Source organism: Trachypithecus francoisi, unplaced genomic scaffold (genome assembly GCF_009764315.1).
Source record: "Trachypithecus francoisi isolate TF-2019V2 unplaced genomic scaffold, Tfra_2.0 Lachesis_group20, whole genome shotgun sequence".
In the NCBI taxonomy this organism is placed as follows: Eukaryota; Metazoa; Chordata; class Mammalia; order Primates; family Cercopithecidae; genus Trachypithecus; species Trachypithecus francoisi.
This window is the reverse complement of record NW_022681466.1, coordinates 20272583-20403914: the sequence shown is the minus strand read 5'-3', so window position 1 is coordinate 20403914 and position 131332 is coordinate 20272583. Positions and strand designations below refer to the sequence as shown.

At 48.6% G+C, this 131332-nt stretch overlaps 5 protein-coding genes and 1 long non-coding RNA gene across 10 annotated transcripts; 4 read left to right on the top strand and 2 right to left on the bottom strand.

Annotated features, from left to right (window-relative positions):
* Window positions 1-32347: 32347 nt before the first annotated feature.
* Window positions 32348-45730, bottom strand: GSDMB (gasdermin B). The gene is given in 11 exon segments (XM_033183164.1): window positions 32348-32711; window positions 33173-33243; window positions 33602-33740; window positions 33866-34049; window positions 35900-35938; window positions 36657-36673; window positions 36675-36746; window positions 37788-37956; window positions 40650-40821; window positions 45024-45095; window positions 45098-45730. Coding segments are annotated over 11 exon segments (1248 nt in total). The 5' UTR covers window positions 45258-45730; the 3' UTR covers window positions 32348-32558.
* Window positions 45731-49334: 3604 nt separating this feature from the next.
* On the bottom strand, window positions 49335-55890 carry ORMDL3 (ORMDL sphingolipid biosynthesis regulator 3). 2 transcript variants are annotated; one of them, XM_033183163.1, is made up of 4 exons: window positions 55736-55890; window positions 52294-52489; window positions 51402-51553; window positions 49335-50975 (listed from the first exon to the last, which is right to left on the bottom strand). In XM_033183163.1, the coding sequence occupies exons 2-4, from the start codon at window positions 52465-52467 to the stop codon at window positions 50840-50842; spliced, it is 462 nt and encodes a 153-aa protein (XP_033039054.1). In that variant the 5' UTR covers window positions 52468-52489; window positions 55736-55890; the 3' UTR covers window positions 49335-50839. The 2 variants fall into 2 exon arrangements, with proteins under 2 accessions (XP_033039054.1, XP_033039053.1); XM_033183162.1 differs by having other exon boundaries at window positions 52294-52484.
* On the top strand, window positions 55376-71746 carry LOC117067082. Its single transcript, XR_004430594.1, has 3 exons — window positions 55376-55393; window positions 71283-71291; window positions 71645-71746. It is a non-coding gene; the product is annotated as an uncharacterized LOC117067082 (long non-coding RNA).
* Window positions 71747-72324: 578 nt separating this feature from the next.
* On the top strand, window positions 72325-75662 carry LRRC3C (leucine rich repeat containing 3C). The gene is made up of 2 exons (XM_033183160.1): window positions 72325-72394; window positions 74769-75662. The coding sequence occupies exons 1-2, from the start codon at window positions 72369-72371 to the stop codon at window positions 75568-75570; spliced, it is 828 nt and encodes a 275-aa protein (XP_033039051.1). The 5' UTR covers window positions 72325-72368; the 3' UTR covers window positions 75571-75662.
* An 18141-nt stretch (window positions 75663-93803) lies between these two features.
* On the top strand, window positions 93804-108851 carry GSDMA (gasdermin A). Of its 4 annotated transcripts, XM_033183156.1 has the most exons (12): window positions 93804-93945; window positions 96846-97064; window positions 97421-97598; window positions 101915-102080; window positions 102907-103003; window positions 103493-103540; window positions 103946-103972; window positions 105195-105215; window positions 105661-105815; window positions 106363-106477; window positions 107395-107468; window positions 108276-108851. In XM_033183156.1, exons 2-12 carry the CDS (start codon window positions 96851-96853, stop codon window positions 108516-108518), a joined length of 1338 nt encoding a protein of 445 aa, XP_033039047.1. In that variant the 5' UTR covers window positions 93804-93945; window positions 96846-96850; the 3' UTR covers window positions 108519-108851. The 4 variants fall into 4 exon arrangements, with proteins under 4 accessions (XP_033039047.1, XP_033039049.1, XP_033039048.1 ...); XM_033183158.1 differs by lacking the exon at window positions 103946-103972; XM_033183157.1 differs by lacking the exon at window positions 105195-105215.
* Window positions 108852-112124: 3273 nt separating this feature from the next.
* On the top strand, window positions 112125-130056 carry PSMD3 (proteasome 26S subunit, non-ATPase 3). Its single transcript, XM_033183155.1, is given in 13 exon segments — window positions 112125-112670; window positions 115472-115662; window positions 118044-118181; window positions 120166-120302; window positions 121220-121410; window positions 121572-121655; window positions 121658-121674; window positions 126699-126813; window positions 126921-127040; window positions 127169-127272; window positions 128230-128385; window positions 129425-129475; window positions 129601-130056. Coding segments are annotated over 13 exon segments (1602 nt in total). The 5' UTR covers window positions 112125-112450; the 3' UTR covers window positions 129679-130056.
* The last annotated feature ends 1276 nt before the right edge of the window (window positions 130057-131332 follow it).

The window sequence follows — 131332 nt, the reverse complement described above, 5'->3', positions numbered from 1 at the left end:
CTCATAGGATATGAGTTAGGAAGTGTTCCCTTTGCTTCAGTTTTTATGGAAGAGACTATAGAGAATATCATTTCTTTCTTAAATGTTTGGTGGAATTCACCAGTAAAGCTGTCTGGGCCTCTAACAAATACTGGAATATACTTAAAAATCATAGTAAAGGGACTGGAAAGTGTAGTAGGCAGAATAAGGGCCCCTCAAGGATGTCCACATCTTCATCCACAAAACCTGTGAATATGTTAAATGACATGTAAAGGTGAATTAAATAAAGTTACAGCAGAATTAAGGTGGCTAAACATTAAAATAGGGAGATTATACTTGATTTTCTTGGTGGGTCCAGTATAAACACAAGGGTCTTTATGAAAGAGGAAGAAGGAAATAAATGAGAAAGAGAAAGAGATGGGGATGACAGAAGCAGAGTCAGAGAGATGTTATGTTGTTGGCTTTGAACACAGAGGAAGACAGCCAAGGAGTGCGGGTGGCCTCTAGAAGCTGGAAAAGACAAGGAAATGGTTTCTGCAGAGCCTCCAAAAAGGAACAAAGTCCCGCAAACACCTTGTATTTAGCCCAGTGAGACTCATATTGGATTTCTGGCCTACAGAATATTAAGATAGCAAAATTTTGTGATTTTATTTTGTTTTGTTTTGTTTTTTAGAGACAGGGTCTCACTATATTGCCCAGGCTGATCTTGAACTCCTGGGGAATTTGTATTGTTTTAAGCCACTAAAAAACAAAACAACAACAACAAAAAACTATCTGGGCCTGATGCTTTCTGTCTTGGAAAGTTATTAACTATTGATTCAATTTCTGGCTGGACGTGGTGGCTCACACCTGTAATCCCAGCACGTGGGGAGGCTGAGGCCGGCAGATCACTTGAGCTCAGTTGTTGGAGACCAGCCTGGCCAACATGGTGAAACCCTGTCTCTACTAAAAATACAAAAATTAGCCATGCATGGTGGCGTGCACCTGTAATCCCAGCCACCCGGGAGGCTGAGGCATGAGAACTGCTTGAACCCAGGAGGCAGAGGTTGCAGTGAGCCAAGATCACGCCACTGCACTCCAGCCTGGGCAACAGAGCAAGACTCTGTCTCGAAAATAATAAATAAAAATAAAAAATAAAGATTCAATTTCTTTAATAGATCTGAATCTGTTCAGAGTATCTATTTCTCCTGGTATACATTTTGGTAGGTTTTGTCCTTTAAGTGATTTGTTCATTTCATCTCAATGATCAAATTATAGAATTATTTCTAATATTCCTTTACTATCCTTTTAATGACATTAATGTTTAGTAGTGATAATCCCTCTTTTATTTCTGATATTAGTAATTTGTGTCTTCCCCCTTTTTTTTTTTTGGTTAGCCTGGCCAGAGTTTTATCAATTTTATTGATGTTTTCTAAGAACCAGCTTTTGGTTTCCTTGATTCTCTCTGTTGATTCCCTGCTTTCAATTTCATTGATCGTTGCTCTAATTCTAATTAGTTCTTTTTTTCTGCCTGCTTTAGGTTTATGTTGCTCTTCATCCTCTAGTTTCCAGAAACTTGTACCTCTAATTTAAGGCACATGCTTAGATTGTTGATTTTATATTTTCCTTATTTTCTGATGTATGCATTCAATGCTAAAACTTTCCCTCTAAACATTTGTTGAATCCCACAAGTTTTTATAAGTTGTATTTTCATTTTTGTTTAGTTTAAAATATTTTAAAATTTCTTTTGAGACTTCTTTGACCCATGTGTTATTTAGACGCCTGTTGTTTAATCTCCAAATATTTTTTAATTTTCCAGCTATCTTTCTGTTATTGATTTTTAGTCTAATTCCATTGTGGTCTGCAGGCATACTGTGTATGGCTTTTTTTTTTTTTTTTTTTGAGACGGAGTGTCACTCTGTCGCCCAGGCTGGAGTGCAGTGCTGCGATCTCAGCTCACTGCAACCTCTGCTTCCCGGGTTCGAGCGATCCTCCCGCCTCAGCCTCCCAAGTAGTTGAGACAATAGGCACCCGCCACCATGCCTGGATAATATTTTTATGTATTTTTAGTAGAGATGGGGTTTCACCATACTGGCCAGGCTGGTCTTGAACTCCTGACATTGTGATCTGCCCGCCTCGGCCTCCCAAAGTGCTGGGATTACAGGCGTGAGCCACCAGGCCTGGCTTACTTTTATTGTTTTAAATGTGATCAGTACTCGGGAGGCTGAGGTAGGAGGATTGCTTAAGGCCAGGAGTTTGAGAGCAGCCTGGGCAACATAAGCCCCTCTTTAAAATGTTTTGCTCAGGTGCTCTGTTATGTCCAGAATGTTGTTTATCCTGGTGAATGTTTCATGTGAGCTTTAGGAGAATGTGTATTCTGCTATTGGATGGAGATTCTGTAGATGTCAATTAGATCCAGTTGATTGATGATGCTATAGTTCTACTGTATCTTTACTGATTTTCCACCTGCTGCATTTGTCCATTACTGATAGAAGAGTGTTGACGTTTCCAAGAATAATAATGGATTTGTCTGCTTCTTTTACAGTTCTGTTAGTTTTTGCGTCACCTATTTTGATGCTCTGTTGTTAGGCACCTATAAAGGACTGTTATGTCTTCCTGGAGAATTGACCCCTTTATCATTATGTAATACCATTCTTCATCCCTGATAATTTTCCTTGCTCAGAAGTCTACTTTGTCTTTATAATTAATATAGCTACTCGAGCTTTCCTTTGATTAGTGTTAGCATGGTATACTTTTTTCTCTTCCTTTAACCTAATGATAACCAGTTGCTAATAGATCAGCTATTCTGAAATGAGGACTTTCTGTCAAGATAGTGATGTTTTATTTTCACTGTCAGCTGTCTTTGTTTCCTGCATAACTATAACAGATTGCTCATTAACATTGATAAATATATCTGATTACTTTTTCCAATCACCATACAGGTTGAGTATCCCTTATTCAAAATACTTGGGGCCAAGAATGGTAGCTAACATCTGTAGTACCAGCATTTTGGGAGGCTGAAGCAGGAGGATCATTTGAGGCCAAGAGTTTGAGACCTGCCTGAGCAACATAGTGAGACCCCGTCTCTACAAAAAAAAAATTTAAATAGCTAGGTATGGTCGCATGGACCTATAGTCCTAGATACTTAGGAGGCTGAGCCATGATTATTCCCCTTCACTTCAGCCTGAGTGACACAGCAAGACCCTCTTTAAAAAAAAAAAAAAAAAAAAAGCTTGGGACCAGCAGTGTTTCAGATTTCGGATTTTGGAATATTTGCATTATCCTTACTGGTTGAGCATCCCTAATGCAAAAATAAAAACGCATCCCTAATCCAAAATCAAAAGTGCTCCAATGAGTATTTCCTTTGAACATCATGTTGACACTTAGAAAAGTTTCAAATTTTAGATTTTCAAATTAGGAATACTCAACCTGTATCTTTCCAAAAGAACAATTCTAATTCCACCACATATTGGGGGTTAAATTTTACCTGTACTGCTTATGTATCCTGCCATGGTTTTCTAAGTATGTTATATATTTACAGTTTTGTCTCTTGAAATAGACAATTTTAGTCTGGCATAGAGCTATTTATTACTTCTAATGGCATGTTGATGCTACTTTTAGGCATTATTTTATTTTTATTTTATTTCAGTAGGTTTAGGGATACAAGTGGTTTTGGTTTCATGGTTGAATTGTATAGTGGTGAAGTCTGAAATTTTAGTGCACCCCTCACCCAAGTAGTGTACATTGTACCCAATATGTAGTTTTTATCCCTCATCCCCCTTCCACTTTCCTCTCTTCTGAGTCTCCAATACTGATACTCATTATACCACTCCGTAGCCTTTGCATACTCATAACTTAGCTCATACTTATGAGAACATATGGTGTTTTGTTTTGTTTTAAGACAGGGTCTTCCTCTGTTACCCAGGCCAGAGTGCAGTGGTACAATCTCGGCTCACTGCAGCCTTCACCTCCTGGGCTCAAGTAATCCTCTTACCTCAGCCTCCTGAGTAGCTGAGACCACAGGCATGCACCATCACACCCAGCTAATTTTTTTTTTCTTTGGTAGAGCCAGGCTTTGCCATGTTGCCCAAGCTGGTCTCGAACTTCTGAGCTCAAGTGATCTGCCTACATTGGGCTCCCAGAGTGCTGGGATTACAGGTGTGAGCCACCACACTCAGCCAGTATTTGGGGGGTTTTTTTGGTTTTTGTTTTTTGAGACAGAGTCTCACTTGCCCAGGCTGGAGTACAGTAGCGCAGTCTCAGCGCACTGCAACCTCTGCTTCTCTGGTTCAAGGGATTCCCGTGCCTCAGCCTCCCAAGTAGCTGGGATTACAGGCATGCACCACCATGCCCAGCTAATTTTTGTATTTTTTGTAGAGACAGTGTTTTGCCATGTTGGCCAGGCTGGTCTCAAACTCCTGACCTCAAGTGATCCACTTGCCTTGGCCTCCCAAAGTGCTGGGATTACAACCATGAGCCACTATGTCCAGCCTGGCTTTTTACTTCTGAGTTACTTCACTTAGAATAGTGACCTCCAATCCCATCCAAGTTACTGCAAAATACATTATTTTGTTCTTTTCTATGGCTGAGTAGTATGCTATGGTGTATACATGCCACATTTTATTTATTTACTTGTCAGCTGAGGGGCACTTAGGTTGGTTCCATATCTTCACAATTGTGAATTGCACTTCAATAAACATATGCATGCTGGCCGGATGCAGGTGGCCCCCCCCTGTAATCCCAGCACTTTGGGAGACCAAGGCTGGTGGATTGCTTGAGCTCAGGAGTTCAAGACCAGCCTGGGCAATGTGGCAAACCCCTGTCTCTACCAAAAATACAAAAAATTATCCAGGCTTGTTGGCTTACACCTGCAGTCCCAGCTCCTTCGAGGGGGCTGAGGTGGGAGGATCACTTGAGCCTGGGAGGCAGAGGCTGAAGTGAGCCATTATGGTGCCACTGTACTCCAGTCTGGATGACAGAATGAGACCTCATCTCAAAACAAACAAACAAACAAACATATGCGTGCAGGTGTCTTTTTGATATGATGACTTCTTTTCCTTTGGGTAGATACCTCTGAAACGAGGATTTTCTGTCAAGATAGTGATGTTTTATTTTCACTGTCAGCTGTCTTTGTTTCCTGCATAACTATAACAGGAGTGCAGTAGTGGGATTGCTGGACTGAATGGTAGGTCCACTTTTAGTTGTTTGAGAAATCTGCTATTGTTTTCTATTGAGGTTGTACTAATTTACATTCCCACCAGCGGTGTGTAAGTGTTCCCTTTTCAGCACATCCACACTAACATCTATTGTCTTTTGACTTTTTAATTATGACCATTCTGGCTGGGGTAAGGTGTTATCTCATTGTGGTTTTAATTTGCATTTCCCTGATGATTAGTAATGTTGAGCATTTTTTCATATGTTTGTGGCTCTTCAAAGGGTCACACGCGACTGGACACAATGGCTCACACCTGTAATCCCAGCACTTTGGGAGGCTAAGGCGGGTGGATCACCTGAGATCAGGAGTTTGAGACTAGCCTGGCCAACATGGTGAAACCCTGTCTCTACTAAAAATACAAAAACTAGCTGGACATGGTGGCACACGCCTATAATCCCAGCTACTCAGGAGGCTGAGGCAGGAGAGTCTCTTGAACTCGGCAGGTGGAGGTTGCAGTGAGCGGAGATTGTGCCACTGCACTCCAGCCTGGGCAACAGGGAGACTCTGTCACACACACATAAAAAGGATCACATGTTATATAAGCAGATGCACAGTTTATCTGTGGTATTAAAATTTCATGGGAAGGCAATTGTAGGGGAAAGTCTAAAAAAAGCTTCCTAAAGGAAGGCAATAAAGGAGGGGAAAAGCGGCTGGCAACCCCTGGCATAAAAGATTAAACCCAAAATTGGTATCCAAAGCCTTCTATGGTCTGGTTTCTGTTCACCTTTCCACCTTGATTCCTGTCATTTCTACACTGGGGGACAGATTGGACTAAATCTCTTAAGCTCTCTTCCAGCTCTAAGAATGTAAAGGCCGTTTCAGTTTGAACCCTTTTCTGTAACCACTCATCTTGCTTTCTCCTAGACAGACTATACTCATTCCTCATATGTAGAATGCCCTCCGTCTTTGCTTCCATGTTATTCACAACACTTCTACCCACACTGATCAATTTCTTCCATTAATGTAGTGTCTGCTACTGCTAATGTTAGCAAATCACATTTTTGTTATAATTTATTTTCTCTCTCTTTTTTTTTTTTAGAGACAGGATCTTGTTCTCTGGAGTGCAGTGGTGTGATCACAGCCCATTGCAGCCTTGACCTCCTGGGCTCAAGCAATCCACCTGCCTCAGCCTCTGGAGTAGCTGGGACTACAGGCATGTGCCACTACACCTGGCTAATTTTAAAATCTTTTTGTAGAGATGAGGCCTCACTATGTTGCCCAGGCTGGTTATTTAACATTTTTAAGCCTCTTTCCTTATTTGTAAAATGAAAGGATTATATTAAATCCATAATATATCTTCCAGCACTGAATCTAGGTTTAATGTCTTTTCTATCTTCTGTATCCTTTTCCCCACCATCCCCTACTAGATAATAAACTCCTATGAGCAGGAACTTCCTCATACTAAACTTTGAATGCCCCCCTACATTTCTACGCATAAAATAGCTGTAATAATTAATTGAACTGATTAAATTGAGTCTGCATTCAAAGGTAAACTTGTGGTTATATCCTACTTGCTACTTACTTTGAACCTTGAGAATACTTGCAGCCAGGCATGGTGGTTCATGCTTGTAATCCCAGCACTTTTGGAGGCTGAGGCGGGCAGATGGTTTGAACCCAGGAGTTCAGGACCAGCCTGGGCAACACAGTGAAACCATGTCTCTACAAAAAAATTCAAAAATTAGCTGGGTGTGGTAGCACACACCTGTAGTCCCAGTTACTCATGAGGCTAAGGTAGGAGGATCGCTTGGGTACCAGGAGGCGGAGGTTGCAATGAGCCAAGCCAAGATCACACCACTGCACTCCAGCCTGGGCGACAGAGTACGACTCTGTCTCAAAAAAAAAAAAAAAAAAAAGGCCAGGTGTGGTGGCTCACCACACCTGCTAAGATTAAGCTAAGATTAAGCTTGTAATCTTAGCACTTTGGGAGGCCAAGGTGGGTGGATCACATGAGGCCAGGAGTTTAAGACTAGCCTAGCCAACATGGCGAAGCCCCATCTCTACTAAAAAAAAAATACAAAAATTAGCTAGATGTGGTGGCACACACCTGTAATCCCAGCTACTTGGGAGGATAAGTCATGAGAATTGCTTGAACTCTAGAGGCTGAGGTTACTGTGAACCGAGATCACACCACTGCACTCCAGCCTGGGTGACAAAGTGAAACTCTGTCTCAAAACAAAGAAAAAGAGAGAGGTAATATTTGCCCCTTGATATATTGATTCACACTATTTTTCCATCTCCTAACCCCGATCCATAGTAAACTATTTAAATATTATAACACAGCAGAATTAAAAACATGTGTTGAATTGATATTTTGCAAATATTAACCCATTAATAACAAAATTAAATGAATGTAATATTCTTTATCTCATTAGCAGAGACACAAAGTTCTAAAATGGCAACAAAGTTATTATATCTTCTGACTTATTCAATGGAAACAGAAGTTGTAACAGCATTCCTACAATTTGCTGCTGAAAAAAAATCCCACCCTCTCCCTACTCACTGCAACCTTCACCTCCCGGGTTCAAGTGATTCTCCCGTCTCAGCCTCCCAAGTAGCTGGGATTACAGGTGCACACCACCATGCCTGGCTAATTTTTTGTATTTTAGTAGAGATGGGGTTTCACCGTGTTGCCCAAGCTGGTCTCAAACTCCTGAGCTCAGGCAATCCACCCACCTCAGCCTCCCAAAGTGCTGGAATTACAGTCATGAGCCACTGCACCTGGCCTCCCTCTTTTTCATCTTGAGTCTATATGTGTACATTTGTAGTACTTAGAAGTCACATTTCACAGGATTGTACCTACCGAAATAATCAGTACTGAGAATTTTGTATTTTGTACTTCTGCAAGAGTATTTTCCAACATTAATGTATTATTAACAATAAACTAATGAACATTTGGTTTTCATTTGCTTGTTTCAACAACCATTTTGGCATGTATGTGGTTTTAATAGCTTAATGCTTTGAACTGCAGGTGCCATATCTTCATGTATTGTAAATATTTCTTTCTGAAGCAGTCAGAAAAACTAATGGATCTACTTAGTTCAGATTTAGTAAAATTTTCTGGTCATATGTGAAACATTAATTTATTGAAGTATAAGAAAATCACCCATTACAAACTTTCAAGAACACAAACATTTAGCCTCTATGGACTTATTAGCTAGCCTATCTGAGGTATTATTGGGGAATAAAAGACTAACAGTTTATGTATCTTTCTAATCAATGATTAATAAAGTCTCCTGTAACAGCCTGTATGTTGTCACCGGACATTTTTATCTTACCTTAGGCTTTCTTATCAACTACAAAGCAGACTATCCTTAAATTCTTACCAACCTTAAATTCTTACCAATGTGTTCTTAGGTTACTTGTGTATTAACCTGCTCAGAACATCCAGAAGAGAAGATGTTCAAATGTAAACTAGGCTGAGCTTTTCCTGCCAAATTGCTTCAGTGGCAGATTATGGACACTTGCCTTTCATTTTCATTATATTCTTACAGTTTTTTGTTTACTTCAGACCTTTAAAAATGAAACATTACAGGTTCATTTAAAGCCTCTTTATACTTTTCTTCTACCACTATTTTCCTTATTCCCCCCAATAATTAATCACTACTCTGAAACTGGTAGGTATCCCTCCCATCTAAGTTTTTTTCTGGGGTGGGGGGTTGTTTTTGTTTTTGTTTTTGTTTTTTCTGAGGCTGAGTTTTGCTCTTGTCACCCAGGCTGGAGTGCAGTGGTGCGATTTCAGCTTACTGCAGTCTCCGCCTCCCAGGTTCAAGCAATTCTCCCGTCTCAGCCTCTTCAGTAGCTGGGATTACAGGGGTGACCACCACGCCCAGCTAATTTTTGTATTTTCACTAGGGACAGGGTTTCACCATATTGCCTAGGCTGCTCTCAAACTCCTGACCTCAGGTGATCTGCCATTTCATCCTCTCAAAGTGCTGGGATTATAGGCATGAGCCACCATGCCTGGCCTTAAGTTTTTTAATCATTTAATTTTTACACCAAAGGTGTAAAGTGTATGCTTTGCAACTTTCTTTACCCATATTTTAAAGCATTCTGTTAACACGTGAAGATTTGATTCCATTCCTCCTCTATTCCACTACATTAATATGGCAATAAGTATTATTTTCCACCTATGAACAGTGTATGTGCATCAGTCAGGGTCCAATCTCGAGACAGAAAATACACAGTAATTTGATTAGAGGAATTATTAAATATAACAGGGGACTGGAATACTAAGGAATTGGCTGGTAAGATGTAAAGAGAACTCTAAAGAATAGAGGAATAGCAGATATGCATATATTTTTAAGGCAATACCACTAGGACTGAGAGTGTCTAAGAAAATCCACCATCCCGCAGGGCTGAGGTCCAGCTTGTTAAAATGAGCATAGCCATGGGTCACCAGATGGAAGAAAAGTCACTGTAGTGCTAAAAATGCACTCTCTAGAACTTGCCAAAGACTCACCCTCTGGGGTGTCAGGAAAAGCTGTACATAGTGAAGTTTCTCACTAGAGACACTCTGGGGTAAAACCACAGAAGGAGGCCAGGCATGGTGGCTCATGCCGGTTATCCTAGCACTTTGGGAGGCCAAAGCAGGCAGATCACTCGAGGTCAGGAGTTCAAGACCAGCCTGGCCAACATAGTGAAACCCTGCCTCTATTAAAAATACAAAAATTAGCTGGGTGCAGTGGTGGGTGCCTGTAATCCCAGCTACTTGGGAGGCTGAGGCAGGAGAATTGCTTGAACCCAGGAGGCGGAGATGGCAGTGAGCCAGTGTATGCCTCTGCACTCCAGGGCAACAGTGAGACATCGTCTCTAAATAAATAAATAAATCCACAGAAGGAGGAGGAGTTGTCAATGATGCTCCTGTCCACCATGCACTGCAGGGTATGAACAATGGAGACGTTGAACATGCTACCATAGCCTGCCAAAGCAAGAACTCAGAACCTATGGTGTCTCTCCAGCACCCCTTTCTGACAGTTCATTGTTGTGCCAGCTGGCAAAGGAAAAATATTTTCAAAACCCAGTTTCATTTTCGTAGAGCAGGCAAAAAGGATGACTTTGGAGCTGAGAGACAGTAAGTTGCTAACTGTCACAGTCTAACCTTTTGGCTACTCAATTTCCACATGCACCTTTCTATGCACATTTGAACTCTTGTTCATGGGCAAAACAATTTTTATTTTTTGAGACAAGGTCTCTGTCACTCAGGCTAAAGTGCAGTGGCACGATCGTAGCTCACTGCGGCCTTTGAACTCCTGGGCTCAAGCGATCCTCCTGCCTCAGCCTCACAAGTATCTGGGACTACAGTCATGTGCCACCACACCCAGCTAATTTTTAAAATGTTTTTATGGAGACAAGTTCTCTCTCTAGAGCTCAGGCTACTCTCAAACTCCTGGGCTCAAGTGATCCTCCCACCTCAACCTCCAAAAGTGCTGGGATTACAGGCGTGAGCCACCTCACCTGGCCACAATTTTATATTCTATCTAAGAAGATACATCTATCTGGCCGGGCTTGGTGGCTCATGCCTGTAATCCCAGCACTTTGGGAGGCCGAGGTGGGCAGATCATGAGGTCAGGAGATTGAGACCATCGTGGCTAACACGGTGAAACCCCATCTCCACTAAAAATACAAAAAACTAGCTGGGTGTGGTGGCAAGCACCTGTAGTCCCAGCTACTTGGGAGGCTGAGGCAGGAGTATGACATGAACCTGGGAGGTGGAGCTTGCAGTGAGCCAAGATCGCACCACTGCATTCCAGCCTGGGCGACAGAGCGAGACTCCATCTAAAAAAAAAAAAAAAGAAGATACATCTATCCATCTTAAAGGTACTTGCTGTTTCCCCAAAATGTAAAGATGCATAGTCCCAAAAGTCATTGTTTCTATTGCTGGCTATTTTAAATGCTTCTCAAATTCAGTCATAGTTCCACTGAATATTCTTACCTAAAGACTAAACTGTAAAATTATCTTCCAACCATTTGTATATTAAAAAATGGAAAGGAGAGAGAAGAAGGATAGCATATTAAAATAAAGGTATTGACTGGGTGCAGTGGCTCACCCTGTAATCCCAGCACTTCGGGAGGCTGTGGTGGTGGATCATCTGAGGTCAGGAGTAAGAGACCAGCCCAGGCAACATGGCGAAATCCCATCACTGCTGATAATACAAAAATTAGCCAGGTGTGGTGGCGCACGCCTGTAATCCCAGCTACTCAGGAGGCCAAGGCAGAAGAATTGCTTGAGCCTAGGAGGCAGCAGTTGCAGTGTGCTGAGATCATGCCGCTGTGCTCTAGCCTGGGCGAGAGAGCAAGACTTTGTCTCAAAATAAATAAATAAATAAATAAAGATATGAATACAACAAGCAAAGAGAAAATATGCAAAGCTACTTTGTTTCTGTAATTGGTCATTAAGGTTGTAGTTTATACCTGTGGCTTCCTTCTGCAGGAAGCTAATTCCATATTATCCTTGCCCTCCGTCAGAACTTCAGTTGCTATGGGTTCTTTATATGGTGGAATGACTGAAATTTTATTGCCAAAGTGTCTGAATCTTCATTGTTTTTACCCCTTCTCCCCGCACCTGTTTTTTGGTTGCTATGTAGTTTTCCATTAACCTTTACTATTGGAGATGGAAGAACTAGAGGTACCTCAGAGAATCTGGGTTCCAGACATAGTCCTCCTTTCTACCCTTGTGTAGCAACTCAGTTTCCCCTTGGTCATCAGGATCATTCTCTCCAGCCAGTAGATTAACTCTCCTTCCCACCTCATCCCCTTTTTTCCCTGCTTAGTTCAACAGCATATGGAACCCAAAATGTCCAGGTGACAGTCTCATCTTCCAAACCAGGGAAGAACCATTGTGGTGTCTCCTTGTGGAAGCATCCCCCTCTTGGGAACAAAGATCTCCAAACCATCAGAGCTCAAAGTTGCCAGGATAGGAAGCGAACATTCTACAAGTGGGTTATTGGGTGGAATAGTGAGAGAAGCCACTCCCACACCCACCCTTTGATTCCTGTACTATCCTGGCTATGAGGGAGACAGTACTAGATAGTGGCCTCTGATTCAAAACCTAAACTGCATCCTGTAAACCAGAACCCATTTCTTTCAGAGTGTTGTCTACCAACCGACACTGTAACAGATTTTAGTGAGCCATTTCACCTTTCCATTAGGCCAATTGCTTCTAGGTGATGGGGAGTGGAGTAAGACCAGCGAATTCCACGGCCGTGAGCCTACTGCTTCACTTTCTTTGCAGTGAAGTGAGTCCCCTGATCAGACATAACGCAGTGTGGAATGCCGTGATGGTGGATAAGGCATTCTGTGAGTCCACAGGTGGCAGTGCTGGCTGAAGCATTATGAGCAGGGAAGGCAAACCCACATCCAAAATATGTGTCTATTCCAGTGAGGATGAATCTCTGTGGTTCGGATAGTTTTATTCTGTGAGCATAAAAAAAAAAAGGGCAGGTTAATGACTAGGTTATCCTTAAATAGGTTAATGCATTTTTTTTTTATAATAACATGTCTCATTTTGAAACAGCAGAGCTTCGTAAAAGTGAGAGAGTATGACCATTTTAATGGTAGGATTCTAACGTGATTCTGTCCCCTTAAGAAGGAAATGTTTCCTTCTTGAAGGTAGGACTACCACCCCAACCATCCTAAAGAGACAGATGCCTGGCCAGGCGCAGTGGTTCGCGCCTATAATCCCAGCACTTTAGGAGGCTGAGGCAGGTGGATCATCTAAGGTTAGGAGTTGGACACCAGCCTAGCTAACATGGTGAAACCCTGTTTCTACTAAAAATACAAAAAAAAAAAAAGCTGGGTCTGGTGGCAGGCACCTGTAATCCTAGCTACTCAAGAGACTGAGGCAAGAAAATCACTTGAACCTGGGAGGTGGAGATTGCAGTGAGCTGAGATCACTCATTGAACTTGGGCAACAAGAGCGAAACTCTGTCTCAAAAAAAAAAAAAAAAAGAGATGTGCCTACAGAGTTCAAAAGGAAAAGCTGCATGTACTCCCACATTATAACAAACACACGTACATATAGTACTACATGCCAGGAACTTCACAGAGTGTTTCCGATGTATTCAGTAGTCCTCATATTCATCATAGGAGGCAGAGACTCTTATTATTCACATGTGATACACATCAAAACAGAGGCATAATAGGGAAGTCATTTGCCCAAAGTCACACAGCTGGTATGTGGTAGACCTGTCATTTGACATCTCCAGTATCTAGACTGTCTTCGTTACTAACTATCCTGTCTTTCATGGTAAGTTTTATCTTAAACACCAGTAATTATTTCTAACATTTCACATGAGCTCCTGAAACAAAGCAGTTTAATGGGAGGTGGCTGTTAGGTAAATAAGATACAACCAAATACAAAATTTAACCAACCCTTGAGGGAAAACTTACAGTATAGGTCAAAGGGTGAACTATTGATGGTGTTGCATTCCGAGAGATTGCCACCTGCTCCTGTCTGATGTTATTCTTTTTTTTTTTTTTAGATGGAATCTCACTCTGTCATCCAGGCTGGAGTAGAGTGGCGCGATCTCGGCTCACTGTAACCTCCGCCTCCCGGGTTCAAGTGATTCTCCTGCCTCAGCCTCCCGAGTAACTGGGTTCACAGGTGCCCGCCCCCACGTATGGCTATATTTTGTATTTTTAATAGAGACGGGATTTTGCCACGTTGGCCAGGCTGGTCTCAAACTCCTGACCTTAGGTGATCCGCCCACCTTGGCCTCCCAAAGTGCTGGGATTACAGGCGTGAGCCACAGCGCCTGGCCTCTGTGTGATGTTATTCTGCTTTGACTTTTCTTCCCCTCTCCTTAGAAAATCCCACAGAATGTAGGCACTGCTGTCGAGTTGTGAATTTCTCTTTTTCCTAAACCAGGAAGCTGTTTTCTCCTTCTATCTTTTGTTTTTCATCCTCCAGTTTCCTTTTACTCTTTAAATTGCTGCTTTATTTGCATCTGAGCTGTGTTCCCCTTTGGCGAGCTTTCCTTACCCCACAACCCATACCCACGCATCTGATAAATGTGCTTCAGGGTCCCTCCTGCCTCCTTCCTCCTTTTGTGTTTCATAAGCTTCTTCAGTCCCTCAGAAAGAAGGGCATAGATAAACTGTCAGATTAGTGTGATTACCTTTAGCTCTGTGAGTGGAAAGCTTGACAGTCAAAACCAAAACCTGATCTCAAGAAAAAATATTTTTAACGTTATAAATGGGGAAAAACGTTTATATCACTGCCAGGTTTGTGCAGATGTCAGTGGCCTAGAGTGGAAATTCTGGGTCTCACTGTAGCAAGCTGCTTATTTCACCAGTCATCCATTACTCAGAATTGAACATTAAATAGTCAAAGAAAGAACACTTATGTTTCTCCTTAAGTCAGAGAATTGTAGCTGCCAGGAGGTAATATAGCTTTAGACAGCTATGGCACAAGAAGAAGTTTTGCAGGTCTGAAGGCTCCTGCAGTTGTAGAAACATGGTTGGTGTAAAAGTAAAGTTCTAGGCCGGGCATGGTGGCTCATGCCTACAATCCCAGCACTTTGGGAGGCTGAGGTGGATGAAGCATTTGAGGTTAGGAGTTCAAGACAAGCCTGGCCAACAAGGTGAAACCCCACCTCTACTAAAAACCAAAAATTAAAAATAATAAAAAGAATCTAAAAGATAGCCAGCCAAGCATGGTAGCAGGAGCTTGTAATCCCAGCTACTCGGGAGGTTGAGGCAGGAGAATCACTTGAACCCAGGAGGCGAAGGTTGCGGTGAGCCCAGATTGCACTGTAGCAGGATGAGCCGCAGATAAAACTCCTCAGACACCAGAATAAAGAAGGGGTTTATTCGGCCGGGAGCATTGGCAAGACTTCTGTCTCAAGAGCCGAGCTCCCGGAGTGAGCAATTCCTGTCCCTTTTAAGGGCTCACAACTTTAAGGGGGTGCATGTGAGAGGGTCCTGATTGATTGAGCAAGCAGGGGGTACATGACTGGGGGCTGTGTGCACCAGTAATTAGATTGGAACAAAACGAGATAGGGATTTTCACAATGCATGTCCATAGGATGTCTGTAATCTATAGATAACAGAACCAATTAGGTCAGGGGTCGATCTTTAACTACCAGGCCCAGGGTGTGGTGCTGGGCTGTCTGCCTTTTAGTTTTTACTTCTTCTTTCTTTGGAGGTAGAAATTGGGCATAAGACGATATGAGGGGTGGTCTTCTCCCTTATTCCCCCCTTTTGAGACTCTCACTCATTTTTATTAGTGGGAGTTCTCACTTTCATTTTCGCTACCCATGTCTTCTTGCAAGACAGATCAATAGTGATTTATATAGCACACTTGTGCATTATGGTGAACTAAGGTAGCGATGAAGCTTTTTATCATTCGAAGAAGTGCAGGTAGCAAACAAGGGAGCAGTAAGTAGGTTCCTATTACTATTATAACTCTTATTATAAGAGTTTTAAATCCTCCTAGTGCTGGGAGCCATTTTCTAAACATGGCCCTAGAATCAAATCTATGCCACACTTGCACAGGCACATGTGCCAGTTTTGTCATATCTCTAACCATGTCTTCAACTACTTGCCCTTGATTATCTGTGTGTAGGCAGCAATTAGTAAGGTTAAATTTCCTACAGATCTCTCCTCCAGCTCCTAGCAAGTAGTCGAGAGCTAATCTATTTTGATAGATAGCATTTCTCATCTGAGTTTCTTGCCAGGCCAGAATAGTCAAGTCTCTGCCAGTTTTATTAGTGATTATTTTTAAGACAGCTTGCAACTGTATGATTCAGTTGATCATGTAAATGGGGGTCCAGTATCCCTGCGAGCCATCCTGTGCCTAAGTAGCAGGCTTATAATATTGTGTGATTCTCTCAGGGGGCCATTTGTCATTTTTTCAATTTCTTATAGCTACGCTTCTCTTTTTGTGGGAAGCATAGACAGGGAGGCCCAGGAGTTCACCTGTTTTTATGGGCAGTAGGAAGAAAGATGGTTTAATAGTGCCAATAACACAACTACCTGCCCACTGGTCAGGTAATTTGGCATAAGCTCTATGCCCACATATCCAGTATAATCCAGTGGGGACTGTCCAGTCCCGGTGGGACTCTGGGTGGGTCCACACAGTTTGCAACTTTGGGAATTATGACTGGTTTTGTGGTACCATTGTACGGTTTCTGTCTCAGACAACTAAGTCATCCTATGGGATGAGTGAATTCTTTTCTTTCTCTAGCTATGCAATATTGTCCAATAATTGAGGCTTTTAGGACCCAGAGATTATCAGGGTGATTCTTTTGATCTGGGAATTCATCAGAAACTGGGTCTGTAGGTACTAATTCTCGGGCTTCCCATGGCCATTGATCTCCCATTACAGTTCCTCCACATAGATAACATGAAGTGACATTAAGGGACTGGACTACATGCTCGGCTAATTGCATATTTCTTGTTTTTCCTGGAATTTCTGGTACTGGTACATTTAGTTCATCATAGAAAGTTTGAAACACTGGTTCAGGAGAGCATTTGTAAACTTCTCTTCGAACCAAGATATTTACTCGAGGATCCAGCCCGGCCCCATCGATTCCTAAGGTCACATGCTCCCCTTTTTTCCAGCGAGGATCAAGGGGATTGGTTATTACTAACTCTAAGGGGTTACATTGTTCCTTAGTACAGGAAGGGCCATTTTTTCCTTTCTGAAGGTAGAGTGGATCCTTTCATTTGTTATTCAAGTGGCCCAAATGACACAAGACCAGTATCCACATTCATTTCCACACAGTCCTAATTCAGGCCAAATGTACTTATTTTTGGTCACATAGCCTTTTTCCCAACTGAAAGAGTCACATCCCCTTCCTAACTTATTACTATTAATGACAGCACAGGCATCAAATTTTAAGGTGACTTGTTTGGGCACCCCTTTTTCTTCTGTTTTGGCTAACACTTCACTCGTATTGTTTATGAGCCCCTACCAGTCTTCAGTTCTTAATCTTATTTCAAAAACTGTGGTCATGGGAGGCTCAGATGGGTCATAACACACATCAGGTTGGTCATTTCCTGGGCTACATACCTTGTACAGAATAACATTATGCAAACAAATTCTTTTTAGAGTTCCAGTACACTTATAATAACTGTAAAATAATAGGACCGTAGCAACCTTTTGTCCTACCTCAGTGACTTGATGTAAACACTGGGAACAGTCCTCAGTCTGAGGAAGGTCAGTTGAAGTCCTTACTGTACAAGTCCAAATTTTAAGGAAAATGAGTCCCACGATGAGTTTCCTTGTGCTTCGGCCGTGCGTGGACCAGTCAGCTTCCGCGTGTGACTGGAGCAGGGCTTGTCGTCATCTTCAGAGTCACTTTGCAGGGGTTGGCGAAGCTGCTCCCGTCCATGTACCACTTACAGTCTACTCATGTTCAAGAATGGTCTCGGAGGTTGGGCCTACTAGAATACACTGAGTCCAACACCTCTACACAGTTATGTTCAACTGGGCTCTCTGATACTGGGAGCAAGGTGGTGGGGTTTAGGGTGTTGCAAACTTCAATGGTTATGTGGGGATTTTCACATAACAAGCTTTGGTACTTGGTTCATCTAGCATTTGTTAACCAGTGATGTCCTTTGGTGTTTATTAAAGTTACCACAGCATGGGGGGTATTTATATTCAGGTTTTGCCTAAGGGTTAGTTTATCTGCTTCTTGTGCTAACAGGGCCTTTGCTGTTAGGGCCCTTAGACCTGGGGGCCAGCCTTTGGAAACCTTGTCTAGTTGTTTTGAGAGATAGGCCACTGGCCTTGGCCAGGGCCCCACAGTCTGGGTTAAAACTCCAACTGCCATTTTTTCTCTTTTTGACACATAGAGTGTAAAGAGTTTTGTCAGGTCAGGTAGCCTCAGGGCTGGGGCCAATATGAGTTTTTCTTTTAACTCATGAAAAGCTCGTTGCTGTTGGTTGTAATAGATGTAGTTTATCTAATCTACATTTTTATTAACTGTCACCTACTAAAATATTGACTCAAATCCTACAGCTATTTGATTTCAAGCTTTAAATTGATCTGGTTCTTCCTCATGGGACTCCAATTGCATCTAAATAGACATGAGAGTCGAAAGACCCATAAGGGGCTTCTCTCGCTTTATGATGTCTTTTTTTTTTTTCCTTCTGGTTGATGAAATGCCAGGGTGAAAGGGATAGCCAATTGGACTAAAGCACAAGTGCCACTCTAGTTATTCAGCAGAGTACAAAGTAAAGGTCCACCACAATACCACCACACATCCGCTCAGGGATGAACAAGGGCCGACTGATTGATAAGCTCTTGAAAATTCTTAAGCTCATCACATCCCTTCAGGTCTCCAAGGAATGCTAAGTTTCCTCCCTGCCATGAGAGACACGAAGTGAACTTAGTGTTGGGAGATGTAAGCTGGATGGCCCTCGGGGGCTGAACCGCAGGGACTCTGGGATATAGCAGAGAGAGCTTGGCATGACTTATTACTCCAGGCTGTAGAATCCTGGAAAAGAGCTATCATGCAGCCTACACCTGGCTGACTGGAGGACCACCTTCGTGGAAGAGGGGCAATCTGGGCCTCTGGCCTGCCATGTGCACAAGCATAACAATTGCTTTTGTTTAATGTGCAGATGGAATATTTGATCCATTTAACCAGGCATTTGCATCTTGGTATCCTGTCTTAATTGCTAAAGTTTGTTTTAAGTCTTTAACTTCGATGATCCTCTAGTAAAATGAATGTATGGTTTTAGGGAAATTACAAAAACCAGTTGGGGCAGTCCATCCTTGCTCTTTAGTGGTCCACAGAACGTTGGACCAACTATGGCATGAAAGCTTTACATTGGGGAGCAACACTCCTGGTTGGCACTGGGGTCTTTATCAAAATCTCCCTGGATTAAATGGTCCTAGTTTACTAATGCCTAGTCTGAGGAGAGTCAGGAGGGACAGAAGTACTTTTCTGAAGTAGAAAGCTATCTTTGACTTGGCAAGTCCTCACAGGGTATAACAAGGCAAGCATTAAATGCAATAGTCTGAGGCGAAATTGACTTGGTTATATTAATAACTAGATGGTCAGCAATAGAACGAGGAAAGAAGAAAGAGTAATAGAATAGATGAAAAGAGTTAAATTTTTCTTAGCTTTAGTTTGGTAGGGTTTTCCCCTGGGACTGTGGCCCATGACTCTGGAGGGGGTGGCGCTTTCTTGACTTGGGTGTGATGAGTCCATCCTTTTTTTTTTGCTGTACGAACAGCAGTCTTGGTGGTTAGCAGCACAAGGTAGGGTTCTTCCCAGGTTGGCTCAAGTTTTTCTTCTTTCCACCTTTCAATGAGAACATGATCTTCAGGCTGGTGCTGGTTTACCGGAAATTCTTGGGGTGGTACACGTGCTAAAAGACTTTTAGGGTTTTTTTTGGTTTGTTTTTTGTTTTTTTTTGTGAGAAGAGGAAAGTGGAAGATAAATCAAGTATATAATTTTTAAGAAACTGATCTTTTGTTTTAAATGTGGGGAACTTGGCAGTGGACTTTATAGTCCTTAGTGCCTTTTTACTGAGAAATTTCCTTTAGCATCTATTTTTATTAGTTTTTAAACCAAAGAAAGCCAAATACCATTTTACATTTAACAATGCTTCTCGTATGATTTTTATACCAGATAAGCTAAATTTTATCTTTATATTAGTGTGTTATTAATGTTAAACCTAATTTTAATAAAACCTTGTAGGCATATTAATTTTTAATGTTTGACCATAAGGTAAGATTTTATAGACTCTTTTTAACTTTTTATAATTTTTGCTAAAGAGCCGGTTGGTGCTTTAAGAAAAACCTGTTATGCTTTTACTTTAACGTCCAGTTCACAGAAAAACTGGATGATACTTCTTTAACTTTAGCTAATATGTTTACACACAGAATGTTCTTTACAATTAATGTTTTAAAACTTGCTTAAACCTTCAAAACAATAATTTTTTTAACTTTTTAATGTAATTAAAAATGTACATTCTTGTGCCACCTTATAATCCTTTTACCAAAGGTATATTTTGCTTTTCTTATACACCTTGCACATAAACTGTTTTTTGTTTTTTTTTTTCAATAGTTTTACATTCAGGAGGGCTAGTTACTTTTAAATTATACAACATTTTTTGCATAAATTCTTTTTTAACACACATTTTTTATAACTTTTTTAAAATTTTTCTTTCACTACTTTTACAGGCAATTTTTTGACATGCCTTAACTTTCTGACTTATTACAAACATTTCTTTCTTTAAACAATCAGTTAATTTATTTCAGGACAAGAATTTTTTTTTTTTTTTTGAGACGGAGTCTCGCTCTGTGGCCCAGGCTAGAGTGCAGTGGCCGGATCTCAGCTCACTGCAAGCTCCGCCTCCCGGGTTTACGCCATTCTCCTGCCTCAGCCTCCCGAGTAGCTGGGACTACAGGCGCCCGCCACCTCGCCCGGCTAGCTTTTTATATTTTTTAGTAGAGACGGGGTTTCACAGTGTTAGCCAGGATGGTCTTGATCTCCTGACCTCGTGATCCGCCCGTCTCGGCCTCCCAAAGTGCTGGGATTACAGGCTTGAGCCACCGCACCGGCCTCAGGACAAGAATTTACCATATAACACTCTTTTTATATAAATTCCGCCCCCTCCTTTTTTTTTCCTTTTTTTCCTTTTTTTTTTTTGAGGGTGATAACCTTTCTTTTCCAAAGCGAACCTTTTTTTATGTCTGTGGACTAGACTGTCTAAGGCCACAAGAATAGAATAACTATAATACATGTTACACTGTTAAGTTTTAGCAAAATTTACTTTTGTTGAAAACCTTGTAAGTTTGGAATTTTAATTATCCTTTGCTGTTAACAAGACCTTGTTTTGTCCACATTAGAATTGGTATGATGGCTTTTAAAGGAATAGGGTACACTTATTTTTTCTTAACAACTTGTATATCTCTCTGTTTCTTTCTTTCTCTCTTTGACTTTCTCTCTCTCTCTTTGACTTTCCTTTTGCCTCTCTCTCTCTCTCTGCCTCTGTCTTTCTCTCTCTCTCTCTCTCTCTCCTTAACTCCCTCTTTGTCTCTTCCTCTCCGTCTTCCTGTCTCTCTCTCTTTGCCTCTGCCAGCCACTTATGCTGCTGTTCTCTCAGCCACCGTGTGTTGGCGGCGGGGGATCTAAAACAAGCTGATCTGGGTTTCCTGGCTTACAGGTTACCTTGTGCCATACCTTTGAAACAAGGGACTTGTGCACACTTCCTTCTAATAGCCAACCTACCTCTAATGCTGGCCAGTCTATCTTGTACAAAGTTTTAAATTGTCCTGGTGTCATAGTACTCCATAGTCTCCCTTAAATCCTTTTTTTGAAAATTTTCAACATAGTTCCTAGTGGGGTGGGCTTCCTTTGTGTTTCACCCATGTTTCCTCTAGACGAACCACGCTCACACCACACGCACACCACAAAACAAAGAATAGGTAAAAAGGGCACACACACACTTTTGCAGTTTACACCAAGCCAAAATCAAAACCAAAATCAGAGTATCCAGAAATACAAGCCAGGTCAAAACCAAAACCAACGTATCAAGCAGTCCAAGTCAAGTCAAAAACAAAACCAAAGTGCCAGTACAGGCACACCGTGGGTGATCAAGCCACGCTTCCACTCAAATGGAGTAGGCAAGTTCCCAAGACCAATCCTGTCAAGCAATTCAAACCAAGTCAAAACCAAAACCAAAGTGCCGATAAAGGCACGCCATGGGTGATCAGGCCACGCTTCCACTCAAATGGAGTGGGCAAGTTCCCAAGACCGGTCCTGTCAAGCAATTCAAACAAAATCAAAAACAAAACCAAAACCAAAGTGCCAATAAAGGCACGCTTCCACTCAAATGGAGTGGGCAAGTTCAGAGACTAGTCTTATGAAGTTTTAGATGTCCAGACTCGAAGCGCCCGTTCCTTCCCAGTGTTCAGCCCCTGTGTTGCTCCTCCACCCAGGCCTGCCACACACTGCTCTGGAGAGGCATCCCACCAGGGCAAATGCCTACCCAGGAGCGCTCTCAGGATCCGTGTCACTTGGGCTGGTTGGAGTCCCGCGCAGGGATGTTCCACAGGGCAGGCTTAAGCCGCCTAAGGAGCTGCCTTGACCATCCACCATGCACCTCACTTCCCAGTCAGGGAGCAAGACATGTAGCAGGATGAGCTGCAGAGGAAACTCCTCAGACACCAGAATAAAGAAGGAAGGGGTTTATTCAGCCAGGGGCATTGGCAAGACTTCTGTCTCAAGAGCTGAGCTCTCCGAGTGAGCAATTCCTGTCCCTTTTAAGAGCTCACAACTCTAAGGGGGTGCATGTGAGAAGGTCCTGATTGATTGAGCAAGCAGGGGGTACATGACTGGGGGCTGTGTGCACCGGTGATCGGAACAAAACAAGATAGGGATTTTCACAGTGCATTTCTATACGATGTCTGTAATCTATAGATAACAGAACCAATTAGGTCAGGGGTCGATCTTTAACTACCAGGCCCAGGGTGCGGCGCTGGGCTGTCTGCCTTTTAGTTTTTACTTCTTCTTTCTTTGGAGAAAGAAACTGGGCATAAGACGATATGAGGGGTGGTCTCCTCCCTTAGCGCCACTGCACTCCAGCCTGGGTGACAGAGTAAGACTCCATCTCAAAAAAATAAAATAAAATAAAATAAAAAAGAAAGTACAGTTCCAGAGTGATCTCACGTTACAAAGACTGCTTGCAATGGGGTCAGCTGTGAGGTGGAGTTTGATAAACAGATGCCACGCTATCACTTTGGATCATCCCAGGGTAATGACACATTGATATCTGCTATCAGAATCTAGAAGCAAATAAAGAGCAATGAAGCTGTTTGGAAAACAAGATAAGGAAACAGGAAGCAACAAATTTAAAAAATTTTAAAGTAGCTTTTTTTTTTTTTTTGAGATGGAATCTCTCTTTGTCACCAAGCTGGAGTGCAGTGACACGATCTCGGTTCACTGCAACCTCCAACTCCCTAATTCAAGTGATTCTCCTGGCTCAGCCTCCCGAGTCACTGGGATTACAGGCACTAGCCACGACGCCCAGCTAATTTTTAAAAATATTTTTAGTAGAGATGGATTTTCACCATGTTAGCCAGGATGGTCTCAATCTCCTGACCTCTTGATTGCCCACCTCGGCTTCCCAAAGTGCTGGGATTACAGGCATAAGCCACTGCGGCCAGCCAAAAGTAGGTTTTTAACACCAACTATTGAGGTTTTGCATGCAGTGCAGAGAGTAGAGGAAGCACACTTCAGTCCAAATGAGCTTGAAGTTCTTTTTCTGCAGATGTAGTTCATACAGCTTTGACTGAACAGCTCCAATTTAGATTCCTGGACCCTACCTTATTTCTATGGTTTCCTGGAGTGTGGCTCACTTAGAAGGAAGTCAACCAAATTTTAAATGGAGAGGAAAGACTAAATTGAAGCTGGAGATATGTACATGTGCCTCTCTTTTCTTTCCTTATGGCCCAGCTTTGTTTGAGCCTACTATCCAATGTTTTAGTTTTGTTTTGTTTTGTTTTTGAGATGGAGTCTCCCTCTGTCACCAGGCTGGAGTGCTGTGGCGCGATCTCAGATCACTGCAATATCCGACTCCCTGGTTCAAGCGATGCTCCTGCCTCAGCCTCCCAAACAGCTGGGATTACAGGTGCGCACCACCACGCCCAGTTACTTTTTGTATTTGTAGTAGAGACGGGGTTTCACTGTGTTGGCCAGGCTGGCCTCAATCTCCTGACCTCAAGATCTGCCTGCCTTAGCCTCCCAAAGTGCTGGGATTACAGGCGTGAGCCACCACGCCTGGCCCCAGTAGTTTTTAAAGCATCTCCCAAAGCATGTCTACCCTGAGTGACAGAAAGCAAGTGAGGAAGACGTCTGCAACATACAATGGAAGGACCCTGACTTTCTCATTCCTCATTCTGGTCCTGGCTCCATCATTTTCTTTCTTTTTTTTTTTTTTTTTTTTGGAGACAGGGTCTTGCTCTGTCACTCAGGTAGAGTGGAGTGGCGTGATCTCGGTTCCCTGCAGACTCCGTCCCCCCAGTTCAAGCGATTCTCCTGCCTTAGCCTCCTGCCTCCGAGAAGCTGGGACTACAGGAGTGCACCACCACGCCTGGCTAAGTCTTGTGTTTTTAGTAGAGATGGGGTTTCATCATGTTGCCCAGGCTGGTCTTGAACTCCTGGCCTGAAGTGATCCACCTGCCTCAGCCTCCCAAAGAGCTGGGATCACAGGCATGAGCCACCATGCCGGGCCCTGACTCTATCATTTTCTAGTACAGTACATCTTTGGCAAAGACCATTTTCTCATCCCTTTTGTCAGTACAGCACAGTACTGTACTGTTTCATTAGATGCCACTGTAACCTAGATGGCAGCTTAGGACTCTGTCCCTTGGAGATATGGGTGATAGACTTGAGAAAAGATTTCAGAAAGCAGATGGAGAAGGGGTTTACACTGCCACAACACACACAAAAACTTCAAATAGAACAGTAAGCATCACCATTCTCCTGTTTTTTCACCTTTTATATTGTGGAGTACACCATGGATACAGAAAAGTATATTTAACGTAAAACTGTAGCTTAGTGAATAATTATCAAATAAACTCCTGAGCTACCCACCACCCAGGTGAAGAAATAAAATATTGTTAGCATTCTTGAAACTCACCCCTTTCACATGCTCCACCCCTTTCAGATATGATTCTCCTAATCATATCACTTTTCCACCAAAAGGGATGATTTCATAACAGTTATTTCCTTACCTTTCTTGGAATTTTACCACCAAAGTGTAGATCCCTAAACAATATGGTTACTTTTTTGAATGTTATGTGGAGATAATAATATTGAATATATTCTTTTGTACTTTCTTTCCAAAGATTAATCTTGTGTAGCTTTAGTTCATTTATATCAATTTCTGTATAGTATTCCATTGTATGAATATACCTTAGTTTGTTTATCTATATTCTATTGTTGGTGAATATTCAAGTTGTTTCCAGTTTTTGGCTGTTAACAACATTCTACTAAAGAACTTTCTTATGAGTGTATCCCACTGACCGACACGTGCATACATTTCTCTAGGGTCTATACCTCAACGTTGTATTTCTGGATCACAGGGTAGGCAAATCTTTGATTTGTAATGCCAAACTGTTATTCAAAGTGGCTGTACTAGTTTACCTTCCTAGAAGTAGTGTATGAAAGTTCCCATTTGTCCAGGTGCTCACCAACACTTGATATTGTCAGATTTTAGATGTTACCAATCTGGTGAAGGAATAATGTTATTGCATAGTGGTTTTAATTTGTATTTCCCTGATTAGTAATGGGGTCAAGCATCAGTTTATACATTTGTTAGCCATTTGGTTTTTCCTTTATGGAAAGCATCATTCAAATATTTTGTCTATTTTTCTAATGGGTCATCTTTTTATTATTGATTTGTATTAGTTCCTTGTACATTCTGGATACTAGCCCTTTGTAAGTTGCATATGTTTTAAATATCTTCTCCCACTCCGTGGGCTTTTTACCCTCTTTATGATATATCTTGATGAACAGAAGTTTTTAATGTTAATATAATTATCATTTTACCTTTCACATTTAGATCTATAACCCATCTGGAATTTCATTTTTATGTATACTGTGTGATGTGGATCCTTTTCTTTTGAGATGGAGCCTCGACCTGTTGCCCAGGCTGGACTGCAATGGCATGATCTCGGCTCACTGCAACCTCCACCTCCCAGGTTCAAGCGATTCTCCTGCCTCAGCCTCCTGAGTAGCCAGTGTTACAGGTGCCTGCCACCACACCCAGCTAATTTTTGTATTTTTAGTAGAGACGGGGTTTCACCATGTTAGCCAGGCTGGTTTCGAACTCCTGACCTCAGGTGATCTGCCCACCTCGGCCTCCCAAAGTACTGGGATTACAGGCGTGAGCCACCACACCTGACTCATTTTTTTATTTTCTTTTTAGAGACAGGGTTTCACTCTGTCACCCAGGCTGGAGTGCAGTAGCACAACCACAGCTCACTGTAACCTCAAACTTCTGGCTCAAATTAACCTCCTACTTCAGCCTCCCAAAATGCTGGAATTACAGGTGTGAGCCACCATGCCCAGCCAAATTTCATTTTTTATCTACATGTTTATCCAGTTGTCTTGGCACCGTTTATTGAAAAGTCTAGCCTTTCTTCACTAATCTTCAGTGACACTTTTCTCATATATCAAATGTCCATTTTTACATGGGGATCTCTTTCTGAGATCTCTCTTTCATTCTGCTTTTGTCTATCCCTGTTCCAGTGCCACACTGAAATATTACAACTTTCATAATCAGTCTTGGATCTGGTAGAACAAGTCTTTCCACCTTGTTCTTCTTCAAGAGCCTCATAGCTGTTTTTGCCCCTTTGCATTTTAGAATCAGCTTATTAAATTACACACCTACATAAACACACACACACAAACACACTCATTCACTCAACTGTTGGGATTTTTCCTGGGATTGTACTGAATCCATAAATCAATCTGAGAAGAATTAACATTTTTACAATATTGTGTCTCCTAATCCTTCAATGTAGTATCTCTTGTATAAGTCTTTTCTAAGTTCTCTCAGTCAGATTTTTTTTTTTTTTTTTTTGAAACAGAGTCTCGATCTGTCACCAGGCTAGAGTGCAATGGCATGATCTTGGCTCACCACAACCTCTGCCTCCCAGGTTCAAGTGATTCTCCTGCCTCAGCCTCTGGAGTAGCTGGAGATTACAGGCGTGCACCACCACACCCAGCTAATTCTGTATTTTTAGTAGAGACAGGGTTTCTCCATGTTGGTCAGGCTGGTCTTGAACTCCTAACCTCAGGTGATCTGCCCACCTCAGCCTCCCAAAGTGTTGGGATTACAGGCGTGAGCCACCACGCCCAGCCTCAGTAAGATTGTATAACAATGTATTTCAATTCTTTCAGAACTTCAGTTCAACATTTTCCTAAATATTTCATATTTTTGGTGCCACTACCATTGTATTTTTCAAATTTCATTTTGTATTTGTTAGTGATATATAGAGGATTACGATTGGTCCATATATTGATTTTAGAAAATTGTTAAATTATTAATTTCATAATTTATCTGTAAATCTTCTGGATTTTTCAATGTACACATTAGATCATCTGTAAGTAATGCAATATTTTACAATTCTTACGTATTTTGTTGCTTTTTCTTGTTTAACTGCATTTGCTAGATCTTCTGTACAATGTCAAATAGACAGTGATAGTGAATATCCTTGTCTTATTTCTGATTTCAGAGAGAAAGCTTACAACACTACAACACTTTACTATTAAATATGATATTTACTATATATATTTTGTACATACTCTTATCAGATTAAAGAAATTTTCTCCTGTTCCTAGTTTTCTTTTTTCTTTTTTTTTTCAAGACGGAGTCTGGCTCTGTCCCCTAGGCTGGAGTGCAATGGCATGATCTTGGCTCACCGCAACCTCCACCTCCCGGGTTCGAACAATTCCCCCACCTCAGCCTCCCAAGTAGCTGTGATTACAGGAATCCACCACCAAGCCCGGCTAATTTTTGTATTTTTGTAGAGATGGGGTTTCACCATGTTGGCCAGGCTGATCTTGAACCCCTGATGTCAAGTGATCTGCCCATCTTGGCCTCCCAAAGTGCTGGGACTACAGGTGTGAGCCACCGCACCTGGCCTGTTCCTAGTCTTCTAGGAATTTTAATCATGAATGGATATTGAATTTTGTCAGATGCATTTTTGTCTTTATTGAAATGATTCTGTCATTTTTCTTCTTAAATTGTTAGTGTGGTAAATTACATTAACTTTTCAATGCTAAACCAACCTTGAAATCCCAGATAAATCTAGTTTATATTATTCTGTTTCTATGGTGATCTGGTTTGCTGATTTGTTTTGATGTTTTTTCATCTAAGCGCATAAATGAGTGGTCTGCATCTTCCTTACTCTTATTGTTCTTGTTAAGTTTTGCTAGTGTTATGGATGAATTGGAAAGTGTCTCTGAAAAAGTTTGTGTGAAATTAGAATTACTTATTCTTAAATACTTAATTGTGTAACTGAAGAAACCATCTGGGCTTGGAATTTTCTTTGTGGGAATATTTGTTTGTTTTTGAGAAAGAGTCTCACTCTGTTGCCCAGGCTGGAGTGCAGTGTCATGATCTCGGCTCACTGCAACCTCTGTCTCCCAGATTCAAGCAATTCTCATGCCTCAGCCTCCTAAGTAGCTGGGATTACAGGAATCCACCACCAAGCCCGGCTAATTTTTGTATTTTTGTAGAGATGGGGTTTCACCATGTTGGCCAGGCTGATCTTGAACCCCTGATGTCAAGTGATCTGCCCATCTTGGCCTCCCAAAGTGCTGGGACTACAGGTGTGAGCCACCGCACCTGGCCCTGTTCCTAGTCTTCTAGGAATTTTAATCATGAATGGATATTGAATTTTGTCAGATGCATTTTTGTCTTTATTGAAATGATTCTGTCATTTTTCTTCTTAAATTGTTAGTGTGGTAAATTACATTAACTTTTCAATGCTAAACCAACCTTGAAATCCCAGATAAATCTAGTTTATATTATTCTGTTTCTATGGTGATCTGGTTTGCTGATTTGTTTTGATGTTTTTTCATCTAAGCGCATAAATGAGTGGTCTGCATCTTCCTTACTCTTATTGTTCTTGTTAAGTTTTGCTAGTGTTATGGATGAATTGGAAAGTGTCTCTGAAAAAGTTTGTGTGAAATTAGAATTACTTATTCTTAAATACTTAATTGTGTAACTGAAGAAACCATCTGGGCTTGGAATTTTCTTTGTGGGAATATTTTGTTTGTTTTTGAGAAAGAGTCTCACTCTGTTGCCCAGGCTGGAGTGCAGTGTCATGATCTCGGCTCACTGCAACCTCTGTCTCCCAGATTCAAGCAATTCTCATGCCTCAGCCTCCTAAGTAGCTGGGATTACAGGCATACGCCATCATGCCCAGTTAATTTTTGTATTTTTAGTAGACACGGGCTTCACTATGTTGCCCAGATTGGTCTCGAATTCCTGACCTCAAGTGATCCACCCACCTCAGTCTCCCAAAGTGCTAGGATTACAGGTGTGAGTCACCATGCTTGACCAATATTTTGTTCTTGATAGAGTATTCTTTGTTCTTAGAGGATTATTCATGTTTTCTATTTTTTTTCTGGGTCAATTTTGGAAAAATTTTTTTTTATGATAACACCTATTTCACCTAAAATTTCAAATTTATTGGCGTAAAGTCGTTTCTAATATCCTCTTGTCTTTTAAATGCCTGTAGCATCTTCAGAACTGTTCCTTTTCACTCCTAAAACTGATGATATTTGCTCCCTGTCTCTTTTTATCACTCTTGTCAAGCTGGGCGCAGTGGCTCACACCTGTAATCCCAGCACTTTGGGAGGCCGAGGTGGGTGGATTACCTGAAGTCAGGAGTTCAAGACCAGCCTGGCCAACATGGCAAAACTCTGTCTCTACTAAAAAATACAAAAATTAACCAGGCGTGGTGATGTGCACCTGTAGTCCCAGCTACTCAAGAGGCTGAGGTAAGAGAATTGTTTGAACCCAGGCAGTGAAGGTTGCAGTGAGCCAAGATCGCACCACTGCACTCCAGCCTGGGAGACAGAGTGAGACTCCATCTCAAAAACAAAATGAATGAATGAATGAATGAATGAATGAATAAATAAATAAATAAATAAATAAATAAATAAAATATTACTCTTGTCAGAGATTTGTGAGTCATTTCAAAGGTCCAATGTCTGTCTTTATTGATCCTCTTAACGTTTTTGTTTCTTATCAATTTGTGTGCTTTTTCTTCTCTTTTTCCTGGATGTATTTTGCTGAGGCTTTTTTGGAGGGGAAAGGAGAGACTTGTTGTTGGGTTTGTTTTGGAATTTTCTTTGGTAGCTTTTTGACATGAATACTTAGCTCTTTGATTTTTTTTAGCTTTTTTTTTTTGCTAACACAAACAATTAAGGTGATACATATATTTTCTCTTTAAAAAAGTCTTTAGCTTAATTCCACAAGTTTGATATGTATATTTTTATTATCATTAAGCAGAAAAAAAAATCTTAGAACTTCCATTAGGATTTCTCCCTTGACTTTTGAGTTACTTGAAAGTATGTGCCTTAAGCCGGCATAGTGGCTCACTCCCATAATTCCAACACTTCGGGAGGCTGAAGGGGGAGGATCAGTTGAGCCTAAGAGTTCAACACCAGCCCTGGCAACATAGTAAGGTCCTGGCAACATGGTGAGACCCCATCTCTACAAAAAATAAAAAATTAGATGGGGCATGGTGGTGCGTACCTGTGGTCCCAGCTACTCAGGGGGCTGAGGTGGGAGGATCACTTGAGCCCAGGAGGTAGACGCTGCAGTGAGCCATCATTGCACCTCTGCACTCTAGCTTGGGCAACAGTGCAATACCACATCTCTCAAAAGGAAAATGTATGTGCCTTAGCCAACCAAGCACAGTGACTTACACCTGTAATCCCAACACTTTGGGAGGCCAAGGCAGGAGGATCACTTGAACCCAGAAATTCAAGACCGGCCTGGGCAACACAGGGAGACGCCATCTCTACAAAAAAAATTTAAAAATTAGCCAGGCATGGTGGTGCACACCTGTAGTCCCAGCTACTCAAGAGGCTGAGGAGGGAGCCTGGGAAGTGGAGGCTGTAGTAAGCTGTGATTGCCCCACTGCACTCTAACCTGGGTGACACAGCATGACCATGTCTCAAATATATATATTTGTGGGAGATGACTTCCTCCAGAGATAATTTGTGTTTGGTTCTGACAGGCATCTGGGGGTCCATTCAATCCAAGACCCCCAAAAACCAAGTTCACAATTTGAAATTCTCTGGAATTCTCAGAGGATACAAATGCAGGCTAAGTTCTGAGAAAAGACTGGGCTGTGGTTTCTGCAGAATTTTTTTTCCTTTCCTTTTGCTAATCTTTTCCTCACTCAGTACCAAGAAAGTCTTCCCTGCAGTCCCCTGGGGGTGCAGTAAGAACAATAAGTTTACTGCTGATTCACCCTAACCCTTACAGTGTAGCCATTTGAGATTAGTCTAATATGGTAGGGAAGGTTTCCTTTTACTAGACTCGCAAACGTGGATAGGCCCTTGGCCTTGGCTTCTGGAGCCATCAGTTCAGGAGGCTAGCCAAATCCAAACTTACTTTGCCTGGATTTGCAAATTATCAATCCCCCTCACCTGGGGCAAAATTACTTTCATGTTCTGATATTTCACTTACCTCTCTGGGTCTCTACAAAGAAAGGGGAGGTCACAGAGTAACTTCACCTGCTAATTTATATTTGGGAAATGTTTGAATGGTTTATAACAAGCATATATTTCTTTAACTTTTAATTACAGTTTCTTTTTTTTTTTTTTTTTTTTTTTTTGAGGTGGAGTCTCGCTCTATCGCCGGGGCTGGAGTGCAGTGGCCGGATCTCAGCTCACTGCAAGCTCCGCCTCTCGGGTTTACGCCATTCTCCTGCCTCAGCCTCCCGAGTAGCTGGGACTACAGGCGCCACCACCTCGCCCGGCTAGTTTTTTGTATTTTTAGTAGAGACGGGGTTTCACCGTGTGAGCCAGGATGGTCTCGATCTCCTGACCTCGTGATCCGCCCGTCTCGGCCTCCCAAAGTGCTGGGATTACAGGCTTGAGCCACCACGCCCGGCCTAATTACAGTTTCTTTAAAAATATCAAATAGAACTAAAAGGCTGGCCAAGTGTGGTGGCTCACGGCTGTAATCCCAGCACTTTGGGAGGCCAATGGGGGTGGATCACTGGAGCTCAGGAGTTCGAGACCAGCCTGGCCAACAAGGATGAAACACCATCTCTACTAAAAATACAAAAATTAGCCGGGCATGGTGGCGGGCACCTGTAATCCCAGCTATTCTGGAGACTGAGGCAGAAGAATCACTTGAACCCAGGAGGCAGAGGTTGTAGTGAGCCGAGATCACGCCATTGCACTCCAGCCTGGGCAACAAGAGCAAAACTCTGTCTCAAAAATAATAAATAAATAAATAAATAAAAATAATAAATAAAAGGCTGATGATAAAAATAGCAATCTCCTGTCTACTCCCAGTCCTACACCTCCCAGCCTGCACTCCTTTCATTGCTTTCTAGCTTCCAAAGATGTATTAAAGTTTCTTATCTGCTGCTGCATTCTTTTCATCCTTGTAGGTTTATACAAAGCTTTTCTATTGCTTTACTGTCATTTAGTGAGGCTTCAAGAGACAAAATTAACATGCACAACCTGCCACTTTTAATTAGAAGCATAAAATCCAGGCTGATTTCGGACGTTAACACAGAGTGAATGGGATACATCAAAGAATGGTTGGCTGCTGGTTTTAAAGAGGTCCCGCTGGTAACAGGATGGTAGTGACGATGGCGGTGAGGACAGACCGGTGAAGGGAGAACCCAGAGGCTTGTGGGGAGAAAGGGTTTTTGTAGTTAGGAAGAGACGGAGGTAGGCCCCTCAGCCAGCTCCAGCAGGATAGAGACAACAACATACAGCGCACAGGGAATTCGTGCCTCAGGGTCATAGTCCGCGTCATGAGGACTGCTGACCAGCTCATCCCAGTTCTGCTCCATGATAGGTTTCACCTGGAAGGAAACCCACCAGATTGTAAAAGCTAGGAATAGTGATATACCAGAAATGGCAAATATTTGGCCACACTCCTTACTGCTGAGCCGATAGGCAGACGTAATAAGCCATCATGGCACTCTTTCCTGCAGAGCCCGGAGAGCTCCATACTCTCTCAACATAGTGGCAGGCTCTGCTAGTCAATCTGCACTGGAACTCAAGATCACACCAGCTGCTATCCTGAGACTAACCAATTTGCACCGCTCTCTTGCCCATAGATAAACAACAGAGCCTAAAGAACCCATTACAAATTGTCCTGGCAACTCTGTGTCCAGGGAATTGTCACAAACCAGCTGCATGGGTGTGAGCTGGCAGAAAACTATGGAATAAGAAGGGGCTGTACCCTGGGACTTCTGGGTCCCTTGAGCATATGGGCATTCCCTTCCACTATGACCCTGGCCCTCAGCCCAGGCTGTCTCACCTGGTCCTTCAACAGAGGAAAGGTCCCCTTCTCCAGGGCCTCAGCCACAAGCTGCTGCTCCTCAGACAGCTCTGGGGGTAAAGAAAGAGAGTGGTTGGCAAAAAGGAGAGATACATGGTGGGACAGGGCCTCAGTGGCTGATCACACCCAGAACATGCCTCATCAAAAGGTTCCAGAGAGCCCCTGGGAGTGCTAGATGAGAGTTGCTCCAAACGGGCCTCTGCTGTGACTCCCGCTTCCCTCTTGGCCTGCAGGAGTTCATAGACAAGGAACCAGCCTCTCAGTGCCTGGCCTGAGGAAGACATGAAGTGGTACCCCTCTATGAACTGTGAAGAGCAATGTGCAGCCCCTCCTCCCAAGATGTGACTTCCCACAGGCCTCTCTGCTCACACTTCCTCCACCCCAGCCTACAGCGAGACCCTTCCTCACCTAGCAAGGCATCCAGGAAGTCCAGAATGTCTTCTGCACGCGCTTCTACCAAGATCCCAGCAGCATTAAAAAGGCTGATTAGGAGAGGATTGACTGGGTCCTCCATCTGCAGCTCCCCGAAAATCAGGACCTCAGATACCTAGGGCCAGGAGTTGTGGGAGATGAGCACCAGTCTCACCAGAGCAGACCATCCTCACTGTGCCAACTGCCCTCCCCTCTGGCTCCTCTCTCTCTCTGCCTCAGTGCTTTCTTAGGGGCTCTTACTCTTTGCTCTAGATCCTGCCGAAGCTCCTCCCTGCCGAAGCACTTAGTGAGGAAATTTAGTACATCTTTCCTCTTGTCCTCCGTCAGTTCCTGGAGGACACTTTCCATGTTCTCCAACTTCTCCTTCATGTTTCTGGAATCCTCCGAACCCAAAGACTTTGCTGTAGAGGCAGCAGTTGAGAACCTGGGCCACCCAGCCCAAAAGGCTTTATTTCTGAGGCTCTGTTACTTGTCTGCCTGTCTTCTGGAGACCACCTCTTTGTATCTTCCCTTCTTCCAATCTTTCCGTGTTAAAATTAAGCATCCTTCTTCCGAGATACCTACCATCATTGCCTCCCACTGACCCCACTTCCATCTTCCATCTCCCCAGCTCACCCTCAGTCTAGTCCCAACCCCAAATTCTTCTCCACCTCCGGAAAAAACAAAAACTTGGTTGTTTGGTCCTTGCCATTCAAAGTGCAGTACTCAGGCCACACTGGAAGTAATTAGGATTCGGAGAAAGTTAAAGCAGTGGTTCTCAACCTTGACTGCATGAGAATCACCCAAGGAGTTACTCCGAATCCTGATGTCCAGGCCACACCCCCACAATTAAGTCAGAGTTTCTGGAGATGGGACTCAGTCGCCACTAGTTTTAAAGTTCCCCCGTGTGATTTCAGGGTATACCAACGAGAACCACTGCGTTTAGAGGAGACAGATGCAGCCTCCAGACTAAAGTTGAAACCTGCTAGGCAGTGCCCCTCCTTCATACCTACTCAGCTGACCCCACCTGAGCAGCAGTCTTGAGCCACTCAGGGTGGGTTGGTGCAGCCACCCTGAACACACTTGGCAATCACCCTTACCTGAACAGGATGAAGCACCATCCTTCTCTGCAGAGAGAGGAAGACTTATTTCAGAATCTTTAGATCACCTCCTGTCCCCTGCAGACTTCTCTTCCCAGTGATGGAAGTTTTCACTCTTGCAATCTGAGCCCTCACGGCTGGTACCAGGGAGCCTGCATCCTCATTAGTGTGTGTCCATGGGAAAGCACTGTATTTGCAGACCCCTCCCACCTCCTCAAAAACAGGAGTCATAGGACCGTGCCTAGATGACTGAGGAAGAAGCTAAGGCCCAGAAAGGGGACAGCATACACGCAGTCGCTCCGCAAATTTGGGTCAGACTTCTCTATCCCTTTCCAAGCTCTCTTAGGCAGTACAACCCTGCTGGGATCAAGGGGAAAACCTAGAAATTCCAGAGGAAGCCACATAATTCAGAATCACAGGGACCTTCTAGTCTCACTCCTTTATTTCACAGTCAGGAAAGGCCAGGCACGGTGGCTCACGCCTGTAATCCCAGCACTTTGGGAGGCCGCAGTGGGTGGATCACTTGAGGTCAGGAGTTTGAGATCAGCCTGGCCAACATATAGTGAAACACTGTCTTTACTAAAAATACAAAAAAAAAAAAAAAATTAGCTGGGCATGGTGGTGGGCACCTGTAATCCCAGCTACTTGGAAGGCTGAGGCAGGAGAATCGCTTGAACCCAGGAGGTAGAGGTTGCAGTGAGCCGAGATCACACCACTGCACTCTAGCCTGGGTGAGAGAGCAAGACTCTGTCTCAAAAAATTAAATTAAATTATATTAAAGTCAGGAAAACTGTGACTTGAGTGGCTATAGAGCTAGTGAGTGGCAGGGTGGGACTAGACCCTGAGACTGCCTGACTCCAGTCCAGGACCCTTTTCACAGCCAGTGTTGTCATGCTGGAACTGGCCAAGTCATTTAATTGTGCTTCCTAGGCCAAAAAGCCTTCAGGGAGGGCTGTAAGCTCAGGATCCAGCTGACTGCCAGCACAAAGTTGTCCTAGGAGCAGCCTGGAAACCCTAGTCCAATGTACAATCCAGACTCCTCTACAACACGCTAATTTTTCTCCTGCGTTTGCCATGGTTCCCACCTGTGGGTGCATCCTACCACATCCTTGGACCTAACCACTCTGTAATTCCATTTTTAAAAATAGTGTTCTTGCCCATTCTGAAATGACGAACAGGAAGCCCAGCAGCTCACTCATCTTCTGGAAGGGATTTTGTTTTGTCCCTCAAATATCTAAACCAGCACCAAAAAGGGAGGGAAAAAACAAGTTATTGGAGAGACCAGTTCTCACTCTGTAAGTTCCCTTTCTCCAGTGCCTCTCAATCCCCACACCAGCCTCCAGTAAAAAAAACAACAAAAAAAAAACTCTTCTTTTTTTTTTTGTTTTTTTGAGATGGAGTTTTGCTCTTGTTGCCTAGGCTGGATGGAGTGCAATGGTGAGATCGCGGCTCACTGCAACGTCCGCCTCCCAGGTTCAAGAAATTCTCCTGCCTCTGCCTCCCAAGTAGCTGGGATTACAGGCGCATGCCACCACACCTGGCTAATATTTATATATTTCGTAGAGACAGGGTTTCACCACGTTGGCCAAGTTGGTCTTGAACTCCTGACCTCAGGTGATCCGCCCACCTTGGCCTCCCAAAGTGCTGGGATTACAGGCGTGAGCCACCACGCCCAGCCAAAAAAGACAATTATTCTCTTTGGAGACTGGGAGAGGAGTTAACGACTCTTACGTCATGTTCAGGCAAATCCTGGGTCAGCGGGTCCAGGTCCCCAGGCCAGAGCATGGAGCCTCAGTCCTTCCTAGTGCTGAATCCACCCTTTTCCCTGGACCCCTCCACAATCTCCAAGCTCACCAGCTACCCACTCTAGGCTGACAGAGTCTGGTTGAATCCCACCCCCCACCTCACTGGTGTGTTTAGGACTCCCAATCCTGTTCCCCATCAGCCTTTGCTTATTCATCGTCTCCTTTGTTGGGGAAGACAAGCTGCTTTACTCGATAGCTCAGGACCCGATTTGGGAGGATGGTCACTTCCCTTTGGCCCTAGGAAAAAGGAGCTCACATTGACAGATCCCCAGGTGCTTTTACATCATTATCTTGCCTGATTTCCCAAACAATCCTGTGAGGCAGTCATTTGTATCCCCATTTTATAGACGAGAAAACTGAGGCTCTGAGGGGTCAGCAGGTGAGTCAGTCTCACAGCTAAAAACAGTGGCAGAGCTGAAATTTGAACCCACGTCTGATGCCAAAACTCATCCTGTTGCCACTGTTCATTCAACAAATGTTTACTGAGGAGCTGCTTTGTTCTAGGCACCGTGGCTCCGTTCTCCTGCCTCCTAGAAAGGAGACAGACAAACAAGCAAAAATACACTTGTGTAATGATGAATCATGGGAAATGTATAAAGAAAATGAAGGCTGGGCGCAGGGCTCACACCTGTAATCCTAGCACTTTGGGAGGCCAAGTTGGGTGGATTGCTTGAGCCCAGGAGTTTGAGACAGCCTGGACAACATAGCAAGACCTCATATCTATTTAAAAAAAAAAAAAAAAAGAAAATGAAAATGAAAATGAAAAGAGGGCATCGCTAGAGAGTAACAAGGGAGGGACTGGGCAATGCCACCCACCCTTTCTTTTTTTTTTTTTTTTTTTTTGAGACAGAGTCTCACTCTGTGGCCCAGGCTGGAGTGCAGTGGCCGGATCTCAGCTCACTGCAAGCTCTGCCTCCCGGATTTACACCATTCTCCTGCCTCAGCCTCCTGAGTAGCTGGGACTACAGGCGCCCAACACCTCGCCCGGCTAGTTTTTTGCATTTTTTTAGTAGAGACGGGGTTGCACCGTGTTAACCAGGATGGTCTCGATCTCCTGACCTCATGATCCGCCTGTCTCGGCCTCCCAAAGTGCTGGGATTACAGGCTTGAGCCACCGCGCCCGGCCAATGCCACCCACCCTTTCTTGGGGCAATGTGGCCAAGAGCAGCAGGGCTGCTAGGAGAGGAGTGAAGGAAGAGTCTAGGGCTGGCACTGCCTTGACCTGCGGGGCACGGGCCAACGCTGACCTTCACAGTTCCTGCCTCCCAGGATCCTAACCTTGTGTTCTTAGCTGAGATGGCTCTGAAAAATCTGGTTCCCAAATTTATATTGCCGGTCGCTTTTCAGGGTTTCCTTCTTTACCATCTCCAGAGTTTCTGTCACCAGATACAGGTTTTCTCTCCTATTAATTGATCGGAATGAAAAGGGTAGTTCCCTCTTCAGCTTCCTGGAGACAGTAGAGAGAGATGAGAGTTGAGGATCTCAGGGTCTTACCTCCCAGTGACTCTTCTCCCTCTCTGTGAGCCAGCTCCCATTTAAGATTAATCGCTTCTGAGACTGGAAAACCAAGGAACACAGCACCCCATCGCAGTTCACTTTACCCACCTTGGGGTGGAGGTAGGGGTGGGGTACGAAGTAGGGCGAGAGGCCAGGTATGGTGGCTCTTGCCTGTAATCCCAGCATTTTGGGAGGCTGAGGTGAGTGGATCACCAGGCACACATCTGTAATCCCAGCTACTCAGGAGGCTGAGACAGGAGAATCACTTGAACCCGGGAGGCAGAGTTTGCAGTGAGCCAAGGCTGCACCATTGCACTGCAGCCTGGGCAACAGAGAAAGACTCCATCTCAAAATAAATAAATAAATAAATAAATACAAACAAAGTGGGGCAAGAATTCACTAGCATTTATGGAGGATGACAATGTGCCAACTGTGAGACACACTTTTCCACTTCACCTTCACAATCCTATGACGGTAGGCAGAATCACATCCACTTTCCACGTAAAGATACTGAGGCTTAGTGACAGATTGTGAATGGTCCAAGGCCACACAGATAGTAAGTGTAGAGCTGGGATTCAAACCCTGGTCAGTGTAAATCCAAAGGGAGTGCCCTTCCCATGACGCTGAGATAGGCATCTGTGAAGCCCAAGACACCGTCTTCTCTGACGACGGACTCCAGCTCCTTGCACTGGTCCCTGGAGCCAGCTGCATCACCTGCCCTTAGGCTCATGAAGCATCTGATTCCATTCCCGCTGGAGGAAACTCATGTTATGACCTAAAATGTCTGACGGAGTTTCTATTTGCAATCAAAAGGCCCTCAAGGAAGACATGGGTCCCTGCCTCCGATGACCTTCCCCTACCTACCCAGTGCCCCCACCCCACATATAGATACCAATACCCTCACCTGACAAACAAGCATTCTATAGTAGAAAACACTGAGCTCTCTTAGAAAAATTCTAAGGGCCCTCCCTACTGTGGTAGGGAGGGGTAATTCAAAGGACCAGTAAAATTTTATTGTAAGCCTTTTTTTAAATTTATTAATAAAAAAGAGGGGGCCTGGGCGGAGTGGCTCACACCTGTAATCCCAGCACTTTGGGAGGCCAAGGCAGGTGGATCACCTGAGGTCAGGAGCTTGAGACCAGCCTGGCCAACATGGTGAATGAAACCCTGTCCCTACTAAAAATACAAAAATTAGCCAGGCGTGGTGGCGGACACCTGTAGTCCCAGCTCCTTGGGAGGTTGAGGCAGAAGAATCTCTTGAATCCAGGAGGCAAAGGTTGCAGTGAGCCAAGAACGGGCCATTGCACTACAGCCTGGGCAACAAAAGTGAAACTCCATCTCAAAAAAAAAAAAAAAAAAAGAAAGAAAAGGAAAAGGAAAAAGGCACCTGCTCCCACTCCACTCAAGGAGAGCAAGCCCAGGAAAACTGCGGGGCACCTTCCCCTGAGCTACTCCTCAATCTCCAACAATCCCAGCTGAAGAGAACAACCACAGAACTATTGTTGAGGGCATGGCTAGTGATGTCCTCTTGAATTGGAAGCATCTGCGCACCAGCTACCAGCACCTCTGTGGCATTTGATCGGTGCCACCCTGCTGGGGTGGGGTGGCTGCACTCCGTGCAGGAAATGTCCTCCAAGGGGTGCTTTGCTTTCATTGTGCTTCACTTCAGCTCTCTTTCACTCAGTACCTACTATGTGCTTGGAGTTAATACAGAAAGGTTAGTAAAGTCAGTCCTTTGTCACAAGTCGCTTCCAGTCCAGTGGGAAAGACAAACATGGAAGCCACTGGCTTGCCCACAAGGCAGAGGCAAACAAGCACAAAATACTGATGTGGGCAGCTCAGTGCAGGAGAGCAGAGGAGAGCAAAGGAGAGTGCCTCTTAAACCACCAGGTTTGGAGGCGGAGGTTGCAGTGAGCCGAGATCGCACCATTGCACTCTAGCCTGGTCGACAGAGCGAGACTCCGTCTCAAAAAAAAAAAAAACAGGCCGGCGCGGTGGCTCAAGCCTGTAATCCCAGCACTTTGGAGGCCGAGACGGTGGATCACGAGGTCAGGAGATCGAGACCCTCCTGGCTAACACGTGAACCCCGTCTCTACTAAAAAATACAAAACTAGCCGGGCGAGGTGGCGGGCGCCTGTAGTCCCAGCTACTCGGGAGGCTGAGGCAGAGAATGGCGTAACCCGGGAGGCGGAGCTTGCAGTGAGCTGAGATCCGGCCACTGCACTCTAGCCTGGGCGGCAGAGCGAGACTCCGTCTAAAAAAAAAAAAAAAAAAAAAAAAAAAAAAAAAAAAAAAAAAACAGGTTTGTCCAAGTCAGAGGAATTAAGCATCTTGGGGGACAGCAAGGATATGAGTGAATGGGAGCCTCAGAAGGCTTCCTGGAGGCTGCCTCTGTGAATAGAAGGTTTTCTGGAGGCAGAGAGAGGAAGGCATGCTTGTGTAAAGGGCAGGCTGGAGGAATCCTGGAAGTAGAGAGTGAGAGGCTGCCCTAGAGAGCCAATCCTCCACGAAGCTAATGAAAAGCAGGGAAAATAAAAATAAAAATAAATAAATAAATAAAAGAGCAGGTCCGCCACCCTTGAATCCCTTGGTGCCCAAGATGGGCTCTTCCCCTCCTTCCCTGCTGCCCAACTCCAACCTCACCTGTTCTCAAGGGTATCCAGATACTGCTGGGATATCGGGTTCTCAGATATCTCGATGTTCTGATCGTGGGAGCCCTGGAAGCTGCCTGAAATTGTTATTTTTTTGGGCAATTTCACTATCAACTTTCCCTTTGAGTCTACATTATCCAGAATTTGAAACTCAGCCTTTTGACCTGGAAAGAGAATGGTAAAGGTCACTCTGGAGTGGACCCCCAAAAGATCTCTCTCCAAAAAACTCTCCTTGGGGCAGCCCCATCCTGGGCTCCATGCCACCATCCCCCTCCCTTCTGAGAGAGCGCTCCAGCTGTGGCTGTCCAGGAAATGCTGTTCTCACCAGAAGCTCAGTTACCTGGGGTCACAGGATCCCAGATTGGAGCCCACTCCTCCACCTTCTTACCACATGACCTTGGGTAAGTCACTTAACCTCTTTGTTTCTTCATCTACAGTACGAGAATATTACTAATGTCTATTTCCTATATTTAGGGAATTAAGGCTAGGCGCAGTGGCTCACGCCTGTAATCCCAGAACTTTGAGAGGCTGTGGCAGGCAGATCACTTGAGGTCAGGAGTTTGAGACTAGCCTGGCTGATATGGTGAAACCCCGTCTCTACTAAAAAATACAAAAATTAGGGCCAGGCATGGTGGCTCATGCCTGTAATCCCAGCACTTTGGGAGGCCGAGGTGGGTGGATCACATGAGGTCAGGAGTTCAAGACCAACCTGGCCAACATGGTGAAACTCCATCTCTACCAAATTAGTCGGGGGTGGTGGCACGTGCCTAATTCTAGCTACTTGAGAGGCCGAGGCAGGAGAATCGCTTGAACCTGGGAGGCGGAGGCGAAGGTTGCAGTGAGCCAAGATCAAGTCACTGCACTCCAGCCTGGGCGACAGCGAGATTCCATCTCCAAAAAAAAAAGCAGTTATGTTGCTGTTGTTTGTGTGAACCACACAAGTATAAAGTGAAGCAACCCTGGAAAGTCACCCACACGCATGGACTCTGCCCTGATTGATCAGGCACTAATAAGGGCCTTGGTTCTGAGTCAGTTGCTGCCCCAGGGTTCGTGGATGATATGTGGGCATGCTGAAGGGGCTACGTGCCTTTGTCTCCAACCTCCCAGACGGGAACTTACAGGGGAAGAAGAGCTCCCATTGCTAGGTTTTGGAGGCAGGGCTGGATTTCCAAAGACAAATCCATTTTGGAACTGGTAGAAATGTGACAGAATTGGAAACAGAGCCTGAAATCATTATTTGTGTGTACATGAGACACAAATGTCTTAGGGACCATTTGCTTCTTGAGCAGTGTGAAAGAAAAGAAAAATATCAGAGAGAAAAAGAAAAATAAAAACGATGTGCACAAAGAGTACTATATGAAGAAGAGGAAAAAGAGTAACTTCCGGTAGAGAAACCTGACAAACATTACCTCAGCCAGGTGATCAAGGTCAACATCAACAGTGATAGGTCATGTTGATAGTACATACCCCTGATGTGATGTAATAGGAATGGTACTTTACCTCTGTGGTCTTCCTCCCCGAGACCCAGAACCCAGTCTAACCATGAGAAAAAACATCCAATTCCAACAGAGGGACATTCTACACTATCCCTGACCAGTACTGCTCAAAACTACCAAGATTATCCCAAACAGGCAAAGTCTGAGAAACTGTCACAGCCAAGAGGAGCCTAAGGAGACATGACAACTAAATGTAATGTAATGTGGGATCCTGGATGGGATTCTGCAATAGAAAAAGGACACTAGGTCAAAACTAAGATAACATGGGCTGGGTGCGGTGGCTCAGGCCTATAATCCCAGCACTTTGGGAGGCCAAGGCAGGCGGATCACCTGAGGTCAGGAATTCAAGACCAGCCTGGCCACATGGCGAAACGCTGTCTCTACTAAAAACACAAAAAAGTAGCCGGGTGTGGTGGCGGGTGCCTGTAATCCCAGCTACTCGGGAGGCTGAGGCAGAAGAACCACTTAAACCTAGAGGCAGAGGTTGCAGTGAGCCGAGATTGCGCCATTGCACTGCAGCCTAGGCAACAGAGCGACACGCCATCTCAAAAAAAAAAAAAAAGTTAATATGAATAAAATATGGACTTTAATAACAAACAAAAAATTCTATGCACTTTTTTTTTTTTTTTGAGACGGAGTCTTGCTTTGTCGCCGGGCTGGAGTGCAGTGGCATAATCATGGCTCACTGCAACCTCCGCCTCCTGGGTTCAAGCAATTCTCCTGCCTCAGCCTCCTGAGTAGCTGGGATTACAGGCGTGCGACACCACACCCAGCTAATTTTTGTATTTTTAGTAAAGACAGGGTTTTGCCATGTTGGCCAGGCTGGTCTCAAACTCCTGACATCAAGTGATCTGCCCACCTCAGCCTCCCAAAGTACGGGATTACAGGCATGTGCCATCGCGCCCAGCTAATTTTTGTATTTTTAGTAGAGACAGGGTTTCGCCATGTTGGCCAGGCTGGACTTGAACTCCTGACCTCAAGTGATCCACCCGCCTCGGTCTCCCACAGTGCTGGAATTACAGGCGTGAGCCACGTGCCCAGCGCTATGCACACTTTAACTGCACCATCAGCATTACACAGTTACAAAATAACCCATTTAAATAGGGAGCAGACCAAGCTAAAAATCAATTCAAATTACCAATTCCCATTATTGTAAGGATTTTCTTTTTTAAGTTTGGTTTCACCTCTGCCTCCGAATTTTATATGCACACAGATGAGCTTTTCCTTAAAGGAAGTTGACTTAGTCAATTTTTTTTTTTTTCCCAGACTTACACTTTGCCCTGTCCCTGGGGAGTAATATTATTGTGGCAAAACATCCTAGTTCTGGGTTAAAGTATTTTTCCATTTTCAATGAATTGATCATTTGGCAAACTGATTTTTTTTTTCTTTTTTTGAGAGCTGGCTTTTAGCAAATTGGCTCTTGGCAGTTTGCTTTTCAGAGCATTGACTCAGTCTTTGAAAAATGCGAATCTGAAATTTCTCCAAAAGCCCCTTGCTTGCTTAACGAAACTCCACTTGTGGAAAGGTCCACCACCTCCAAGTAATCTGGGTACCGCTCTCAGTCACTTAAAGCACTTCCTGGCACATTGTAATATTCTAAAACTCCTCAGGGCTGTTAGAGCTCTTTTCCATCTCTTGGCATGAGACCTCATAAAAAGAAACAGACTGTATCAGAGAGGTCTGAGCTATGAACTCCTTGCCATTTTTCATATTATGAAATATTTTTTCCCATTATGAAATATAATGAACTCCTCACCATATTCCAGCGTGGGGTCCAAGTGAGAGTTTGACACTTAAACCCTGGGGCTTCTGAAACCCAAGTACCCCAGGAATAACTGAGATCAGAGGCAGGGAGATGGAATAATTGACTCTTCCATAAATTCCCCCAATATCTTAGGGATTTCTGCTCATCAGCAACTCCCCTTTCAGTCTTGATAGCCAAGGAACATGAAAGGATAGTAAGAATCACCACCATGACCACCAGATGATGGGAGCTAACTTTTATTGAGTGCTCCTTTTGTGGCAGACACTGTGATAAATGATTCACATAATTTGTTCTAATTTGATTCTTTTTTTTTTTTTTTTGAGACAGCGTCTTGCTCTGTCGCCCAGGCTGGAGTGCAGTGGCACTATCTCGGTTCACTGCAACCTGCGCCTCCTGAGTTCAAGTGATTCTCCTGCCTCAACCTCCTGAGCAGCTGGGACTACAGGCACGCGCCACCATGCCTGGCTAATTTTTTATATATACTTTTTAGTAGAGATGGGGTTTCACCGTGTTAGACAGGATGGTCTCAATCTTCTGACCTCGTGATCAGCCCACCTCGGCCTCCCAAAGTGCTGGGATTACAGGAGTGAGCCACCGTGCCTAGCCCTCATTTGATTCTTACAACAGTCTCTAGAGTTGACACATGAGGAAACTGAAACTTAGAGCAATACAACAACTTGTCCAAAGGTCACCCAGCTGATAAGAGGCAGAGCCAGGCTTTGAAACCAGGTGCTTCCAGCCCTAAAGCCTGCATCCTTTCTTAACCAGTAAGCAAACTGCCCTCATTTACTTATCCACTTAAATGATGAACACAGGAGAAGCTCCGCTAAATTAAAAGCAGATTGTTTTACCAGGGAAAAATGGGAAAGAAAGACCATTTAGGAATGGTTTCCAATGGAAATAAATCTCTACTTCTCCCACTCTCCTCCCACCATGCAGCTCTTCCGTGCATTTCTTAAATTAAGGTGTGTGGATGTGTACAAACAAATTCCACAGTTTCACTGATTGGTTGATTTAGTTGATAACAATGGTGAATTGAGAAGGAGATGGAATACAAATGGTCAAGGCCTCCTGGCTGGCCACCTGTCATCTACCTTATACTGACCTTGGAGCCCAGAATCCAGTTCATCTAACCGCTTGTCCCGATCTGTGTCCAGAATGTCCATCAGGGTGAGGCTGTCGTGTAGTGCCGGCATCCAGAGAAAGTTCTCTTCTCCCCCACCAGATGGAAGCAGTGGAATCTATCAGCATCAACGAGGCTTCTAACAGCAATCATATCCCCTCCAGCATCCATCTCCTTAACTACAATTCTTGTGATTTCCTCAAATACGCTGAACATTGCACCTGGACCAACTCGGAAATAGAAGCCAATTTCAGTTTTTGGGAGGAGGGTATTGGTTCAAGTATTTAAATCTTCCACATTTGGCAGCCTGAGGTGTCAGGCCTCTGAGCCCAAGCTAAGCCATCATATTTCCTGTGACCTGCACATATACATCCAGACGGCCTGAAGCAACTGTGTTGTAACCAAGCGAGTTGTAGAGAAATGCCACACTATGAGACTCATTCAGGAGTCCTTTATTGCCGGCGACCGAGAGACGGCTAGCACTCAAAATTTTCTCGGCCCCGAAGAAGGGGTTAGATTTTCTTTTATACTTTGGTTTAGAAAGGTGAGGGGGAGCCTAGCTGAAGCAATCTTACAGAAGTAAAACAGGAAAAAAAAGTTCAAAAAGACAAATGGTTACGGAAAAACGAACAGTTCCAGGTGCAGGGGCTTTACATCTATCACAGGGTGATAGACACAAGGGCTTAGGGTACCATCAACCAGACACAAATGTGGGGGCTTAGGGTACCGTCAACCAGACACAAATGTGGGGGCTTAGGGTACCATCAACCAGACACAAATGTGGGGGCTTAGGGTACCATCAACCAGACACAAATGTGGGGGCTTAGGGTACCATCAACCAGACACAAATGTGGGGGCTTAGGGTACTATCAACCAGACGAATTCCTGGCAACTGCAGTTATAGCTTGCCACAGTATCTTATCAGTTCATTGCATTCTTGGATGTGCTGGGAGTCAGCTTGCACAAGTTAAGTCCTTGAGGAAGGGGGGTGGGTAAGGGGCGGCAAGTGAAGGAGCCAACATGGAGTTTGTCTGGCTCTCTCAGCTAAGGGAGAGTCAATTCAGGTTAAAACAAGGTAGGGTATCACAGCTGAAGATCCACAAAAGAAGTGAAACTAGCCTTAACTGATGACATTCCACCATTGTGATTTGTTCCTGCCCCACCCTGATACAATATAGTCTCCCCCACCCTTAGGAAGGTACTTTGTAATATTCTCCCCTGCCCTTAAGAAAGTACTTTGTAATATTCTCCTGCCCTTGAGAATGTACTTTGTAAGCCTATCACAAGCCGGTAAGAACTAATGATAATCCCACCACCCTTTGCTGACTCCTTTTTCGGACTCAGACCACCTGCACCCGGGTGAAATAAACAGCCTCGTTGCTCACACAAAGCCTGTTTCGTGGACTTTCTTCACACAGACACACGTGACATGAGGTCAGGGAAGAACCAAAGGTTCCAGGACAACCAGTACCTGGAATGATTTGCCTGCCTTACTTCTAGAAGGTGAGGCAGCCATGACTCAGTAAAGAGGGCTAAACATCACAGATCCCAGATTCTCCTCTGCCCCTCATGAAACCCATCTAGAGGGAAAAAGTAGCAGCTACTGTCCCAAACAGGGAAAGTGAGACCCATTTTCTACATCTCCCACAGCAGAGTTGCCCCCTTGTTCCAAGGGGCCTGAGGGATGGAAAGGCAGGCCCACCACGCCCCAGCCAGACTAGCGCCAACATTGACGAACAGAGGAACCAGGGAGAGATGAGGGGCACGATTGCCAGACTTCACATTACTAACCTCAACTGGTCGTTTCTTCCCTTGGCTCTGATTCTTGGGCTCCCTGCCTTGCTGTACTCTGCAAGGCAGTTGGATGGGTGCCTCCCTACCAACAATTTCCCAATGAGGCGGTGGTAAGTTGGCCTCAGAAGAAACAAGAGCTTCCTGGGACCCACTTCCCCATCCTACCTTTGGTCACCTTCCCCTACATCCCTTCCGCCTGTTCCAGGCACTTATCCACTCACCGCTTCCTTCTCTGTCTCTACCCCCATCATGGTGGTTGATTCTCAATTCACCACCACCCTGGGAATTCCAGGTGTCTGGAAAGACAGTGCCCGGGAACCACAGGCCCATCTCAAGTGGTACCCACCTCCTCTCTGACCTTAGCTGTTCACCAGAAATGGAAGTTGTGAGAATCCCTGCTGCAGATCTCTGCACAATTCCTGGCCTCTGAATCTCAGGAAGCTACAATAATGAAATTGAAAGTTGTCCAGGTGTGGAACTTCCTGGACGGGTGGGTAGGGCTGGGTGCCCCACCTCCCAAGCCTTTACATAAGCCACGTTATAACTAAGCTGGAGGCAGATAAGGCCAGAACCACTTCTTCTTGGACCCAAGGAGTGCGTAGGAGATCCTGATATGTATTCTAGGTGAGTTTAGGCCAGACAGTGGTGCACACCACGGCGCCCTGGGCCATGCAATTCAGTGTGTTTGGAATAGAGAAATGGAATATGAGTAGGTATCAAGTGCCAGCAGGCAATGGCTATGTCTGCGCCAGGGACATGAGGACTATAACCCAGCAGAACCAGCTGCCCAAATGCCCAGGACAACAGCAGCTAACACCTGGAGGGAACAGGGTGGGCCTGTAAGGAGCACTCAGCCTCCCTCCCCATCCGTGCTCCTGTGTACACTCTCAAGGAGATGCTGCTCTTCCTTATCTGGATGCCACCCAGCTTCTCCACCTACCTCCTTCTCCAGGGAGAGGCCTCTGGCCTCACCCGTGTCCTCTCTCAGAGATAACCACCCTGGTGAGCCCAGCCTGTCTTCCAGCCTCTGCATGCCTCAGTTCTGAAAGAACATTTGAAGGGATGACAGAGGCCAGGCGCAGTGGCTCACACCTGTAATCCCAACACTTTGGGAGGCCGAGGCGGGCAGATCACTTGAGGCCAGGAGTTCAAGACCAGCCTGGCCAACATGGCGAAACCCCGTCTCTACCAAAAAAAAAAAAAAATTAGCTGGTTATTGTGGCACACACCTGTAATCCCAGCTACTCGGGAGGCTGAGGCAGGAGAATTGCTTGAACCTGGGAAGCGGAGGTTGCAGTGAGCCAAGATGGTGCCACTGCACTCCAGCCTAGGTGACAGAGCAAGACTCAGTCTCCAAAAAATAAATAAATAAAGAGATGACAGTGATAGTAGTAACAATTATAATAATAATAACATGGCTACCATATATTATTTACTATATGCCAGGCACAGTACTAATGCTCACAACAGCCCTAGGAGGCATTATCCTTACACAACAGTGGAAGAAACTGAAGCTCAGAGAAGTTGACATAGCAACATGGCTAACAAGTGGCAAAGCTGGGATTCGAACCCAGATCGTTGTTGATGTTCCCCAGCACTTCACCCTGACTGTACTCTTACAGGCTGGTGAAAGCAACCAGGGCACCCCTACTCCCAGGAATGAGAGCAGTGGCTATATTTCTCTTTCCAATACTGTGTGGGCTCTATTGGGAGAGGGCCGGTGGCTGGACGTGGGCAAATACCCCACACTCTCCCTGACACTCACTCCAAGGGTGCTGTGATGGCAGACCAGGGCCAGAGACCCTAGGCTGCTGGGGGCAGCCCCTCCCTTCTATCTGGGACTTTGTGCCTCTCCTGAGAATAGCAGCTCATACTGCGCAGAACACACTGGAAGGTCAGCGCCCTCATGAGATAAGGATTCCTTGCTATAGGACTCCTCTCTCCTAGCCATAGTGGCCTCAGAAAGTCCCCAGAACCTCTTCCCCTGCCACTCAGGCTTATGGTGGGAGGAGGAAGTATGAAAAGTCCCTTCCACTGAAAGGCCAGAAGGAAACGCAGCGCTCCCAGGGGAGAGGTGACCGGGGAAAGGCCTTGGGGAGAGAAGTGAGAAACTGGAGAAGGGCTGGAGATTTACTGGGAAGAACTGGGCACCGCTTGGGACCCTGGCTCCATGTGTGAACCACTGCTGGACTGCCCCCCTCCCTGGCCATGGCACAGGTCACCCCAGCCTGTGGGGCCAAGGCGCAAGACCAGTTGGAGAAGAGCCAGGCAAAAGCACAGAGAATTTTGCTCTCTGACTACTGCTGCCGTCGCCGCCAGTTCCCTCACAGCTCCCTTGGGGGATTTCCCTGCTGCAGCCAGCAGAAAGCCCAGCAGTCCCAGCGCCCCTCCCGCCACCGTCAGAGCTGCACTGATACCCCACCAGCACCTCGGCAGGAGCTGCTGCCCACACCCCTACCCCTCCCCTCAGCCTTCCAGGAAGCAGAGGCCAGACACAGGGAAACAGGAACATGTTGCCCTTTTATTTGCGTTTCTCAGAATACTGTACAAAGGGAGTAAAAATCCTATACACACTTTGCTTAGAAAGATTTTAAGGTGAAAGTTCCCTATGATACATGGGGTGGGAGATGCAGGGCCAGGAGGCAGAAAACAGGCCCAGTGACCTCTCCTGCTCCCTCAGGCCCCTAGAAGAGGACACAGGGACCCACGCCTTTTCAAAATGAACACTGTCCCTAGTCGAACTGGGGAGGAAGGAAGCTCTGGCCCAGGCTCAGGCTCCCGGCCTCACTTTCTTCTCTGCAGGCTGAGACAGTGCCTACAGGCCACGCCTTGCTCCTTCCCCTGTGCTGCTTGAGCAGGGATCCTACAGGACTCTCACCACCGACCCCATGTAGGGTGGCCTCACAGCGCCACATGTGCCTGCCACATAAGAGGCCCTGCCCAGTGCCAGTCTGCGTGAGGAAGCTAAGGGGTGAGGGCCTGCAGAGGACCACAGCATCCATTGTTTCTGTCACAGCTTCCCCATACCCCTGCAGGAGTCAGGACCAAGTTGGACCTGTGCTTACAATGACTCATGGGCCTTTTCCCCGGACCTGTCCACCCAACAGCCAACCCAGGAGTTAAGCCCACAGCAGCCTCCCTCCCCTATTACTATCACATTCTGTGGGTAAATCAACCCTCTAAGCCTGCTTCCCTCCCTGCCCACATCCCAAAGGAGACTGGGTCTAGCTTGTGTCCCTACCCCTCCCTCCCTTACACAGTCCTCTGCTGCTATGTGGCCCCATTCTTCTAAGTCTCGATTCACTAACCCCCCTACAGCTCCCCAACCTCCACCAGGCCAGATGGCAGCAATGCTGGCCCCTCCCCTCTGGGACCAAGCCATCCACACGCCACCCCATCTCCCCCCACCTGACCCTCCCCACTCCCAACCAGGGCCCCGGGTGGGCTGCAGGGAAGCTGCCAAAAGCCCGAGACTTGGATGAGACAGCTCTCTACCCAGAAGGGCAGGGCCCCATTCCACACTTGCTTCCATACACAAAAGCACACACTGCGTGTCATCGAGAAAACCTAGGAATCACAGTGAAACAATCCAGAAGCCGTACCGCCCTCTGCTCCCTACACAGGGGTTAAAGTGCTTCGGCTGCCTGAGGGCAAAAAGTGAGCAGGGGTTTTTCCCCGGCCTCCTGTCCCAACTGCGTGGTCCGTGTTCAGCCCAGGAGCCAAGCCCATTCCATGACCACCTCCATGGAGTCTCTATTCAAAAAGCAAAAGGAAAAGATCAAAAACTTCAGAAAAAGTCAGAGCCCGGGGGGCCTACCCCAACCCCACTACAAGCTACTCCAAGTTGGCTACTGGGGGAAGCGAGGGGGGAAACTAGGCCCAGAGGCTCAACCCCCATCTCTGGCAGTGTCCAGAGGCTTCTTCTTTCTGTCTTCAGTGTCGCAGCACATGCCTTTTACCCTAGCCCTCCCCTGCCACCCTGGGCAGGGGAAGGGGCTGCACCCTCAGTACTTATTGATTCCAAAAATCCGGACTCCGTGGAGCTGGGGCAGCTTGGGGATGAGCACGCTCATCAGGGACACAGTGTTGAGGACGAAATGGATCTGGTCGTACTTAGTGTAGAAGCTGGTGAGGAAGTACCTGGGAGGGGAAGGATGAGGAGAGATATAAAAGACTGTTGGGAGGACCCCTTCCTCCCCCACTTCCTGCGTAGGGAAAGGCAGAATCCTGACAGCTAAGGAGTAACAGAAGAAGTCCCCAGACCAGAGTAAGAAGCAGGAGCTCTCAGGCTAAAGAGGCCCCTCCCGGCCCAGCGCCACCCCCATCTCCCAACGTCACCCCAAGCCTGTGGGCCTCTCTCACTAGCAGGAAGAAAGCTCCAATGGAGGAAAGATGGGGCCAGGGAGGCCCAAAGCCTGAGCTCAGTCTAAGACCCAGGAATATTCCAACTTCCTCTGTTCATCCCTACACCAGGAGCCACAGCAGGGTTAATAAGCACGACTGGGCCCTGGGGTCCTCCAGGCCTTGCCCTGCCTGCTGGTGTCTTCCTGTAGTCCAGGCACTCACAACACGATGGGTGTGATGGTCAAGAACTTCCGAGAGGCCGTGAACTGGACCCCATAGTCCATCTGCTCCCAGTGGGTTAGCAGCCTCGCCTTGCCCTGGTCCGGGGTCTCAAAGGGTGTCCCCTTCACTGTGTGCAGGAAGATATACATGCCCTGGAGGAAGAGGTCTTTGTTAGAGGATACAAAAGGGAAAAGGCCCCCCTGCCCAGCTCCTCCACCCAGTCACAGACAGAAGTAACTCCCAGTGATCTGGAGCCTCCCTCTGCTGGGCAGGGGGATATGGGCTGGAGGTCAGGATGGAGCAGCTGGGAGCCTGGCAGGAGAAGAACAAGGGGACTCCCTCGGGGACAGGCTAGGCCTGGCATGAGAATGCATAGCCACGAGACAGGCACCGAGATGCTGCCCCTCCAGGCCACTCATAGCCCCCTGTGTCTGCTGGGAGGAGGCAAGTGATGGGACTAAGCCCTGCTTACCCTCCAAAGAGGGCAAGGTAGCAAGTGGTGAGGGAGCAGAGAAGGGCAAGAGCGGAAGACGGTTCGAGAAGCTAACTTGAGAAAGGGGCATTTCTGTACCAGCCTAGGCACCAGGACTCCCGGGTCCTGGGAACTCTCTGGAGTCCTTTGTTTACCTCGCAGAGGCACATCTTCCAGGCCCACAGCCACCCCACCCTAGAGATGTGGAAAAATCTGCAGATTTGATTCCTATCATGGTACACAGGGCAGGAACCCAGAAGGGGGAGCAAGGCAGAGAGATAAGGACTAGGCCTGGGCTCTGGAGGCAGACGTCAGTACGTCACCCTGACATCTGGGCCAGGCCCGACAGGCTCCTCCTATCCCTCAGCCCTGCCAAAGAGCAGCCCGGAGGGTGGGAGCAGGCAGCAGGCAGCCTCTCACCATGTTGTGGATGAGGTTGGTGAGGGTCCAGACGACAGGCACACTCATGAAGGGGATGCTCAGCAGCACGACGTGGAGGAGACCGATGGCCAGCACGTAGGAGAGCCAGATGCCGCGGCTGTTCATCACCCGCGTGTTGGGGTTCACCTCGCTGTGCGCCGTGCCCACATTCATCCTGCTGCCCCTCTCCACTGTTCTGCAAACAAGCAGCACAGGTCAGACAGGTCACACTGCTTCCCCTGCCCCCTCTCACCCTCGGATCCCACTGGGAGGCAGGCTCTTCTTTCCCTGAGAACTCCAGGCAGTTCCACTCTTTTGATTCTCAAGCATGGAAGGTAGAGAAAGTCCATGTGGACTTAGCGCCACTCATTTCCTGCTGCTGGGCTGGGATAAACAGCAGGCTGCCCCATGCATTATCCCATTGGGACAGGGCCCCGGCAGGGCATCGGAGGACAGGTCATCAAGAGGCATGCAGCCTCAGAGCAGAGAAGTCAAGGCCCATCCCCCAGCCTCATCCCCTATGGCACTCCCGTGAGGACCCTCTGCCGACAAAGCCCCAGAGACAGAATTCTCACTCAGCGCAACTCCTGCTGGACTGTGTCTCACTGAGGGCCTGAGGTGGGACATCCACTCTTAAGCCCTTCCCATCAGGAAGGAAAGGAGTGAGGCCTGTGGGTACAGGCAGCAGTGGATGAACTATTTTGAGGTCACTGCATCCACTCACCTCCTCTAATTTTTTCGATTCTGGATCTCCCCAAACCCCAACTTAGGAGGACTGATCAGGTAGAAAGAGGGAAGTGGGGAGAGAGGAAGACAGGAGAAAACAACAGACTAGGGACAACCTTTGCCCAGGCCTGGAAGGCACCCCTCCTGGGTGATACAGAACAACCCATCCAGATGTTTTCTCCATTTGGCAGCCACTCAGGCCAACCCTTGTGGTGCCACCCACTCCGCTGCCAAACCACCAGGGCCCTTTTCCCCACAAGAGAGGCGAGGATAGAGAACGTGGCCAACACCTATAACTCCCACAGAGAGCTGGAACCCACATCAACGTATGTCTCCCAAGGGCACCGACTCGAACCTGTGGCCTTCCTCCTGCCCCCATTCTTCTCTGTCCTGCCCATCCTTCCCTCAGTCTCCCCTCTCAGCACCTGTTTCCAGGTGTACATTAGCACCGTGCCTTCCCCTGCCCAGCACCAATGGTAGGAGTCCTGCAGCAGGAGGAACCAGGAGGTGGCCGCAACCCACAGTGAGCAGAGGGAAGTAGAGAAGGAAGGGGTGGAATGATCTGCCCCTTGTCCAGAGCTTGGCTGTCCCCAGATCCCTGAGGGCCCTGTGACCAGGAGAAAATGCAGATAGACAGCACCTGTGTACTGGCTCACCTCCCTATCTGAGGTAGGGTCCTGCTTGCTAAAGACCATAAGGTCATCACCATGTTAACAGCCCCATCTTTCCTGGGAATGCAGAGAAGAGTCCCAGATGGAGATATTCTAGAAGTACCCAGAAGGCCACCTGCCTCATGCCCCTGCAGCAACCCCCTCAGACCCAAATGCTATCTATCTCTCTCTGACTAGGAACTAGCCAAACCTGCACAGGAGCCTGAATCCTCAGGGGCCAGTTCTTTACTTCCAGGATAAGAGGAGCAAGTTTCCTCTTCTCAGACAGCTCCAAGCTTAGAGACCTCAGGGCAAATGTGACCCACAACACACCATCCCAACAAGCAAACACCTGTGTGCCAGCCTGAGGCGCACTCTGATTGCAGTGATGCTCCTGGGGACCATCAGCGCAGCCCATGAGGCTGGATAACGGAGCCTAACAGAAATCCCAGGATCTAGAAAGCCAGAGCTGACTCCCACTGTTTATCGTCCCAGGGCCTCGGGGCTTCAACTACTCTAGCAGCCCCTGGGACAGCTACTACGCAAAAGCCTCCACCTGAGAGGAGAGGGTGGCATGTGGCTGAGAAGTGAGGGCTCTGAAGGACTTCCCTCTAAGGAGAGGGAAACAGCGTCCCAAGTCTGACCTGAAACCGCCACCCCATCACCTCTCTGTAACCCGCACCTACAGGGGTGCTGGTGTAGAAAGCCCACTAACCCTTCCTAGCAGTTGTCCAAGAGTGATAAAAGCCTCGTGGAATCCCAGACCACAGGACCCCATACCCCTTTCTGGCTTTCACAGGGCAGCCAACAAAACTCGATGAGCCTAGGAAAAGACTAGACCTAGGTCCCAGCCGACACCCTCGGAAGCTTCTTCCTGAAGCCTAAACACTAGGTACCCTGAGAGCAGGAAACCACCAGACACCCCTGAAAAAGAAGAGATCAATAAATTAACAAAAAGACTGGCAGCCAGGAAACACTCTTGAGACTTTCGTGTGACTATGGGTACATATCACTTCCATTAGTAAAACAACCAACCGACCCCTCCCCTAGATGGGGAGAAACAGACAGAAGAGGCTGGCACAGGTCAACTAGGTCTACAGGAGCTGAGCTAAAAACTTTTGCTGCCACAGCTGGCAGGTGGCTGCTTAGTGCCGGGCCCTGATGTGGTTTCATAACCTGCCTCAAACCAGAGCCTGCAGCAACTCTGTTCTGTTAACCACTTTTTTGCTGGTAGCTCTTTCCCCCTTCTTCCCTCCCCACCCCCTTGGCTCCACGCACAAATATTCGTGCCCAGCCAGTATGCCAGACACTCAAGCCAAGGCTGAGCACCACCAGGGCAGCCACCAGGTGAGCCCTTCACATTCCCTCCCCCAGGAAAGAGCAGCCCTCACAACAGCAAACCCCCTGTCTTGGAAGAGGAGCACAAAACATCCAGGCCTGGATGGGGACCCCAAAGGGGAGTCCGTGGCAGCACGTCACGATGCCACTTCCATTCCCCCCACCCCGCAAGCTGCAGGACCACAGCTGATCACCTCTCAACTTTGGCCCAGCCACCCCGACTGGGGGAGGGCGGTGGGAGCGGAAAGCGAGTGCCCAGGCGAACCCGCAGTAAGCAGAGGAGAGGAGGAGCGAAGAGGCGGAGTCCTCACTGTTGTTGGGGTTTTCTGAGTGAGACCTCGGGCGCGGGGCCGGGGGGAGGGGTCCAGCTCTGTTGCCCAGTCTGGGTCCTGGAACTCGGAACCCGGCCCGGTCCGGGACCCCACAGCCATCTCCACGCGTTCACCCAGCTTTGGAGGCAGCCAAACGTTCATCCCCGAAGCCCAGCCGCTCCCCGCCTCCCACCCCTAGCCGAGGCGCTCCTCCCGACGTTCCACCCCCGGCCTCCAGCTCGCACTTTATTCCTTGGCCACCTCCCCAGCCGCTGCACCCCCTCGGCTGATGCACTCCCTCCACCCCCAACTCCCTCTGCCCCCGTCTATCCAGCCCGGGGCGCCTCCCCAGCAGCCCCTACCTTCCCTCCCGCCCCTCCCCTAGCCCTGGGGCCTCTTGGTTCTGTCTGGGCTCACCGTGCGGGGCCGGATATCGAGGGCCCGGGAACGGTTCCCGGGAGCGGGGTCTGCTGCTGCTCCAGCAGCTGTAACGACCCGCGGCGGCAGCCTCCCTGCTGGCAGCTCCGGCCGAATCAGCGCTCCGCGCCGGCCCCCGCGAGGTCACCGCCCCGCGCCGGCACGCCCGACGCCTCCTGGGAGTTGTAGTTTCCTCCGCTGGTTCCCGGCCGGCCCGCCCGACGCTCCTGGGAGTTGTAGTTTTTCCTGGGCTCCGTTCCCGGACTCTCCGGGGACGCGCGGTTGGAAGTTGCACCGTGACGTGGTCAGATCGGATGATAGAATTTTGGTGCGTAACAATTCCAACTTTTGCTCCTGTGCCCTTCAAGTGTATTTTATCCGTGCCCCAGTTTTGCAGATGAGGAGACTCGGACTTGTAAGTAACTTGCTGTAGGTCTTTGCTGGGTGCCAGACTGGATCGAAACCCAGATATTCTGACCCCAAGTACAGGGTTTTTCCACTGCCCCTGGCTGCCTCCGCCCTGGCCCCAGATTGGCTCCTCCAGAAACAGACTAGCCTGGCCCTTTGCCCTGCTGGGCCCTCCTGGGAGCGCGCTTTTCACAACATTGGCTAGGGTGAGGGTCTGGAGGGCCCAGAACGGAGCCTGCCCTCTCCTTCTCAGTCACTCTTGGCCCAGGCTGCCCCGGACCGGGCCACTTCCTTGGCCTCCCCGCACCTGACGTGAGAAGAGGCCACGTATCATAGATTCCTTGATCAGTAGTAAGGAGCCTGAGTTTCTGTCTCAGGTCAGCTTGTGTGGCTTTGAATGAGAGGTTCTGGTCTACAGTTTTCACATCTGCATCGTCTAAAGGCAAGGGCACAGACTTTACTGCCTGGTAGACATAGGGCAGGCCCTCCTTTATTGGCAATGTGACCTTGGGCAAATTACTTGTCTTAATCTCCAATTCCACACCTGTGAAACCCCACCTCCAATGTTGTGGGAACCCAAAAAAAGGTATGTAAAGCACCTGTTGCATTGTATGAATCTACTTAATATTACTTTAGGAGGTTGCTCTTGAGGTCTCCTCGGTGACTCCCATTCTCCATGTCACCAAGAGGCCTTGTCTGAGTAGTTTCAACTCCCTACCCAGCTTCTTTCTAAGTCCACTCTATGCAGGGCAGGGCTAGAATAGCAAGATCAGGTGATGTCATGGCATGCCAACCTGACTCTGAATGGCAGTTCATGGCACCCTGAACTGAAAGTGAGGGAACAGGAAGGAAAAGGCTAGCCCAGGGAAACTGGGGAGCACTTCACTCAGACTCCACCTACCCTTCCTTCCCCAGGGGGCTGCCAGGAAACAGTTGTCACACAGCTGGAGTGGGATCCCCAGAGACACTTAGTGGTCACCAGGCAGGTGGGTATTTGAACCACCCAGAGCAGAACAAGCAGTTTCTTGAATATTTCCAGGGCCAATGGCCCCGAAAGGGTTCATCCCAAGATCGAAATAATCACCCGAGTCTGAAATAGCTCTGCCTGTGTCCTGTGGAAGTTTCTCCTGGTTTATGGAGGTGCCTTTCCTTATAGGCATCTTTCTGCAGACATAGGCAAACCCAGTGTTGTTCTTTTCACAGAAACCTCCCCCGCATTAAGGCAAGAAAGGTGTCTGTTTTTTCCGAAGTGAGCCTGCTTGACTCCTTTGATTTTTCTCTGGGATTCTTCATCCTCCATCAAGCTGATCGATTCCTCTGGATCTTGGTCAGTTTCCTGACATCTCTATAAAGTTCAGTGACCCAGACTGAGTCCACGTCTCAAATGAGGTTCTGACTAATGCAGAGTCTAACAGAAAGATTACTGGACACGTCATGCACTATTAATAACCCCTGTTATCAAGGATTTTTTTTTTCACAATAGGAATGAACAGAGTTCTGACTCACTCTAGGTTTGTGGTAAATTGCAGATCACTTTCTGCTTTATTTAGCCGGAGTCCCTGTCATCATCTTTCTCCTTCTCTAACTCTGCCCTCATAATTACCATGTCTTCCCCAAACGTTCTTCAACTGTGAATAGCCCTAAGCACTACGCAGAGTGAGTGACAGCTCTCTTATTTGGTGCTGGGGGACACACAAACCCTTGGACAAACCATTGTCACTGTGTGCCAAGAAGCTGAAAAATTCTCCATGCCTCAGAGCCATAATTACACTTCTGGTAGCATATTCTAAGGAAGTCATCCCATGTACAGGAAAAGCTGCAATGTGTCAGGATGTTCATTCCAGCAATATTTATAGTAGTGAAAAACTGAAAGCAACCAAATGCGCAAGAAAAAAATTACAGTATATCCACTGGATGGAATAGTATGAAGCCATTTAGGACAGATTATGAAAACCCTGTGGCAGTATGGGGAAATGTTTGCTAAGTTATATGAAAAAATAAGGACACAAAATAGCATAAGATACATTCCCCAGGGATATAGTCAGCAAAGTCGAGAATGAAGAAAATTAGGACAAACACTCAATTCCCTTAACAAATAAAATTGGGGCCAGGTATGGTGACTCACGCCTGTAATCCCAGCACTTTGGGAGGCCAAGGCTTGAGTCCAGGAGTTCGAGACCATCCTGGACAAGATGGTAAAACCCCATGTCTACAAAAAATACAAAAATTAGCCGGGCATAGTGGTGTGTCTATAGTTGCAGCTACTCAGGAGGCTGAGGTGGGAGGATCAGTTGAGCGCGGGAGGTCAAGGCTGCAGTGAGCTGTGATTGTGCCACTGCATTCTAGTCTGGGCAGCAGAGTAAGACTCTGTTTCAAAAAAAAAAAAAAAAAAAGAATAAAAAAGAGGGGGAGAGACTTACAGATTAAAATAAATTAAGTGATATCAACTAAAAGTCTTATTTGGATCCTGATTCAAGCAAACTGACTTTAAAAAAAAAAAAAAAAAAAAGGCCGGGCATGGTGGCACATGCCTGTAACCCCAGCACTTTGGGAGGCCAAGGCAGGCAGATCACCTGAGGTCAGGAGTTTGAGACCAGCCTGGCCAACGTGGTGAAACTCCGTCTCTACTAAAACTACGAAAATTAGTTGGATGTGGTGGCGGGCGCCTGTAATCCCAGCTACTCGGGAGGCTGAAGCAAGAGAATCGCTTGAACCTGGGAGGCAGAGGTTATAGTGAGCCGAGATTGCACGGAGATTGCACCGTTGGCACTCCAGCCTGGGCGACAGAGCAAGGCTCTGTCTCAAAAAAAAAAAGAAAAAAAAAGATTTTATTAAGTTATCAGGCAAATTTGAATACTGACAAGGTATTCAATGATATTAAGGAATTCTAAACATTTAGGCATGATATGGAATTGTGGTAAGATTGTTTTTTTTAATTTAAAAAAGTCCTCTATGGCCTGGTGGGGTGGCTCACGCCTGTGATCCCAACACTTTGGGAGGCTGAGCCGGGCGAATCACCTGAGGTCAGGAGTTCGAGACCAGCCTGGCCAACATGGCGAAACCCCACCTTCACTAAAAATACAAAAATTAGCCAGGCGTGGTGGCAGGCACCTGTAATCCCAGCTACTTAGGAGGCTGAGGCAGGAGAATCATTTGAACCTGGGAGGTGGAGGTGGCAGTGAACCAAGATCATGCCATTGCAATCCAGCCTGGGGGACAAGAGCGAGACTTCGTCTCAAAAAAAAAAAAAAAGAGGCCGGGCGCGGTGGCTCAAGCCTGTAATCCCAGCACCTTGGGAGGCCGAGACGGGCGGATCACGAGGTCAGGAGATCGAGACCATCCTGGCTAACACAGTGAAACCTCGTCTCTACTAAAAATACAAAAAAAAATTAGCCGGGCGAGGTCGCGGGCGCCTGTGGTCCCAGCTACTCGGGAGGCTGAGGCAGGAGAATGGCGTGAACCCGGGAGGCGGAGGTTGCAGTGAGCTGAGATCCGGCCACTGCACTCCAGCCTGGGCGACAGAGCAAGACTCCGTCTCAAAAAAAAATTTTTTTAATTAAAAAAAAAAAAAAAGAAGTCTTCCTTGGTCGGGCGCAGTGGCCCACACCTGTCATCCCAGCACTTTGGAGGCCAAGGCAGGCAGATCACCTGAGGTCAGGAGTTTGAGACCAGCCTGGCCACGTGGTGAAACTCCGTCTCTACTAAAACTACGAAAATTAGTTGGATGTGGTGGCGGGCGCCTGTAATCCCAGCTACTCGGAGGCTGAAGCAAGAGAATCGCTTGAACCTGGGAGGCAGAGGTTATAGTGAGCCGAGATTGCACGGAGATTGCACCGTTGGCACTCCAGCCTGGGCGACAGAGCAAGGCTCTGTCTCAAAAAAAAAAAAAAAAAAAAAAAGATTTTATTAAGTTATCAGGCAAATTTGAATACTGACAAGGTATTCAATGATATTAAGGAATTCTAAACATTTAGGCATGATATGGAATTGTGGTAAGATTGTTTTTTTTAATTTAAAAAAGTCCTCTATGGCCTGGTGGGGTGGCTCACGCCTGTGATCCCAACACTTTGGGAGGCTGAGCCGGGCGAATCACCTGAGGTCAGGAGTTCGAGACCAGCCTGGCCAACATGGCGAAACCCCACCTTCACTAAAAATACAAAAATTAGCCAGGCGTGGTGGCAGGCACCTGTAATCCCAGCTACTTAGGAGGCTGAGGCAGGAGAATCATTTGAACCTGGGAGGTGGAGGTGGCAGTGAACCAAGATCATGCCATTGCAATCCAGCCTGGGGGACAAGAGCGAGACTTCGTCTCAAAAAAAAAAAAAAAGAGGCCGGGCGCGGTGGCTCAAGCCTGTAATCCCAGCACCTTGGGAGGCCGAGACGGGCGGATCACGAGGTCAGGAGATCGAGACCATCCTGGCTAACACAGTGAAACCTCGTCTCTACTAAAAATACAAAAAAAAATTAGCCGGGCGAGGTCGCGGGCGCCTGTGGTCCCAGCTACTCGGGAGGCTGAGGCAGGAGAATGGCGTGAACCGGGAGGCGGAGGTTGCAGTGAGCTGAGATCCGGCCACTGCACTCCAGCCTGGGCGACAGAGCAAGACTCCGTCTCAAAAAAAAATTTTTTTAATTAAAAAAAAAAAAAAGAAGTCTTCCTTGGTCGGGCGCAGTGGCCCACACCTGTCATCCCAGCACTTTGGGAGGTGAGGCAGGCGGATCACAAGGTCAGGAGTTTGAGACCAGCCTGGCCAGCATGGTGAAACCCCATCTCTACTAAAAATACAAAAAATTAATTGGGCATGGTGGCACATGCCTGTAGTCCCAGCTACTCAGGAGGCTGAAGCAGGAGAATTGCTTGAACCTGGGAGGCAGAGGTTGCAGTGAGCCGAGATTATGCCACTGCACTCTGCCTGGGTGACAGAGTGAGACTTTGTCTCCAAAAAAAAAAAAAAAAAAAAAAAAGACCTTCTCTCAGACATACATAAAATATCTGTGAATAAAAGATACGGTGATTGCACTTGCTTCAAAATGCAATCTGGACTGGGAACATTAGGGAAATAATAAGATGGGCCATGAGGTGATAATTATTGAAGCTGTGTGATGAGGACATGAAGTTCCTTATATTATTTTCTCTACTTTTTTTTTAGACAGAGTCTCACTCTGTCACCCAGGCTGGAGCACAGTGGCACAATCTCGGTCCTGCCTCAGCCTCCCGAGTAGCTGGGATTACAGGTGCACGCCACTACATCACGGTAATTTTTGTATTTTTAGTTGAGACGGGATTTCACTATGTTGGCCAGGCTGGTTTTGAACTCCTGACCTCAAGTGATCTGCCCACGTTGGCCTCCCAAAGTGCTGGGATTACAGGCATGAGCCACCATGCCTGGGCTATTTTCTCTACTTTTTTATTTTTAAAACTGTTCATAATAAAAAGTCTAAACCTGCATATACATTAATGATTACGATAAGCCAAAATAGAGCAGCACTAGTAACGTCCTGTGGCACCAAACTGCCAGGGTTCAACTCGCAGCTCCTCTAGTTACCAGCTGTGTAACCTTAAGCAAGTTACTGAACCTCTCTGTGCTTCAGTTACCTTGTTGCTAAATGAATTGGCAAGTGACACTGGTGTTTGGAAAAAATGAAGTAAATGAAGATGGTGATGATCATGATAATACCCACCTCATGTTGTGGATATTAAATGGGTCAGTAAATGTGAAATGAAACACTTGAAACAATTCCTGGCATATAATTAAGTGCTCAGTATGTGTTGCCTTTTATTAATTCATTCCATGTTTGAATGATATTTGAGCATCTACTTTACTAGGGTTATGGAAATTCAACAAAATAGAAACAGACCTTGGGCTGGGCACTGTGACTCAAGCCTGTAATCCCAGTATTTTGGGAAGCTGAGGCGGGAGGATAGCTTGAGGCCAGGAGTTCAAGACCAGTCTGGGCAACATAATGAGACCCCCCCCACCACCACCACCATCTCTATAAAAAATAAAAATAAATTAGCCAGGCATGGTGGTGCGTTCCTGTAGTCCCAGCTACTCAGGAGGCTAAGGCAGGAGGATCGTGTAAGCCCAAGGAGTTCAAGGCTGCAGTGAGCTATGATCTCGCTATTTCACTCCAGCCTGGGCGATACAGCAAGCCCTGTCTCCTAAAACAACAAGAGCTGGGCCTGGTGACTCATGCCTGTAATCTCAGCACTTTGGAAGGCCGAGTTAGGTGGATCATGTGAGGTTAGGAGTTCGAGACCAGCCTGGCCAACGTGGTGAAACCCCGTCTCTACTAAAAATGCCAAAATTAGCTGGGCACAGTGGCGCGCCCCTGTAATCCCAGTTACTGGGAAGACTGAGGTGGGAGAATTGCTTGAACCCAGGAGGTGGAGGCTGCAGTGAGCAGAGATCACGCCATTGCACTCCAGCCTGGGCAACAAGAGCGGAACTTTGTCTCAAAAAAAGAAAGAGAGAGAGAAAGACAACAATAAAAAAAAAACCTTGAATCAGGATGAAGGGATTCAGGGTGATCTTTTTCATTCCCTAGTTTCAAACTTTGCATAATGTGATATTACTTTTAAATTTTTTATGAAAAGTGTTTTAAAACAAAATGAGCCTCTGTCACAGGCTCTCCCTGCCCTCTGGAGCTCCTTAGGCTGTTGAGGTAGACACGTTCCCCAGCCTCAGTGTGCTTTCATCTGGTGATCTGGGAGTGGTGATTGGGCCTCTGCTTGTGAGAGATACACCGTCTAGTGAGAACCGAACGTGTTCTCAGGATGCTGCTGGCCGTGTTCAAAGCTGAGAGGAGGGGTGTCAGGAACAGAGCCCCTGGCCAGGCGCGATGGCTCATGCCTGTAATCCCAGCACTTTGGGAGGCCGAGGTGGGCAGATCACGAGGTCAGGAGATCAAGACCATCCTGGCTAATACGGTGAAACCCCATCTCTACTGAAAATACAAAAATTAGCCGGGCGTGGTGGTGGGCGCCTGTAGTCCCAGCTACTCAGGAGGCTGAGGCAGGAGAGTGGCGTGAACCCGGGAGGCAGAGCTTGCAGTGAGCCGAGATCTCACCACGGCACTCCAACCTGGGCGACAGAGCGAAACTCCAGCTCAAAAAAAAAAAAAAAGAAAAAAGAAAGAGCCCCTTCCCCTGGGGGAAAGAATGCCACCTCTCCACTCCTCCCCCTCCCCTCCTCCCCAGCCTGCTTCCTGAAGGTCGGGTGGTGAGGTCATGTCCAGAGCAAGTGCAAGGAAGGAAAGAACTGCTTATTTCATTGACAGTTGTGTTTTTATTTTTGTTTGGGTGGGGGATATCCCAGGCACATGGTGGGAAGAAGGAGGGGGAGGGGAGGGCAGATGTTAAGCAGACAAAAGAGCAGCGAGTGACCCTCCAGAAAACTACTGAGCCAGTCAGAAGCCAGGAGCGGGTGCGGGACTGGCAGCATCGCCAGCGGGCACTCTGTTCTGCCTCCCTCGCCCAGTCCTGTGGTTGGCTACTTTGGGCTGTGCAGAGAAAGGGCTGAACTGGTCAGGGCCACTGGGCCCCCATCCTCCAGTCTGTGCCTGGGAACAAGAACCTCCCTGGGGAACCAAGTGCAGGGAAGTACCTTAGGAACCCCTCAACCTGCATATTCTTTGATATGGACAATTGACACTCTCCCATGAACAAAAGCAGTTAGAAAACTGGAAGTGTTTCAGATCAAAAGGACAATGGATAGAAAAACAGTAGGTTCAAGACAAGACCCCCTAGCTCCCTACCAGCTGAGTTCCTCCTACTCCTAGCCTCCTATCCTCACCTGTCTAGAAATCTCAGTGGCCACTGTCCCCAGATCACCTTCTACTGCCTAAGGTCAGCTCCTCCTTCAGTAACAATCACAGCAAACATTATTGTTTGCTATGTTGCAGGCACTGGGCAGAGAGCTTTGTCTGTTACAGAACTGCCTCCCGCTAGGCTGCTAGGCTTGCTCCCCGTCTCACATTTGCATTTCCTGAACAGAGTGAATTCTCAATAAATGTTAACTGAACTATGTAACAGAACTGTTACCAGAAAGGGGTCCCAATCCAGACCCCAAGAGAGGGTTCGGATCTCACACAAGAAATAATTCAGGGCGAGTCCGCAGTGCGAAGTAAAAGCAAGTTTATTAAGGAAGTAAAGGAATAAAAGAATGGCTACTCAGTAGACAGAGCAGCCCCGAGGGCTGCTGGTTGCCGATTTTTATGGTTATTTCTTGATGATACACTAAGCAAGGGGTGGGTTATTCATGCTCCCCTTTTTAGGCCATTTAAGGTAACTTCCTGACGTTGCCATGGCGTTTGTAAACTGTCATGGTGCTGCTGAAAGTGTAGCAGTGAGGACAACCAGAGGTCACTGTGGTTGCCGTTTCGGTTTTGATGGGTTTTGGCCAGTTCCTTTACTGCAACCTGTTTTATCAGCAAGGTCTTTATGACCTGTATTTTATGCTGACCTCCTATCTCATCCTGTGACTTAGAATGCCTTCACCGTAGAGTTCAGACTCATTTTACCCAGCTTCTATTTAAGATGGAGTTGCTCTGGTTCACACGCCTCTGACAGAACTGCACATCCCAGACCACAGCCACACAGCTCTCCCTTGTTCTTGTCTCAGCCTCCTACCCTTTTCCATCTGATGGACTCCTATACATCCCTCAAGGCCTACCTCACCTGTCACCTTCTCGGTGCAGCCTTCCCCAGGCCTTCCCCAAGCTTCATCCTCCAGGCTCCTGTGACCCTGGCAGATCCCTCAGCCCAAGCCCACCCCTAGGTGATCAGATGGCTGTATTTGTGCACACACCAGTCTTCCCTCATTGGTTGGGGGACATTTAATGTTCTCAGACAGGCGCGGGTGGCTCTACACAAAAATTCAAAAGTTAGCTGGGCGTGGTGGTGCGCTCCTGTAGTCACAGCTACTTGGGAGGGTGAGGTGGGAAGATGGCTTGAGCCCAGAAGGTTGAGGCTACAAGTGAGCTGTGATCATGCCACTGCGGTCCAGCCTGGATGACAGAACGAGACCTGTCTCAAAAAAAAAAACAAAAAACTCAACTCTGAATCCCCAGTGCCTAAGAGGCCCTGGTACACAGTACGTGCTCAGATATATGTTAAATAAATGAGAGAGCACCTCCAAGCATGGCAGCATGAAGTGCTGCCCTTGCTCTTTTCCGCAGGGAAGAAGAATAGCAGAGGCCTTTGTTGTCCTCCCCCCAAAACTGCCCAGTAGCCTGGCATTCGATGGGTCCCTGGCTGACCTGCTACAGAAGGTAGCCCTTCTTTATCTTCTCTATCATCCATCTATCTATGTATCTATGTATCTATCTATCTTCTTTTCCTTTCAGTTATCCCCCTATCCAGGCTGGACCTGGGGGTCTCCAACATCAGGGAAGGAAGGGGATGGAGGCCTGCTGAACTTCTTTCCCCTAGGGTCACATGTTGGGGATATAGAGTTACCACCCTTAGAGGGAGGAGCTGTGACTCAGACTGCCTGCGGTGGGAGGCTAAGAGGCTCTCTTTCCTGGGCCCTGAACTTGGGAGCCAGGGCCCTGTCATGCCTCAGCCTCTTCCCTGCCTGCCATTCTAGACATGTGGAGCATCAGGCTAGAAGGGATCTCAGAGACTGTGAGGGTCCAGAAAACAGAAAGGATCTGCCCCGTGACATAAACATCTGCTGGTCTCGGGTCTAGCCCAAGAATTTCCCCAGGCACTGCACAGGGCAAGACAGAGCGTGGGACTCCCCAGGGATGGCTCTTCCAGTTCCATGCCATGTGTCCCTCAGGTCTTTATCATCTCACACCTGGACCTTTGACGTAACTTGTTTTCCTGCCACCAGTACATCCCCAACACAACCGACACAGTGACCCAAATATCAAATCTAATTTTAAAAGCTTTCAATCCAACCAGATGCGGTGGCTCACGCTTGTAATCCCAACACTTTGGGAAACTGAGGTGGGTGGATCGCTTGAACCCAGGAGTTTGAAACCAGCCTGTGCAATATGACCAAACCTCATCTCTACACAAAAATACAAAAAAAAAAAAAAAAAAAAAATTAGCTGGGCATGGTGGCATGCACCTCTGGTTCTAGCCCCTTGGGAGGCTGAGGTGGAAGGATCTCCTGAGCCTGGGGAGGTTGAGGTTACAGTGGGCTGTGATGCCACCACTGCACTACAGGCTGGGAGACAGAGTGGGACCCTGTCTCGAAAAACATAAAAATAAAAACTTGGCCGAGCACAGTGGCTCACGCCTGTAATCCCAACACTTTGGGAGGCCGAGGTCGGAGGATCACTTGAGGTCAGGAGTTCAAGACTAGCCTGGCCAACATGGTAAAACCCCGTCTCTACTAAAAAAATAAATAACAAGAATAAAAAAAAAATTGGCCGGGCATGGTGGTGCACACCTGTAATCCCAGCTACTCAGGATGCTGAGGCAGGAGAATCGCTTGAACCTGGGAGGCAGAGATTGCAGTGAGCTGAGATCAAGCCACTGCACTCCAGCCTGGGTGACAGAGTGAGACTCCATCTCAAAAAAATAAATAAATAGGCTGGGCGCAGTGGCTTACGCCTGTAATCCCAGCACTTTGGGAGGCCAAGGCAGGCAGATCACCTGAGGTCAGAAGTTCAAGCCCAGCCTGGTCAACATAGTGAAACCCCCGTCTCTACTGAAAATACAAAAATTAGCCAGGCGTCGTGGCAGGTGCCTGTAATCCCAGCTACTCTGCAGACTGAGGCAGGAGAATCGCTTGAACCTGGGAGGCAGAGGTTTCAGTGAGCTGAGATCATGCCATTGCACTCCAGCCTGGGCAATAAGAGTGAAACTCCGTCTCAAAAAAATAAATAAATAAAATAATAAAAACTAATAACACTTTTTTTTTTTTTTTTTTTTGAGGCGGAGTCTCGCTCTGTCGCCTGGACTGGAGTGCAGTGGCCGGATCTCAGCTCACTGCAAGCTCCGTCTCCCAGGTTTACGCCATTCTCCTGCCTCAGCCTCCTGAGTAGCTGGGACTACAGGCGCCCGCCACCTCGCCCGGCTAGTTTTTGTATTTTTAGTAGAGACGGGGTTTCACCGTGTTAGCCAGGATGGTCTCGATCTCCTGACCTCGTGATCCGCCCGTCTCGGCCTCCCAAAGTGCTGGGATTACAGGCTTGAGCCACCGCGCCCGGCCCTAAATAACACCTTTTTAATCCATAAGCCACGGAATCAAGTCCCAATGCATTCATGGCATGCAAGCCACAAGGATCTGCTCCCTTTTTACTTCTTTACCCCTGGCCTTTGCCACCACCCCCTCCATCCACGCGGTGATCTGGAAGCCAAGCCATTTCATGCTCCCTTGCTTTTGCATGCTCTGCTTCACCACCTGAGTAACTCAGCCTTTAAAGCCCAGCTCAAATGTCACTCCTTGGTGAAGTCTTCCTTGATTATACCCTGGAAAAGCTAGTATACCAGTTAAGGATGCTCTCAGCGGAAAGCAACAGAAAACCCAAATAATGATTCTTACCCTAGATTGCCATTAGAATCACCTGAGGAGCTTTTGAAAATTCCCATCATTGGCCGGGCGCGGTGGCTCACGCCTGTAATACCAGCACTTTGGGAGGCCGAGACGGGCAGATCACGAGGTCAGGAGATCGAGACCATCCTGGCTAACACGGTGAAACCCCGTCTCTACTAAAAAATACAAAAAACTAGCCGGGCGAGGTGGCGGTGCCTGTAGTCCCAGCTACTCGGGAGGCTGAGGCAGGAGAATGGCGTAAACCCGGGAGGCGGAGCTTGCAGTGAGCTGAGATCCGGCCACTGCACTCCAGCCTGGGCGACAGAGCGAGACTCTGACTCAAAAAAAAAAAAAAGAAAGAAAAAAGAAAATTCCCATCACCTGGCCAGGCACGGTGGCTCACGCCTGTGATCCCAGGACTTTGGGAGGCGGAGGCAGGTGGATCACCTGAGGTCAGGAGTTCGAGACCAGCCTGGCCAACGTGGAGAAAACCCATCTCTACTAAAAATACAAAAATTAGCTGGGCATAGTGGCGTGTGCCTGTAATCCCAGCTACTTGGGAGGCTGAGGCAGGAGAATCTCTTGAACCCAGGAGGTAGAGGCTACAGTGAGCCAAGATGGTGCCACTGCAGTGCAGCCTGGGTGACAGAGTGAGACTCTGTCTCAAAAAGAGAAAAGATCTCCATCACCAGACACATACCAGATTAACTCAATCAAAATCTCCATGGGTGTACCCAGGCATGAGGAGTTTTCAAAACTGCCTGTATTCCAGTATGCAGCCAAATTGAGAAGCACTGAAATTAGGGGGTTCTCTTTCTCACGTATTCAGTCTAGAGGTGGCGGTTGCTGGTGTTGGTTGAGTAGCTCAGTGATATCCAGGCCAACATCTCAATAATATTCAACCTTCCCTTTATGCTTTGTTGTCTCATGGCCACAAGATGGCCTGAGTTGACCCTTTCATGTTCAAAGTAGGGCCAGGCATGGTGGCTCATGCCTGTAATCACCACCACTTTTGTGGGGGCTGAGGCAGGAACCCTAGGAGTTTGAGACCAGCCTGGGCAACAAAGTGAGACCCTCATCTCTACAAAAACAAAAACAAAACCAAAAATTGTCTCATTGTGGTGGCACATGTCTGTGGTCCCAGCTACATAGGAGGCTGAGGCAGGAGGATTGATTGAGTTTGGTGGCAGTCAAGGCTGCAGTGAGCTGTGTTTGCACCATTGCACTCCAGCCTGGGCAACACAGTGAGACCCTCTGTCAAAAAAAAAAAAAAAAAGCCCAGTGCAGTGGCTCATGCCTGTAATCCCACACTTTGGGAGGCCATGGAAGGTGGATCACCTGAGGTCAGGAGTTCAAGACCAGCCTGGCCAACATGGCGAAACCTCATCTCTTCTAAAAATACAAAAATTACATAGGTGTGGTGGTGCAGGCCTGTAATCCCAGCTATTCAGGAGACTGAGGCAGGAGAATTGCTTGAATCCGGGAAGTGAAGGTTGTAGTGAACCGAGATTGCACTATTGCACTCCAGCCTGGGTGACAGAGACTCCATCTCAAAAAAAAAAAAAAAAAAAGTACGGAGAAGAGCAGAGCCCCAGTCCCATCCTCTCTTACCAGCAAATCAAAGACTGTCCCACAAACCTATTCTGCAGACTTCTGCTTAGATGCCATTGACCAGAATTGGGCTGCCCTCAGCAGCAAAGGAGATTGGAGAAGTAGGCAACAGGATTTCTGATGGCTGAGAAGATCAATCAGGTTGAATTGTCAAGGACTGAGTGCATTGCCACTCCTAAAGCCATGTGTGTTATCCGGTAGTAGGAGGGAAGAGATAGTTCTGCCATGTTATTAATACTTATTCTCTCTATGCTTCACAGCTCCTTGTACAAACATCAATTAATGCAGGCATCACATCAAAGCATTATAGAGACATGTCTGTGTCTCCCTCCAGACCAACAATTCTCAACCCAGGCTGCACGTTAGACATATCTGGAGAGCTTTTAAAAGAAACCAGTGCCGGCCGGGCACGGTGGCTCAAGCCTGTAATCCCAGCACTTTGGGAGGCCGAGACGGGCGGATCACGAGGTCAGGAGATCGAGACCATCCTGGCTAACACGGTGAAACCCCATCTCTACTAAAAATACAAAAAAATTAGCCGGGCAAGGTGGCGGGCACCTGTAGTCCCAGCTACTCCGGAGCCTGAGGCAGGAGAATGGCGTGAACCCAGGAGGCGGAACTTGCAGTGAGCTGAGATCCGACCACTGTACTCCAGCCCGGGCGACAGAGCGAGACTCCATCTCAAAAAAAAAAAAAAGAAAGAAAGAAACCAGTGCCTAGACCCCATGCACAGAGATTTTAATGTAATTGGTCCAGATGAAGCCCCAGCATAACTAATTTGTAAAAGCTCCCCAAGTAATTTGAATGTGCAGGGTGTTTTCAGAACCCTGACATAGACCCAGCACCTTAAGAACCCTGTCTATGTTTCCTTTGACTAGCATACAAGGCTCACAGGAAATCCTCACTGAATGAATAAACAAATAAATGAATGGCAGAGAATTTCTGCTCCAACTCTGCAGTCCCTAGTCTGCAGTGTGCACTGTCCTAAGTGTGGCTCCCCCCTCGCCTCAGATCTCCCTCCTTCACTGAGTCTGCACTCAGCCTTCCTTAATTAACCACATCCACAGCTCCGGCTGGGCTCCTGCTTCTCCCACAGCTGCTGTGCTGGACACCCTAGTCCCACTGTTTTCCTGGAAGCTGCCCTAGTCTTAGAAGGAAATAACCCTCCATCAACAGCCAGGCTCAATTCTTGTGCCTCAGTTAAAGCCCCTGCCCAGTGTGAGAGAGGAACAGGGGGAAAGGGAGGATTGATCAGCTTTCTGTCCCACATTCAGCTACAGTCCCAAAATGGACACCCAAGTAGCCAGCAGCAGATTGTCTGGCCTTACTAACAAGTAACCCTCAGAGAAAAGGGTTGCTTGTTGCTTCTCCTGCCTAAGTGTAGAAAGTTATCTGATTCCTTAGACAAACGTGAGTCTGCAAAATGCCCCTGTTGATATCACAGAAATGAGTCTGTGGTGAGTACATCCTCAGAGATGATATCATCTAGTATCCTACCATCTGATCTAGTCCCCATCACGCTTCTGAAACTGCTTGTTCAAAGGTAACCTGCAGGGCCAGCCTCACAGGCATACAGCCAACGAGGTCCCACAAGACCTCATGCCCTGTGCTCAGAAGAGCCCTGCAACTTGGTTTTACACTGCGCTGCTGTCGTCATCTTGAAATTCTTTTTTATTTTTATTTTTTATTTTTTATTTTTATTTTTTTTGAGACGGAGTCTTGCTCTGTCACCCGGGCTGAAGTGCAGTGGCCGGATCTCAGCTCACTGCAAGCTCCGCCTCCCGGGTTCACGCCATTCTCCTGCCTCAGGCTCCGGAGTAGCTGGGACTACAGGCGCCCGCCACCTCGCCCGGCTAGTTTTTTGTATTTTTCAGTAGAGACGGGGTTTCACCGTGTTAGCCAGGATGGTCTCAAACTCCTGACCTCGTGATCTGCCCGTCTCGGCCTCCCAAAGTGCTGGGATTACAGGCTTGAGCCACCGCACCCGGCCTTTATTTTTATTTTTTAGAGACAGAGTCGCACACTGTCACCCAGGCTAGAGTGCAGTGGTACAATCACAGCTCACTGCAGCCTCCACTTCCCAGGCTCAAGCCATCCTCCCACCTCAGCCTCCCGAGTAGCTAGGAATACAAGTATGTGCCTATGTGCCACCATGGTCCGTTAATTTATTTTTTCTTTTTGTAGAAACTGCATTCGGACAATTTTTTTTTTTTTTTTTTTTTTGGTAGAGATGAGGTTTTACTATGTTGCACAGGCCAGTCTCAAACTCGTGAGGCTCCTTGATCCTTGCCACCCAAAGTGCTGAGATTATAGGCATGAGCCACTGCACCCAGCCTTGAAATTCTTTTTTTTTTTTTTTTGAGACAGGGCCTTGATGTGTCACCTAGGCTGTAGTGAAGAGGCGCAGTCTTAGCTCAATGAAACCTCTGCCTCCTGGGTTCAAGTGATTCTCGTGCCTCAGCCTCCCAAATAGCTGGGATTACAGGTGTGCACCACCGCAGCCCAGTTAATTTTTTGTATTTTTAGTAGAGATGGTGTTTCGCCATGTTGGTCAGTCTGGTCTCGAACTCCTGGCCTCAAGTGATCCACCCACCTCGGCCTCCCAAAGAGCTAGGATTACAGGCGTGAGCCACCACACCTGGCAAGGCCTTGAAATTCTTAACAGCTTTCGCCTGGGCATGGTGGCTCACACCTGTAATCCCAGCACTTTTCAAGGCCAAGGTGGGTGGATCACTTGAGGTCAGGAGTTCGAGACCAGCCTGGCCAATATGGTGAATCCCTGTCTCTAGTAAAAATACAAAAATTAGCTGGGTGTGGTGGCAGGCACCTGTAGTCTCAGCTACTTGGGAGCCTGAGGCAGGAGAATCGTTTTAACCTGGGAGGCAGAGGTTGCAGTGAGCCAAGGTTATGGCACTGCACTCCAGCCCGGGCCACAGAGTGAGACTCTATCTTAAAAAAAAAAAAAAGGAAGAAATTCTTAACAGGTTTTTGAAACAAGGGACCCCCCCACACACACACACGCCCGATTTTTATTTTGCACTGAGCTCTACAATTCCATGCCCAGTCCTGGTCACCCACAGTCTTGCAAAATCCAGCAAGAAAAATCCTCCTCAGAAAGGTCTCCAATGCGTATGACCTCATCTTCCTTCACGTAAGTATATCCTTACTAGTCTTTGTGACACCCCACTCTCCCGTTCTCTTCCACCTCTTTGACCTGGCAGGAGGGCTTCCAGGTTCCATACAATACAATACCGTGGGTACCATCAGGCTCAACATGCAAGGATGTAGGGTATTGGTAGGCGTGGCACAGAGGTAAGAGCTGCTAGCAGGCAATGAAAAGTGGTTGGACAAGGAGTCAGAAAACTGGGCTCTGGTCTTTGGCCACTGACACTGTGTAACTCTGGTCACATTCTGGGCCTCAGTTTACCTGTCTGCAAACTAGGGAGGGTTCAACTGGCTGGTCCCTTCCTTTGAGCTCTATCAATCATTGAGGCTCTGAATCCCAGCACCAAACTGGAGATACTGTAGGTAGGATGGTGCCACAGGAGACATCATGTGGTTGGACTTGAGGGTCAAGGAAGTTGCAGGGGATAAGCCACCATGGGCTAAGAAATGAGATGGGTCATCCACATGGATCACATCTATGACCCCTTGTCATCCCTGCCCCTGCACAGCATACGAGAGGAAGTGGAGGAGAAAAGCCTGGCGTGGGTAATGAAATCATGGAGGAAGACCATGATGTGTTCTGGAAGTCAGTAATCCTAACAACTAGCCTTTGCACAGACTTCACAAAGTACCTTCACATCGACTCAACCCTGGCGGGTCCTCCCAACCCTACGGCAGTGTCAGGTGACATGCCCAGGTCACACATGAATCTCATCTTCTGCCTTGAAATCCTTCCTTCCCGCTACCCAGTGAACATTAGGAGAGGGTGGTATCAAGGAGTGGCATCGCCTGCAAATGATGCCTGGGGTAGGGATGCCCTGGAGGAACACGTCATCCAAGCCCTCTTTGGTGCCCAGGCCTGAGGGAGAATTGAAAGTGCCAACCTGAGAGTCTGGGGCTCCAGCAAACTGAGAGAACCTGCGTCAGTTCTCATGCAGATCATAAAATCAGCAGGAAAACTCAGAGACAACCACATCAGTCTTCAGGTGCCTTAAAGAACTCTTTCCAACTCCTAGAGAGGCAATCAATCCACCACGCAGAGAACAAACTAAAGTTGAACTACAGCACCCCTGGCAGGCAAGAGGGCTGGGCACTGTGAGGAGCCAGGAGATGAGGAACCCCAGACAGACAAGTTTTCCAAGGAAAGGCTAGGGGAAGTTTGCTCACCATGGAAGAAGGGGCCACTGAGCGTGGAAGAAGGGGCCACTGAGCGTGGAAGAATGGCAGAAGGGGATGGGGGAGGAATGGAGTTGGGGGGATACTGGTTGCTGGAGACAGTGGATATGAGATGGGGCCCACCCAGTTCTGCCTGCCAGGCCTGCCAAGAAGGGATCCTTATGCCCAGCCAGGTTCTGGGTAAGGAAGAAGGGTTCTGGGAAGCAGAGTTTCAGCCTTGAGGAGTGATGGAAGATGGCAGCATCAAGACCTTGGGAGGGGAGCCTGGTGCAGGGAATGGAACTGGGGCCTGGTCTCCCCACGACAGAGTTCATCAGGGTCCAGGATCTGCCCTCTCTTGGCATTGCCTGGCCACACCATGGCTCAGGTATCCGACACCTGGGTCCGGAGTCACATGCCAGGAAACCCAACACTCTTGGGTCCCAGCCCCCAACTTCCAGCAGCTGTGAGCAAACAGGGCTTCTGGAGGAGGAAGCGGGTCTCCAGAGCCCAGCAGCAGGGAGCCTCCGTCCAGGGAGAGGGCACCTGCACTCGAGAAGGCTCTGCCACCAACAGGGGTGAGAAGAATGGAGGAGGACGGGGAGGAGGAGGGAGAAAGTGCAGAGCAGAGAGGACAGAGCTGGGGCAGGCAGAGGGGTGGGTGCTCCCAGAAAAGGGGTAGAAGGGCATAGAAGGTGGGGCCAGAGGTCCATTTTACCTAGTCACCTGGCCTAGCTGGACGCCCTGACACCCTATCGCTCATCTGTCCCCCTTGTCTCCATCACATGAGTGCCAACTAGACCTTCTGGTGCCTACCTAGCCCACTTGGTAGCCTCCCAGGTACGTAGGGGAAGAAGACTTTATTCCGATGAGAGGAATCAATACACGGACAGAGGCAGAAACCTAGAAACCCGAAGACCCAGAATAGCCAACAAGGCCTCATAGATTAACCTTCTAGAATCAACAGACCCTAAAAGAGTTTCAAGCGCAAAAGACCCTTTACCCAAAAGGCCCTATTGAGGAGCCTTAAATCAAGAGAGACCCCAAGAAGGAAGTGAAAAAGTCACCTAGGCTTGAGAGAAGCCCCCAGAGAAGAGGCCCGGCCCAAAGACACCCCCCAGAGGGACCTCAGGAGGAGAAAGCTGGCAGTGAGGCATGCGATTGTCTTGACTCACTCTTTCTTTATGTGGCCTTTTCTTCCCCAGATCCTACTCCACTCCAGGACTATGCCAATTTATGGCCATGCTCCCAACAGCAGGTCACGTCCTGTCCCTCCTGTTGATGATAGGCACAGGAGGTACTGTGCCCAGCCCCCTGGTGCCTCCCCATGGCTGCTATGTGGCAAAGGAAGCAGGTGAACAGACGTTCCGCTGCAGCCAGGCAGGTCTGAGGACTGTGCCTTCTGGCATCCCCAACGACACCCGCAAGCTCTACCTGGATGCCAACCAGCTGGCATCTGTGCCTGCTGGCGCCTTCCAGAACCTGCCTGTCCTGGAGGAGCTGGATCTGTCCCATAATGCCCTTGCCCACCTCTCAGGGGCGGCTTTCCAGGGCCTGGAGGGCACGCTGCGCCACCTCGACCTCTCTGCCAACCAGCTGGCCTCAGTGCCCGTGGAGGCCTTTGTGGGACTACAGATCCAAGTGAACCTATCCGCCAACCCATGGCACTGTGACTGCGCCCTCCAGGAAGTGCTCCGGCAGGTGAGGCTGGCGCCAGGCACTGGGACAGGCATCGTGTGTGGCCCAGGAGCCCGACCGGACCTCGTGGGGCAGGAGTTCCTGCTGCTGGCAGGGGAGGAAGAGCTGTGTGGGGCAGGGCGGGGCGGGGCCCGGAGGAGCACCGATGTGGCCCTGCTGGTCACCATGGGGGGCTGGCTGACACTTGTGGTGGCTTATCTGGTGCGTTATGTGTGGCAGAACCGAGACGAGACCCGGCGCTCCCTCAAGCGGGCCCCAGTGCTGCCTGTGCGTTCCGAGGATTCCTCCGTCCTCAGCACAGTGGTCTGATGACCCAGGATGCTCCTCTAGCCACACCCCACACTCCTACCCCTATGCCCTCTCCTTTCCTCTGACCCCCTCTGCCTCCTGTGCAGCTTCACCCCTGCCCCCAAGCCCATCCCACCCCTCCCTCCTTTATTCCTCCTAAATACCTGCACTGGCTCTCTCTCTCTCTCTCTCTCTCTGTCATCTTAACCAACACCATCTTTGGTGCCTGGAGTTTTTTGGTGCCTACTCTGTGCCTGGATTGTGCTAGACTCAGAAAACCCAGAACAGAGAATGACAGCAGGTGGGGTGGGAGCAAGAGGGGAGGGCTGTGGGGGGCAGGTTGAGGAGGGAGCCTGCACCTGGCCCTGGGCAATTTCAAAGGCTTCGCTGTAGTATGTTTGAACTGATTCTTTTTTTCTCTTTCTTTTTTGCTTTGAGATGGAGTCTCGCTGTGTCGCCAGACTGGAGTGCAGTGGCAGGATCTCGGCTCACTGCAACCTCTGCCTCCCAAGTTCAAGCGATTCTCTGCCTCAGCCTCCCCAGTAGCTGGACTACAGGCGCACGCCACCACGCCCAGCCAATTTTTGTATTTTTTAGTAGAGTTGAGGTTTCACCATGTTGGCCAGGATGGTCTCGATCTCTTGACCTCGTGAACTGCCCGCCTTGGCCTCCCAAAGTGCTGGGATTACAGACGTGAGCCACCGCGCCCAGCCTGAACTGACTCAGGTGGGTGGATCACCCAAGGCAGCATGCAACATGAACCCCTCGGATCATTACAGGCCCACACAGCCCTTCCGCCACCAGCTTCTTCCTGCCCTACAGAGCGGAGGCTTGGAAAGGGAGAGAAAGCCAAGGGTGCCCTGAGGGAGCCCCCAGCTGAGGGGGAGTGAAGCCCCACCCCTTCCTGAACTGGACTCACAAACAGAGGCTTCGAAAGCGCAACTGTAAGACTGAGGTCTCCTACAGAGTGAGGGGCATCAAAGCCAGAGGCATCCCAGGGAGCTTATTCCAAAGAGAGGGACTGCCTCCCCCGTTGGACTAAAGCGAGTTCAAACTGCTAGAAATGGTTTCGCCTTAGCTCTCTGAGAATCTGACATCATCAACCTCTCTCACCCCCAAGGAACCTGTCTCTACTAAAAATACAAAAAATTAGCCAGGCATGGTGGCAGGCATCTGTAACCCCAACTATTCATGAGACTGAGGCAGGATAATCACTTGATCCCAGAAGGTGGAGGCTGCAGTTGAGCCAAGATCACACCACTGCACTCCAGCCTGGGCCACAGATCAAGACCTTCTCTAAAAAAAAAAAAAAAAAAAAGGGAGAGTTTTGGACAGAAAAGAGAGAGGAGAGAGGGTCCCTAGATGAAAGGTGTGGACAAGGCAAGGAAGATGTGCAACAACTCAGAATGTCTGGGCAGCAGCAAGACTCACCCCGGGACTGGAAGAGAGGGTGCAAAGAGGGGCAAGGGAAGGGTAGGTGGGACCAAACTGGAGGGGAGGTCAAAAGCCAGGCTGTGGCCAGATTTAAAATGACACTGTGGGCCGGGCGCGGTGGCTCAAGCCTGTAATCCCAGCACTTTGGGAGGCCAAGACGGGCGGATCACGAGGTCAGGAGATCGAGACCATCCTGGCTAACACAGTGAAACCCTGACTCTACTAAAAATACAAAAACTAGCCGGGCGAGGTGGCGGGCGCCTGTAGTCCCAGCTACTCGGGAGGCTGAGGCAGAAGAATGGCGTAAACCCGGGAGGCGGAGCTTGCAGTGAGCTGAGATCCGGCCACTGCACTCCAGTCCAGGCGACAGAGCGAGACTCCGCCTCAAAAATAAATACATAAATAAATAAATAAATAAATAAAAATAAAAATAAAATAAAATGACACTGTGGGCTGGGCGTCGTGGTTCACACCTGTAATCCCAGCACTTTGGGAGGCCGAGGCAGGCAGATCCCGAGGTCAGAAGATAGAGACCATCCCAGCTAACATGGTGAAACCCCGTCTCTACTAAAAATACAAAAAATTGGCCAGGCGTGGTGGTGGGTGCCTGTAATCCAAGCTACTTGGGAGACTGAGGCAGGAGAATGGCGTGAACCCGGGAGGTGGGGCTTGCAGTGAGCCGAGATCGCGCCACTGCACTCCAGCCTGGGCGACAGAGCGAGACTCCGGCTCAAAAAAAAAAAAAAAGACACTGTGGGCTCCTCCTCTCTTCTCCCTCTGCCTCTACTGAGAGTGTCCACTGAGACCCTCCCCTGGCTTCTTGCTTCTCTTGTCCCTAAGCTCTTCCTGTTCCTGTGCCCTCTACTGGGGATCCCCTCCTCTGGCTCAGGGTCCCTATGCAGAGAGTCCCAAGCTCTCTCCGTCTTCTCCATTATACACTGATGAGTTTCCTGAGCTCCTTCTCATGGGGGAAAGGTGGTCTCTATGACTGAGCTGGGGACAGGTGACTGGAGAGCTGGGCGGGGGAAGTGAGGAGACCCCAGAACATCCCTGGACAACTCAATAAAGTCACTTTTATCAATGCCCTGGTCTCTGATTGCTCGTTTTCCTGGGCACCTGTGGCCTGTTGGTGACGAGAACGAGTGCTGAGCTTGTCTTCAGCCCTCTACCACCCCTTTGGTGGGGGTGCTCCTGCTGGGCTGGAGGCCAGCTTCCCCTCTCCCCTTCTGCTTCCCAGCCCCTGCCACCAGAGTCCATCTGCTAGACTGGCCAGGGCTGTGCCGACACACTCAGAGAGGCTCCTGCCCAGAATGACTGCCCCAGAATCCCGGGCTGCTCCCTCAGCGTCCTGACCCCGGGCTTGTGCTTGTCCACTGGGCAGGCAGGAGAGGGTGGCGTCACTGGCTTCACTCCCATCCTCACCTGTGCCATGGACCAGGGATCATAGGACCCTGGGTTCTGAGAAACCACAGAAGCCTGGTGAGGCAGCTGGACAGCCTCAGTGATGTTACCCGCTTCTGCCCTTCTGCCTGGGACAGAGGGAGAGAAAAGGCACGCTCTTCTGGGAGACACACTATGTCAGTCCCAAACTCTCCCACCAGGAAATGCTGGAGTCTGGCTCAGGAACCAAGACAGCCCAGCCTACTGCCGGCCCAGGCCTGAGGCAAGAATCACTGGGGCCTGGACCCAGGTCCCAGCTTGTCACCACATGCAGCATCAGGGAGCCAGTGGGCTGTGATGGGAGGAGAGAGAGAGGCCTAAAACTGCCTTTGCAAAATGATGACTGAGACAGTGAAAGAGATTTAACTTGACTGACTCCATCTTGCTTTTAACCTCCAAGCTGTCCCCGCTCATTCCTATGCTCATTAGGCATAGGCTGAACTAACTTTGGGAAAAACTTAGTTTATAGTTAAACCAAGATAGTAACAGCCCTTTCCCAAAGCAGACCTCATTCTTGCCTGGGGAATAGATTGCTTTTGTAGAACTAACATTAGCCACAAGATTAGAAATTATGGTTTAGGAGCCATGCTGCTGGAGGCTCCCTTAACTGCTCCTAAGATCAGTGCTTGAGATATTTTGCAGACCCTGCACTTGATGGATCAGCTGGCCCCACCCAGATCGATTAACTGGCTCCTCTGATCTTGGGGTCTCCACCCAGGAACTGACTGAGCGCAAGAGGACAGCTTCGACTCCCTGCGATTTCATCCCTGACCAATCAGCACTCCTGGCTCACTGACATCCCCCCACCCACCAAGTTGTCCTTAAAAACTCTGATCCCCACATGCTCAGAGAGATTAATCTGAGTAATAATAAAACTCTGGTCTTCCACACAGCCAGCTCTGCATGAATTACTCTTTCTCTATTGCAGTTCCCGTCTTGATAAATCGGCTCTGTCTAGGCAGCACACAATGTGAACCCCATGGACGATTACAGGCCCACACAGCCCTTCTGCCACCAGCTTCTTCCTGCCCTACAGAGCGGAGGCCTGGAGAGGCAGAGAAAGCCAAGGGTACCCTGAGGGAGCCCCCAGCTGAGGGGGAGTGAAGCCCCACCCCTTCCTGAATTGGACTCACAAACAGAGGCTTTGAGAGCGCAACCCTAAGACTGAGGTCTCCTCCAGAGTGAGGGGCATCGAAGCCAGAGGCATCCCGAGGAGCTTATTCCAAAGGGAGGGACTGCCTCCCCCATTGGACTAAAGGGAGTTCAAACTGCTAGAAACGGTTTCACCTTAGCTCTCTGAGAATCTGCCATCATCAACCTCTCTTATCTCCAAGGAACAGTCACCCCAAACCAGGAAGGCAGAGGGAAAGTAGAACAAGGCCCCCAAGCTGCCACATGGATGCCACCACAAGCCCACCCCTTCATTTGCTAAGCATCTGTTGGTCAGGCGCAGTGGCTAGAGCCTGTAATCCCAGCACTTTGGGAGACCAAGGTGGGCCCTGAGCTCAGGAGTTCGAGACCAGCCTGGACAAGATGGTGAAACCCCATCTCTACTAAAAATACAAAAATTAGCTGGGTGTGGTGGCACAGGCCTGTAATCCTACCTACTCAAGAGGCTGAGGCAGGAGGATCGCTTGAACCCAGGAGGCAGAGGTTGCAGTGAGCCAAGACGGCGCCACTACACTCCAGCCTGGGTGACAGAACGAGACTCTGTCTCAAAACAAACAAACCATCTGTTGAGTTCCTACCGCATGGCAGACGTTGCAGCTACAAAGATCAGGAAGTTGTGCCTGACCCTGGGGACCTGACAGGCTAGTGTGTCAGTGATGACAATCCAGGAAGACAGGGCTATGCACAGGGGCCATATGAACCCATAAGGGGACATTTCAATCAAACACTAACAAAGGGTCATGTACTTTGCTCACAGGAACCCTCGCTCAGAACTCATTTATTCTTAGTTTACGAGAGTACTAATAATTTCAGAACTGTGGCTTCCTGCTTATAACAAGTTAGAAACAGTATTTTTGAGATAGCAAAAATTATATTACAGAGGGGCAGAACAATAGCAGTGAGAAAGTACACCCTAACGGCAGGGAGGGACATGATTAAAAGTCTAAGAACTCAAAAGTCATTGTCGTAGGGCATTTTAGTGTCTCTTAAACAGCCCTGTGTGGAAAACTGACTCCCCCTGCCTCAAAGGGGCCTATGGACATTGGCAAAATGCACGAGATCAGTCATATTGACTTTGGGTTACCTGCAGAAAAGGTCAAATTTTGAAGTGTCCATTCTCAGAAGCAGGGAGTGGGTGATGCACTTGAGAAAGAATTTCCATCTTATCAGGACTGAAGTAAATAAGGCAGAATGACTATTGGAAAATGCTACTTCAACCTCAACTACGTCCTTGTTCCTTCTTCCCACTGGTTGAAGATCTGCCTCTGTGGCCATGAAAAACAAACCACCCTAAAAGCCCAATCTTTTTCTTTCTTTCTTTCTTTTTTTTTTTAAATTTAGAGACAGGGTCTCACTCTTTCTCCCAGGCTGGAGTGCACTGGCGCCAACACAGCTTTTATGTCCGCTACCACCACACACGCACATGCGTGCACACACACATGTGCCTGCCTCGGGCCCCTGGAATCCAGTTGATCTTCCCCAATCATAATATACATTTTGGCCAGGCCCGGTGGCTCATGCCTGTAATCCCAGCACTTTGGGAGGCCGAGGCGGGTGGATCACCTGAGGTCGGGAGTTCTAGACCAGCCTGGCCAACCTGGCGAAACCCTATTTCTACTAAAAATACAAAATTTAGCTGGATATGGTGGCAGGCGCCTGTAACCCCAGCTACTCAGGAGGCTGAAGCAGAGGTTCACTTGAACCCAGGAGGCAGAGGTTGCAGTGAGCCAAGATCACGCTGTTGCACTCCAGCCTGGGGGACAGAGTGAGACTCCGTCTCAAAAAAAAAATTAATTAAAAAAACATATATATATGTGTGTGTGTTTCTACACTTACAACAATTGCCATCTTCCTCTTTTAGAACACCAAACAAAATTTAAGCCCCCACACGAATACTAATGTCTAAGATCAGTCCTCAATTCTCATTCACTTTTGGGACCAAGGCAATTTATCAGGGAATGCTTCCGGCAGAGGGTATGTGGGAACAAGCACAGGGCACGTCTGTCCTGTAGAACTAAGAAAAGACTTAAGATCAACAGGACTGCAGTCACATGTGTCCTGGTGAGTGCCTCTGTCACTGTCAAGGGCAAATGTCAAAACTCCAAACCCAACACCCAAAACCTCAGTCATCATCGTGAACGATCTGGAAAACCTGAGGAAGAGGTGAGCTTGCAAAGTGGAGTGAGGAGGCAGGTTGAGGATTCCAAGCCAGATGCTAGGGGCTGACATAGAGGAGCAGGACCCACCCAGAACTGCACGGACTGCTCAAGCTGGCAGGGATCTCTATTTTACAAAAGGGCCCAAAGAGGGGCAGCAAGTTATCCAAGGTCACACAGGGAGGGAAGGAAAGAACCAGGCCTAGAATCCACAGGGCCCTGTCCCTCTGGGACAAACATGTACTCCCCTTCCAGAGTAACAAAATAATGGAGAGAGAGGGAGAGACGGTTTCAGCATGTTGGCCAGGCTGGTCTCAAACTCCGCCTCATGTGATCTGCCTGCCTCAGCCTCCCAAAGTATTGGGATTACAGGCGTGAGCCACCACACCCGGCCACAGTGCCCCATTTCTGACCTTCACAGACATCCCCCATCCAAGAACAAGAAGCTGAAAATGCCCTCAGAAGGTCAGAGAAGCAGAGGGCTCTTCTCCCCATCCCCACCCCAAGGGTGGACAAAGTCTTAGAAGGTAAGAGGGACACAGAGACCCCTTTCCTAAGCAAAGGAAAGAAACCTGTCAAGTCAGCAGCTCAAGCCCAGAGCCCCTTCTCAAAGGAAAGACTTTGGGGGTGATGGTGGGTGGGGTGCAGAGGGGTCCCCGGGACACTGGCGGGACATAGTGCTGACTGCGATGGCAGCCACGGGTTTCTTGGGCCTTTTGGGTGCATCCTCCCCGCAAGCCTCCACCATGCTGTTCTAGGTAGATTGAGGCTAGGCCCACCCAGGGCTGCACCGTGGCGCAGGACACCTCTTCCGTTTGGGCTTTCCGTCCTCATGATTTCGCCCTCCATCTGACAGTCATCCATGGTGACAGAGTGTGTCCCTTTCCCCTAAACAGGATCCTCAATGCCCATCGGAAAACGTTGTAAGGCGTTGAGCCCCGACGTCCCCTCACAAGACTCTGCTCTGACCATCTTTTCCTGGCGAGGAGAGTCTGCACGGGGGAGCAGGGCGCAACACCCCAGAAAGAAACCTCTGTGCCTGGGAGTGAGGGACTCGCTGAGTAAAGTGAGGTCGAACAGGGTGGAGAGGGATAGCGTCCCAGTCACCACTGTCCTGAACCCACAGCTCCGTCCGGGCCCGAGATGGCCCCACAGGAGCACAGGGGGTTTCGGGCGCTGCAGGTGGAGGTGAAGGACGAGCTGCGATGCGGAAGGGCCTGACCCGGGAGGCACATCGCCTTCAGAGAGAACGACCCGCTGGGGTGGAGGTGGGGCGGGGGCGGTGTGGGCGTGGCTGGGGAGGCGGGGCTGGTGTGGTGGGCTTACGCAGTGAGGGCGGGACTGAGGTAGAGGCGGGGTTGGGGTGGTGAGGGCGGGGCTGGGGTTTTGAGGAGGTGGCTGGTGCGGAGGCGGGGCTGGTGCGGAGGCGGGGTTGGGGCGGTGAGGGCGGGGCTGGGGCAGAGGCGGGGCTGGCGGAGTGAAGCGGGGCTGGGGTGGCGAGGGCGGGGCTGGTGTGGAGGCGGGGCTGGAGCGGTGTGGGCGGGGCCAGGGCCGATACGGGGTTTGCACAGTGAGGGCGGGGCTAGTGCGGAGGCGTGGCTGGTGCCGTGAGGGCGGGGCGGAGGACGGGCTGGGGTGGAGGCGGGGCTGGGGCGGGGTAACAGGGCTCAAGTGCTGAGAACCAGACTTGCGCCGGAAGCCCAAGCCCGGCTAACGGGTAGGAGGGTGGATGGTGGGGGGTGATAAACTGAGCTTAAAATGGCTGAGGGCGGGGGATACAAGTTGGTAGGGCCAGAGATGGGCTGGATGGGGCGTGATCGGCCTCCTCCTGGGAGATCTCAGCCCACCTGAGGAGGCTTCTTCCGGCCGAAAGAGAGACTGGGCCCTGGCCCTGATGGAATGGCCATTCTGAGCGTAAAGACCTGCGTCCCCCTCTCTTCAGGAAGCTCCCTGTCTCTCTAATTTCAGGGGGATCATCACTTCCCATCTCTGCCAGGTTGATCGAGTTCTGGATCTACAGGAGCCAGTTCTGGGAGGGAGGACTGGGGGTAGGAACAAGGTGTTTGAATGACTGCGGGACTGCAGGAGGCTTCCAGCAGCCTCAGCTCCATGTTAGAGAACATTCTGTACCTGCTGGGGGCTCTGTGTGGTGAGGATGAGGAATGAGGGTGAGGGCCATCCCTGACGTGCCAGGCCTACTAGGTTAGGCCCGATGGTACCAAGCAAGACCTACCACAAAAGTTAAGGGTTCCAGTGCAAAATGAAAATGCAGGACTCCTTGCTACAAAAGTTATTAAGAATTATATTTGACAGGACGCGGTGGCTCACGCCTGTAATCCCAGCACTTTGGGAGGCCAAGGTGGGGGCAGATCACCTGAGGTCAGAGGTTCAAGACCGATCTGGCCAACATGGTGAAACCCCATCTCTATTACAAATACAAAATTAGCCAGGCGTGGCGGCACACGCCTGTAATCCCAGCTACTTGGGAGGCTGAGGCAGGAGAATTGCTGGAACACGGAAGGCGGAGTTTGCAGTGAGTCGAGACCTTGCCATTGCACTCCAGCCTGGGCAACAAGAGCAAAGAATTATATTCAAGACAGCAGCAGCAGAGCATTAAACCAAGCATGGGGCCGTATACAACTGCACAGGTTGCATGCCCATGAAGCCAGTCCTGATACCAAGCTACAAGCAGAGTGGGCAGGGTGCAGACCCTGTTGTCCCCTCTTCCAAGGAAAAGGCAATAGGGGCAAGTCCACCTACCATCCCTACCCCAGCTCATTTTTCCCAAAAGAAAAGGGAACATACCATTCCAGGAATAAATGAATCTGCAGCCCACTTCCCCTCCACGGACACACATGGGAGCTAACCCCAGTACCCAGAGCAACTTTTTTTTTTTTTTTTTTTTTGAGACAGAGTCTTTCTCTGTTGCCCAGGCTGGAGTACAGTAGTGAGATCTCAGCTCACTGCAACTTCTGCCTCCCGGGCTCAAGCAATTCTCCTGCCTCAGCCTCCCAAGTAGCTGGGATTACAGGCATGTACCACCACACCCAGCTAATTTTTGTATTTTTAGTAGAGACGGGATTTCCCCATGATGACCAGGTTGGTCTCGAACTCCTGACCTCAAGTGATCCGCTCCCCTCAGCTTCCCAAAGTTCTGGGATTACAGGTGTGAACCACCACACCCGGCCCCCAGAACCACTTTACAATGCCCTGCCCACAGAGGGAAGGAGGGCATGCCCTCCTTCATGCCCTCTCCTCTCCTTTACCCTCTGCAGAGCTGAGGGAGGTGCAACAGCAGCTGCTGGCCATGTCCAGGGAGAAGGGGATCCTTTCCCAGTAGATGGAGCTGGAGAGGGGCCTGGGGGATGACAATCAGGAGAAAATTGAGTTTGAGCTCATCCAGCTCCACCCCCACACTTGTGGATGGATACTCTGAGGCCCAGAGAGCATACAAGACATTAGGGCCACATAGCAGGGTCTTAGCAGAACTCTCTACAGAACTTAGGTCTCTGGATTCTTAATCCTTGCCCATCTCTGCTTCACTCTAGCATTAACAGGCAGAGGGGGGATCAAGGATGGGGACTGTAATAAAATAGCTTGTTGAATAACAAGAGAGGCTGGGTGCGGTGGCTCACACCTATAATCCCAGAACTCTGGGATGCCGAGGCAGGAGGATTGCTTGAGGCCAAGAGTTCCAGACCAGCTTGGGCAACATAGCCAGACCCCGTCTCTATTTAATACAAGAAGTAATAAAACATAAAAAGTAAAAGAATGGCAGAGTGATGCCATCTTGAAGCAAAACTGCCATGGTGACTGGCATTGGATTCCTGATTCCTGCAGCAAAGTCTTTAAACAATGCCTGTAGCATAGATAACCCCTGTATTAGTCCATTCTCACACTGCGATGAAGAAATACCTGAGACTGGGTAATTTATAAGGGAAAGACATGTAATTGACTCACAGTTCCACATTGCTGGGGAGGCCTCAGGAAAATTACAATTATGGCGGAAGGGAAAAGAGAAGCAGACACTTCACAGAGCAGCAGGAGAGAGTGAGTGCAAGCAGGGGAAATGCCAGACACACATAAAACCATCAGATCTCATGAGACTCACTCATTATCATGAAAACAGCATGGGGGTAACCACCCCCATCGCCCAATTACCTCCACCCGGTCCCTCCCCCGACACAGGGGGATTGTGGGGATTGTAATTCAAGATGAGATTTTGGGTGGGGGACACAGCCAAACCACACCAACCCCTCATAAAGCAACAATGCCTGTAACACAGATAACCCCTCATACAGATGTGTATCTAACCTCCCCAGTGGTCATGACTTTTGCAAGACAGTCTGAGCCATGACTGGTTGCACCTGTTTTACTCTAAAAGCTTGTTATAGAAAAGATATTTTCTGGACAGCAGGTGTGGTGAATCACTTTTATTCGTAAGTCCCTATTAAGTGTTTCTTTCTAAGAAGCTGGATTTGTCAGCCTCTTTCTTTCTTTCTTTTCTTTCTGAGACAAAGTCTCGCTCTTATCCCCCAGGCTGGAGTGCAATGGCGTTATCTCGGTTCACTGTAACTCCGCCTCCTGGGTTCAAGCGATTCTTCTGCCCCAGCATCCCGAATAGCTGGGATTACAGGCGCCCGCCACCATGACCGGCTAATTTTTATATTTTTAGTAGAGACGGGATTTCACCATGTCGGCCAGGCTGGTCTCGAACTCCTGACCTCAGATAATCCACCTGCCTCGGCCTCCCAAAGTGCTGGAATTACAGGCGTGAGCCACCACGCCTGGCCTGCCAGCCTCTTTCTTTTTTTTTTTTTTTTGAGACGGAGTCTTGCTCTGCCACTCAGGCTGGAGTGCAGTGGCCGAATCTCAGCTCACTGCAAGCTCCGCCTCCCGGGTTTATGCCATTCTCCTGCCTCAGCCTCCCGAGTAGCTGGGACTTCAGGCGCCCACCTCGTCGCCCGGCTAGTTTTTTGTATTTTTAAGTAGAGACGGGGTTTCACCGTATTAGCCAGGATGGTCTCGATCTCCTGACCTCGTGATCCGCCCGTCTCGGCCTCCCAAAGTGCTGGGATTACAGGCTTGAGCCACCGCGCCCGGCCGCCAGCCTCTTTCTTTGGCCTTTCAATTCCCTTGGCCTTTGGGGGTAGGTTTGCAGATATCTGCTCACTGCAGAACAGGGACAGGGGCTGAAATTTAAATTTTTACTGAAAATTAAAATTTAAAATTTTACTGCAGGCCGGGCATGGTGGCTCACACCTGTAATCCCAGCACTCTGGGAGGCCGAGGCAGACAGATCACTTGAGGTCAGGAGTTCAAGACCCAACCTGGTGAAACCCCATCTCTACTAAAAATACAAAAATTAGCTGGGCATGGTGGTATGTGCCTGTACTCCCAGCTACTCGGGAGGCTGAGTCAGGAGACGTGCTTGAATCTGGGAGGCAGAGGCTGCAGTGAGCAGAGATCATGCCACTGCACTCCAGCCTGGGTGATAGAGTAAGACTCTGTCTCAAAGATACATAGATAGATAGATAGATAGATGATAGATAGATAGATAGATAGATAGATGATCTCAGTTCACTGCAACTCTGCCTCCTGGGTTCAAGTGATTCTCCTGCCCCAGCATCTCCTGCCCCACCTCACAGAGGAAACTTCTTTGGGTTTGGGCTGGAGGCTGGCAGCGGCCTCCTCACTTATCACTGTGATAATACACAGTGATAATGTGTATTATCACTACACATCAGTATGTGTACTGATAATAATACACAATTTTACCACAGACCACTTCTGAAGTTGGTGGCTCTCTAAATGCAAAGCATCCTGTGATGTTTTTTCTCCACTTGCAGATGGAAACCATTCTGGACTAGAATTTCTTCTAGAGGGAGGTGGAGCCCTTCTGTCTTTACTTTGAGCTGCTGAGGGGGTTCTGAGGTGAGGAGCTGAAAGTGGTCAGGCCCTGATGGGACTCTGTGGCCTTGACATACAAGGAGACCAAGGAGACAGACCCTCCTTACACCTGGGAGCCAAATGCCTTGACACCGCTCTGTGTCCTGTAAGACAGCCTCTCCATCTTTCCAGTGCTAACCAACAACATCTGGCTCTCCAGATATTTTATTCATCAGGGATCCCCAGCCCTGCCTGCCTATGGCTAGGGAAGGCAGGCTGGGGCTTGAGGACAAGCCTAGGGGAGCTGGTGAAAATACAGAGAAGTGGCCAGGCGCGGTGGCTCATGCCTGTAATCCCAGCACTTTGAAAGGCCGAGGTGGGTGGATCACCTGAGGTCAGGAGTTCGAGACCAGCCTGGCCAAAATGGTGAAACCTCATCTGTACTGAAAATGCAACAATTATTCGGGTGTGGTGTCGCACATTTGTAATCCCAGCTACTCGGGAGGCTGAGTCAGGAGAATCGCTTGAACCTGGGAGGCGGAGGTTGCAGTAAGCCAAGATTGCACTCCAGCCTTAACAACAAGAGCGAAACTCCATCTCAAAAAGAAACGAAGGGAGGGAAGGGAAGGGAAGGGGAAGGGAAGGGAAGGGAAGGGAAGGAAGGGAAGGGAAGGGAAGGGAAGGGAAGGGAAGGGAAGGGAAGGGAAGGGAAGGGAAGAAAGAGAAAGAAAAAGAAAATACAGAGACGCTCCAACACGTGCTCCCATGCATCAGCAGGGGCTCAGGAAGAGGTGGGTTGCTGGGAGGATCACCTGACAGAGGAAACTTCTCTGGATTTGGGCTGGAGGCTGGCAGCGGCCTCCTTGCCCAGACCAGGCTGATGGGTAGGGGGATTGGTAGTGGAGGGGTGGGGGGCAGTGAGGGCTGACACCTTGAACCTGGATGCTGAGTTTGACACACGTAGAGCTGAACACTGATATCTGCTCAGCCAGAGTTTGGGGAGGTCTTGGACTCCAAAGCTGATTTGGGAATTAGGGAAGAAATGTTAAAGTTTTTTAGAGAATAAGGAAAGAGTCTGGGAGCTTTACTCTGCTCAGAAAGGAGAATTTATGGAAGTATAGCTCACAATCTGTGATCTGCACCCCCAAACATCCAACCTCCCATATAAGAGATAAAACACAGCATCCCTGGGAAGCATTCTTCCTGCACCTCCACCAGGCAGTCGTGCCCTGGCCCAGCCTGTCTTCATCCTTAACCATTACCATTCCACCTCCTTTTGCTCAGGGCAGGTCTGGGAATATGTTCGTGTGAGGGGTCACTTCTTGCAAATGCTCCAGTTATCCTGCACCCTTCAAGTAGGCTCCAAATCCTACAACGTTCTCCTTGCCCTCCCAACTCCCAGAGTGCCAGCTTCTTCCCATTCTGGCCAGAGTTTGTGACTTCCATGAACGCCAATAATCTACTTTTCTCTGTTTCCTCTGGCCCCTTGCTGAGGGGAAAATCAACAATAACAAAAAGAAGGATCACACCTGTAATCCCAGAAATTTGGGAGGCCAAGGCAGGCGCATCACTTGAGGCCAGGAGTTCGAGACCAGCCTGGCCAATGTGGTGAAACCTCATCTCTACTAAAAACACAAAAAATAGCCAGGTGTGGTGGTGTGCACCTGTAGTCCCAGCTACTCGGGAGGCCGAGGCAGGAGAATCACTTGAGCCCAGGAGGTGGAGGTTGCAGTGAACCGAGATTGTGCACTCCAGCCAGCAATGGAGTGAGGCTGTCTGAAAAAAAAACAACAAAAACAATAATAAAAGGGAAAATGAGTAAGGAAATAATACCCTATACCAATGTCTGTGTCTGTCTGCAGTGCACTGCATGGGTCAGAGAGACAGAAAGGGTCCCACCGGGCAGGTGCCTGGGGCTTCCTCTCCTAAGTCAATTCCCTCTCCTGATCTCCATCTCCTAGCAACCCTACATAGTCACAAGTTTGGTCTCTAAATCAGAGGTGATCATTGTCCATCACTACCTTGATTGACCACCAGAGGGAGATAGAGAGCAAAGCTTACCGCCTGCCTGAGCAGCACTCACCACATGACCTCCTGCTTCGGCATTAAGTCTCTTTTAATTGACCTGAAGCGTCCTTACAAGGCAGTCTAACTTAAATATCCGCCAGTACAATTTAAATTCTGCCCCAGGCCGGGCGCAGTGCGCCTGTAACCTCAGCACTTTGGGAGACTGAGGCAGGAGGACTGCTTGAGCCCAGGAGTTCAAGACCAGCCTGAGCAACATACGGAGACTCTTCTCTACAAAAAATTAAAAAGCTAGCCAGGCATGGCCAGGGGCGGTGGCTCACACCTGTAATCCCAGCACTTTGGGAGGCCGAGGCAGGCAGATCACCTGAGGTCAGGAGTTCGAGACCAGCCTGGCCAACATGGTGAAACCCTGTCTCTACTAAAAATACAAAAGATTAGCTGAGCGTGGTGCTGCATGCCTGTAATCCCAGCTATTTGGGAGGCTGAGGTAGGAAAATCGCTTGAAGCCAGGAGGCGGAGGTTGCAGTGAGCCAAGATTGCGCCATTGCACTCCAGCCTGGGCAACAAGAGCGAGACTCCATCTCAAAAAAAAAAAAAAAAAAAAGCCAGGCATGGTGACACATGCCTATAGTCCCAGGTACTGGGAGCAGGGAGCGGCCGCTGACACAAGAAAATCCCTAAGTCAAGGCTGCAGTGAGCCATGATTGCACCACTGCACTCCAGCCTGGGCAACACAGTGAGAACCTGTCTCAAAAAAAAAAAAAAGAAAGAAAAGAAAAGAAAAAGAAAAGAAAAGAAAAACACGCAGCTAGGCACAGTGGCTCACGCCTGTAATCCCAGCACTTTCAGAGGCCAAGGTGGGTGGATCACCTGAGGTTAGGAGTTCGAGACCAGCCTGGCCAACATGGTGAAACCCCGCCTCTACTAAAAATACAAAAATTAGTTGGGAGCGGTGGCATGTGCCTGTAATCCCAGCTACTCGGGAGGCTGAGGTAGAAGAATTGCTTGAAGCCAGGAGGCAGAGGTTGCAGTGAGCTGAGATCACACCACTGCACTCCAGCCTGGGAGACAGAGTGAGACTCCATCTCAAAAAAATAAATAAATAAATAAGAAAGTAAATGAGGCAGGGCATGGATGGGAGGAAGGAGCACCACCAAGACAGGCCTAAATGTGGATCTTTTCATTCCAAAAGCACAAGAACTTCAATCTGGCTGACCCCACAAGCCCATATATCCCCTCCCTGCCTTGAACCCACCAAGGCCCCAGCTTGGAATAATACCAGTAGGCAGTCTGGGGGAATGGGGCAATGCAGTGCAGACAGGGTTGGGACAACACCAGGAGTGTGAGCACAGGCCGGGCAGATTGCTCTGAGATCAGAGTGAAGGCGGAAGAAATGAGAGAAGCAAGACTTCCCAGTCAGAGAAGAAAAAGCTGACTAGATGGGCTTTGTGGGTCCTCAGGGAGAGCAGAGCCACGTGTGGCTTTTAGATGCCACTGTTCTCCAGATCTTTGCAGAATCCACTAGACTAGGAACCTTGGCCTGCAGCCAGTGGGAGAAGGGTAGTCACTGGGAAGAAACTCCCAAAAGTCTGACTGAGGCAATGCTATGCTGGTGAGAGGGTGGGAGTGGGACCACCTTCCCTGGAGCTGATTAAAGCATAGGAGACTGCACAGCCTCAGGACTGTATGCTGACATGCAGGCATCACGTCACTGTAGTGAGAGTTACAGGGAGGAAGAGGTGGAAATCCAGGAAGAACCAGGAAAACAGACAGAGATGAAAAGACTGTAACACATACAACAGGTTTCTATTTAAATATGTGCTTGTGATAGGGACCAGATGACTAACGACAACCTTTTTTTTTTTTTTTTTTGAGACGGAGTCTTGCTCTGTCGCCCAGCCTGGCATGCAGTGGTACGATCTCGGCTCACTGCAACCTCCGCCTCCCGGGTTCAAGCGATTCTCCTGCCTCAGTCTCCCAAGTAGCTGGGATTACAGGCGCCTGCTACCACGCCCAGCTAATTTTTGTAGTTTGGGTAGAGATGGTGTTTCCCCCATGTTGGCCAGGCTGGTCTCTAACTCCTGACCTCAGGTGATCCACCCACTTCGGCCTCCCAAAGTGCTGGAATTACAGCCGTGAGCCACCGCACGCGGCCTAATGACAACCTTCCCACACACTCAAGCCCCTACCTCTGCCTCTCCTAAGGAGGAGGGACGTTTGATTGCCGGAATGGCTAGAGCTGTGGAAGGAGGATGAAGTATTGGGTGGCTGCAGTAAGCCGTGATTGAGCCACTGCACTCCATCCTGGGTGACAGAGCGAGGCCCTGTCTCAAAAAGGCGTAGGGTGGATGGGAAGGGATGTAAAGAAAAACAGAGTGAGCAGGGACCAGAGAGGCAGGGGCAAGACTTAGCTTTGTTCTGTTTCAAGACATAGAGAAGAGATATTTGGGAGCATCTGTCATATTGAATGAGACTTTGGGGACACAAGTGGAATGATGATTTTTTTAGGGAGTTTTCCTGAGTGTGGAATGGTCTAGTCTCATTCACCATCAGCCCCTCAAGGAAACCCTCAGTAAAGAAGGAATTGGCCTGGCCGGGCGCGGTGGCTCAAGCCTGTAATCCCAGCACTTTGGGAGGCCAAGACGGGCGGATCACAAGGTCAGGAGATCGAGACCATCCTGGCTAAAACGGTGAAACCCCGTCTCTACTAAAAATACAAAAAAACCAGCCGGGCGAGGTGGCGGGCGCCTGTAGTCCCAGCTACTCCGGAGGCTGAGGCAGGAGAATGGCGTAAACCCGAGAGGCGGAGCTTGCAGTGAGCTGAGATCCGGACACTGCACTCCAGCCCGGGCGACAGAGCAAGACTCCGTCTCAAAAAAAAAAAAAAAAAAAGAAGGAATTGGCCTGGCATGGTGGTTTATCCTGTAATTCCAGCCCTTTGGGAGGCTGAGGTGGGCGGATCACAAGGTCAGGAGATCGAGACCCTCCTGGCCAACATGGTGAAACTCCGTCTCTACTAAAAATACAAAATTAGCCAGGCATGCTGGCACACACCTGTAATCCCAGCTACTCGGGAGGCTGAGGCAGAGAATTGCTTGAACCCGGGAGGTGGAGGTTGCAGTGAGCTGAGATCACGCCACTAGCACTCCAGGCTGGAGGACAGAGCGAGATTCCTTCTAAAAAAAAAAAAAAACACATGGGATTTACTCTTCACAGCGTTCAGGGTTGCGTTTCTTTTTCGATGAGTGGTACTGAGAAGAGCCTCAGGGTGGGAGCAGGCAGGCTCAGCTGTCAGGTTATACCTGCACACATGCATGGCCACATAGCCCAACACTATACGGGCCTTGCTTGTAAGTCCCTTATTCTGTCCTCTAGCAATGTGACCACGTGGGCAAAATTTGGAATTTCTTTAAAATTCCTTCTAGGCAGAGATTTAAGCTAAGAGGAGGACGTGAGTGACCTCGGTGCGACATCTGAAAGCCCATGACAAGCCTCCTGGGCTTTTCCACGAATATCGCTGTGCCCCCGCCTACCGATATGCTTATGTGTGTATACAATATTCCGTGAGGAGCAGAAACGCTGAACACTAAATAACAGAAACCCATTTGGTCTAACTCCATCTCTGCCTACTCAGACATCTGCTTCTAGCGGTATCAGAGATATGTCTATGTAGCTAAAACAAATGGAGTTAGGCAGCGATACACACAGGCTGACAAGCCCAGGATGGAGGGCAATGCTGCAGATGCTCTGCTCTCTGCTAGAATGTGTGGACATACAGGACTCCCTATCCCAGGACACTCACAGACCCCCCATGAATCCAAGATGCTCCCCAATGACGGTGATGATGACAGAACAGAGATGCCATCCCTGGTCACTCACACACATACACACACACATACTCCCACTGCCTCCCTCTGCACTCCTTCCAAAGGCACCTGCCTTCCTCTCCTCTCAATCCACAAGCCATCCTCCAGCTGCCACCTCTCTATCAGCCTTGGCTACCCCCACCCACGCTGGCACCTGCCTGGCAGCTCCCTATCCACCCCCTCAGCCCTCAGGAGGCCAGGGCACACGTGGAACAGGTTGATGCTGTTCTCCCGGAAGTAGAGCAGGAGGGGGGTGGGGTCACTAGGGCAGGCGGGGTCCCTGGAAGCCTCTGTCCCTGCATAAAGCAGGCTGTCCTGGCAAGGGACGGTCATCCTCTCAACCTACAGACCCAGCAAGCCCCAGGCCCTCACCCCAGACCCAGCTGCTGGACAGGACCGATCCCCGCTCCCAGGTAAGAACTTGATGACAGCAGGGAAGGCAGGGGTGCTCTGGGGACACAGGGAGATGGGTGGACCAAGAAGGGCATGGAACTCCCCTGGAGTCCAGTGGGATAAGTATCCCGATAGGCCTTGGGGAGGGAAGGGAGAGGCAGGCCTGTGGGCATCTCACCAGTGAAGAGGAGGCTGCCATTGCCCAAGCCCTTTCCAGGTGCACCCAGGTGGCACCAGGAGGTTGTCTGGCAGAACAGCCCTACACATGTGTGCCGTGCTTCCTGCCCCCTGCCGCTGTGAAGTGCCCGTGGTAGATGTGGGGTGCTTCCATGCCAGCTGCTGTGGCCTCTTCCACCCACGGGGATAACTGGGGTGTGCCCATTGGCCACCCAGCCAGAGCACCTGGACTCAAACTTCAAAGACAGAGACTTAAGATGCTGACCCTCAGGTCAGGCGTGGCGGCTCACACCTGTAATCCCAGCACTTTGGGAGGGTGAGGTGGGCGGATCACCTGAGGTCAGGAGTTTAAGACCAGCCTGCAAAATGGCAAAACACTGTGTCTACTAAAAACACAAAAATCAGCTGGGCACAGTGGCAGGCATCTGTAATCCCAGCTACTTGGGAGGCTGAGGCAGGAGAATCACTTGAACCCGGGAGGTGGAGGTGGCAGTGAGCCGAGATCGTGCCATTGCACCCAGCCTGGGCAACAAGAATGAAACTCCATGTCAAAAAGAAAAAAAAAAAGATGTTGCCTCTCAGGTTCCCATGGGTCCCACATTATCCAGGGCCCTCTCACCCTAGCGCACATCTCTCGGGGCCACATTCATTGGTTTTTTCCACACACATTTGCCAAGCTCCAACTCTGTGCCAGGTGTGGTACTTGCCGCTGCAGAGGTGACTAAGACCCATTTCCTGCCCTCTGGGAAGTCACAGACGAGGAGCTGAGAGGGTCAGGTGAGCAGATCATAACAGGAAGGTACATCAGAAGAGCGCTTTGGAAACACAGATACAGTCACCAGCTGCCTGGAGGACTGAGGGAAGAGGTCCCAGGAGGTGACCTGAATTGAGTGTTAGAGGAGGACTAGGGAGTCTTCAGACCTCGAAGGGGTGTTGTAAGGTGAGGAGCATCAAAATGCCTGGATCCTGGCTGGGCACAGAGGTTCACACCTGTAATCCCAGTACTTTGGGACGTCAAGGAGGGCGGATCACCTGAGGTCAGGAGTTTGAGACCAGCCTGGCCAACATGGTGAAACCCTGTCTCCATTAAAAATACAAAAATTTGCCAGGTGTGGTGGCACACACCTGTAGTCCCAGCTACTCATGAGGCTGAGGCAGGAGAATCGCTTGAATCCGAGAGGTGGAGATTGCAGGGAGCCGAGATGGCACCACTGCACTCCACCCTGGGCAACAGAGTAAGACTCCATCTCAAAAAGAAAAAACAAAAGTCTAGATCCAGGCATCCCCCAGGGGCTGTGAGAGGGGAGTGGGTCTACTGATACCTGTGAGCTGGGAGGCACGCACAAGGGAAGAACAGGGTGCAGGGAAGTGTGCCCCACACACAGAAAGGGCAACTGGGGCAGGTGAACAGCTTGACCACCCCGGCCCTTGGTACCAGCAGCATCTCCTTCCCTCCCCTGGTGTCCTCGGACCCTGGCTATTGCTAGTCCCTAGTGTGAGAGAAAGCTTTACTTCCATTGCTAAATAAATGCTCTAGACCAGGTGCAGTGGCTCACGCCTGTAATCCCAGCACTTCGGGAGTCTGGGGTGGGAGGATTACTTGAGCCAGGAGTTTGAGACCAGCCTGGGAAACATAGTGAGACTCTGTCTCTACAAAAAGATTTAAAAATTAGCCAAGTGCATGACTGCAGTCCCAGCTACTCAGGAGGCTGAAGTGGGAGGATCAATCAAGCCTTGGCGGTCAAGGCTGCAGTGAGCTGTAATCACGTCACTGCACTCCAGCCTGGGCAACAGAGTAAGACCCTGTCTCGGAAGAAAAGAGAAGAAAGTGAAACGAGGCAAGGTGAGGCGAGGTGGAGGGAAGGAAGGAAGGGAAAGAAGGAAGGAAGGAAGGAAGGAAGGAAGGAAGGAAGGAAGGAGGGAGGGAGGAGGGGAAGGAGAGGAGGGAAGGAAGGAAGGAAGGAAGGAAGGAAGGAGAGGAAGGAAGGGAGGAGAGGAAGGAAGGGAGGGAGGAAGGAGGAAGGGAGGGAGGGAGCGAGGGAGGGAGGGAGGAAGGAAGGAAGGAAGGAAGGAAGGAAGGAAGGAAGGAAAGAAAGAAAGAAAGAAAAGGGGCCGGGCGCGGTGGCTCAAGCCTGTAATCCCAGCACTTTGGGAGGCCGAGACGGGCGGATCACGAGGTCAGGAGATCGAGACCATCCTGGCTAACACTATGAAACCCCGTCTCTACTAAAAAATACAAAAAAACTAGCCGGGCGAGGTGGTGGCGCCTGTAGTCCCAGCTACTCGGGAGGCTGAGGCAGGAGAATGGCGTAAACCCGGGAGGCGGAGCTTGCAGTGAGCTGAGATCCGGCCACTGCACTCCAGCTTGGGTGACAGAGCGAGACTCCGTCTCAAAAAAAAAAAAAAAAAGAAAAGAAAAGGAAAGAAAGTAAGTCAGTCAGTCCAGTTGGCTCAGCGGCAGTGAAGAAAATGAGTGTGGGGTGAAAAAAAGGAACTTGACAAAGAAAAGGGAGGTGAGGCTTTGCTGACCATCTATGGGACTTTGGGGCAATCTTTAACTAGGTTCCTCACCATAAAATGCAGACTCCGTTGGTTCTTTCCAGCTGTGACATGAGACAATCCAGGCATCTCTAAGAGCTCTCCCTGCCCCAGAGTCGGGTGAACCCTCTCTGCAGGGGCCCAGCCCATATCCCGGGCTTCTCGGCAACCACCTTGACACTCTCCTGTCTCCCCATCTCCACAGAGACCATGACCATGTTTGAAAATGTCACCCGGGCCCTGGTCAGACAGCTAAACCCTCGAGGGGACCTGACACCTCTTGACAGCCTCATCGACTTCAAGCGCTTCCATCCCTTCTGCCTGGTGCTGAGGAAGAGGAAGAGCACACTGTTCTGGGGGGCCCGGTACGTCCGCACCGACTACACACTGCTGGATGTGCTTGAGCCGGGCAGCTCACCTTCAGGTCAGCCTGGAGCAGGGCTGGGAACTGAGGGATTCTGAGGGGTGGGGGCTGGGCACCTGGCCTGCAAGGAGGACCTCAGAGCTCCCTCTGGCCAGAGGTGATTCGATGTCATCTAGCCCAAAGTCATCGTCAGGAGCTGAGGAGCCTGGGGGTCAGGTGATACCTCTCAGCTCAGCCTCTTTTCTTTATTTACTCATTTGTTTTGTAGAGACGGGGTCTTGCTTTGTTCCCCAGGCTGGTTTCAAACTTCTGGGCTCAAGCAATCCTTCCATCTTGGCCTCCCAAAATGCTGGGATTACAGATGTGAGTTACTGCGCCCAGCCAGCCCAGCCCCTTTCATCTTTTCCCTCCTGCAGATCCAACAGATGCTGGGAATTTTGGCTTTAAGAATATGCTGGACACCCGAGTGGAGGGAGATGTGGATGTACCAAAGACGGTGAAGGTGAAGGGAACAGCAGGGCTCTCGCAGAACAGCACTCTGGAGGTCCAGACACTCAGTGTGGCTCCTAAGGCCCTGGAGACCTTGCAGGAGAGGTGAGAGTGGGCAGGACCCAGGGTTGCCCGGGATGTGGGTGGGGCAGTGCATGGAAAGGGTGCTTAGGGCCTTAAGTTAAAAATACAAGTTGAAAGATAGGACCCTTGCACTGACCTTTGCCAATGTGGTCACCACCGGGGAGCTCTTGAAGGCAACCCTTCTGGCCTATGGCTGCATCCAGGCCATTTCCTAGTCACAACTCCCAGTGCTGCCACCGTCTCCAGGAGCACCTCCCCACTGTCACACATGCACAGGGAGGACGATGTCCACACCAGTTTGCTGTGTGATCTTGGAAAAGTCACTTCTCTTGGGACTTCAGTTTTCTTTTCTGCAAAATGACAGGATTGGATGATCATCTCTAAGGCTCCTTCTAACTCTGAGACTATGCAATACACTAGAAAAAGGAGGGATGGGTCTTAACTGCCCCCAGCTGAGGCCTGAGCACTGTGTTCTGCTCCCATAAATGAAGCCTCCTGCCTGACCCCAATACACACTCAGCATGCCCTCGGGAATGCTGCCCCACAGCACAAAGGGTGTGGCAGGTGCCACATTGATGCTGGGCTCCGTGGATGTTTGCCTTGACACGGGAACTGACTTTTAAGTAGTTAAGTAGTGGTTGAAAGAAGGGGAGGTAAGGACTGGGAAGGCCAGAAGGAAGGGCCAGGGTAGTCATCCAGCAAGCATGTATATAGTAAAGCACTCTGCTATGGGCTAGGGTGCGCCTAGAACATCTTTGTCCAAGAACCTTGCAGTCTAGGAAGGTGAAAATTTTAAAAACCTGTGCAACAGTAATTATAATCAAAGCCAAGAACTGCTAAGTGCTGTAGGGATGGTTTGACTGAGTCTTGTGGCAGGTCAAAGGGACTTCTGGCTGGGAAAATAAGGGAAGATCTCACAGACATGGCAGCCTCTGTTCTGGGCCTTGAAAGATGAGTAGAAATTGGGCATGCAGGGCTGGGAGAAGGGTATTATGAAGGCACACAGGTAAGCAATCTCAAAACCACCAGGCTCCAGGAACAGCCAGCATGGCAGGGGCAGAAGAGGTGTAAGTAGAACGAGCAGGAAATGCAGGTGAACCCAAACCACGGAAGAGGCAAGTGACAGCTCCAGGAGACTGAATTGTAGGCACCAGGAAGGTCCTGAAAATGCTCTGATGTGTCCCATGACTAATCCAGCTGAATGGAGGAAGTATGTCAGATAGGGGAAGGAGAACAGGGATTTGAAGCAGTCAGACAAGGCAAGACAGTTTTCTTCTTATTTTTGTTTGAAACGGTTTTTCGCTCGTTGCCTGAGCTGGAGTGCAGTGGTGCGATCTTGGCTCACTACAACTTCGGCCTCCTGGGTTCAAGCGATTCTCCTGCCTCAGCCTCATGAGTAGGTGGGACTACAGGTGCCCGCCACTACACCCAGCTAATTTTTTTAATGTTTTTATTATTTTTATTTTTATTTATTTTTATTTTTGAGACCGAGTCTTGTTCTGTCGCCCAGGCTGGAGTGCAGGGGCGCGATCTTAGCTCACTGCAACCTCCGCCTCCCGGGTTCGAGCGATTATCCTGCCTCAGCCTCCCAAGTAGGTGGGACTACAGGTGCCTGCCACCATGCCCGGCTAATTTTTTATATTTTTAGTAGAGATGGGATTTCACCATATTGGCCAGGCTGATCTCGAACCCCTGACCTTGTGATCCAACTGCCTCGGCCTCCCAAAGTTCTGGGATTATAGGTGTGAGCCACTGCGCCTGGCTAATTTTTGTATTTTTAGTAGATATGGGGTTTCACCATGTTAGTCAGGCTGTTCTCAAACTCCTGACCTCACGTGATCTGCCTGCCTTGGCCTCCCAAAGTGCTGGGATTACAGGTGTGAGCCACCGCGCGCCCATCCTTTTTTTTTTTTTTTTTTTTTTGAGACAGAGTCTCTGTTGCACAGGCTGGAGTGCAGTGACCCGATACCCGGTCACTGCAACCCCCGCCTCCCAGGTTCAAGTAATCATCCTGCCTCAGCCTCCCGTGTAGCTGGGATTGCAGGTGCACACCACCACACCCAGCTAATTGTCATATTTTTGGAAGAGATGGGGTTTCACCATGTTAGCCAGGCTGGTCTCGAACTCCTGACCTCAGGTGATCTGCCCACCTTGGCCTCCCAAAGTGCTGAGATTACAGGCATGAACCACTGCGCCCAGCCAAGACACTGTTCTTCTATCCCATGAGCGATGTAAACTGAGGACCCGAGCTCAGGGCAATAGGAGTGAAGAGGGAGGAATGGATGCACGGCCCATTGCCAAGGGTAATAGAATGGCCTGGGCTTGGTAACTGATTGCAGGATGAGGGAAACGGTTTTGTCAAAGGCGACTGTGAGATTTTACCCAGGTTGTGACATTATAGGACATTAAAGGTACCATTACAGGTGACAAACAGGAAGACAGAGGTTAGAGGTAGATTTGGAGATTGTGAGTTCCTTTTGGATGTTTTGAGTTTCTGGTTCTGTTGAGACATCAGCTGAGAATGTTTAACAGGTGGTTGGAAATAAGGGCCTGGATCTCAGGAGAGAAGTCAAAGTGAAGATATACACAAGGTAATCAGCAATATAAAGATTACAACTGTAGGAGCCAGGGGAGGAGTCTCACTCCTGTAAGCCCAGCACTTTGGGAAGCCAAGGCAGGATTGCTTGAGCCCAGGAGTTCAAACCAGCCTGGGCAAGACAGTGAAACCCCCATCTCTACAAAAACGCAAATATTAGCAGGGCACGGTGGTGCACCTAGAGTCCCAGTTACTCAGGAGGTTGAGGCAAGAGGATCGCTTAAGCCCAAGAGCTCAAGTCTGCAGTGAGTTATGATCGAGCCACTGCACTTTAGCCTGGGCAACAGAGTAAGACCTTAAAAAAAAAAAAGAAAGAAAAAGAAAAAACTGTAGGAGTGAGTTGGGTGGGGGGAGCTTTTGGAGGGAGTTGAGAAAACAGGACTGAGAATAGAATCTTACAGAACATAAAATGTTAGAGAACCAAAGAAACTGGAAAATGAGGTGCAGACAGAATGGATAAGATTTAGAAACTAGAAGCACGGGAGTTGAGCCAGGGTGGTACAGTGTGACTGGAAGCCAAGAGAAGCCAGCGTTGCACGGAGGGTTTCGACAGCAGGATCGAGTATTGCAGAGTTAGGCGAGGTCATTGGGACTGATAGGTAAGAGATCATTGTAATTTCAGCTGAGTAGTGGAAATAGAAGGCAAATTATAAAGAATTTAGGAGGGGCCGGGCGCGGTGGCTCAAGCCTGTAATCCCAGCACTTTGGGAGGCCGAGACGGGCGGATCACGAGGTCAGGAGATCAAGACCATCCTGGCTAACACGGTGAAACCCCGTCTCTACTAAAAAATACAAAAAACTAGCCGGGCGAGGTGGCAGGCGCCTGTAGTCCCAGCTACTCGGGAGGCTGAGGCAGGAGAATGGCGTAAACCCGGGAGGCGGAGCTTGCAGTGAGCTGAGATCCGGCCACTGCACTCCAGCATGGGCGATAGAGCGAGACTCCGTCTCAAAACAAAAAAAAAAGAATTTAGGAGGACCAGGCACAGGGGCTCACATCTGTATTCTCAGCTATTTGGGAGGCTGAGGCAGGAGAATCGCTTGAACCCAAGAGGCAGAGGTTGCAGTGAGCCAAGATCACGCCACTGCACTCCAGCTCGGGTGACAGAGTGAGTAAGACTCTGTTTCAAAAAAAAAAAAGAATTTAGGAGTGGGCAGGAAGTGGACACTGGAGGTGAGCATATCTTTTGATATATTTGCCAATGAAATGAAGGAAAAAAAGGGTAGTAATTTGAGGGAGTAGCATGATCAAAGCAAACAAATTTGTTAGGATTAGGGACACATTTATATATGGAATCAGACAGAAGGAGCAAGTGGAGAGGAGGAACTGGTGTCAACAGCAAGAGAGAGCATAAGACGTGGAAAGAAAGGATCCCAGAGAGATGAGTGGGGAGGAAAGGGGGGCGCATCTACCCCTGAACTGGAGGAAAAGGGAGTCAGAAGCACCTGAGAGGCCCTGTTACTGGCCAGGTGCTGACCCAGATAATTACCGAGTTTATCTCTGAGCAACCCAGGAGGTCAGCATCATTTCATTCATTTCATAGATGAGGCAACTGAGACTCAGAGAAGCTGCCCTGCCAGTAAGCAAGAGATCTGGGTTTCAACCTCAGCCCTAGTCCAGAGTCCTTGCTCCTTCCCTGCCACCCACAATATCTAGCTCCTGGGAATGACAGAAGGAAACAGGAGGGTGTGGCACAGGGAGGAAGGAGCTCTGAATGGTTTCCTTATGTTTCTCCTGCCACAGGAAGCTGGCAGCAGATCACCCATTCCTGAAGGAGATGCAAGATCAAGGGGAGAACCTGTATGTGGTGATGGAGGTGGTGGAGACAGTGCGGGAGGTCACACTGGAGCGAGTCGGCAAGGCAGAGGCCTGCTTCTCCCTCCCCTTCTTCACCCCACTGGGGCTACAGGTTTGATTCAAACACACACACACTCTCACACCCACACTCACATTTACATTCAGCCCCACCCTGGAGGCTTCATTAGCTTTGCTGGATCAGTGCCAACCCAGGATGCTGAAAAGGGCCACTCCTTCCACTAGCTCTTCAAGATCCAAACCCCAGACACAGGCCCCCTCCCTGGTCAGTGGCACCCAGTGAGGGCAGATCCCTGCGCCAGATGCCACAGGGAACTACCGGGGAAGGGGAAAGTCACATTCATGGGTCTTCCCTCATGGTGCTCCCAATCCAAAGAGGAGACATCCTTACTCTCAGAAAGTCCTCAGGTTTATACAGGAGACACCGAGGTTAAAGCCCAGAGAACACAGGCTTGGAAAAGCCAATGGAAATAAAGAATGCTCTCCATACCTCTATCTATTGCATCTAAATATTCAAGGGATGGTTTGGGATGTGGAGCCGGGAGTAGGGGTTAGTCATGGAAGGCGTCCTGAAAGAGGTAAGCATGGGACAGACGGCGAAGAGACGGAAGGAGCCAGGGCTTGGGTGGAAGCTCTAGGGTGATGTATAGGCAGGAGATGGAGCAGGTCTGCCCGGTTCCCTTCATGCATCTGAACCAGGAAGACAGATACAGGTCACTGAAGGGAAAATCAGCAGAAATGAGTGCAAGGACTTTGAAGTCCTTCCTCAGAGTCCAGACCAGGGACACCACTGAAGGCTTCCAACTTCTTATCTCCCTGAAGGTTCTCAGCCCTGACCCTGCACCTCCCCCAACTCGCACTCCCAATATATCATACTTAAGATGTCCAGAGATTCACAAATTCTCATTGTCTAATTCTAGGGATCTATTAACCACAAGGAGGCTGTAACCATCCCCAAGGGCTGCGTCCTGGCCTTTCGAGTGAGACAGCTGATGGTCAAAGGCAAAGATGAGTGGGGTGAGCAGAGACCCGCATGTTCTCCCCACAGGATAAGAATTACCGGCACCAATACTGAGGCACCCTGGTCTCCTCTTGTGGCAATGTCAGAGCATGAGCAGGGAGGTGTATTGCACTGTGATCTGACTGCAACCATGGAGGCTGCTCTGGAGAGAAGGGTGAAGAGGCTCCTGGATTTTGAGCATCTTCCGGGTGCTGGGCACTGTGGTCATTGGGGGAGGGGGTACAAAGATGAACAAGAAGCCTGTGGCCAAAGGAGGAAACAGACAGAGACTGGAATGGAAGGTAGAAAGTGGTGTTCTCATAGTAAAGAATTTATCAAGGAAGAAAAGATTGCTTCCAGCAATGGAGGTTGAAGCAGGGAATTACATGAAGCGCTTGGGGTGCAAAGTCGTAGCCCTTAGCAGAGCCCTTTGGCTTGAGACTGAAGAAGGGAATGTGGGGCAGCTGCTAAGTGCCCTCCTGCCCTGCCTCCCTTGCCCTTCACAGATATTCCACATATCTGCAATGATAACATGCAAACCTTCCCTCCTGGAGGTAAGTGAAACTGCTTACGGGTTTCCCACATCTTCCACCCCACCCCTGACATTATCTGCTAAAATCCTCCACCTTCTCCTAGCTTATACTATAATCCCCCAAGGAGCCTCTGCTTTTGTTTCCCAAGTCCCTAAGAATACCTAGCCTCAACTTTAGGAAAGACAGAGGCATATACATACTGTCCCAGAGAGATACAGAAACCGACACACAGACCGGAAGGCACAGTCAGAAGCAGAAGTAAGACTTGGAGACAGAGTGTGTTCCCGAATCGTGGGGGTGGATGAGCTAGCATAATCTCCCTGTGTTTTTATAATGATCACTGATGAAACTGCCTTGAAGACTGTTTTAGATGAAAAGGCAAAAATGGGTTTTGTGCTGACAGATGTGCATTTTTTCTGTCTTCAGAAAAGTCAGGAGAGGAGAAGGTCATCCGTAAGTGTTTCCTTTCATTCGACTGAAACTTTCTTGACTCAGAATTTTAAAACTCCAGTCTTTTTCTTTCCTTCTCACGGGACTGACAGGGAAATGTCAGAGTGAGTCTCAGCAAACAATTGTCCCCAAAACATGGTAGAAATTCCAATAGCTTGGGAAAAAGCAGTGGAAAGGGGGAGTCTTTGGACAAGATGCCCAGGTGGTCTGATGCCTGAGACCTTTGTCCTCAAGAGCCTTAGTAGCAGCCAGGTACAGTGACTCACGCCTATAATCCCAGCACTTTGGGAGGCTGAGGCAGGAGGATCCCTTGAGCTCAGGAGTTCGAGACCAGTCTGGGCAATATAGTGAGACAGTGTCTCTTATTTAAAAAAAAAAAATTTTTTTTTTTTTTTTGAGATGGAGTTTCACTCTTGTTGCCCAGGCTAGAGTGTAGTGGCGCAGTCTCAGCCCACTGCAACCTCCACCTCCCCGGTTCAAGTGATTCTCCTGCCTCAGCCTCCTGAGTAGCTGGGATTACAGACACCCGCCACCATGGCCTGCTAATTTTTTTACTTTTAGTAGAGACAGGGTTTCACTATGTTGGCCAGGCAGGTCTCGAACTCCTGACCTCAGGTGATCCACCCACCTCAGCCTCCCAAAGTGCTCGGATTATAGGTGTGAGCCATGGCGCCTGGCCTTTTTTTTTTTCCTTTTCTTGAGACAGAGTCTCATTCTGTTGCGCAGACTGGAGTGCAATGGTTAGATCTCAGCTCACTGCAACCTCCACCTCCGGGATTCAAGAAATTCTTGTGCTTCAGCCTCCCGAGTAGCTAGGATAACAGTCATGGGCCACCACGCTCGGCTAATTTTTAGTATAAATGGGGTTTCACCATGTTGGCCAGGCTGGTCTCAAACTCCTGACCTCAGGTGATCCTCCCTCCTTGGTCTCCCAAAGTGCTGGGATTACAGGTGTGAGCCACTGCGCCTGGCCTAACAAAAAAAGAAAAAAAATTTAAGAGTCTTAGTAGCTATAATCTGCTACACACACATCTGCAACTCGGCCGCCCAGCAACTGGGGCCAGAGCCAGTGAGTCACAGTAACACCAGGAACAAGCTAGCTGGACTCTCCCCAGGAGACAGGCAGGATGTATTTCCTCATCTTCCTTAGTGTCTCATCCCCTGGGTATGGCTGCCATTCTGAAGGATTGCAATCTTATCTTTTTTTTTTTTTTTCCCCCCTCAGTTATCCAGGCATCTGATGTTGGTAAGGAACTTCGTGAGTTTCTCCCAAGACTTTGGCATGGAGGTAGCAGTAGGGTAGAGAGAGGAGAAGGCAAAGTCATTCTTCTTTGTCAACTAACTCATGAGAAGGGAAAACAGACCTTCTTTCTCCACTTTTTGCTGGAGTCTCAAAGAAAAGTCAATGGTGTACTGATATGGGATGACGCCTGGGATCTCAGGAAGATTAACTGTTGGGTTAGATGACAACATGTATCCTGGCCCACCTTCTCGCCCCAACCCTCAGGATAGGGTTTTGGTGGATAGTTCTGTCACCGCATTCCTTGGTAAAGAAAAATGGGGTCAGGCTCAAACTAGGGGGTAGAGCATGGGTATCTAAAGGGGCTGAGTGTAGGAGCCCTGCAGGGGGATGCTGATTAGAGGGGAAGGTGCCTGATGGAGGGCTGTGTGTCCCATTATTGTCCCCATAGGGGACGTACACAAAGGCTTCGGGACACTAAAAGAAGAAGTTCAGAGAGAGACCCAACAAGTGGAGAGGCTGAGCCAAGCGGGGCAAAGCTCCCTGCTCAGCTCCCTCAGCAAACTTCTAGGGAAGAAAAAGGAGCTTCAAGACCTTGAGCTCGCGGTGAGGACCTAGTGGAAGTGGGGAAGGGTGGGAGAAGGCATGTTTCGGTGAAGGTTTGGTGGGGGCGGGTATTGCAGCAGGTGGGGAGATCTGACTGGAGCAGGAGGTGGGTGGCCAGGGGAGTCCATCTTAGATACCTTCCCCAAGGCTGGCCACGTGCCCCCAGGCTGCCAGGCCACTGCTCCTCCCTTTGTCCCCTGGAAAAGGGCAAACACTGGGTTCCCCCAAGGCACATCAGATGACGCCCGGGATCTCGGGAAGATTAACTGTTGAGTTAGATGACAACATGTATCCTGGCCCACCTTCTCGCCCCAACCCTCAGGCCAGAAGGGCCATCTGCTGGAGGGGCTGGAACCTTCCCTTTCCAGAGTCCAAAACTTAGGGACCAAGGAACCCAGGAGTCCAGTACTCTTCAGGACTTGAGGTCTCAAAAAAGAAATCAGGAAATGGGAGAGAGTTCCCGTGTGTCAAGGGGTCATTATGTGCTGGGCCTTGGGTTGGGCCCTTTCCTATGTTAGCTTCAATAGTCATCCACCTTCCCCCACAGCTTGAAGGGGCTCTAGACAAGGGACATGAAGTGACCCTGGAGGCACTCCCAAAAGATGTCCTGCTGTCAAAGGAGGCCGTGGGCGCCACCCTCTATTTCGTTGGAGCCCTAACAGGTAAGTGGGGAATAAGGTCTTCCTTTATAGACCTTTTCAGTAATAGGAATGAATCGCTTGAATCAATTCCCAAATGGATGAATAAATGAATGAATGAATGACAAATTATACCATGGTTAAGTAGTTTATATGTACATTTTTATAAATTGGTTTCATGGTTGGGCACGGTGGCTCATGACTGTAATTCCAGCACTTTGGGAGGCCAAGGCGGATAGATCACCTGAGGTCAAGAGTTCAAGACCAGCCTGGCCAACATGGTGAAACCCCGCCTTTTCCAAAAATACAAAAATTAGCTGGGCATGGTGGCAGGTGCCTGTAATCCCAGCTACTCGGAAGGCTAAGGCAGGAGAATCGCTTGAACCCGGGAGGGGTAGGTTGCAGTGAGCCAAGATCACTCCATTGCACTCCAGCCTGGGCAACAGAGCAAGACTCCATCAAAAAAAAAAAAAAAAAAATTGGTTTCATTCCTAAGGATTCACTTGGTTGCATTGGGTGATCTGAGAAGATAGCCTAGTCTTGCTAATAGAGGTTGAATAACCCTAGCTTTATCAGCAACATACTTAAAATTTCTGCATATAGCTAAGCTCATCACTTCTATCCTGATACCTGGTAGCTTTAACTTCAGGGAGTAACATTTTCTGATCTTGCCCCTAAAAGCTCTTCTTCCCTCCACATTTTCTAGTTTTCCACTTAGAAAAACTCTGTGGTCCTTCAGGTGTAAGCTAAAATGTTTGTTCCCTTAAGAAGCCTGCCCTCTGACTCCAAGACCAAAGTGAACCCCTCAGCTATGGCTCCCTTAACATCTGTGTTGTAATTACATCCAATGAATGAAGCTGAAATTCTGGAAGTGTGCTATTTGGAGTCTGTAGTCCCCTCTGCACCAGCAACACACATCTTTCTCTGCTTTTTTTCTTCAGAGCTAAGTGAAGTCCAACAGAAGCTGCTGGTGAAATCCATGGAGAAAAAGATCCTACCCGTGCAGCTAAAGCTGGTGAGGGAAAAACAGCAGATGCTGGGGAGGGTCTGGAAGTAGCTGCAGCCAGTGGAGATACAGATTTTGCCTAAGGATGGAGCCATTCTGGAGGACCCCCCTCTTATCACAGGGGCTTATACCCAGTCCTCCTTTCTATTTCTCCTTTTTTTGTTATTTCACAAGAGGTAGAAGACCGAATTTCTGGGCAATGATCTGGGTTTATCAGCCTGATCTAGGGAGAAGAGACAGAAACTCTGGTCTTGTTTATTCCTAGCCAAATGTTGTAAGCAATTTTTTTTTTTTTTTTGAGGCGGAGTTTTGCTCTTGTTGCCCAGCCTGAAGTGCAGTGGTACAATCTCGGCTCACCACACCTCGGCTTCCCGGGTTCAAGCGATTCTCCTGCCTCAGCCTCCCGAGTAGCTGGGATTACAGGCGACCGCCATCATGCCTTGCTAATATTGTATTTTTAGTAGAGACAAGGTTTCACCATGTTGGCCAGGCTCATCTCCAACTCCCAACCTCAGGTGATCCACCCGCCTCAGCCTCCCAAAGTGCTGGGATTACAGGCGTGAGCCACTGCGCCTGGCCTGTAAGCAAATTTTTTAATGTGTTTGAGTCTGTCTCAATTTATTCCTCTGTAAAATGGGGCTAAAAATCAACGTGCTGCCCACGTATAGGGCTGTTCAAAGACTCAGATGGGGTTGTAATGTAAGGTAAAGTAAGAAATTCTAGTAAGGGGAATGTAACCTTCTTGTGATTTTTGTGAGTTAGGAGAGGACAGAGGTTTCCAGTTCTTTCTTTTCATGCTGTTTTGGTTCCCTCCAGGTGGAGAGCACGATGGAACAGAACTTCCTGCAGGATAAAGAGGGCGTTTTCCCCCTGCATCCTGAGCTGCTCTCCTCCCTTGGGGAGGAGGAGCTGACCCTCACAGAGGCCCTAGTTGGGCTGAGCGGCCTGGAAGTGCAGAGATCGGGCCCCCAATATATGTGGGACCCAGACACCCTCCCTCACCTCTGTGCTCTTTATGCTGGCCTCTCTCTCCTTCAGCAGCTGACCAAGGCCTCTTAATTTGCCTTTTACATCTGCTTCATGACTCCCTAATGCCTTCCCAACCTCGTGGTGCTGTGTCCTTACCACCTAAGGGCATTTCAGAGCCATTAGCTGAAGACATCTGAAATGTCAGCTGGTGACCATGATAACCAATTTCCACCTGTCCAACCATGTATCACCCCCTACCCCTCCAGCTCCGCAACCCGCTAAGCCCATCTGCTGATGCTTAAATTTTCTTTTCTTTTCTTTTTTTTGAGATGGAGTCTCACTCTGTCACCCAGGCTGGAGTGCAGTGGCGTGATCTTGGCTCACTGCAACCTCCGCCTCCCGGGTTCAAGAAATTCTCATGCCTCAGCCTCTCGAGCAGCTGGAATTACAGGCATGTGCCATGACGCCCGGCTAATTTTTGTACTTTTAGTAGAGACAGGGTTTCACCATGTTGCCCAGGTTGGTCTCAAACTCCTGGCCTCAAGTGATCTGCCCGCCTCGGCCTCCCAAAGTGCTGGGATTACAGGCATAAGCCACTGTGCCCGGCCTATGCTTAAATGTTCTAGAAGTAGAAGCACTCAGACTTTTTTTTTTTTATTTCTTTTGTTTTTGTTTTTGTTTTTAGCACTCAGACTTTTAAAACTATGAGTCACCTCAGCAAAACTGAAAAAAAAAAAGAAAAAAAGATTAATTTCCTACCCTAATCTCTCCTACTTATACTTCCCCAAAAAACAAGCTTTACTGGAATTAATGGAAAATATGTCAGTCTTAGGATGATATGTCTTTTGGTGTTTTTCTTTAAAGAATTTATCATACAGAAATTCTTAATTTGTGCCAGAAAAAGAAATTATTATCATACTGCATACAGATCATATGTACATGAATATGATGCTGTACTGTCCTCAGGCAAGCTGGAAAATGCTCAGAGCGTACAGAATGTGGAATCTAGATTCTTTTTTTTTTTTTCTGTTCAATTAGTTTTCTTTAATGGAGTCTAGATTCTCAAGTGAGAAGATATCAAAGCAGTTTGTCTTCAAAGAAGAGCATTTGGGGGTCCCCTAGCTCTGGGTTGAGGGAAAGACCTAGAGATATGTAGTAGAAGCCTGAAACAAAAATAAGACAAATTTCAAATTTATTGAACAGAAAATGCAGATGGGCCTTTAAAAAAAAGCGGGGGAGCCAAGAATAAGACTAACCCAAAATTTTAAAAACTAAATTGTGATATTGTTTCACCTTTCTCTGTTCTGCCCTGAAATTTAGGGTTCTTATAGGAGGAAGTAGTGTGGGTAGGCTTGGCATATGGACCTACTACTAATATGGATATTAAAATCTCATCAAACTGCTGGGTTTATATTATCCTCCTCTGCCTAAAAGCTGGGTTTAAACATCTTTCACCAACCTCTTTTAAAGCAGTCTTAGGACCAGACATAGTAGCTCACGCCTGTAATCCCAGCACTTTGGGAGGCTAATGCAGGCAGATCGCTTGAATCCAGGAGTTCAAGACCAGCCTGGGCAACATGGTGAAACCCCATCTCTACAAAATACACAAAAAAATTAGCCAGGTATGGTGGCATGTGTCTGTGGTCCCAGCTACTCAGGAGGCTGAGGTGGAAGGATCACTTGAGCCTGGCAGGCTGCGGCTGCAGTTAGCCAAGATAGCACCACGGCACTCCAGCTTGGGTGACAGACCGAGATCCTGTCTCAAAAATTAAAAATAATTTTTAAAAAAGTAGTTCTATGCGTGCAGTGCATGGCTGCAATCCCCGCACTTTGCAAGGCCGAGGCAGGAGGATCATCTGAAGTCAGGAGTTCAAGATCAGCCTAACCAACATGGTGAAGCCCTGTCTCTACTAAAAATAAAAATAAAAATAAATTTTAAAATTAGCTGGACATGGTGGCTCACACCTGTAGTCCCAGCTACTTGGGAAAAGGAGGCAGAAGAATCGCTTGAACCCCAGAAGGGGAGGTTGCAGTGAGCCAAGATCACGCCACTGCACTCCCTAGCCTGGACAACAGAATGAGATTCCGTTTAAAAAAAAAAAGTTTTATGAGTGGAAGAATTTCTCTAAGGATTTTACTCCCTGGAGTCAGACTCTCCCCCGGCGTCTTAGTCACCCGATGCCCAGCCTGGTTCCCTCAACCACCAAGAATTTATGACCAACTGCCAGAAGCTTTGTGTTATGCCGCCATCCTCCCTGATCCTGAGCACCTTCCAAAGCCTCACTCTATTGCTCATGGATATACTGGGTTGTCATCTGCTGACTTGGTTGTTTTCTCCTTGTGATGTAAACTTAATAGAGAGATGAGCTAACACCCTAACTATCCAGAAGAGTAACTCCTTTGTTAAGGATGAACATAACTCATGTTTTCTTCCTTACCATTCTCGCCCACCTTCAGTTGCAGATACGGTGTTATGAAGAGGTTCTAATGAGTTTATTCCAATGATGATTCAAAAATCCTGTTATCCATCCCCCAGCCCTGGAGGGTGAGAGGACAGTTGAGGAGGAACTGGTCAAGGCCTGTTCCGTAAAACTAGAGCACATATCTTTCCAGTTAGCAAGTGGCTGTTTAATGCAAGGAACATCCTGCAAGCCTACGAAAGAGGATGCAAAAGATATGTAGGATACCCTTTATACATGTAAAGGAGGAGGAGGTCAAAATATATTTCCTGCCTTCTAGGTCCTTACAACAGGGCTAGATTTTCTTGCAGGGTCCGTGAAAGGTCTAAAACTCAGGACTTCCACTTATGGGAGAGAGAAAAGTTTCAAGGTAGGGAGAGAGTTTTTGTTTTGTGTTCTAAGAAATTGGCAGCTATATCCTTCACCTTGTTTCACCTTCCCTGCAGAACCAGTGGGGGAGTCCTTCGAAAAATAGGTGGGTAGGGTTTCTTGTCCAATTTGCTTCCACTTAGGCACACCACTAGGTAAACCAGCCTTCTCTCCTTAGGCACACTATTATTCTGTTCCCCATTTCACAATGCCTGTCTGGATGTATAAAACCCCTCTCAATGGGCTCCCTAAAGCGTCTGCCAGTAGTGGCTCCCACCCTCTTTCCTCAACACTCCCAATCCACCGCAGCCCAGAGCACTGTGTCTGGTTATCTAACCATCTGACTCTCCCGTATACTACATTCTTGAGCTGTTTTTCAACCCCCTATTTGCTAGCCCTGGGCCGTACATAGGGTGGACCCCTATATTTTGTTACACTGGAGTGATTCTACGCAAATGCACGCTCACCCTGCAGAGAATTGTATGCCTTATCTTCAGCACTAAAATCTAATCAAGGAAGTCCGGATCCCATAGGATTCTTCCTACTCTCCAGTTCGGTTTATTTTAAGCACAACAGCCCTAGCTTCACGTCCCTCCTTCGCAGCCTTCTTTCCTTCCCTCCTGCCGGATGCGCCCAGCAGCCGTTGAGCCCAAGCCCCGCGGATCTGGAAGGAGACCCCCCCATCGGGGAAAATGGAGCGAACTTGGGCGCAAAACCCGCCGGGCAACTCGTGACGTCATCTCGCCCGGCGCTCGGATGGACTGTACTCACTCCACGCTGGTTGAGATGCTCTTAAAGTCCTTTGTAACCCAGATTGGAGCCTGAGGGGACCTCTCGTGGACGCCCACAGAAATGCACTTGAGAGGAACATAAAAGCATCACACTTAAGCGCTAGAAAGAAAGCACCAGGAACCCATACAGGCTCCTCCCCGCTCCTTCCTCGAAGCTCCTCCTTCATCCTGCACCTCGGCTGTTGATTTATTTCCCCTTTGTTGACTCGGCCATCGGCCTGCCGTGCCTGGCCTTTCCCAGAAGGCCCAGCGCCGGGAAGGGGTTTGCAGCTGCTCAGTCATCGTGCGGCCCGACGGTAGCCCGCGCTGGTGTGTAGGCCCGGCTCGGCTCCTGGTCCCCGGTGCTAGGGTTCACGCGAGGCCCCGGCCTCGGTCCCCGGACTAGGCCGTGACCCCGGGTGCCATGAAGCAGGAGGGCTCGGCGCGGCGCCGCGGCGCGGACAAGGCGAAACCGCCGCCCGGCGGAGGAGAACAAGAACCCCCACTGCCCCCGGCCCCCCAGGATGTGGAGATGAAAGAGGAGGCGGCGACGGGTGGCGGGTCAGCGGGGGAAGCAGACGGCAAGACGGCGGCGGCAGCAGCTGAGCACTCCCAGCGAGAGCTGGACACTGTCACCTTGGAGGGTACGGGAGCCCAAGCCGGGAACGTGCCGCGATCACGGGTGACAGCGACCCCTGTGATTCGGCTTCTCGCTGGGAAGCCAGAGCAGCCTCCACAACCCTCAGTTCCTTGGGATTACCCCCAGATACCTGCCCCCGCTGCCCTGACACTTCCGACTCCATGCCCAATGACTGAACCTTCTCTCCAGGCTGGGAACCACTCCCCTCCCATCCCCTCCGTCCCCATATCTGGGGTTGCATCTGTATCTAGGTTCCACTGGGCCTGGGGACTCCTCCTTCTAAGTCCTCCCCTTTCTAAGCCCTCCCCTCTGACCTAGTCCATTTATATCCCACCCGACTGATTTTAGCGCCTCCAATATATGACTGATTGATCCCACTAGAAACCAGTGTTCATGTCTACGTGTGTAAACAGGGCCGGGATGACCTAGAATATCGACTCCTGATTTTTAAAACTGTACAGCAGATTTTTGTTGTCCTAGCTGCCTTTAGCACACTCCCCCGAATGAACCATTTCGACCTAGTATCTTGTTTCCTATTTCTCTAACTGAAGTGTCCCAACAGTCCCTTTACTGCCTCCTTCTCCCTTCAGGTCCCTCCTGCCCCTCTGTTTCTAAAGCGTCTAAGTACATACACACTTAAAACTTTTCGGATGTCATCTTTGTTTGGTTTTGTAATACTCACCTTTGGCCTAAACTGCTGTACACCAGTGTCTCCTATTTCTTTTCTCCGAGGTTCCTGTTTTGAGTATCTGTAGTCCTCTTGTTTCTCCAAGTTCATGTTTTACTTTTAGCACTTAGAGCATCCTGTCTCCATTTGAAGTGGGTAAAGTGAGAGCTTCCCACTGTGATCCTGGTGCCATTTTCGTGGTTCTGGATCAAGTGGGACCAGACTACTTACTAGGTTTTCTTTTCACTAAAATGTGTGAGAAACTGGCTCAAAAACATAGAGATAAGGAAAGTTATCCTCTTAAGTGGTGCTTTTGAGGATGTGATGCTGTTGACTATAGCTCTTACAGTAAAGTTGAGCAACAGGATCAATATCTGATAGAGATCCTTTTACCTAAAGTAGTGACAGCCAATGTTAAAGGTGCCACTCAGCATTGCCTACTGGGTGTGTTTATTACAGGCACTTCATTTTCTTGTTGTAAAGTAATTCATATTCATTGCAGAGATTTTGGAATGTATGAGAAGTTAAAAGCAGGGGGAAGAAAACATGGTTAACAGTTTTTCTTATGAATTTTTGAGCTACTCTCCTATAATTGAGAGCAAGTTATGTATACAGTTTGTATCAAGGCATAACTAAATATAAATTTTGAATTTTATGTGCTTTCATTTACATTCGTAAACATAATCAGCAATTTATTCCAGAAACATTGAATACCCAATATAGTGGTTAAGAGTAATACAAGTTCTGGAATTAATTCCCTCATCTATATAAATACGAGTAATAGTACAATACTTTATTGGGTTATTGTGAACATTAAAATGCTTAAAACTGTGCCTAGCACATAAATATCAGCTGTTATTATTATATCTTAGTGTGGCCCAGATACCCTGTGCTAAGCACTAACTATACAGAAGTGCCTAAGAAACTACTCATTGATTGCATTCCCTTACTGCTTTGCATTTAAACTGTTTCTAGTTTCTTGCTATCATAAATAACTTTGAAGCAATCATCTTTGTGCCCAACTTTTAAAAATCTACTTTTATAATTATTTCTTCAGTACAGATTCCCACCAAAACCTATATACCTGAGTTAAAAAGGCTGAACATTTTAAGGTTTTTGATAGTTATCATCCAGAAAAACTGTGCTCATTTACATTATACCAGGAGAAATGTAGTTTTCACTGTACTCTATAATTTTTTTTTTAATTTTTATTTTTTTTGAGACAGAGTCTTACTCTGTTGTCCAGGCTGGAGTGCAATGGCGCGATCTCAGCTCACTGCCACCTCTGCCTCCCAGGTTCAAGCGATTCTCCTGCCTCAGCTTCCCAAGTAGATGGGATTACAGGTGCCCACCACCATGCCCGGCTAATCTTTTTATTTTTAGTAGAGATAAGATTCATCATGTTGGCCAGGCTGGTCTTGAACTGCTACCCTTATGATCTGCCTTCCTCAGCCTTCCAAAGTGCTGGGATTACAGGCATGAGCCACCGTGCCCTGCCTAGAATTTTTTTAATGTTACGAATTTGGTAGTTCAAAAATGTTTCCATTTGCAATTGCTCAAATACTAATGAAATATAATTTTGGTCTGTTAGCCATTTTTCCTCTTTGTATGTTAGTTCGTCTCCATTTTTGTTTTGAAATTGTGGCAATATAATCGTTATACCATTATATCTCTTAACCATTTATGCAAGCTCTTTATAGAATAAAAATATGAATCTTTGATCACATTTGTTGAAAATATTTTTCTTTTGTATACACAGTTATCTAAAAGGGTTTTTTAAATGAAATCAAGCTCATTAATCTTTTGTGCGTATGTGATTTCTCCCATTGTTTACATTTAGAAAGTCTTTTCCATTAAGATCTGATAAATCTCCAGGTTTCTTTAGTTAATTGGTTTTTCTTTTCTTCCTCTGTCATCCTCTACCCCATCCTGCACCCCCACTGTATTTTTTTTCTTGCCAGTTGGTTATGTCTTAAAATCAATGTGTGGAATCTGTAAATATTGTGTACCCCATTAGGGCAGAAAAGGTGATTGGTCGCATTTTGCCCCTCCGTGAGAGGCTCCTTAGAACTCCTTGCCTGGAGTGGTGGGGGACTAGGAGTGGAAGTGACATCATTTTCTTCTCTGCTCCTCTTCAGACATCAAGGAGCACGTGAAACAGCTGGAGAAAGCGGTTTCAGGCAAGGAACCGAGATTCGTGCTGCGGGCCCTGCGGATGCTGCCTTCCACATCACGCCGCCTCAACCACTATGTTCTGTATAAGGCTGTGCAGGGCTTCTTTACTTCAAATAATGCCACTCGAGACTTCTTGCTCCCCTTCCTGGAAGAGGTGAGTGAGTCAGGCCAACTTAAAGGGTGCAGGCCTGGTCTCAGACCCCCAGGAATAGCGCTTTCCATCCTAAAGTCCCATCTTATTACCTGTGGTTGCATGAGGAGAGAAGCCAAAGCAGCCCATTTTAATACTCATCTGCACAGTGACAAGGGAACCGTCCACTGCCCTGTAGTGTCATTCTTCCGAGTCAGGGGATCAGGACCTTCCCAGCCAACCTCATTTCCCACTACCCTGCAACCTGTACCCCCTACTCCAGTTGAGGTTGCGTTGGGTGACCTGTCCTGTTGTTCTAGGAGAGAGAAGGTGCTGCTACCTCTTTCCTCTGAAGCTTCACTATGGAGGAGTCAGAGAACAGTGGTTAGGAGGAACACAGGTGTCAGGGCCAGGCATCGTGGCTCACGCCTGTCATCCCAGCGCTTTGGGAGTCTGAGGCAGGCACGGTGGCTCACGCCTGTCATCCCAGCACTTTAGGAGGCTGAGGCAGGCACGGTGGCTAATGCCTGTCATCCCAGCACTTTGGGAGTCTGAGGCAGGCACGGTGGCTAACGCCTGTCATCCCAGCACTTTGGGAGTCTGAGGCAGGCACGGTGGCTCACGCCTGTCATCCCAGCACTTTTGGAGGCTGAGGCAGGAGAATCGCTTGAATCCAGGAAGTGAAGGTTGTAATGAACCAAGATCGCACTATCGCACTCCAGCCTGGGTGACAGAGTGACTCCCTACCTCAAAAAAAAAAAGCACAGGTTTTAGAGGTACAGTTGAATTTGAATCCAAACTCTGACAGTTAGTACCTATGGGACTTGGGCAAGTGACTTCATCTTGCTGTGCCTCATTTTCTTCATTTGTTAAATGTGATGAATGAATTGGGGAGAGGGGAGTGTAAAGCTCCTAGAACAGTGCCTGGCACATAGTGAATGCAGACGAAGTCAGTTTGGTGGTGTTGTTGGCCTCTGTGCCAGGAGAGACCTCTCCTTATCCTCTGTAACTGTAAACTCTCCCTCGTTATTCATGGCATGGTCCAGATCTCAGCCTTCTCCAATTCCACTGACCTTCCAGTACTTGCATTTCCTTAAAATCCTGTATACTCAGTCAGCTCCGTGGATGGGGAAACTCATAACATCCCTGGAGGTAGGGCAGTGAAGAGTTTATTGTCTGGGAAAGGGGAAAAATGTACTGTTCCCCCAACTCCACCTTGGATGTTTTCTGACCTTCACATCTCTAAACTCATGAAACATGATTATTTTGGTGGGTGACTGTTAACACTTTATTTTTTCCAGTGTCAGTGACGAAATCTGAAAATAAGTTTTGTGTATATATTGACTTTCCCCAAATTTTCTTTGTTTCCACAAGAAACAATTTTTTGGTCTCATTATTCTGATCTCATCTCTAGAATTATTTCATTAAGCCCTGTCCAGTAGTATTTGCAGTGCTTCCAGGTATGGTGGTTTCATGTGTCCACTTAGGTTGTAGCTTCTTTTTTTTTTTTTTTTTTTGAGATGGAGTCTCGCTCTGTCTCCCAGGCTGGAGTGCAGTGGCTGGATCTCAGCTCACTGCAAGCTCCGCCTCCCGGGTTTACGCCATTCTCCTACCTCAGCCTCCCGAGTAGCTGGGACTACAGGTGCCCGCCATCACGCCCGGCTAATTTTTTGTATTTTTATTAGAGATGGGGTTTCACCGTGTTAGCCAGGGTGGTCTCGATCTCCTGACCTCGTGATCCGCCCGTCTGGGCCTCCCAAAGTGCTGGGATTACAGGCGTGAGCCGCCGCGCCCGGCCGGTTGTAGCTTCTTTGAAGGTTCCTTACATCGTCCTTTATGTCCCCATTATGTTCTGTAAAGAAGTTTATTATTCTCCTGTAACACTTTATTGTGCTTATTAATATTCTATTGCCAGCCTCCTTGACTTGTTTTCTTTGTTTTTTTGAGATAGGGTCTTGCTCTGTCACCCAGGCTAAAGCACAGTGGCACAATTATGGCCCAGTGCAGCCTCAAAGTCCTGGGATCAGGCGATCCTCCTCTCTCAGCCTCCTGAGTAGCTGGGAATACAGGTGCCTGCCACTATGCCTGGCTAGTTCTTTTTTGTTTTTTGAGAGATGGGGTCTCGCTGTGTTGCCCAGACTGGTCTCAAACTCCTGGCCTCAAGCATTCTTCTGCCTCAGCCTCCCAAGTAGCTGGCACTACTGGCGTTGAGCCACCACACCCAACTCCTCCTTGATTTCTTTGGGAAAGACTGTCATCTTTTTTTTTTATCCCTAGCACCTAAAAAAATCTTGGCACATGGTAGACACTCAATAAATATATTGAAATACATAGTGGATGCTCAATACATTCTTGGTTACTTGATCTGACTGAGCTTTTCCATGGTAACTTCTGTCCTCTCCTAGCCCATGGACACAGAGGCTGATTTACAGTTCCGTCCCCGCACGGGAAAAGCTGCATCGGCACCCCTCCTGCCTGAAGTGGAAGCCTATCTCCAGCTTCTCATGGTCATCTTCATGATGACCAGCAAGCGCTACAAAGAGGTATCCAGAATGCAGTGAGAGTGATTCATAAGCCCCAAGTGATGCAAGGGCTTTGGCAGGGAGATCGTCCCTGGTGACGAAATGGAAATAATCACTGATTCTTAAGAACTGTCCCCCACACTCTTTCCCCATAGGGGTATGCGTTTGGTCCCACATCCCAGGAGAACCCACTCCTGCTCTGGGCACTGTGGGACAGGGCTCACAGTGGTCATGCTGTACCGGTCTGTGGGGGATACCAGCGTAGTACATTCTTTGGGGGAAATTAGGGGCATTTGGAGACAGAAAGACCTGGGTTCCAATCCCTGCTGTACCCTAGGCAAATTAATTTCTCCCAGCTGTATGTAAAATGGGGATAATAGTTCCTGCCTTACAAGATGGTTAGCATTACATAAAATTATTTGTTTAGAAATACTTAGCACAATGATCTGCACATAGTAAGCTTTCATGATATTTTCATAAATGGTAGCTGTTACTATGGACTAATAGCTCCATTTTGTATACTGCACTTCCACCACTCCCCCAGCTACGGCCAGCTTCTTTGTTCATTATAGCCACTGTCACAGGAGCACACTGAGGAAATAAGTCCCACTCCTTAATTCCCTGGTTTGTTTCCTTTCCTTCCCACACTGTTGCTGGTTCGTGGTTGGTTGGTTGGTTGGGGGTTTTTTTTGAGACAGGGTCTCGCTTTGTTGCCCATGCTGGAATGCAGTGGTGTGATCACAGTTCACTGCAGCTTTGACCTCCCCAGCTTAAGTGATCCTTCCACCTCAGCCTATTGAGTAGCTGGGATTACAGGCATGCGCCACCACACCCAGCTAAATTTTGTATTTTTTTGTAGAGACAGGATTTCACATTCTTGCCAAGCTGGTCTCCAAACCCTGGGCTCAAGTGATTTCCTGTCCTCCACCTCCCGAAGTGCTAGGGTTGCAGGCGTGAGCCACTGCGCCTAGCCCACTGTTTTGTTTTTATTGGATGGGGTCTTGCTATGTTAACCATGCTGGTCTTGAACTCCTGGGCTCAGGTAATCCTCCCTCCTCAGCCTCATGTAGCTGGGATTATAGGCACGCGCCACTGTACTTGGCTGTTTGTTTTTGAGATATACTTCACCCCTTTAAAGTGTACTACAGGCCGGATGTGGTGGCGCTTACCTGTAATCCCAGCACTTTGGGAGGCCAAGGCGCGTGGATGATGAGGTCAATCAAGACCATCCTGACCAACATGGTGAAACGCCGTCCTTACTAAAAATACAAAAAATTAGACAGGCATGGTGGCATGTGCCTGCAGCCACCAGCTACTAAGAAGGCTGAGGCAGGGGAATCACTTGAACCAGGAGCCGGAGGTTGTGGTGAGCCAAGATTGCGCCACTGTACTCCAGCCTGGTGATAGAGTGAGACTCTGTCAAACAGACAAATAAATAAATAAAGTGTACTACAATTTAGTGGGTTTTAGTATAGTCCCAAAGTTGTATATCCACCCCTAATTCCAGAACATTTTCATCACCCCAAAAAGAAACACTATACGTCCTAGTGGTCACTTCTCCTTTTCCCCTTACCCAGCCCCTGGCAGCTATTAATCTGCCCTGTCTCTATTGAGGACTCCCTTACTCTGGACATTTCATGTAAATGGAATTATACACCACGTGCCCTGGGCTTCTGCCTTTTTTCACTTCACATCATGTTTTCAAGGTTGGCCCATGTTGTGGTGTGTGTCAGTACTTCGTTCCTTTTTAAGGCTGAGTAATATTCCCTCGTGGGTATGCCGCATTTTGTTTATCTGTTCATCAGCTGATGGGCACTTGGGTCGTTTCTGCTTTTTGGTTATGAATAATGCTTCTGTGAACATTTGTGTACATGCTTTAATGTGAACATAAGTTTCCAGTTCTCTTGGCTGTATACCTAGGATAGGAATTGCTGGCTCAAACGACAACTCCATGTTTATCCTTTTGAGGAACTGCCACTTAATTGTCTTTTGGCTTCCTTCCCAGGCACAGAAGATCTCTGACGACCTGATGCAGAAGATCAGTACTCAGAACCGCCGGGCCTTAGACCTTGTGGCCGCAAAGTGTTACTATTATCACGCCCGGGTCTATGAGTTCCTGGACAAGCTGGATGTGGTGCGCAGGTACAGGCAGCCAGGGATCTCACTTGGGGCCCTCGGGGTCAGAGACTTGGTCAGTCACAAGCACACAACTGTGGACCTGCAGAGGGCGATGAACCAGTAGATGTAAGCAGGAAAGAGGGGCAGTGGTTCCCATGCCTTGTGCCATGTGAGAGATGTGGGAGACAGACTGATGCTAGATGAAGTGGGTCACTGCTGGACTATAAAGAACTGTCCCCAGGTTCTTCCCTTCACCCCACATCAAGGTAGGACTGAGGGTGGGTTAGGGGTGGAGGGACAGGGTAGAAAATATTTTACTTCTTTGCTCAAAACCTGCAGTGGCTTCCCATCTAAAGGAAAGGCAAAGTCCTCACACTACCTCATAAGGCCTGACATAATCTGCTCCACTTTGACCTCCCAGACTTCACCTCCTCCTGTTCCTCAGCCCCACTGGCCTGCCTTTCCTCTGATGTGCCCGGCACAGTCTTCTTCAGAGCCTTTGCACTGGCTGCTCCTCTGTCCAGAACACTCATCTCTCCGCCTCCTTCAAGCCTTCCCTTAACTGATCCCTTCTCAGTGAGTCCTGCCTTGGCCAAGCTATTGAAAAGGTCAACTCATCTTTCTCACCTCCTATATTCCCCATTGCAGTTACCCTGGCCTCACAGGCCTCCCATCTTCTGCCACACTGCACACTGTGCTTCTTCCTCATGACCATTGCCTCCCCCACTGGGCTGCGTTCCGTAAGGGCAGGGTTTTGTGCTTTTTGCGCAGCTAGAGTAGTACTCTACACCTTAGACACTCGATAGTTCAGTACTCAGCAAATAACCAGAAAAGCGATTTGTATAACTTTTTTAAGGAATTGAGAAAGAGTGAAGAGTCAAAGGCAGTTCAGAGAGTTGTGATTTGAAGCCTTTGATATCTTTCTTCTTTCCTTCTTGAAGCTTCTTGCATGCTCGGCTCCGGACAGCTACGCTTCGGCATGACGCAGATGGGCAGGCCACCCTGCTGAACCTCCTGCTGCGGAATTACCTACACTACAGCTTGTACGACCAGGCTGAGAAACTGGTGTCCAAGTCCGTGTTCCCAGAGCAGGCCAACAACAATGAGTGGGCCAGGTACCTCTACTATACAGGTGAGCAGAGGGGCCCAACCCACAAATCAGAGGTGTCTCAGGCCTGCCTGGTGCAAAGTTTCCAAGGGGTGGTGCATAAGAGGCCCATTTGGCCCTCTGGCTTGTCCGGGGGGTTGGATGACCCCACTCTGTTGACCAACTCTCCTCTCCTCCACTCCCAGGGCGAATCAAAGCCATCCAGCTGGAGTACTCAGAGGCCCGGAGAACAATGACCAATGCCCTTCGCAAGGCCCCTCAGCACACAGCTGTGGCTTCAAACAGACGGTGAGCCACAGACACCATCCTCCCTTTGCCTCTTTTTTTTTTTTTTTTTTTTTTTTATTAAGATGGTATCTCACTATCTTACCCAGGCTGGTCTTGAACTCCTGGGCTCAAGAAGTCCTCCCACCTCAGCTTCCCAAAGTGCTGGAATCACAAGTGTAAGCCACCATGCCTGGCCTCTGCCTCTGACTCATTCCCTACCACTTCAGTTCTCTTTCCTATGCTAGGGGCTAGGAAAGGCATCCTTAACCTTCCTATCCAGAAGAACCTCAAACTTTTTTCTTTTTCTTTTTCTTTTTTTTTTTGTGTGTGTGTGTGTGGAGATGGGGGTCTCACTGTTGCTCAGGTGAGAACTTCTGGGCTCAAGCAATCCTTCCGCCTCTGCCTCCCTAAGTGCTGGGATTGCAGGTGCGAGCCGCCATGTCTGCAAAAGGTCGCTTCACATCTATTGTGGGTGTCACAAAGCAAACACTACCTGCACCTCTGGCAGTGGATGTTCAGGGTGTTCTCCTTGGCAGATAGGTGTAGAATATTCCTGATTCCCCAGCATGCCTGACAGCCATTCCAGGCATGGACCTAGATTGTGTTGATATAAACCCCAGGTTCTTATCTGGTCCTTCATGTTCACATTTGGAAACTGTATTATCTCTGGCAGAGGAATCCAGAAAATCTCCATAAGGCTGAGTGGCTCAAGTAAACATAAAACTTGGCCACTTAAGAACTGTCAGTCAGCAAGTATTTAAGCATCAACCCTGGTATTAGGCACTGTATGGGATAGGAAGGGAGGATAATAAGTGGTCTTTCTTTCTTTTCTATCTTTCTTTTTTTTGAGACAGAGTCTCCCTCTGTCACCCAGGCTGGAGTGCAATGGTATGATCTTGTCTCACTGCAACCTCTGCCTCCCGAGTTCAAGCGATTCTCCTGCCTCAGCTTCCTGAGTAGCTGGGCAGGTGCCCGCCACCACACCCAACTAATTTTTTTTTTTTTTCTTTTTTTTGAAATGGAATCTTGCTCTGTCTCCCAGGCTGGAGTGCAGTGGTACCATCTCGGCTCACTGCACCCCCTGTCTTTGGGGTTCAAGGGATTCTCCTGCCTCAGCCTCCCAAGTAATTGGGATTACAGGCGCCTGCCACCACGCCCAGCTAATTTTTAAATTTTTTTTTTTTTTTTTTGAGACGAGTCTCACTCTGTCGCCCAGGCTAGAGTGCAGTGGCACAATCTTGGCTCACTGTAAGCTCTGCCTCCTGGGTTCATGCCATTCTCCTGCCTCAGCCTCCCAAGTAGCTGGGACTACAGGCGTCCGCCACCACTCCCGGCTAATTTTTTGTATTTTTGGTAGAGACAGGGTTTCACCATGTTAGCCAGGATGGTTTCGATCTCCTGACCTCGTGATCCGCCCACCTCAGCCTCCCAAAGTGCTGGGATTACAGGTGTGAGCCACCGTGCCCGGCCAACCCAGCTAATTTTTTATATTTTTAGTAGAGATGGGGTTTCACCATGTTGGCCAGGGGTGGGATTACAGGCGTGAGCTACCACTCCAGGCCAGGTATTTCTTCTTATTAGAGTATTTCAAAGAGATAAAGAATGTTGACTCAGAAAGCTTGAGGGTGTGTGTGAAGTTACAGAGCCCCGTAGCCAGGATGTAGACCTAGTCTTCCCAAATTTAAACCTCTGCTCCTACCTTCACACAACATTCACTTCCATAGTGCCTTGACAGGGAACAGGAGACGGGTACGTTAAGTCAGTGTAGTAGGAGATGCATTTTATTTCTGTTCAGAAGTTCAGAGAAAGTCAGATTTGTTTTTGATCAAATAATGAAAGAGAAAGGATCTTAAAGAAAAAGTTGGCTAGGTACAGGCTCATACCTGTAGTCATAGCACTTTGGGAGGCTGTGGCAAGAGGATCGCTTGAGACCAACCTGAGCAGCATATGGAGATACCGCCTCTGCAAAAATAAAAGACCTAGCTGGGCATGATGGCATGCACCTGTAGTCCCAGCCACTTGGGAGGCTGAAGGGCAAGGATCACTTGGGCCCAGGAGGTCGAGGCTGCAGTGAGCCATGATCGTGCCACTGCACTGCAGCCTGGGCAACAGAGCAAGACTCTCTCAAAAAAAAAAAGAAACATTAAAATTGAACTGGTCTTTCAGAGATGGGTAGGATTTTCACAAAAAGTGAAGGCTTTTCAGACACACCGGTCGCGTCAGCAAAATGTTAGATTGCTTACAATGTGAGAGACACTAAAGTTTCTTTTGAAAATCACTAAAAATACAAGTAATTAACATATATAGAATGTGTCATGTACCATGAGAGAGGCTTTCAGGCATTTAAATTTTCTCAGTGGCAGGAAGGCGTAGAGAGAGCTGGAAGAGAGGCCTTGGGCTAGGGCACTGTTGGTGAGGGAGTGCAGGGAGAGAGGGCGGAAGTGAAGGCATGTTTGGGAGAAGGCCTGCAACCAGCCCTCTGCCCTCACACACCCCTGTCACCACCCAGCTTACAGAATCCTCTGGGGGTCTGATGAAGCTGTAGATTCCAATTTGGAGAGTCTGCGTTCCTCACGGGCCCTGGGTGATGCCAGCGCTGCTGGTGCACAGAGCGCTCTGAGGAGTGCGGTACTGGCTCATCCTGTTCAGGGCTGGAGGCCAGCTAGCATTCGTTCCTGCAGCTGCCTTGTCTCCTGTAAACTTGAATGTCTCTCTCCACCCATTTTCACCCTCCTTGTCTTTACTTAATGCCAGCTTCTCTACCTGTGTTTTCCATCGCACTCCTTCCTCTCTCTTCCAGACTTGGCCCATCACCTGTTTGCTTCAGTCTCCTGGAGGAAAACCCCCACCCCTGCTGCTTCCCCTCTCAAGCGGCCATTCCTGTCTCCCCCGGCTCCCTCCCCAACAGTGCACTGGCCAGCCCCTTCCCTCCAGTGTTCTGTCTGCTCCTTCTCACCACCTGGGCCTCAGCAGAGCACTCTGAGAGCTTCTCTGTCGATAGTAAAACCCTCATTCTCTCCTTGAGTGACCTTGTTTGCTTTCCCAGCCTCAGCTCTCGCCTGCATGATGCTCTTCAGCCTGTACATTACTAACTCCATTACTCTGCTTGGACTGCCACTGCAGGCTTCCACAGACTTGGCGGCTTAAACAACCAAAATTGATTTCATCACAATTCTGGAGGCTCTAAGTCCAAGAGCAAAGTGTGACACGATTGGTTTCTTCTGAGGGCCTCCCTCATCTGCTTGTCGATGGCTGTCTCCTGTTGCTTTCACATGGTCTTCCCTCTGTGTGTGTCTGTGTCCTGCTCTTGTCTTAGAAGGACAATAGTCATGTAGGATTAGGGTCCACCCATATGACCTCGTTTTACCATAATTACCTCTTTAAAGGCCCTGTGTCCAAATACAGTCCCGTTCTGAGGTACTGGGATTTAGGTCTATAACATGAACTTGAGGGGGACACAGTTTAGCCCATAACACTAACTCTGACCCCTCTCACCAGCATCAGCCCTACAGATCCAGCTCCCCCTCCCACCCCCCATATCTCTCTCTACAACATGTCCCAAAGAGACCCCTGTTGGCCCCCTTACCATTCCTTCCTCCTGCCTTCCCAATGGAGATCAGGGCCTTGGCGATCATCTCTGACTCTCCCCCACCGTCCTTCCCGTCACTGGGTCGTCTGTTAAATTATCTGCACGTCTTCTGTGTTTGCCTATTCCTTGATATTGCCAGCGTCATGGTTCGAGCCACTAACGTTTCCAGACACTTCTACCTGGTCATCTTCTTCTCCACCAGCCCAGCTTACGCTCACTTGCCTTACTAAGCAGAGCCCCAGCTCTGTCCTTCTCTGACCTGGGAAGCTTCCATTGCTCCCCACTGCTGGAGGGCATCATAACAGTCTTGTGAGGTAGACACGCTAGGTGTTGATACTGTTATTTGGTAGTTTTAGAGATGAGGAACCAAGGACCCAGTTGCTCAGTGTTTCCTAGCTAGTGAATAGAGACTAGACACCAAGTGCTCTACATGCAGACTTCAAACTGCTCAGCCTGGCATGCAAAATGGCAATGGCATAGTCCCCAGACCGTGGTCTCAACTGTCTCTTTCCTAACAGCTCCCCAGGCACCCACACGTTTCTGCCTCTTTTTCAATCTGTACCCTTGACCCTCCTCCTTTTTCTGCTTTGTCAGACTCCTTAAGGCACTTCATAAATTACCATTTCCAGGGATTTCCCCTCACGCATGGGTTACTCCAAGGGACAGGGCAGCCTCGTGGTGCCTGTGGAGGGTGAAGGGTCGGCCTGGCTGTGGGTGGTGTGATCACACACTCCCGTTGTAACCCCTGCCTCCCCATGAAACTTGCTGCCCCACGATTTAGCTGCTTTGTGTTCCGCGCCTGGTGAATTCCTGAGTTAGGGGGCATCATTCCCTCCACTGTAGTTCTCTTGCGTGGTGCTGAAATACTCCACTGAAATGCACCACTCGGAAATACCTCACAGTCCTGTGGAGGAAGACAGGCCCGGGTTTCCAGCCACCCTTCTATGTCTGGATACTCTGCTCATTCACAGAAGCCAGGCCCCTTCCTGCACTTCTGCCTCTACCCAGATAACGAATTCTACCCACTGATAACCTCCTCTCCTCCAGTAACAGTCTGCCTCTCTAGTGAGCATCTCTGGCTGACGCATGTTCTATTCTCCAGGCCTGCGAGCCCTGGTCCCTCGCTGTTGCTGAACCACAGCACCCGCCCTTCTGGCCTCACTTTAGAGCACTGTCATTTCAGAGCAGACTGTGCGCAGGGTGGCCAGGTGAAATGCAGCTGAGGGCTCTGCAACCAAATGTGACCAAAGGCCACATTCCCAGCACCCGGCTCCAAAGGCAGAGCTTGGATTCCATGCCCAGCACAGGTTTTCAGGGCTTCCTCCTCTCTCTGGGCCTAAACAATGATCCCTTCCCCTGTTTCCCACTATATCTGGCAGAATTCAGGCCACATTTCATTTTCTTCTTCCGCCCATGGGGCTCCCTGCCCACTGTGTTGCCCTGTCACTCTGTCCAGGTGCACAAGCTTCTCATCGTGGTGGAGCTGTTGCTGGGGGAGATCCCTGACCGGCTGCAGTTCCGCCAGCCCTCCCTCAAGCGCTCACTCATGCCCTATTTCCTTCTGACTCAAGGTAAGGCTGGATCCCCCACCCCAGAGCCCGCTAGGCCCCCTTCACTGGGGCCTCTTACGTGCCTGTGCCCATTTGCATCATCCAGTCTACTCCTGTTCTCGCTGCAGCCGTCAGGACAGGAAACCTAGCCAAGTTCAACCAGGTCTTGGATCAGTTTGGGGAGAAGTTTCAAGCAGATGGGACCTACACCCTAATCATCCGGCTGCGGCACAACGTGATTAAGACAGGTGTGGATCAGGATCTGAGGGGCTGTTGGAGGAGCAGAAGCCAGGCCGGGGCAAACCTAGTGGGTATCCTTGGGCAAGTGAAGGGTCTGTGCCCGCCCTGCCCACCCCATTGCTCCTTTCTCTCCCAGGTGTACGCATGATCAGCCTCTCCTATTCCCGAATCTCCTTGGCCGACATCGCCCAGAAGCTGCAGTTGGATAGCCCTGAAGATGCAGAGTTCATTGTTGCCAAGGTGGGGCTGGTTCAGGAACCACAGTGACCAGGTTGTCACTTTCCTGCCAATCTCAGGAGGTAGGAGTGGGAGGAGTTTGGCCAAGGAGGGGAATAGGTAAAGCAATGGCATAGTCATTTCAGGGAGGGCCCGTTGTTTGCAGTGAAGCCAAGAAGTTGCCAGAGAGAGAATGGATGCACATGTGAGTGTGTGAGTGTAGGTGTGTGCACATGTTGAGTTTATGATAGTGCTTGTGAGTGTGAGAATATAAGGAGGGCAGAAGAATGGGAAGGAACAAGATTTTCTCTGGTTTAGAAGATGGGCATGCTGGGCCAGGTGCGGTGGCTCATGCCTGTAATCCCAGCACTTTGTGAGGCCGAGGAGGGTGGATCACCTGAGGTCAGGAGTTCGAGACAAACCTGGCCAATTTGGCAAAACCCCATCTCCACTAAAAATACAAAACTTAGCCAGGCCTGGTGGCGGGTGCCTGTAATCCTGGCTACTCGGGAGGCTGAGGCAGGAGAATCGCTTGAACCCGGGAAGTAAAGACTGCAGTGAGCCGAGATCGCACCACTGTACTCTCTTGCCTGAGTAACAGAGCGAGACTCCATCTCAAAAAAAAAAAAAAGGGCCGGGCGCGGTGGCTCAAGCCTGTAATCCCAGCACTTTGGGAGGCCGAGACGGGCGGATCACGAGGTCAGGAGATCGAGACCATCCTGGCTAACATGGTGAAACCCCATCTCTACTAAAAATACAAAAAACTAGCCGGGCGAGGTGGCGGCGCCTGTAGTCCCAGCTACTCGGGAGGCTGAGGCAGGAGAATGGCGTAAACCCGGGAGGCGGAGCTTGCAGTGAGCTGAGATCTGGCCACTGCACTCCAGCCTGGGTGACAGAGCGAGACTCCGTCTCAAAAAAAAAAAAAAAAGAAGAAGAAGAAGATGGGCATGCTGGTGAACTTTCCTCTTTGGGGGCCTGCAGGCCATCCGGGATGGTGTCATTGAGGCCAGCATCAACCACGAGAAGGGCTATGTCCAATCCAAGGAGATGATTGACATCTATTCCACCCGAGAGCCGCAGCTGGCCTTCCACCAGCGTATCTCCTTCTGCCTAGATATCCACAACATGTCTGTCAAGGTGAGAAGCCTGTGGCTGCAGAGTCACACCTGGCAGCAGCACGCCCCTCTTTCCACACTCATGGATTCCTCAGAGAAGACTGGCTTTATTTGTGGCCCAGTTTCCATCCAGTCTCTGTGAAATCACTTAGCTGCGGCACAGGGGGCCCAGAATGGGAAGGGGACTTGGCCATAGTTCCATAGCCAGTTCCTTCTCCTATTGCGTTTAAGGGATGATGTGGTCACCAGGGAGGACCAGGCAGGTATTCAGAGGGTTGGGTTCTATATTTGGTTCCAAATTTGAGTCATTTAACTTCTCAGAGCTCTGTTTCTCCGTCTCCGAAGCTGATAGGGAGGTGTTACCTGTCTTGCTCGCTTCACAGGGTTGGTAAGATTAAAAGAAGTCCCTGTATTGAGGCTCTTAGCGAAGTTTAAATTGTAAAAAAGATGGTGCTGGTATCTAGCTCCACAAAAGGGTGAGCCCTCATCCTCAGTTAAGCACTGAGTTTGGTGCTGTTACTAGTTGGTTGCCATGTTTTTTTCTGGTCTCCTCCCAGGAAACTAGGATATTGCTGCCTTGCTTAAAATCTGGCTAAGCCCTACTCCATGTGACATGCAAGGCCCTTTGTAACCTGGTCCCTTAGGTCTTGCCTCCCCTCCCGCTCCTGCCCCACCACCCAGCAGCCAGCTCCACTGAGTGCAGGCCAGGCCCCTCCCACATGGAATCCTCCACTGGGAAGGCCTCTCCCCATTCCCACATCCACTGTGTTCCTCCTTTTCCTCCTCCCTGCCCAATTGAGAGAGTTGGTCATTTATTCCTCTTTTTTCAGCATTTCCCACAGGGCACTGTAATAATTCCTTTGATGCCTAGCCCCCCACTAGAGTAACTGGAGAGGGCCGCTGTTTGCTGCCCGGTGACGCCTAGCCCCCACTAGAGTAACCGGAGGGCCGCTGTCTCCTGCCTGGTGTCTAGCTCACAGAGGGATGCAGGGAGTACACGTTGCGTGACTGCCTCACCTGCTTCCTTCCCTCCCTTATCTCCTCTCTTTGCTGTGTGCCAGGCCATGAGGTTTCCTCCCAAATCATACAACAAGGACTTGGAGTCTGCAGAGGTAAGCTCTCTGCTTTCTGGGTGAGAGTGAAGGGTCAAACTTCCACACAGAAGGGGAGGCGGGGAAGTGTCTGGAAGGGCTGGGAGTTGCTCTGAAGCTTTGGCCTCACTTGCCTTTCTCCCCAGGAACGGCGTGAGCGAGAACAGCAGGACTTGGAGTTTGCCAAGGAGATGGCAGAAGATGATGATGACAGCTTCCCTTGAGCTGGGGGGCTGGGGAGGGGTAGGGGAAATGGGGACAGGCTTTTTCCCCCTTGGGGGTCCCCTGCCCAGAGCACTGTCCCCGTTTTCCCACACACAGCTCATAGGCTGCACTCGTGCAGGGGGTGGGGGTGCTGGGAGCCAGCCACCCTGACCTCCCCCAGGGCTCCTCCCCAGCCGGTGACTTACCGTACAGCGGACAGGAGGGTGGGCAGGTGACCTCCCCGGGCAGGGTCCTGGCCAGTGGTGTGGGAGCAGGAGGGGAAGGATAGTTCTGTGTACTCCTCTTGGGAGTAGGGGACTAGAACTGGGATGTCTTGGCTTGTATGTTTTTTGAAGCTTCGATTATGATTTTTAAACAATAAAAAGTTATCCAAAGCGCTTTGTGCATCAGTTGCTATACTTCACTGCAATATTGGCAGGCTCAGATTTTGGGTTTTTTGGCCTTAGAGTACTAGCCCCAGGTGTGTAATCTGAGGGCCTGATGGGTCTGCAGATGGGGAGGTGCCCAGGGGAGGATGAAGGGACCCTGAGCTGGGGTCGGGGGCCTAGGTTTACTCTGTTTCCTACCTGTGTGGCTTTGGTAAGGTCTCGTTAGGGAAGGTGTACCATGCGTCCATCACCAGCTGCAGACCTTCACATCCCAATACAGGCACCCAGTGGTGCTTCATGGATATTATGGTTTTTACAAGTTGAAGATGTGGCCGGGCATGGTGGCTCATCCCAAAACTTTGGGAGGCTGAGGTGGGCAGATCACTTGAGGTCAGGAGTTTTGAGACCAGCCTGGCCAACATGGCAAAACCCTGTCTCTACTAAAAATAAATTAGCTGGGCGTGGTGGTGGGCGCCTGTAATCCCAGCTACTTGGGAGGCTGAAGCAGGAGAATTGCTTGAACCCGGGAGGCGGAGCTTGCAGTGAGCCGAGATCTTGCCACTGCACTGTAGCCTGGGCGACAGAGTGAGACCGTGTCTCGGAAAAAGAAAAGGACAAATTGAAGGTTTGTGGCAACCCTGCATCAAGCAAATCTGTGGGAGCCATTTTCCCAACAGCGTATGCTCACTTAACACCTCTGGGTCACGTTTTGGTAAATCCTCTCAATATCTCAAACTTTGTCATGAGTGTATCTGTTCTGGTGATGTGGGATCAGTGATCTTTGATGTTACTATTGTCATTGTTGGGGCACCACAAATTGCACCCATATAAGATGGTGAACTTAGCCGGGCACGGTGGCTCACATCTGTAATCCCAGCACTTTGGGAGGCCAAGGCTGGTGGATCCCTTGATCTCAGGAGTTGGAGATCAGCCTGGGTAACACAATGAAACCCCACTGCTACAAAAAAATACAAAAATTAGCTGGGCATGGTGGCATGCGCCTGTACTCCCAGCTACTCGGGAGCCTGAAGTGGGAGGAGCCTTGAGCCTGGGAGGTGCAGGCAGAGGCTGCAGTGACCTGAGATCCTGCCACTGCACTCCCACCTGGGCGACAGTGCAACCCTGTCTTGAAACGAGAAAACAGAAAAAGGGAGAAAGAATCACATATCTCTCACTTTAAATCAAAAGGTCAAAATAATTATGCTTAGTGAGGAAGGCATGTTGAAAGCTGAGAGAGGCCAAAAGCCAGGTCTCCTGCACCAAACAGGTAGCCAAGTTGTGAAGG

What these genes read in the sequence shown, in the direction of transcription:
- ORMDL3 (XM_033183163.1), bottom strand. Translation starts at nt 52,467, where the DNA reads ATGAATGTGGGCACGGCGCACAGCGAGGTGAACCCCAACACGCGGGTG. An exon ending in CCAACCTCATCCACAACATG is followed by an intron (nt 51,554 to 52,293) that starts GTGAGAGGCTGC and finishes CTCTTCCTCCAG; the next exon opens with GGCATGTATATCTTCCTGCA. An exon ending in ACCATCACACCCATCGTGTT is followed by an intron (nt 50,976 to 51,401) that starts GTGAGTGCCTGG and finishes TTCCCCTCCCAG; the next exon opens with GTACTTCCTCACCAGCTTCT.
- LRRC3C (XM_033183160.1), top strand. Translation starts at nt 72,369, where the DNA reads ATGCGTATGACCTCATCTTCCTTCAC. An exon ending in ATGACCTCATCTTCCTTCAC is followed by an intron (nt 72,395 to 74,768) that starts GTAAGTATATCC and finishes TTTCTTCCCCAG; the next exon opens with ATCCTACTCCACTCCAGGAC.
- GSDMA (XM_033183156.1), top strand. Translation starts at nt 96,851, where the DNA reads ATGACCATGTTTGAAAATGTCACCCGGGCCCTGGTCAGACAGCTAAAC. An exon ending in CTGGAGACCTTGCAGGAGAG is followed by an intron (nt 97,599 to 101,914) that starts GTGAGAGTGGGC and finishes CTCCTGCCACAG; the next exon opens with GAAGCTGGCAGCAGATCACC. An exon ending in TATCCAGGCATCTGATGTTG is followed by an intron (nt 105,216 to 105,660) that starts GTAAGGAACTTC and finishes TTGTCCCCATAG; the next exon opens with GGGACGTACACAAAGGCTTC.